At 38.6% G+C, this 101,271-nt stretch overlaps 2 protein-coding genes across 4 annotated transcripts; one reads left to right on the top strand and one right to left on the bottom strand.

The window, feature by feature from the left end:
- Window positions 1-964: 964 nt before the first annotated feature.
- LOC108100851 (rap1 GTPase-activating protein 1) lies at window positions 965-88,833 on the bottom strand. 3 transcript variants are annotated; one of them, XM_043209364.1, is made up of 6 exons: window positions 88,667-88,833; window positions 88,276-88,606; window positions 44,009-44,201; window positions 3,252-4,937; window positions 2,695-3,183; window positions 965-2,404 (listed from the first exon to the last, which is right to left on the bottom strand). In XM_043209364.1, the coding sequence occupies exons 2-6, from the start codon at window positions 88,596-88,598 to the stop codon at window positions 2,249-2,251; spliced, it is 2,847 nt and encodes a 948-aa protein (XP_043065299.1). In that variant the 5' UTR covers window positions 88,599-88,606; window positions 88,667-88,833; the 3' UTR covers window positions 965-2,248. The 3 variants fall into 3 exon arrangements, with proteins under 3 accessions (XP_043065299.1, XP_043065300.1, XP_043065301.1); XM_043209365.1 differs by lacking the exons at window positions 88,276-88,606; window positions 88,667-88,833 and adding an exon at window positions 78,016-78,355; XM_043209366.1 differs by lacking the exons at window positions 88,276-88,606; window positions 88,667-88,833 and adding an exon at window positions 51,996-52,438.
- A 4,142-nt stretch (window positions 88,834-92,975) lies between these two features.
- LOC108100829 (serine protease inhibitor 42Dd) lies at window positions 92,976-94,468 on the top strand. Its single transcript, XM_017204898.2, has 4 exons — window positions 92,976-93,079; window positions 93,142-93,983; window positions 94,033-94,171; window positions 94,234-94,468. Exons 1-4 carry the CDS (start codon window positions 93,067-93,069, stop codon window positions 94,434-94,436), a joined length of 1,197 nt encoding a protein of 398 aa, XP_017060387.2. The 5' UTR covers window positions 92,976-93,066; the 3' UTR covers window positions 94,437-94,468.
- Window positions 94,469-101,271: the final 6,803 nt, after the last annotated feature.

Here is a 101,271-nt window from a genome sequence, read left to right as displayed (position 1 = left end):
AATATATTCGTGCTGTAAAGAGCAGCGTTTCCAGTCCTCTAAAGATTTCGAATATTTTGATAAAATTAAAATTTTTTTATATATGTACATATTATATATTTTTTAAATATTTTAAAAATATTCGATAGCCCGATGTTTTTCCACCCCTCAACGACTTATTTATCGAGCTAAAGAAACTTGGTTGGTGTCTTTGTCTAACAGCAATGTTAGCTGTGTAATAAAAAACACATTTCCAGCTAAGCAAGTACGCCCAGCCTAGCGAGAGCACCTTTCTTAAGTAGCAAAGTCATCCACCAAAATTAGGGCTCGGAGTATGGCCAGGTTCATCTTTTAATTCAAAATATAACGTTCACTTAGTAGAATTCAAAAGTGCTGACTTCAGTAACATAAGTACATTAAGTTTAGTTAATATTCAGTAAAAACGCACTTCGAAGTACTAGGCCGACAGAATGCATTAGGAGGAGGCTAATCTCTTTTTTAAAGATTTTTCAATTATTCCCAAAAGTGTGCCACACATTTTTTATGGAAAATTTAAACAGCTAAAAAACGCCAACGAATGCATTCTGTTGTTCTGTTATTTTAAATCGAAGTGTCGCAAATTATCTCGTTGAAATCGTTCGACCAAGCCCAACATTTTAACCAAATCTCACTTTGAACAGGCGAACAGAATGCAATAGGAGGTGTCTCCCTTAAGATTTTCCAAATGAGAAAAAGAGAGAGAGAGAACTTGCACATTTTGTGCAATGAACTGCATCATTAGTTATTTTTTTTATTTTTTGGCTGGTTTTTTTTTTTAATTTCCTAAAATGGGTTTGCTGAAAATTTACCAAAATTTACTAATTCTAAGTCTAGGATTTGAAAATATTTATGTTTCGAGGAGTCAAAGACGTCCACAAGCCATTTCCGTTTAGGAACTCTTGTTTTTTTTTACCCACCTTAAAACTCATTAAAAACGCAATTGTCATTTGTTTATATATTCCATATATTTTGCATATATTTGTTTGATTTTTATACTTTACACAATAAAAATGATAATGCATCTCAACAAAAACAATTATTCGCGGTACTTATCGGATAGATTTCAAAGACAAAATTCTTGCTTGCGTGTAACTTTTGCTCTTGGAATTGTGTTCCCAAATACTACTAGCTTGGTTTCAATTGCGTTGCTCTCATTTGTCGGTTATTGGTTGGTTGTTCAGTAATCGATTAGAACACAAAATATAGTCATAATTAATTTCGACAGATCCGGATGCGGATCGAGAATTATATAGAACGTCGCTCCTACACATATGTACATTGAATGCGGCATGCAAATTCTATTCGTGAGTCATCAATTCATTGATGTTGTGGTTCTTGCTTTTGTTGGTTTGGTTGAACTTAAGACATACGTAATTAATTAACATACAGTTTAGGTAAAAGTATTTAAAGCAACTTAAACTTAAGGTTAAGAGTTCCCTCTATCTGGTTTATATTTCGCGGTGTGTTTTCGTAGAGTGATTAAAAATAAAATCATATTTGTATATATATATCGATCATAATTTAGTTTGCTTCCATTATGGGGATGAAATGTGGGGCGAGAGTCACGGTAGCAGTCACGGCAACAGTAACAGTTTACGGGTGCGACTAACGAACGAGTAACGGTTTTGTAAACCTCAAAACTTTGCTACGAGTGTGTTTTTGTGTTTTTGTGATTATCATCATAATATATATCGATGTCGATCTCTGTGTGATGCTTTGTGATTGATCGCTTTCTACTTAGGTTAGAGTTGGTATGATTTCTGGAATTGATTTTTGGGGCTCATGATTTTGGGGTGTTAGGTGTTATTCTTGCGTTAAATATGCTTAAAGACTTATATCCTATATATTTGGTGTACTTTTTTGAGTTTTGTGTTCTGTTTTCATTTGCTGTTTAATCGCTTTGTTTAGTTTAGTTTGTAACTGTTCGTATGTAGTATATATAATAACTTGTCCATGCGCATGCCTGCTGCAGCCTGTCTCTGATCTCTAGCGATCTGCATCTACAGCTACGTAAACTAAATATAATACAGTTTTTCTTTTTGTTTGGGGCTCTTTTCTTTTCTGTTTTTTTTTTCTAGGGGGGCTACGCCAACTGTCTGCTATTCAACTCTCCTCCAAACGATCCCTGCGATCCCTTCCTCCGAAAGTGTTAAACACGGCACAGTGGTTACTCCTCGTCCTTATGCTTACCGCCTCATCCAATCGGTCATCAAAGGTTTGCGTTTGACGCTTAGATGGGCGATATGGAGAGGGGTGCTGCAGCGGTGTCGGGCATGTACTCCTTGAGGAGGTCCCGCAGCCGCAGGATCTCCCGCCCGGCCGCCGATAGGTCGCCCTGCAGGGAGAGTTCCCGCTCCCGAAGTCGCTTGATGTCGCGCTGACAGGTCTGCAAAAGTAAAATATTATAATTAGTATAGTTCTTAATGGAAATATCTATAGAATGAAAGAACTTTTTAAAGTCTTAGGTATTATCCATTCATACAAAACTCAATAATTATTGAATAAGTGGGATTACAGTATCCTTTGAAAAAAAGTCTTTGTAGGGGTGCTTTAGGATAAAGTCTACTTAAAGGCAAGTAGTTTTTTTTAATCGTTAAACAAATAACATTATTGGATAATACCTAAGTAGACCTCACAGTTCCCTAATAGTTTTTCTTTAATAGTCTTAATACGCACCACATTCTGCCTGAGTAGATCGAGCTTGTCGCACTTCAACCGCGTGACCTCCTGGCGCAGGTTCTCGATCTTCACGATCGTCTCGTTGCTGGGCGAGCTGCCCATCATGGTGGACTGAACCCCATCCAGGCAGAGCGAGCACGCCTTGGTGGTGGCCTCCGCGGAGCTCATGCTCTCCAGTCCGGTGTCGCTGTCGATGTAGGTGGCTCCGCCATCCAAGTGCGCCATCATCGGGTCCAGATCCACGCTGTTCAAACTGGAATCGTCGCTGGTTTCCGACATGGTGGCCACAGCCACAACGCCATTTTGGGCGGCACTCACTGCCGCAGCGACCACGCCCACTCCGGTGCCATTTTGGGGCAGGATGGCGCCGTTGGAACCGCTGTTGTTGTTGTTCGCCTGGCGAGAGGTGATGTCCGGGGAGGAGGAGGTGGACTCGTTCGAGGACTTGGACTTGGATGAGGACTTCGAGGCGGTGCGACTGCAGGTCTGTGAAAATAGCAAGAAAATAAATTAGTTAGGGTTCCTTATAATCAATTTCTATATAGAAAACTTACATTCAGATTGGGTGTCTGCATTTCGGGATGCGCCTCCTTCTTGGCATTCAGTGTTCCCAGCTTGGTGTTCACACTGAACTTATCCGTCTGTCCGTTTCCGGTGTCCACGCTCTGCGATCGAACCCTCATAATCAAGGCCTTCTTGACCGTGTCGATGAATCGGGAACCGGCATTCCCACCACCACCACTTTCCGCCTTCGGTGTCTCGGGAGTGGGACTTCCTGCCGTCGCCTGCGAAAGATCGGCACCCAGAAAGTCGCGAGTCTTCTCCCGCAGCTCCTCCACCAAATTCTGTAGCAAGGAGGTCCGGGTACGTTGCTCCAACTTCGCGAACTTCTCGGCCTTGTAGCAGGCGTTCTCCGCATTGATCAGCTTCGTAAGGATGAACTCCTTGAACTCCTGACCCTTGCGGAAAACAGCGGGATTCGGTAGGGTAGGACCAAAGAAGGGCACATCATCCCGCGCGGTAACGCTGACCTTATAGCGAGTATGTGGGGTATTTGGTTCAATTGGTTGAACCACGATGAAAGCGTGCAGAAAGTGACTGGCAATCATGTCAGGCGAAAACGGGGTGTTGGTCTCCTGGAAAACAATGGCCACAATGTCGTTGCCAATGTGACGCTTCCTCTGAAGTTGTTGTGGATCCCCTTCGGTGTGTGGTAATAAAGTAGATACATGGAACATGATCTCCCGCTCCTTGAAAACCTCATAGACTGCAGTATCGCCTGTATGACCATTCTGTATATCCAGGCCACCTCTGTAACCCTTGTGATCCTTGAGTCGTATCCTCTGGCCCAAAACGTCCAAGAACTCATCAAAAGCTGGTGAAGTTTGCTGGTTGCCGAAGAGCTCCTCCTCGGTGGTCTGTCCGTATCTTTGGTAGAGCACTCCGAACTTGAAGTGCGAAACGAGAACGTGTTCATCATAAACACTGATGAGTTGCGAGGCCTTGGGGCACAAAACCGGCATGAAGTTCTCCACCTGGATTTGGTCGTTCAGTAGATTCGCCATCTTGGCAGGACTTGGCTGTGGCAGCAAACACGAAACAGGAATCAACTCGTGCATTGTGCCAGTCCTCAGCCGCATGAGGATCCTCATGTGCTCCTGGTTGGCCACGTTTTCCGTTTTGATCGAGATCAAAATGGGGCCCAACTGCTCGTCCTGTCCCACCAGATTCGAGTGCTCCCTGGCCGCGTAGAATCGCCGGTAGCACTTGGCCGTGTCGTCCGTCTCGAACTTGGCCATCCAGGTGGTCTGCGGCAGCAGGGGATTTCCCCGCGCATCGTAACTGCACTCGTGTTCGGTGCCATCCAGCCAGTAGCCGCCGTGCAGGGGGAGCAGGATCATGGGGTACGGAGCCGGCTTGGCCAGCGCCTCCTCCAGCAATCTCTGCGAGGCGGGAATGGCCGAGACGATCGACGAGTTCGAGCTCACCGACGACTGCGACTGGTAGTGGTGTCCGTTGGACAGCAGCTGGCCGCCCGAGGCGCTCACCACTCCGCTTAATTGCGGGGAGGCCGGCGTGGAGCTGCACGCGGATCCGGAGACCGTCGAGCTGCTCGAGTGGTTCATCGAGTGGCGCAGCGTCCCCCGCAGTCCGCCGTTGTGTGGTTGGGCGTGGCTGTCGTGGGGCGAGTGCGGCTGTGGCACACGCTCCTCGCTCGTGTTGCTGCCGCGGTGGTGGTTCTGCAATGGATAAGAGAACACATCAGTTAGTTTGGATCGAAATCGATGGAAAGACATCTTATTTTGACAGGTTCAATATATTATTTGTAAACAGCCTACGCAGATAATAAAGGATATAATAATGATCTTCTTTATTAGATTACCAAAAAAGAATATTGTAATAGAAACCAAATTTCCAATTCTATTTTTTGGTAGATAAAAAAGTTTACGCTTCCCCTTGCTTTTTTACATTTTAAACTTCAAATGGCTATTGTAATATAACCCGTTCTTTAAAGATTTAATTCCAAAGAAAGTAAAAAAAACACAATCCAACTCCACCATAAATACTTCATGGCCAAAAAAACTACAGTCATTGCAGGCCAATCCTGAGCGGAAATAAATATAATTTTCCCCAGCCATTCTCTGTGAGTTCGAAACTGGCTTGATTGTTCAGCGGGATAGTGTGTCAGAGATCCGTGTGTGGCACTCTCCACACACAACTGGGGAATGATTATGTGTGTGTGTTTTTCGGTGAGTGGGTGGGTGCCACAGTGGAGCCTCCCACACGCCAACGGGCGGAATTAGAGGCTCTGCAGCACGGCTGCATTATAATTTCATGCAATTATCGTCAGTGAAGAGCCTCCCCCTTTGTCCCCCCGCTTCACCATATGCAAATGTCCCGGCCTCGAGCAATGTGGATGGATTGGATAATGGCAGAGTGGTTCGGTTTGGTTTGGTTCAGGGTGGTGCAGCTGGTTCACCGGAGTGGTGGAGCTATGCCATGAAGCGGTGCGGTGCACAGACTGTCGATGCCTTTGCAATTTTGTTGGCACAAACTATTTGCAAAAGCGCCAAACAAATATGGCAGTGGGTGGTTTAAGGGGGCGTGGTCGTGGATTACGTGATGGATTTGAAGAGTGGGTTTACCAATCCCCTTCCCCCTCCTCTCCACTCCTCCGTTGGTTTGAATTTTTGATAACATTAAGCCAACATTTTCATTTGACATGAACGAACGACTCCTGCGCTCTCATTTCCTTTTCAATTCCTGGCGCCACTCGAAGCTTTTGTCTGCTTAACCCCCTAAAACCCCCCAACCCCATTTAACCCCAATGGCTCCTAAACAAGCAAGCATATTAAAAAGTTTTTTTATTTGCAAACAGTTTTTCCATTTCTGGGATTCTTTTGTTGCACTTCAGGGCTCGCTGGCCTGCAGCCAAATGTGGCACGTACCCAAGGGGTTAAAGTCACAGGCGGTGGGGTTTTTTTCGGAGGAGGAGGAGGGGGATTGGGGGTATGGGGAGTATGGGTTCATCGATAGTTCGTGCCTTGATTTAATAGTCTGCCGGCTGCCAATTGCAACTGCAGCTGATGGTTGGAAATAATGAGCCAAAGGAAGCGGCAAAAGCGGAGAAAAACGAAGGCAAAGTTAGATGGAAATAATGAGCTTGGGGAGGGGAAAATGAAAAGGGAAACAGTACAGTTTGGCAAGCACTTGAAGCAACCGCTCACTTCTTCCATCGATTGAAGGTTAACCGATTCGATTATTCAAATTCGCTCTGTGTGCCATTCAAGCCGAGTTTCCAGTTAGCTGACTGCACCGCTAATGAATTGCATTGTCAGTCATTTGGGTGCAAATCCAATGGATTTTGACATCCATGGCTCAAGTGTGTGTATCTGTATCTGTATCTGTTCGTATCGCGTTATCTGTATCGTGTGAACCAAATGAACCCATGGTCTAAAGCCAACTATGCAAATGCAGTTTCCTACTGCAACATTATTATTATTTTTTTTTTATTTAACGAATGTGGCAATTGAGGAAAATTAATAAATTTTGTTTGTAACCCTAGACGACGGATAAGGGGAGCGGAATTAAATGGAAACTGGAGCTGAGTCAGTGGAGTGGGATAGTTGCAGATATTGCTTATAGAGACGGTCACGTCACACGGTTAGTTGGCTTCATTTGCCGAGGGCGGTTGCCCTTTTAATGTTTGCCTAAATGGCAAATGGGAAATGGGAAAATTGGTAAACAGATGGGAGGGAGGGAGAGACACCCCGCACCGAAAATAGATAGTTAGTTGGATAAGCTGTCTTGGGTCAACAAAAGAAGTGACTCATCTAATAAGGGAAATTCTCCCCTCGTTTTTATTTTCCTCTCAGTTAATTTGTCCAGATTTCCACTTTGGCAATTGGTTGTGGTTTAAGTTCGGTTTGTTTTATGAGATCTAATTAGGAAACCATTCCAACGGAGGCTGCCGGCGAAGTATTAAGCACAAGCAGACAACTACAACGCAAACCGGAAAATGCCAAAGTTAAAATGTAATAAAGTGGAAAGCATGACGAATGTAGAACTTGTGCAGAACAAGAAACTCGCTGAAGAAACACTGACAAATGATCATTCCGCTTTCCGCCGAACAATAATGACAATCATAACGCCGATGATGATGTTTATGTGCCGATTCCGAGGAACTTAAGCGGATTACATTCAGCCAGTACGAGCACACGAGCCACAAGATGTGGAAAAGTGTTACGAGCTCAGTAGAGAAAAAAAAAGAAGAACATACAGAATACAGAACGCCGGGCAGAAATGGAACCAAGTGCGGGGATCTGGAGGAGGAACTACTGCCATATGGCAACCTGAAGGGGACCACAAAGTACACAGGAAGACAAAATTAAATTACAACCACAACTCAATTTAAAGTAAGCTTTGAAGTAAGCTGGTTATAATACTTTAGAGTGAAGTTTTGTGGCAAGGAAACTGGTTGGAGTTGAAACCAAAAACTAATTGAATTTGCTTTTTGATCTTAATTAAACTTTTTGTTTATTAGCAAAGAAATAATCTAATAATATTAAATGTGTCTTGGTTTAAATAACTATTTTTTGGAAAATAGTTTTTCAGCATTTCTTTGAATTTTATTTAACCTTTTAAGCTTCCTTTTAAGCTAAGTGTTTTCCTCTCTGCACTGTGGCCTTATTTCGAGGTTAATGGGGTAGTGGCAGGATAAGAGGGGGTGGCAAAGCAAGGAGGGGGGAGGGTCTGCCCCTGGCAAAGCCATCTCCTGCATTGAACAAGCGATTTGCATAAGGCGAAGGGCAGCAGTTCCTCTTCGGGACACCTCCATATGTACAAAAAAAAATCCTGCGACGTTGCCAAAGTCAACAACGCTTCCCTGTTTTATTTTTCGTTTTTTTTTTTGTTGCTGTTATTGTTGCTGTTCAAGTGCAGGCGGGCGTCATTAAAAATGTGCATTTTGCATTCAACGCCCTCGTCTTTCTCACACCCTAAAAAGCAAAATGAAAACAAAGTACAAGAAAAGCACAGGAAACAGGGGTAAAAACCGAAAAAAAAAAAAAAAGAAATGGAAGGTGGGGAAGGATGTAAGTCATCAGTTGGGTCTCAAGTCAGCGCATTTCAAACTGTTAATCTTGTAATATTATTCCTCGCTTTTTCGCCTTTCTGAATATTTCATGCAGTTCACATTGCTCAGCTCAGAAAGTGTGACACATACGAGTTCCCCAAGTGATTGATATATGTGTGTTGTCTACGCACGTGAGACAAAATGGAGGGAGAGCTGGAGATATATGCGTATAATATATATATATATATATCGGTGTATATATATGTGGCGACGACAAATCCCAATCCCCCAGTGCAGCCCACTCCCCAAATGATTTATTCCTGTCTCTGAGGGTGATGCAAAAACAGAAAAAAAAGTTACATACAAGCCACACTCGAGATTGAAGTGCTTAAATCAAAACCGCATAAATCACAAATGTCACAAGTCAAGAGTGAGTGTCAAACTGTGGATGGGATAAAAGGATTTAAACTGACGGATTAGGGAATTGATATTCCACTTGGTGGGATTATATAGAAAACTAACTCTGGTGGTTTAATCATTTAATTTTCCGCTATAACAGCAAAATAAAACCTTGTAATTTTTAATACGTAATTAAACCCAATCTTAAAGAATTATCAAAGACCGCAGGGTTTTATTTTTCGAGTAGCAGAACTTTAATAAAACCGCTACAATCTGGAAACGAAATCACCTAATGGGTTCAGCTCCAGCTGCGTCGCACTTAGAAGCTACTGAAAGCTGATCTTTAAACTCCGAATTCTACTCACGTATCGGCGAGTCTCGCTGGGCACGAATGTTATCTTTTGAAACGCTTTCACAAACTTAATTAACATACACTCATGGCGTTTCTTATCGCTCTTCAGAGAGCAGAACAAAATAAGTGTTAAAATGGACATAAAAAAAACTTCACATATCATAAAACGAAATATAAAATTCCTAGAAGCTTAGCCAACTGCAATTGGAATGAGATCATGTCGCGAGTGTACAAAATGAATGGAAATGGATAAAGTGAGCTCACACACGATTATTTGGGGGCGTTTTTGTTTGGCCAAAATCGCTTTGGCAACTGGTTCATTGATATTCGTGTTTTGTTCAACGATTATTGAACACCAAACAAGGCCTAAATAAGGCAATCAGCGAAGTGTTGTTGCTACAGTTTGGCGACATTTTCATTAGCGGAACCAGGCAGTAAAAACACAAACGTACGAAAATTGTATAGCAGAAAGCGAAAGGCAGCCAAAAATGGTTTCAAGACTGCCACAAATTATGCAAGCCACCTGATTGATTTTCAAGATCCCCTAATTAATAAAAAATCACACACATTATTTGCGGTTTAGTGGCTTGCTGGTGACTTAAAAATAGACTTTTAATTGCAGCTACGAGTTCGGATTCGAGTTGCATGTGAAGGGTCTCGCTGTGTGACCCAATTTGTGCGCAGTGAACCCAACACCCGCTTCGGATTTTCGCCTCAGTCAGCCAGTGTGTGTGCAGCATAAAATTAGCTGCGACTGTTCCAAGGCAGAATCAAGAGGGCCCAGAAGCCACTCCATTCCCACACGCCCACGGGAAGCTACATATTTCCCCCCGATCCGAGGTACTTGGCTTGCAAGGTATGAGGAGCATGACTTCATGTCACGGCTTCTTGAGCACCGGAAAAGATGGGAGGGGGTTTTGAAGGGTTGCTGGTAACAAGATATTCTGCAGCTCACACAAGTTGACTTAAAGTTGAGCTGGAAACAATAGTAGTGTCACCATGTAATTTTATTTGGGGGAGCAACAAGTGACTCGAAAAAAATAATAAGATGTATTAAAAGCAAGCAATAATCATCTATTATTTGTAAGAACTACTTCACAAAGCTTAGAAAGCAACAAACATTTTTTAAGGAGCTCTGTAATATTATTCGTTTTCAATTTCAAGAAAGAGTTAAGAAACAAATAACAAAATAATTGTTATATTTAAAAAAATCCTAAACAATGTAAAGTAATTCTGATTTTAAACATTCCATTAAGAATTTAAACAATATTTAAGAAACATGTTTATTATTTAACAACTTTTTAATAAGCTTATGCATTTCTTATTGCACTAGTTATATCCCCTCAACTGTACAGTCGCCGCCAAACTGTTTTGAATGGCTTTCCTCGACTTTCGTGAGATTGCCCAACCTTCTCCCAGTTTAACCCTGCTGCGCATGCGCATTGAAGCTGCTCCGTTTCCACTCGAATGCCCAAGACTTTGTGTAACATTGCACATTCAAATTACAAACAGCTGACAAAAGTTTTGCCGCCAGACCAAGTCCAAAGTGGTTGCCCAAGCAACTCCTCTGCGCTTAATTTCATGAGGTCTGTGATGTGAAGTCCCCCTGTTTTCATTATTTTCCTTCGCTTGGCTTGCTTTTCTCATAAAATAATTGCTCGTGTGATCGAGACTCTTTGCCTTTCAACTTAAGTTACCATCTCCTCCCCGTGGAGACTTTTGAGAGAAGAGTAGGTTCTTTTGTCTCACGAGAATTTCGGCAGCGAAGCGTGAAACATGGCAGAGTACAACCTGATGATATGTTCTTGGCGAACCCTTCCTAGAATCTTCTCAATTGCCTGCCATAAATTACCAGGCCCCAAAGTTGTACACCCATTCGGCTTCCTAGGAAGTTTTTGCATGTTTTTAGCCAGTTGTCAAAGCCGCGAGTGGGGAACAAGATATAAACATTTCCTGCCCGTAATTAGTGGGAAATTGTGGGTTTTGTGAGTTTATCCAAGCCATAAGGTAAACTCAATTCCCTTCCGCATATCAAATATTGATTAAACAAGCCAAACTGGAGCATAGCTCCACACACAAAAACACACAAACACATACGTGTACGAGTATATGGTTCCAACGCATTGTTTACTTGGCCAAAACAAGCGACCAACGAGGTTAACAAATTGGACGTGCATATTGAATTATTGAAGGCAGCTTCGATTGCCTGTGGTTCAAAATGTCAACTGCAGTTGAAAAGTGGCAGGAAAATAAAGTGAATGAAGGGATTGAAGGGTTTAAGCCAGGCCGAGCAGGGTTTTCATTTCGAAAAGCGAAAGGGGAGGGGCTGTCATTCCAACAGGGCACAGGCAAAGTTTTAATAAGCTTGAAATATAATTACCTATAACCCATAAAAAGTTTTTAAAGTTGTGGCTCAATGTTCGCTGGATGCTCTTACTGCTATTATAAAATGATGAATTAATTTAAGTTTACTATTTTTTGAAAGCAAACCGCTTAACTGAGAAAAATATGGTATTTCAGTAATATTTATCTTATACTTTAATATTTACAGAACTTTTTTTCGTGTGCATTGAACCGCGCTCTATTTTAAGCCACTCTCGACATATTTTTGGTCTATTTGTCAGCGGGTTTCTGAATGATTTATGGTTTTTGCAGCAGTTGGGGGGATCTGACTTCTCTCGGCTTGATTTTTGCTCGAAAAAAACTTGCCTGACCACCCGCAGATGCGTTGGCGTTTTTTTGGCATCGCCAACATTCACTTTTTACTCCGCATATCTCTGTATTCACATGTGCATGTGAATTATTCGTTTTTTTTTTTTTTGGGAGGGAACTTTAGCCCATAAAGTGGGTCAGTGCATGTCGCCAACCCGATTTAACACTCGCTCATCGTTAATCTTCATCCATTTGCATGTGCTGCATTGCACTCGACGTTCATTATTCATGATTCATTATTTCGGGGGCTTACAGCCTGGCTCTCAAACTGTAAGTGCATCCAATAAGTGGCAATTGCCGCAAATTGCTTCCTCAGCTGCTGCTGCCGCTGCTGCTGCCGCTGCTGTTGCAGCAGTTTGCTTATTTATAGCAAATCTTTTGACGCCAAGTGAGAGCCCACAAGTGCATTTCCTCGACCCCCCCTGCAATCGCCGCCTATAAAGCCCAATCCCATTTGCAGCCCGTCTGCAAACATTCGTTGACTTATTTATGATCGCACACGAGACTCGGATGGGTTTTCTTTTACTTTTTCGAATGGAAATTAAACGGCAGACGCCAGATGGAAATCAGCGAAAGGCTCGTAAAACTATTCTCAGTACGCGACTCTGTTGATTGTTTACATCGACATCGAAAGAGCTCCAGCGACTTAATGGCTGAGTAAGGAGTAATGGAAAAGCCTGAATCATCTGGTTTTCCACTTGCAGCGTCAACGAAATGGAGAGGAAAATATTCAAATTGCAATTGCAGATGGACATTTATGTTTGCCTAATAAAAAGATACATGTTACAAAAGTGCAACAACTTTAAAATAATTTATGTGGTAAAGCTCTCTAGATTTTAAATCTTTCTTCGATTTCTTTTCTTTTCTCATTGCCAATTCAATCACCTCACTTTTTGTTCAACAACGTGTCTGGCATAATGCACAAGTCGTAAACAAAACTCCAGCCCATTCAGTCTGGCATATAAATCAATAAATTAGCAGTCCATAAACTTAATAAGCCAGATAAATAACAAAATCACTGGCACAGCCAAAAGTTAAGCACGCAATAATGCAGCCGAAAAACTAAAAAGTGTTAGGATGGCGTAGGAGAGACATTCCACTTTCGTAATCAATCATTGACATCCTGCGGAGTGCATTTTAATGTTGGAGCTGGAGAATCATTGCCCAATTGCATGTTGGGGGCCAATTAAAAATAATTCCGAAATAGCCAAGAGGCGGCTAGAAAAAAGGGGAGTCATGCAAGCGGCAAAGTGAAATGCAAAATGAAAATAAAAGCCAGGCCTGAAACTCAGAGTTGAGCAATGATCGGTAACAGAAAAGATTAAATAAAAAACAAAAACAACAACGAGTAGTGACCGTTGGTCAGCAGATTCGAGTGAAGAGTTGGCCAAAACGAAAAACCAAATCCAAGCCATGTATGCAATGCATTTAACACTTTCAACACAGCCACAATCGCTTTGGTGATTCATTTGGCGTCAGGTTTTCGTTTGTTTATTTATTTACCTTTTTTATTTTTTGGGTGCGTTACAGTTTGTCAGCCACTGTGAAACTTTCTTTTTACGAAATATTTATGAAGAAATTCACACACGGCAATGCTGTGTTAAAAAGTGTGTGTGGGGGGCGGGTTGAAATGAACGCTCGTTGTGGGCGTGTTAACCGCTTTTAGAGCCCTTTCCCAGCTCATTGCCCCGGGGGCAACGGGATTTCGGTCTCTGCCTAATGAATTTATCTTTTCCTCTTTATTTTTTAACACACAACATTGCGAGCAATTTCGTTTAGAAACTTTCTTTCCCAGCAACAGCAGCAGTCGCAGCAGCAGCCGCATCGTCATCATCATCAAGTAGACAAAAAACCGGAACAAAATCTCGGAATTATCTTGAGGGCACATCATCTGCTCTGTATGCTCTTTATTGTTATTATTATTTCAGTATTATTTCTTTTTAAGTTTGTCTCGAGTTTGACACGCACGCGACTTTGCTCAAAACCTTGGCTAAGTCTTTGGGTTATTTGTTTCTTTCCCGTCTTAGCCGAATTTTAATTGATTTGGTTTTCTTTGTTTTGCCGGGCAAAAAAGAACCAGAAAACAACGAGTCTCTAGAGCCAAAATTCAATTAACAAAAGCCATAAAAAAGTGACGGAAAAACAAATGAGATTTAATTATTAATTGAACCAGAGTCAAGGTTTCTCTCCGCCGAATAATTTACATACAGAGGCATCGAAATACATGAGCTTATATATATATATATTTATCTGTATATCTTTTGTTTATATGGCGAATGAGGCCAAGTGGGCCGATCCGTCAGATGATTATGAATTTTGGCAGCAAATCAATCCGAGGCGTGTGGACAAGAAGTGCGGGTGTCTGATGGCAGATGGAGTTATTTTCGATTTTTTAGTGGGGAAAATACACTTGAGTGTTGTGTAAACACAAGAACAAGGTTGCGGATTTGTTGGGGATAATTTTCGGAGCTGAAGAAGACCATGATACATCATTCAGCTTTCAAGTAATTAATAATCCGTCAGCTTTTATAATCAGTTGTAAGATTAAGATTCCATTTGTACCCATTAGATGGATATATATATTCAATTACGTATCTCACATTAACACTTTTCACTTTTCCAGCTGTAAATTTACTCTTGCTTTTCAGCTAATGGTATATTTCATGGTAATAATTACATAAATTAGATAGTTTTAGCCTTAATTGACCAGGCTCTAATAATTTTTTCTGTTTGCTTTCTTCTTCTTTTAATTTAAGTAATATATTAAATGCAATTATTGCATTTTAGATTAATTATCTTATTTGCAAATGCCACTTAGCCATGCAATAAATGGAGTTAAATATTCACACCTTTTAAATCATTTCTAAAAACACCTCCACATTTGTCTTTGTCTCCGGTCATCAGTTCATTGAACCAAATAAAGTAAAACCTACGGCAATGCGACAATCCCATTTGTCATCTGCGACTGTCGGATGGCTCTAAGGTAAACCTGGTGACCGGGTTGCCCACCAATCTGCCGGATCCCCTCTCCTTTTTACCAACTTCGGTGACAGTTTACAGGGCGTCATGAAAAAGAAGAACAAACAAACAAAAAAAAAAGAGCGAAAAGAAATGAACTTTTTCGCACTTGATGGCCATTAATTTCTTATGTGTTGGCTTGTTTTTTATTTTTATTATTTTTTTTTTTTGTGGCGTGCCCCGAGCTCATATGGCTGCCTCTTTTACTGTTGTAACTGTTGTGAACTCTGACATGGATTTTGGGTTCGCGTGACCCGAGAAATGAGGAGGGTACTCATAGCGCTAAGTGTATTGCAAATGTCCAATAAAGCTAATGGCTAAAGCCCCCGATATTTGTGTGCGAAAAAAACTTGTTTTTGTGAGCCGCATGAAAATGTCAAACGACTGATCCGCTTATGAAAAGCCTTGGTTATGAGCATAACTCGTATCTTCGTATCTTTGCATCTTTGTATCTGTATCTGTATCTGCAATGCTCGAGTGAGCTGTCTACGTTTCTTTTTTTCAATATTTTACCTTTCTGTGTCAGCTAATTTCCATGGCATTGTTGCTGAAGTAACGAAACACAACAAACAACAAATAGCATTTACATGGACACACCGAACAAACGCTTTTCACACACCCATACAGTCAGATTTCCAGCTTTTCTTGCCAGCGAAAGTTGGCAATAACAATGCTTTTCCGGCATGCCAGTAGAGAAAGAGATAGCCATAGATTGACAGCTGGCAGCAGAGAGAGATGGAAACAGGTTGGGAAAATATGAATCTAAAGTAGTTAACAAATAGTGAAATTTAAAAATCATTTTTATGGTGGTTAAACCTTAAACTTTGTTAAATGTTCTTCAACATAAAAATGTTGAGTAATTTAAATACAATTACATACAATGTACTGCTATTTATTTACTACCCAATCAATTCTAATTTAAGCTGTGTTTTTTCGCAAATATATTCACCAAAAAAGAGTTTCTAATACAAGGGGAGGAGTAGGAACTATTACAAGGTTGTTGCGAGTGTTTTTCAAAGTGGTTGGGCATAAATTAAGCCTAAGGTCGTTGCTTGGCCTGTTGGAGAACAACAGTTAGACGGGCAAACGGCACAAAAGCAGTTAAGAACACAATGCCAACACATAATTTACACATCTCGCACAAAAGTTAATCACTCGTAGATCTCCTCGGAGGAGCAATAAAAACCAGACAGAAAGCAGAAAACAGAATCGATGGATGGATGAAGCTGGAAGGTGGGAAACAAAGTCTTATATCACTCCCAGTTCTTTGTTACCTGCTCTCGATCTCTTTTATTATTCTCCACTGCCTGTTGGCATGCTAATGATCTTCGATCTCAAGTCACTTTACTTGAACACGCCCCATTCATAAATAATTTGCTGCTAATTCTCATAATTCTTGGCCAGTAATTTTACCCTTTCGCCTTCTCTTCCTCTTTTTTTGGTTAAGAGCTACAATCAATGTAAACAATGTTTTCCGCTTGTCATTTTTCCTCAAAAGTTGCTCTTTGAGGGGCACAAAAACTGAAAGTTGAGCTGGCCAAACCGGCTAACTGGTTTGGCTTTTTTATAAAAAAAAAAAAACTGGCTAAGCACAAAGCTCGGCGTTTGTTTTAAGCCAGTTCCCCCAACTGTTTAAGGTAACCCGATAGCTGATAGCCAACTGCCTACTGACTCTCGAAGCTCAGGCTTGGGATCTGACTTTGGCTCGAATTAGAGGCTTTGTTCAAATCCAAACACTCACTCACTCAATGCAATTTTAGAAGGTCTCAGGCGAGTTCTATGGAAAACTCTGCCCGTCAGGGTATCAAATGATCAAAGTGTGCAGAAAGTAAGCCAAGGCGAAGAGCTTTAAGCAGAAGAATAATAAATGTAATCCGAGTTTCTACAGCAAAATAGCGAAGCGAACTACAAGATGGTATTAGAATTTGAAGCTGATCCCCGCTAAGATTTAAACAAGAATTGTTTAAGTTAAGTGCCTGTAAAACAGTAGGCTGCATAAAAACTCATTTTCGAGAGATCAAAGTTGATGAAAACATGTAGTCATAAATTTAACCGCAAGATCGTAAAGAACTCTTTAAAAATTAATAAGGTAGTAACGTATATTTGGCAATGATTAACTATTAAATTTTGCCGAAAAGTTAGGAAACAAGCATATAATTCTTAATTGAAAAAGGGTCTTACTTCACAATTTTTTCTAGACTTTTGCATAATAATCAAATCATTCACCAATAAAACTTTTTGCCCTTATAAGCCCTCCAAAAAAACCCAATTAGACTCACTCTCTTCGCCAACTTGACCCTAATTTGCTTAACCCCCATTTCGATGATTGTCCCGCTTTTGGCCAGAAGCATTTTCGATAATGGCCCGAATTGGCTGTGGGAATGCCAAAGTGTGTAACTTTTTTCGGGTTGCAATTACAATTATCAACAGCTAGAAACGACATTTAATTAGACTAAGAACGTTTTTATTTGGCTTGGCACATTATTAACCCATTAGTGGCCCATAGCGCTTAGGTCATCACAATTAGCCAAGTTAAGAGAGGTGTTGGTGGGGGTGGGGGGATTCTCCCCTCTGGAAATAATTTGATTACCAGTGGGTGCAGCGATGACCTCAGCGTGTAATGGAAAACTCATTAAAACGGCTTTTATTTCTCTTTCGCATTATTTACCCGACTTTGCACCTGTTTTTAACCAACGCGTGCCAAGTGAAAGGGAGCGAAAGAGAGAGGCAGAGAGAAAGAGAAGGAGAGAGTGCGAAAGAGTGACGCCAATGAAGTTTGACCGCAAAGTATAAAATTTCAAATTGGCAGCTGCCGCCGCCAGCAGCTGACACCTGAATTTAGGCCACCAAAAAAGGCAATAATTAATAAGAAAAAAATATATGTATATATAAACCAAATAAAAAGCAAAGCCAATGTGGAGAATCAGAGGAAGTGGAAAAAGAGAAACAAATCCATTTGGGCCGGAAGTTTGAGCGAAACTGAGAACGAAGCGAAACCGCAGAGAAGCCGAAAGCCGAGCATAATGCATCCTTCCGTCTTGGTTTCCTTTAACTGCCGCTTTGTCCGCTCTGCTTCTTCTTCCTCTCCTTCCTGTCCAGCTGTCAGGGATGATTGAGCTCACCGCGTTTCCTTTACACAGTAAAAAAAACCTATTCCTTTTGCAAACTATTCAAAAGTTTCTTGTCATTCCCAAATCTTTATTCTGATATTAGTCTTAATGATTTTTTGTCCTGTTTATATCGATATTTATAAACTTAAGAAACTATTTCATGTGTAAACATTTACTTCTTTTTTATTGCCAACATAAAAACCATATTTATTTTACTTTCCTAGCAAAGAATTCAATTAATGTATGGAAAATACAATAAAATATTTTCTAAGGTCAAACTAGGATTTCCAATACACTTTTTCCAGTGCACAATTGGACAGTCATTGGGTCTCGGCATGACGTCAACAAACTCATTTTCTGGGTCACTCCCCGACACAGACAACAATCGTTTTATTGACATTTTAGCCATTCGAATGGGGGGCAACCCTAAAGGCAGAGTTGTCCCACAATCGAATTAATGATTGGTTATGTTTCCCCCACTATAAGTCCTTACTTTCACCCACCCCCCTTACGATGACTATGTGTGTTCATAAGCGGCATTTATTATTTTATGACAATGACGGGCAGAAGTGAAATAAGCCAGGAAAATAGGGAAAAAGTCGGAAAAGACACGTGTCACAATTTCCAGGACACTTGGAGCTACCAAAAGTGGAGCAAACAAATAGCGTGCAAGCAATCATAAATCTCCACTTGGGGAAATTTAAAATTCATTACAGTTTGACAAGCACACACTGACTGCCAAACTACAGTTTACAGTTCTGCAGGTAGAGGACGACTTGTGGAAACCCGCTTACATGTCAACTGGCATCGTTCCGTCTCTCTCTAGCTGCTAAAGTGCTGGCCAGGCCGAGAGCATGCCATAAATTTTAAGCCATTGCCAGACATTTTTATTAATGACGCAACGCAACGCAGAATTCCAGTCTTATGCAAACAAGTGGCAAGTGGCCAAAGACTCCCAAGACTTGATTTCCTTTTGCACAAGGAGAAAAGGTTTACTATATTATATTATTGCTCACATTAAAAATCATGTTAAATTGAAAATAAAAAAAACGATATATTTTAAGAATCAGTATTAAAAGTTTACGGCTAATTGGATGACACTATTTATTTTAACTATTGCATAACCTAGTTTATTTTTTAATCAACACTGGTTTTCAGTCACTAATTTTTTCTCCAGTGAAACTCCTTCCCCCGTTTTTGGCCTCCTCTCGACTGAATTTGTTGCCTTGTCTGGTGGCAGTCGCCGTCTCAATCTCAATTGCAGCCTCTAGAACCCAACTTGCATAATTGCAAATGCAGGCAGAGACACAACAACAGTAACAACATCGAGGAAATCCACAATGGCAACAAAAAGTGGCCGTTGCAGTTAGCCGGGCTTACCGTTAGCCAAGCCAACTCGAGCCAAGCTGAGAGGGAAAAACAACGAAATTACTGCAGCAGCCAGCAGTGGGCTTTTCCAGCATTTTCCCATAATCAAAGAGTAACAAAGTTGCGTCTAATGCAATAAAATTTAAGACTCTTTTGTACAATGGCAGAAAACGGAGACGAGATATAATCCCGCGTAGGCTTTTGTGCTACTATTATAATTATTTGCCAAGTTATAAATTATGGGAACCCATGGCGGCGGACAGGGTTGCCACATCGCTTAATTACCCACCAAGCTGCACATCAAATGTGCGATTTTTTCTCGAGCACTGTGAGCCCCCTTTAACCCGTCGACACCCCAACTGTCGGCTAATGAAACCCGAGCGGGGAGTTCATTAAACTTGTCTCCTAAAGAAATCACAGTGATGATACCTTGATGATGATATCCAACGAAAGCTGCGTGAGATAAAGACATTAACCACCGTCGTTTCGAGCGATTTTGCAAAGCACTCGAAGGTTTTTGTCTCAAGAGTTTGTAAAATTCGAACAGTTTCAGCTCAATAAATCATCTAACACATGGAATGTAAACTATTTGCTATTTTAAGCTTCCAATACCAATACTATACATCATTCGCACAGGAAATACAACTCTGTAAGCCTCTGTCTTCAAAATGACCTTGTAATGTTTAGTCTATCAATTTATGGTGATATTAAATCATAATCACTTGACATGTAAATCAAGCGATTTCCCCAGCTCCATTAGCTCGCAGACTAATTAATCAACATTTGCTTGATTGCTTAATTGCTGGGGGAATGAATTGAAACTGAGACCGAAGAGTTTGAGAGATAGTCGGAGACCCCGAGAGCAAACAATCGGCCTAATGTGTGGGCAAACATTCTCGAAATGGCCTAAACGCTAGATGGATGGCCCAAAAGTAATTTCCGTTTTGGCCAGCTCAATGGGAATGTCAACGGATGTCTGTCGCATGTAATTAAAAGTTGTCACAACCGTTGAGCTCCATTCGAGTTAAGAGTTTTTCCCACACACACGCTGCGGATGTCGATGCGGATGCGAATGCGGATACCCAAGGGTTATATGTAGTTATCCCTCCTATAACATCTTCTTGAGTTCTTCGTCGCCTTTCGTCTGGGGAAATTAAATCGAAAACTTGTCAGTGGTGACAGTTATCGATTCTGTCTCGGAAAAGTTCTCTCTACAGTTTTCACCGCCAGTGAAAGTAAGCTAAAGTTTGGTAGTATTCGAGGGAAATGGAGAGGAAAGGAAGAGCAGAGACTCTCGGTCTAATGGCTAATTGAGCACTACACCTGTCCCAGACTAAAGCCGCCAGGTGAACGATTAGTCGCTGCCTTTGGTTCCTAAGAGTGAGCTGATAGCCTAAGCCGCTTAAAAGATTTCGTTTGTGTACACAGAGAGAAAAGATAGCAACATTTTCTACTATCTATAAATCTTCGTTGCTTTATTTATCTAAGGAAATTAAAAATAAAAAGGGTATTCCCATTAAAGCAATGCAAACAACTCACAGTTAAAACCACAAAAGATAGCGTTTTATAATTAAACTATATATTTATATTATTTTCATGATTTTTTCTGTGCACAGTGAAACCTGCCTGGGCATGACCAGAGCAGCTTAGCTGCCAACTATGTATAAATCCCTTACGGGGCAAGGGAACGTGCCACAAAATGCCATAAACACCATAAATACCATAAATGCCTCACCAACTGCATTTGGCAAATTAAAAATCTGTCGGGAAATTATAAAACCCAAACCAGGCGCTCTATTGCTTTATCATTCTCTCACTAATCGGCTTTAGCTCATAATTCATGAGTGCAAAAAACGCAGAGTTCGTTGTTTTTGAACCATTTCATCCTGTTTTTATTTTTCTGCGGCCCATTCATCATCTGCGTTTTTCTTTTTTTGGTGGTACTAACCTGTAAAGAAAGAAGAGGGGAAAATGTTGGTTAGTTTTTTTGAAAGTAAGCGAAAAAAAACATTTGAAAAGGGCAGCTGGAACGCCCCTTGCCAATGTTCTGGTAAAATTTGTGTTCTGTTCTTTTTTCGCCCCTTCGGCGAAGGTTTTTTATTACAGCGTGGGAATGAAGCCAAAAAATCGAGGCTAAAAACGGCCAGCGATTTATGCGAAATGAATCTTTGATGCGCAAACTGCTGGCGGGCACTGTTAAAAGCAAATAGATCGCGAAACTAGGTCGCCGCAGCGATTTTTCACTTGCTTAACTGCAAACTGATTTGTAATGCAAATGAGGCAAAGTCGTTGGGTAACTAGTGCGAAAAGGATAAACCTCCTTGTGCAGGAAGAAAAGGGAACACGAGGAGGTGTATACAAGCGCACTGAGTGCTCTTCATGGGAAACAATTGCTATTGTTTTTGTGGCGATGAGCAGGTGCAGTCGAGAATCCTGCTGCACAAAAGCCGAAGGAGAAGCCAAAATAATAAGCAGCCAGCTGCGAAGGGATGAGATACTGCAGACGAACTCAAGTGGTGTGTTGCCTCACCAGAAACCCAAAAAAAGAAAAAAAAAAAAAGAACAAAAAGTACAGCAAAACACTGCAGAACAAATTGCTAACGGATGTGGGATGCGTGCAGGACTCGAAAGTGGAAGGGGATATAGGGATATATAAAGTAAGTTCTGGAACGGATCTGGTCAGCTAACTGAATTCAGTTTACCTGCAAACCGAGGAGCAACCACAACGGAACTCCGTCCAGGAAGTGCAACTAATGAGGTGGCCAAGCCCACCAACTAGGGAAAATAAACTGGAGCCATGATTGCGATGATGGGAAAACAGAGCTTCAAGGAAAGGTGCACTGTAGAAAATGGCTATGGTTTTGTATTTTAAATGTTTCAAAATACTATTAGAACTGTATTATGTATTAGATATAATACAACAAACAGTAGGGGAGCATGGGGCATTGTCGACACTTTTTTTCAAAGTCGTTTTTTCATAGTGAAAATATATTTTTTATAATGTAATGCATATCGTTGTATTCGAAAAAGATCTGGCTAATAACATTCAAAAAGTTTTTGGTCTATTGTCAAGGGGGTGAGTGTGGTAACCAAAAATCTGAAGTGTTGTCAAATTCAGAAATTGAAAAATCGTGGGGTAAAGTCGACACCCCCTGGGGCAAAGTCGACACATACCTGAAACTCGAAGAAAATGAACACAAAATCATAAGGTATCAATATTTATTCGTCAATAAGTAAAATGTTTACAAAATACAGCCATCTACCCATCACTTCCTTTTCAGCCAATCAATTAATGTTCCTCGGGGAATGTCTTATTTTTCAGCTGCCTTTTTTGCAGCTAAGCCTTCCGATCGTACTGCGTGGATGGCCGTTTTGATATTTTCCACGCTTACGGAAACCGTTTTCCTTTTATAATTGCGTACCATTGGGTGGCAAACATGGCAAAGTTGATCAAAATTCTTCAACGCATTCAATTTTGTAAAGTGCACAGAGGCAAACACGCTTTAATGTCGGTGTCGACTTTACCCCACATACATAGTGTCGACAATGCCCCACACGACATTTTTGCAAACAAGTTACATAAAAATCATGATAATATAATAAAATTTTATGACGAGTGTCATTTATATCTTCTGTGAACTCTACTGAATAAAGCCAACATACCTTGATAACTCTTCGCAATGCACAATTCTTAAAAAACCAAACTCACACGATCGGAAAATTTTACTTTTGTGTGCCAAAAACACATGTGACGCAATACCAGATTTTCCATAACTCAGACTGCCACCAAACTTCGTTGGTAATGTGGGGCTCTTAGGATCTACATTCGGTAAAAAAATTACGTCGATATGATTTATAGTTTTTTTTTAAGAACGGGTGTCGACTTTACCCCCACTGTCGACAATGCCCCATGCTCCCCTATACATAAACATATTTCACCCCAAGCAACCCTCTTATTTTCTCATTTAACTAAAGTAAGGAAATCCATTTGCCCAGATGACCTAAGCCAACCCATGACCTAACCCAAGCTCCAATACACAACTAAACCATTGGAAATCCCCAACAACAAATGATGATGATCATTTGCAAAACAGTGCCGAATGTGCGATAAAATGGGAGTGGTAGGTGCCAGTAGATAGAGGGACATGTTCGTGCCTGGACTAAATGCTTCATTAGAAATGTGTAACATGTGTAGAGGCACCCATGGAATCCCCACCCTTTTCCCCTTTCCCCTCCGACTTTCCTTTCTGTTCTTCGCATTGCATTTAGAGCACTGCCAAAGGATTACGCAAATGGCACCTCTGTACCCCGGGAGCCCCCTTTTCAGAACCTGCCCCGCCCCCCCTTTGCGGACGCCCCTTTTTGGACCGCATTCAAGCCTGAAATTGTTCGCATGGCGAATGGCTCGTTGCATTTAAATATTAATAAACATGGCGTGCCAAGCCGAGAGCGCCGAATGCCGCGTTCCAAAATGCGAGCACAGCTTTTTTTCTTCCAGTTTTTTTTTTTTTTTTTGCCAGGCATACGTGACTTCCATGAGTCAACCAAAAACCGGAGGAGTCAGCCTCCCTCTCGACTCCTTGTCCTCCCGAAAAGTGCTCTGAACTTTGGCCAAAAACGTTGGCGAGTCAGGCAACGAGAAATATTCGCCAGAGCCTCGTTTTCCCCGGAGCTGCCAAAGGCGCACCTTTTTCGCCGCCGCCCATTTACCATTTACCCACTTTACCCACTTTACTCCCCTTTACCCCCTTTTTGTACCCCCTAAATCCCCACTATCCCCTCCCCAAACCATTCATTTCATTCACACAGTTCTTGTTTCGCCTCGTTTCTGCGGCTTGTGGCTTGTTTTCATGTCATAAGCGAGTTGCCTACATATTAAATCATCATAGAGCCACGGCAAAAACTAGAGAACAGCAAAAGGGTTGAGTCGGAGGAACGCTGGTGGGCAGTCGCCATATCATTCGCCATTTGGTAACCCCTCTTTTGGGACAGGCGCCGGCTGGAAAATTACAATAAGCACATGTCGGAACGCCCAGATGCAAAAATAGCAGCCACTATAAGCTGAATTAGCCGAGTTAAGAGGACAACCACAGCCAAAGAAGCCGAGAGTGACTAGACAGTATAAAGTCGGATGCTTTATGGCGGGTATTAAGAATATTTATACAGAATATAACCCTATCAAATGCATCTCAAAAGCCATTTCCACCTGGATATTATGGCAGCCTTAGGGCTTCACATAAATCAACGATTAACAAACCCATATTTATTATTTAAAAGGTCTTTACCTTTACCACCTTTACCACTGTTTCCCCTCCTTTAAAAACTACTACGACTAATTTTAAGAGCTCCTCCTAACGTTTCCGTTAGGGAATGGACAGAAAAGCAACTTGGCAACTGATCCGGCCTTTGTCTATCCGATATGACATCATGCCAGCTCAGCCGGCGATCTGTTGAGCCAAATGTAAAGAGACAAAGGCAGGCCAAAATGAAATACAAAAAGACGAAAAACAGAAAACAGAAGACTGACCATTTGACGGCTCGTTTGAGTTTGAGTTGGCCCAAGGAGCAGCTCGCAGCTCGCAGCTCGCATTTCCCCTTGCCACAAATCATCGTCAGCTGCTGGAAATTTATAGGCAGCGACAGCGAAAACAATTGGCCACAAAACGATCGAAGTTGACATTTAAATGTTTTATAATAAATGTCATCTGACAGCTGACAGGATGGCCAAGGAAGCGCTGGAAGCTGGCTTTCACCTGGTGCTTTTGGCCATTTAAGGATGGCTTTTGCGGTTCAGGGAATTGCGCAATCTACACAGGAATCTCTTTAGCCCAAAAGCAAATTTTTTGGTTGCCTTTACGACTGCGTCATTTGTTTTATGTTTACAGCCCATTTGACCTTTAGTTCTTTTGGCCGCATGTAGTTGTTATGTTATAATCCGACGAGCAAACAAAAACATATAATTTTTTTTACGGTTCTGGGCCTTGGCTTGCTTTTTTTTTTTTTGGTTAGCTGTGGCCAACAATCTTGTCAAATAAAGTGACACTCGTTTGGTTATTAGCCCCAAAATTATCTGATTTCGGGAGGTGTGTCCCGCTTTTGTCGGCTCTCTATAGAACCAAAAATCAATAACGAACTTTTATCATATGCAAATACACGAACAAAGGCAATTTGGTTCAGCTTATCGCTTATCTAACGTCTGAAATGTTCATATTTATTCACGAAGGGTGATGTGGAAAAATTAGTGGAGCATTCGGCGCTATTGCATTGATAATATTGTGGGTTGAATGCATTCGGGCGATATTCTAGATCAACAGTCATAAATTGTGACTAAACGAAAATAAATGATAAGGCGGTGAGCAAAACAGTTGAATACATAATATTTATTTAATAAATGGAGCACTTGTTATGTGATCTTTAACAAAAGTAAATTGAATATTTTTCCAATACAAAATAGGGTAGTTTACTATGTAATGCAATCGATTAATATTTGTTTCTTTTTAAAGGTTAAATATGTCTTAGAATATTTTCTTCCCCTGCACATAATCGCCTCATTAATTTGCAAAACTGTTTGCCAAAGCGACTTCGACGTGACCAGCGTGGCATTCTTGAAGAAATATACAAACGATCGTAAATAAAATTGAATTGCCGTACCTGGCGATGGTGTTCAGATGTCCCCCATAAACATTTCAGAAAAAACGTATACTTTTTACGAGCCAAACAGAAAAAGTCAACCATAAACAATTAACTAAAAATAAATAAACGGGTGAGAGTCAGAAATTGAAGCGTGTGACATGCTGTAATGAGTATTTACGAAAGGTGACCGTAGGCCTTGGTTCGCGATCCCAGAAACGTGACATCAGCACATGGCTCGAATACCCAGAGAAATTCAGGTAGGGAAATGAAAACCTCTGTTTTCGATTCGTGGAAGGCTACAGAAATATTCGGGAAGGGGGCAACCAAAGGAGACAAAAACCAGACGAGACGAAACGCCTGTCATTAAGTGGCAGGCGCCAGGGACAGGAAACCGAATTAGTGCCACCTACGCGCAGCTGCCACGCCCACTGCGCCCACTTTGAGTCCTCCTCCGCAGGATGTAAATTGACTTCGGTTGTCGCACACCAAAAAAAAAATGGGAGGAGCAGAAAAAAGTACCCATTGCAAAGTCAGCTCAAAGGCAATTTGCGGCAATTAAAGATACATTCGTATCTGAGTATCTATGTATCTGTGTATCTGTGCGACAGCGTGTGCGAGCGCAAAATTGCCTGTCCATTAGCAAAACGTTGATTTTGTGTTATTTTACTCAATTTACTTGCCATTGACATTTGAACTTGGCTGGCTTTGATTAAAATAGACCAAAGAGTGTGGTCCGTGAATAGAAAGAGCAGCCAAAATCACAAAAGATTTATTCAAAACAGTCAAATACTAAAGAACCAGGAATGTGAATAGATAGTTCGAATCTAAAGTATTGCCACGGAATTTATGGGACATTGGTTTACAATTTATTGGTTCTCGGGCGGATGATCCAAGTCGCGGCTTTTTGTCTTTTGATTTTATTTCTTTTTTTTTTTTCAATTTTAAGGAATGACTCAACTCAACTCACGATTGCCTGTATCATTTAGGAGAAATACAATGTCTAGACTGGCAGACCGAGCATGAAGGATAACTAAGGTTTCAATTTACAGTCCATATAAACAAGAGCTCGATTTCTAAGCAATTTGTTGTGCTGCACTAACAGAAAAAAGTGTGGAAGGAATTTTAATAGCAAGAGGAAAATAAATATAAAATTTGCACCAATAATATCAACTGCAAACTATTTTGTTTTTCACGAAATCAATTCCTTTTCAGTTTCAGGAAATATTTTGTAAGCAATTCGATTGGCATTTCTAGTTTATTTACCCACAATTTGCAAAGCTAAAAACCTTTAGCTGTTTTTATTATTTGTAAACATATTTTTTCCAGTGATTTTCAGCGCTGAAACCTTAGTGCAGCCAAAGGCCATTTGGGTTGGGTGGGTGGCTTCAATCGCGATCGGGTGACTCTGCGAGTGTTATTGTGTGGACGGGTCCGCAAAACTGCCGCTCAGACACACCTTGCACACGAAATTGTGGCAAACAATGACGGCAGCAGTGCCTCGTAATTAGCCACGTTTGACTTTTCGTTGAGCAACAATGCAAACTAAAGCAGCAGAAAAATATTTCTGTTGCCTTTCGAATGGTAAGTGAATAAAAATTGTAAAATTGAACCGAAACCGGTTTTCCCCCCACCAGCCACATGTCCATCAAGAGCTTTGCTAATTGACCTCTGAAAATTGAATCTGCGGTTGGTTTTCCAATCCAATCTCTTGGCCAGTTATCTGAAATTGATTTTGATTTTGTTTTGCTTTTGCCTCGCTCCTAATTAAAATGAAAGTTTTGCCCGGCCAGAGTGAAATTGTTGCAAAAAATCATAGAGAGGAAGGGGTTTGAATGATTGATTCAGAAAAAATCCGAGCCAATTGGCAATGCAATTCCAGCAATTGCAAATGTCATAGAAAGCAATCGAGTCAGCAAGCGCAAGTCGACAGGCAAATTGAAATAATTGCCCAGAAAAATAGTGAGAAAAATGCCTCGGAGCAAATATAAGAAAATATACCAGTAGAAATCGAGCCGAGAACCAATTATATAGAATTTGAAAGTGATGGAAGTTGGTCAAAGAAAGTGTGTTTAAATTTTTAAAATGAAAATGATACAAAGAGATTATAGCAAAAATCGCCTTAGCCATTAAACAAAGTTTAGAAGACTCCGGTTTCAAATGACATCGTTTCTATTATTAAACAGAGATTCAATGGAAAAATCTATCTTAATTAGTATGAAATCTACTCTATTCACGTTTGTATATGATTATTTCTATAATTATATCCTGACTAATGCAAACACAAATCAATGATCGAATACAAATATTTGTTGTTTTTATACTATTAAATCAATTATTTGTAATTTTGTACAACCCAAACTCAGCTGTCTGTAGTTTGACAAGCACTGGGCAAAATATGATTACATAAGCGGGACTCCGTCAACAGCTCGTTTGAACGGCAAACTCAAGCCCAAATAAACTTGTTCGCTTAACACGAGAACTGTGAAATCAACTACGAGTAAAAATTGTTTGTAAATAAAACTCGTTTAACACTGACGGCAAAACAGCGAACAAAAAAAGGCAAAAAGGCAAAAGAAACCTGTACTTAGCGGGCATGTAAATTTTTAATGGCACAAGTTGTTCGTTAAACACATATCTACTTTTTAAATGTTGTGGTAATAAAAGAAAAATATAATAACTTGGCATGCGTTAAGTGAGTGAGAAAAGCAATATCGAACAGGTAAATGCATTGCGCAAGGAAAAAGTTACAATTTAACCAGCAAAACTATGCTTTAAATATGTATTCAAAAGCAAGTGTAAAACTAATAATTAACGAATTTCGACTCAAAACTGAGTGATATGATGTCATTCGTTATCCAGTAAGGCATTTAATAATTTTTGTATTTCGTATGATACATTCCATTGTTTTGCCAATCAGCGAGGCTGTTTTTTTTTTACAAGTTATTTTCAAATCTTTGTTTCAAATGAAACAAAACAAACAATGCTGGAAATTTGAGGCTGATAATGACATATTTCAGTTCCCCTGGGCTCGGCACATAAATCAGCTCGACCAAGTACAGCCCACGTCATGACCATATGCTGAACCAATTTCGATTCCCACTTGCCATTCCCATTGCATTGCAACTGCGACGACAGACGGAGATTCGAGAGGCCCTTAGAACGCAAAGTGAGGAGTGGCGGCGGAGTGGCGGGGGAGTGGCAGTAAAACGAAGCGACCTGGAGCAAAACACTTGCAGCTGTTCCCGATCCACTGCGGTTGCATTCGGGCACCACTTCACGGCACCACCAGATCCACCAGCAGAACCGCCAGTCGGTAAGCAGCTGGTATGAAAGCTTTTCTGGGTCACCAACGCATTGAATACAAACACAAACGAGCGAACAAACAAGCGCTGCTGCTTATGGCAACTTTTCACTTCTCGGCCCGGCAAAAAAAAAAAAAAACAACAACAACAAAGAAAACAAAGCGTGGCAAGAAGACAACAGCCGCAAAATGATTCTCCAGCCATCTCATCTCGGCCAGTTGGGGATAAGCATCTCGCTTTGGCTTTACAACAGGCATCAAATGCAGCATGGGCCTGCATATCTCGGCTCTGCCATCTAGGCCCGGCGAACGTGGCGTATGCGCAATATGGCCCACAAAGTGGAGATGAGGGATGGGGAAACGATAATGGGATACCCTTTTTGGGTTTACAAAAAATATATACCAAAAAGGAATTATATATAAACCTTTTTATAGAATTAAAAGTATACTCGATGAAATTTACTGACAGAAAAAAGGAAATTTATTAAAATGCAATGTCTACAATTCCCAATCTTTAAATCATTTTATTTATCTCATTTGATTTTAGTTAACTAACTTTTTGTTCAATATTTTAGACAGGTTGTATATTTACTTTTCTTATCTTTATATTTATTATTTTAAATTTTTTTTTTAGCTAATTTGTTTGTAATTCCAAAAACCCCCAACTAAGAAAGAGGTATCTACGAAATGGCAAACTTGAGCGTGCATTGCCTTTGGGGGCCTCCAGAGGAGCTGTGCCAGCGATGATTATGATATACATAAATCTCCGGCTCATAGAGAGTTGCAGGGAAATGGCGAGCGAGTGGTGAGTTCAAAGACCGCCAGTTGGCTAATAGATTTCGCCGCAGAGTTCTCGGCGGTTAAAACGCCGTTGCTTTAAAAATTGAAATTCTTCGGCCGCCGAGTGTGTGTACGAGTGTGTGACCCAAATTGCTTTTTAGAGTTCGAGTCGAGTCTGCCGCCAATTAGCGAAACAGTTGCAGTTAGCCAAATGTATCTAATCATGACAAATTACATTGTGCAAATAATCGAATCGGGAGACGTTGAACGTAGCAAGCGCCGCCAATTATGTTAATTGATAGTAAAAGTCAAGTCTGAGTCGCAGTTTCGGTCTCAGCCTCACATGGCGTTCGCATCTGAATCTCTGGCTAATTAAGAGCGATCTCAAAATGCAAAATGTTGCAATTAGTTTGTCAACAAACAGTCGCGACAAGGTTTCCACTTCGGGCCGAGGAATTTCGTTTCGTTTTCAGCCCGCACTTTTGGAAAACCCAAGCCTACTGGCGTCTGTTAACTCAGCTGCTGCAATTTAGGCCAAAAAGCGGGGGGAATAGCCGAAAGGGAGCTGTGTTTGTGCTAAATTTGCCAATGTTTAAACAAAACTTAGAGCCAGATAACAGATATGCAAATACTTGCCACAAACGGAAAGACAAGGAATGCGTATAAATAAAAGAAAAAAGTAAACTGAATGCGAATAAGAGTTGGGAAATACAGTTGGGAAAGTTTGGATATGCTGTATTTCAATGTACCGCAGATAATTTTAGCTCTTACCTAATGAAAGGCAACTCAATGGCAGGTAAATGAAGTAATCGATGGGCAGCGATAAGATAAGATTGTCTGTCTTTCATGCTAATATCAGTTCTTGTAATTTACATGTTGGCAACGGGGTTTTCAGCTAAAGTACATAATCACCATGTTTAGTAATCGGTAAAGCAAAGTTCAATGGCCTTTAAAAATGTTTTAGTATTTTGCGGGATTTTTTAATTAGAAACAACATGCTGATAATTATTTCTGGCCCAAATTAAATTTATTTGTTTTTCTAGCCAATTTTTCAGCCACGAAAACCGCAGCCACTGGTCACTAAAATTGATCTGCCTCATATAATTTAAGTTCCACTTGCATTTTTCACTCTCGGCCAGAGTCGTGTCAGAATGTCAGGCAATATAAATTGCCTCCAGTCCATACTACACCATGTGGCCATAAATCGAGCCATCTAGCCTGTCTGCTCCACTGTACGAAGCTCCACTGTCTGTACTTTTTTCTCGGTTTTTCTGAGTTTTCTGTTTGCTAGGTTCTATTTCGAATGGTTGCCTCGCGCATTATTCTTTTTTTTTACGTTTTCAATTTGGGTCAATAACATTTGGCAACTTCAGTGCGTCGCCAACAAGAAAAAAGGCGCCAAGTTCGCCGATCGGAGGCCAAAACGAACACACAATTGCTGCCAAAGTTAATTGCAATGAAATAGCAACAATGGCAACTATTTTTCCTTAATTACAAATTGAAATGAGCGCGAGCAATTTTCACAAATTTGCCATTAAAAAAATCGTTTTTCGTTTGAGTTGAGCCGCTTCTCTAGAAACGATTTGTTTTGTTTTGTCTGGGAAACAAATAAAGCGAAAGCGATTAAATCGCAGTGTGTTTATATTCATAACTCGAACGAAATAGTTTGCATATAAAAAACAAAGTGAAAATCTGGGCGACATAATAAAAGTATTAACAGAATATTAAGTCGAAATATCTGGGCTTATTTATGACCATCCATAATGAAAAGTGAAACAACTTTTACTTTTGCTCGGGGTGGGCAAACAAAAGCTATAGATATACAAAGACTGACAGATTCTTTTGAGAGAAACTTTCGGAGGAAAGATTTCATAATTTCAAACAGTAAATCGGTGTGGGCTTGGCACGGTATATATCTCTCGTCTAGAACCGATTTCGCCATATAACCACTTTATTTGTCAACGGTTGACATCGACTGTCGCAATTTTGTCAGCTTTCAATTTGTCAAGATTTTTTGAGGAAGGTGGAAGTGTGTCTGTGATGGCCCTCAAAAAAATAAGAAAAATAAACCAGGCAGCTGCCAAAGAGTGTTCCCTTGCACAAACACGAAAATTGTTTAATCATTAAAGAAAAGAAACACAAATAAAACGCGACCTTATCTTCAGTTTAAATTTGAATGTCCAAAAAAAGAACAAATACCAAGATATATATTTTTTTAGGCAAATAAAAGCAGACGAAGACCTCGAAAATCTTATCGCTATCCATGCGATACAAGAAACAGATAAACATATATATATCGCTGGGAAGATAAGGCAATGAAAACTGTGTTAAGGTAGCTAATAAGCTAGTGTCAATGTTTGGCCAAAGCTTCCATTTCTGTAACCACAAATACACAGAATTGTCTTCATTGTCTCCTCCCCTCGACGCAATTTCATATTTTCATTTTATTTATTCACTTTTTGTTTTGTTGCTTTTACCGCTGCCATCAGCAGAAGCTACAAAAACAACAAAAATGCAGGCGAGTCAATGTCGTCAACACAACTTTTAACATTACACAATAACAGCAGCAACAAAAAGCAAAACAACAATTGTTGGCTAGGTTTTCCATGCTTTTTAATGCCGCATTGTCATCACATTTGTTGCCATTACTTAGATATATGCATATGTACATATGGCCATCTATATATGGCATTGTTGTATATATAGCCAACGAGTGTTGCCAATGCGAAGGGGTTAAGAGGGGGCCGGTTGCAGAAAATAGGCGATAAAAATGGAGAAACACGTGTGACGCCGAGGCTAAGAAATTATGAAGTACTGGCAATGCTTTGAGGTAAAATGCTATGGTAAATTATAATGATATGTTAAGATCTAGCGGAAATACTATTACGAAAATTGCAGTGAAAAGCAGAAAGTTTTCTAATTAAATAATTTATTTTAATCTTTTTTTCCTAAGGAAATATTTAATCATTAAAAAATAAGTGAGTGAGTGTTTTCAAATTTCTACCAATCTTATGAACCCAATTTTATCTCTGTATTATTTCCTTCAATTTTATCTTACAGTAAACAGTAAGCAATACCTCCCTTAACAAGATCTTTTACTGATATTTACCCTGAATACCTATATTTCTTGGAACTCCCTATTGATAGCTACTTTCTCCTCTCCTTTTCTCGGGTTTGTTTACTATTCATTGATATATCGGCTGCAGACTTATCTGGCATATAGGATCTCAGGCACTACCTGCTCTTATCGGCTTTTCTCTATCCGGCTGCAGAACATTCGGGAGGAGACAACCCGTGTGGGTTTTCCTCTGTCTGGAGTTCCCCTACCCGATTTAGCCGCCTTCTTCCTGCCTTTCGCCCTCTTGTGTGGGCATTGTTGTCTGCTTTTAATCAGTCTGAGGCATGTCATAATCATCATCACCATAATCATCGTCGTCATCGTTGTTCTCCTCCCAACAACATCATCATAATTGTCAAAGAGAAACATAAATAATTTTTTTCATATTTCGCTCGCTTTATGTTTTCTTTTTTTTTTTTTGCAAAATGCAAAATGGATATCCGGCGATGGTCGTTCCCAGAAGGAAGTACGCGGCGGCTTTAGCAATTGACTAACTGAACGATTGACTAAATGACGCAGCCATGAATCACTAAAAAAAAAAAACGGTCAGACAGAAAAGGAGTCTTTTCATTAGCAGTTCACTTCTTCTCTCCCTTTGTATTCCCCTCCTTTTTTTTTACCCATTAATCGTGGGCCATTATGCAAGACACGCGCCTCCAGCTCGACTGCAATCCATATGCATTACTTCAGGGATATATACTCGTGTGTGTGGATATATATATAAAGGGTATGGGAGTCGCCTGCACCTCTGCACCGATCGTTAGTTACATACATGCTGGCCATTTAAGGGCAGACGGACTTCGCGTGGCGACAAAAAGCGAAAGCGTTTCCGAGAGACCTTGAGGCGGTTTCTTCAACTCGTTCTCGGTTTCAGAATTCTCCACCCCCTCGCGCTGAGCGGAGCAGAGTATCTTGGTATCTTTGTATCTTGAAGTGCGCACACAGCAGGAGGGTTTTAGGTTTGGAGGAAAAACGCGGTTCCCTGACCGATTTCAAGTGGTTGCCTCTCTTCAGAATTAGCCGGGGAAACCTTGACATCAAACGCAGCGAGAAATTTCCCCAGCTGATACGTAGGCATTGAAAGTATCTGGCAGATACACAAAGGGATGGCACATGTGGAATGCTTACGAAATCGAAAGGGGGAGAGATACAAAAGTATCTGCTAAGCAAGCAGCGAAAGTTTGTGGCTTTTTGTTTTCAACATCATCAACTGTATCATCGCCAGACTGAATGGGGCCCAAAAGATAATTTTTTTCGTTAAATATATCTGCACCGAAAACAAAAATGTATATTGTATGATAATTTATTTCAGGAGATTTGATGTATATCAGTTTCATTGCATGCAACTAAAGGTAAATGCTCTTCTTATATTTTTGTGTTATAGTACTCGTATTGTTCCCACAAACTTATAATAATTTTAGCTGCATTTTTTGTTTGTGTACAAGAAATTCCCCAACAAGCAGCCTTAAATAAAAAGAATTAAGTGCAGATAAAATAGCGAGAGGCAGCGGAATGTTCAAGGTGGCGATAACAATTTTGGGAATTGGGGAAAAGGAATGGAGAACGGGGCTAAAAACCTCAATTGGAGCGTGCGATCTATCTGAGTGTTTGGCGAAAGTTGTGCAAGCCAAAAGTATCTTCGAGATACGCGGAGACAGAGAGACTGGAAGAGAAGCTTGAGTAGAAGTAAAAGTGCGTAGGTAAAAGCTTCAAGCGGAGAATGCGGCTAATGGGCATAATGATGATGAATGCAATCACAATCTCAATCACAATCAACAACAACAACCCAATCATCGTCATCATAATCATGAGTTCCCTAGACTTCAGACCAAAAAAACTCCATTCCGCTTTCGCTGTGTTGAGTGATTTATACGAAATGTGTCAACTCTGGCCGTCTTTTGTGTCTCCCTCTCTATCTCCCCATTTTCTAGTTGCTTTTCCAATCGACCAACAAATTGCCTCCAAAGATTCTCGACTTTCTAGGTAGTCGGCCAACAATTTGTAGTCACTGTCTTGCGACATAAAAATTACAAAGCATCATTCAACATGTGTTATCAGTGTGGCGTTCATGGAGTTGTTGCCGCTGACTTTATTTAAATTAAGCAACTTAAAAGCACACAAAAACACACTCGCATTGAGAACAAGTCATGTGTGAAATGCCGCTGAGTAACATTTTTATGGAAATTACAATAAAACGAGCGTTTTTCATTCAGTTTTTTTGGTATTAAAGCCAGCCATATTCGGTGGCGGTTGATAAGCCATCGAGAACGTTTCGGGACAGAGCCCACAATGGCTTGATGGGGCAGTTCAAAGAGTCATCAGGGGTACTAAAAAGGGGCATTAAAGTGGAAGACCAGCCAGCCAGTGGCTCAAAAACTGTATGTAATGATCAGAAACACTGCGTAAAAATGAAGCAATAAATGGTTTTAAGGGGCTCGCAGCTGAGAAGTTTTTTATTTAAATACGTTCCTTGTGTAATCTATAATATAAGGAAAAGGCGTTATAGTTCCTCATAAAACCGTAGGTTATATAGAAGCAAGGAATAAATTATTTTTATTGCTTAAAACGGGTTTTAATTATTTCTCTACAATTTTCAACTATCCTAAATAAAAATGTTTAAATATGGCTAATATTTTAACTTATTCGTAACCTTAAAGAAAGCTCTTTATAAATTGCTTATTCAAACTTTGTAATTTATTCAGCAAATGAAGTCAAGCTTTAAATAAGTTGAATAAACAGATAAATATTTGCTCAGATGTTGTATAAATAAAACTTATTAGCAATTCCAAAGTTGTGTACAAAAGAGAAAATGGCAGAGATAGATTCCATGCTTATAAAATCAACTAGTGTAACCAGAAAGGCTCACTAATGTAGTTATGAATATTCCCTCCAATTACTCTCAAAACTCAGATTCCGTCTGCATTTTGACACCCACACTTTGCAATTGCTCTCAAAAAGTGCAACAACGTGTTTGTGACTAACCGCAAACTGTGCCAAAAAGAGGCAAACAACAACGGACAACACCAGCGAACAACATCAATTACAAACGCCCAAATTGCATTTAATTAATGGAAATGTATCCTACAACGTAACGCCATATTGTCGTTGTCAAAACAGAATCGGAATTGGAATTGGAAATGGGATCGGGTAGATATATATCAACCCACACATACCTCGCGATTGTTGTTGTTGTTATTGTTGTTGATGTGATTGTTGTTGTGTTGCTGCTGCTGCTGTTGCTGATGAGCGTTGTTGTTACTGCTGTTGCTGCTGCTGTGGTGATGATTGTTGTTGCTGTTGCTGCTGCCGATTGAGCCCGATATACGCGATCCGGGGGAATCGCGCCATCTCAATACCCCCATGACTGCCTGACGCACCCAACGTCTTTCGGCGCCTTCGCTGTAAAATGCCACTGTTGTTGTTGCTGCTGCAGTGGATACTGCGTTACTGTGTTGCTGCTGCAGTTGGCACTCTTGTAGGTGCTTCTCAAATTTTTGGCCTACAACTGCATTGATGGCTGCGGAATCTAGAACTTTTTCTGGAGATCTAAGCTATAACATCGATACACTCCTTTGAAGTTGCAACTTTATTGTTTTTTGGCTGGTTGTTGATTATTTTTGCAGCTTTTTTTTATAGTGCTGCTGCTTTAATTAAAATTTTTACTAGTAATATGTTTAAAAGCTTTTTTTTAAGTGCAGAACTATTTTTCTACTGATGTTGCAGCTGTTGTTGATGCTGTGGCTTCTTTAGATAACCTCTTGAAGGGTTTTTCTTTATGGTGGGCGTTCTTAGATCAAATTACTATTTTCGCAAGATGTTGCTGATGCTGCAATTGCAGTTGCTGGTTCGTTTCTTCGCAAACTTGGCTTAGAAATGCATCCGCAGGGTTTTCCTTTAGTAGGCGTGCTCGGGCTTAAAAAATATATTCTGTGGTAATTGCTATAATTTTTGCCGACTTTTAGCTTTCGGCTGTTTTGCTCACACAAAAAGTAATGACGTTTCTTTCATAAATATCTCTTTTTTTACGAGTTTTTTAACTCGTTTGACGGGTTTTTTTGCGCTTTTGCTCGGTGACTGTCAAACTGCGGCTTATATGCAAATATTGGGGCTTTCAAATTTTCGGCCAACCAATTTCTAGACAAATAATTTCACTCTGGTCGGTTAGGCTCATGCATATAGATGAGAGTATATATATATAGTAAGATTTTTGATGCGTGTTTTATTTTCGTAGATGCACCGCACAAACACACACAGAAACACGCATATTTACACCGATGCAGTTTGGTTTATTGCACTCACTAAATCGGTTTTCGGTTGTTGTTGGGTTTTATTTCGGTTTCGGCATGGAGAAACCGAGAAAAAAGAGCAGAATCTTCCGCTTCTTCTTTTAAAAATAACTCAAAATGCGTGCGCTTCTCGGCAGTTGTTTTTGTTTTGAATTTGTAACGAACAAAAACACGAGCGCGAGAAGAGAGCGAGATTTTCGAATTCAAACCGGCTCAAATGTCTGGTTGCGGCAACGGAAAAACGGCAACTGACAAATACCCAATGTTGTTGCCTGCCCCGTTCGCTGCCTCAGTCGCTCTGCTCTGCCAACGCACATTGGAAAATGTGACATATGCACTTGAAATCTGATATTACTTTACCAGTATCGCAAAGCGGATTAACAACAATAGAACATTTATTACACAAAAAACTAGTTTAGTTTTATACGTTGTGAAATTTTCACAAAAAATATATTTTTGTGAGTATTTCCTGCGAGAACTTTTTTATTCTGTTGAGTATGGAATTACCTTTAAGTTAGAAAAACAACTTTCCATTAGTACTCAAATTATTAAACTCAATCCCACTGTGCGACGTCGCCAGCTCTGGAAATGCGCTAAAAAATACCAAAGCCTGGTGTTCAATTGGAGCTCTGTGTGTCGGAGCGAGAGCGCCCTATTAACCGAAGAAAGAGAGCAACGTTGAGAGAGAAGAGCGCATGCGTGGGAGCTGAGAGGGCGCCAACTTTAAATCAAGAGTTACATTAATTGCTTTTTAATAAATAATAAATTTAACAAGTAAGTAGCTTTAAGCAAAAGCTTTAAATTTTATTATCGTTACACTTATACAAATAATATGTCAAGTTATGATAATGATATTTATAGTTGTTGAAGACATCAGTTTGTAAGTAAAACATTTAATTTGTATTTAATTCTTAAAAAAATGTGGAAAATTTTATAAACCGATTTGTTTTACAGGAAAAATTAAAAATAACTTTCATGTTTATTTAAATATATTAATTTTTTTTAATTTTTTAGGGAAATAAATAAAACGTACAAAAAATTTAAAAATATTTCATGATAACTAACTAATTAAGAAAATCAACAAATTTTTCACATATTCATAGGAAAATCACTCAAATGACCTTATACACAACAACACATCAAATTAATAATCAAATTTTAAGAAAAACCCAAAGAAGATTTCCAATTTTATGAAAATGTTCTAACCGAATAACGTATAATTTATACCTGCTCCTAATAAATAAATGCTCCCCAATGCACCGATAAACTCAGCAAATTTATGTTTTTGTCTAACCTGACCTTGGCATTCAAGACTTTAAATCTATCGTGCTATATACCATATACTAAATATAGTTTGATATGGCATAAAGTCCGTGGAGTAGACCAATCAACACGTTTGTTTATAAACAAAATGTGACCAGAAAAGAAGTGAAAGAGGAACGAAAACTATTTTTGGGTATGTTGTTATGAAGAGTTTGCTGATAAAACAAGAAATTGTGATTGCCGCCGCAACTGGAATTCGGATGAAGTTAAAAACACATAGATACGCTAGTAATTAAATAACCTAACATATGTTTTTATAAATGTGTATTTTTGCATGCTTTTAATTAGATAATAAACAAAGATGGACAGATTAATTATGATAGTAATTACCATTAAAATGAGATTTTTGTTGTCAGAAGCTTCAATCACTTTTGCAGTGCTCATAGATGCCTCGTTTAATAAACACATATCTGCACAAGTAGATGGATATTAAGTTTGAAAGATGGATAGACAGAAAGATAGATCGCTGGCTTCCAGAGCGCTTCTCATGGTTAATTGGTTATGCTGAGCCCGCATCTGAAATCCGCCGCAGAGCTTTAAATTCCATGTGAAAGAGTTTTAAGTTGGGGTTTGCCTGGTTTTATTATTTTTTTTTTACGTTTTTTTTATTTTGTGGTTGCTGCCGCTGTCAGCTGGCAATCAACAACGAAGTCAGCGAGGCAGCAACAAGGTAAACATCAGAGACAGCGAAAAGGAGGCGGGGGGGGAAAAGGAGTGCATTCATGGGCGAAGAAAAGGGGGCACGGGCATGTGGGTGGATGACACAGCCCTAGGTTAATGTCAGAGATCCGCCGAAAAATAAAAAAGAAATAAGCCGGGCCGAAGAAAAATATTTTAAAGTTGCATTGTTCGCAAAAGGAGGAAAGACCATAGAAGAGGAAATTAAAAAGCCACGAATGAGTAACGGAAAGATTTCCACATGGCAAAGTTGAAGAAGTGGCAGGAGAAGGAGATGCAACAAGCGGAAAATAATTATAAATTTTAAGTGCCACAGTGCAGGCGGGATAAAGATAGAGATACATAGATTTAGAGTATCTCTTCGGATTGCTTGGTTTTTTTTGGGATAATTTACAGGCCCGCGCTACGGATACGTGTAGGTAGATGATGGTGATAAACATCGCACATTTCTGACTTAGAATTCATACGTGAGTGAGTGTGTCGCCCTCTCTGTCGGCTAATACACTGGAGAAAATAGCTAGGATATATGTTGTAAGATTTATAAGCTACATAATGTTTTTTTGGGAAGTTACTGGTCAAAAAGTAACAGCAGATTTGGTGCTCTGAATTCTTTTATTTATATTTCTATGCCCAATATTACAATCATGTATTTATATCGATCTGAGAATTATGAATTGTACTTAAGCAAATTCATGTGTTTATGTACCAATAATATAGGTATCAATTACAAATATTTTGTCGAAGTTAGAGATATTTTAACTTTTTTTGGTATTTAATGTTAAAATTCGAGTGAAGTTTGTCAAGTTGATTCTTCGACTAAATGGTTTGAACCTTCCAAATTAATATTTTTCCTCTTAAATGGTATTTTTCGTCAGTGCACCCGCTCTTCCTATCACCGTTTCTCCGCGTTTAAATGCAGCTCACTTTCAAGCCGCTGACTGTGGGAGTAAGTTGCTCCGGTCTCCGGACCTTTCCGCCGCTTTTCGGCCAGGTTTGCGGGCACCTCCAGCCGGCGAAAGAGATAGCGAATGCGTTTGGGAAAGAGACGGGTAGACCGACGACGACCAGCGCAATTAACAACTTCAACGTTCGTTGCATTCGCCAACAGGGACTGCTCAACTGTGAGAAGGAAGGTGGAGACTCGAAGGAGAACTGGCGGGGTAATGAGAAGGGAAGAGGAAGAGTGAGAAGAGGCGGGCAGACAAATTGCACTCGGCGAGCACCACAAACTGAGACAAAGACATAAGAGACTTCTAATGTGTGTGCGGCTAAAAACGAGGGGAATGGGGCAAAAACTGAAGCCACAGCCCGTGAAAAACATGCAAGAAAAACGTCCAAAGCAACCGAAATGAAATGGCCAAAGTATATTTTTATAATGGGAAAGGAAGGGAATTAGGGAGAAAGGCGGGAGGAGCGGGAGTCGGGCATAAATTTGCAGCGAATCTTAGATGGCGGAGGGTTCTCCTCCATAAAACAAAAGACCCCAGATTTCCGGCTTCGTGGGAATGCAGTAAAAGGTGGAAAAAGTTGCTCACAAAACCTTGCAAAAAAATAGTGCATAATTAAAAATATGAATGCCTAAAAAATTAGTCTTGAAGATATAAGTAATTTTTGTGTATGAATTTATTTACTGTATAGAAAAAGTCTACAAAATATTATGTTTATCTAGAAAGGAAGTTCTATTTCTTGCTAACAATCAATTTAGCTTTTTAATGTTTGAATTTGACAGCTCGTTTGCTGATAATAAAAAGAGAGTAGAGTAAATATGTATAAATATATGTAACTCAATTGAAATTGGAGTATTATCTTCCTGCTTACAAAACAATAAATATATGATCGAAATTTCCATCCTTTTCTTTTAAATGGGTTCACTTATATACATTTATGTAAGTGCCATTAAAATATTTTAACATATCACTGATATACACAAATCGGCACTATAGTCTTATATCAGCGTAATTAGTTGTAAAATCAAATTCCAAATTCTAATCACACGTGGCCGTGCCTGACCTTCAACTCCATTTATTCCCTGTGTAGGAGAATGCCGACCAAAAACAACTGCTATTTGGGCAGCTTAATTAGCCGCATTGGAGTGTTGGGGAGTGGTGGAGAAGGTGTGGGAAAAGGTACCGGACGGAATTTAAACATTCCCAGGCAAACCTTTATTAGCCCCAAAGTATGCAATGGGAAAAAACGTGCGAGAAACTATGCAATAGGGAGCAAAGATACGCAGGCAAATAAAACGGAAAAAACAGAGGAAAAGTAGTGAGGAGGGAAGTGGGAAAAGCCGTACACAAAGGCATGTCTAGTGGGGAAAACTCCGAGGAAAGAGACTCTCACACACAGCAATGATTTTCTTCACGGCACGTGGCCAAACGTCACAGTTTGACAGGCACTAGCCCGAACCCAAATTCAATTTTACCAACTCGAGTCAACATAATTTTCATACACAGTCTGAGAGTCAACCCAGTTTTGCCTCAAGATGCTAGACGAGACTTTTTGCCAGACTCCCCATTGCTTTTTTCCCCTTTTATTTTATTTTTTGCCTTTCCCAAGGAAAGCCTGCATAAAAGGCACTCGAATGTGGATGAGGAGGCTGCATCTTGAGAAAATATGGCATAGGCTTTCGAGGAGGAGATGAGGGATGCGGGCTGCTGCACTTTGCTGCACTGCAAAAACCACTTGTGGATAAAGGGCTAGGGGACGGTCCCTTCGGCCTTTTGAAATAGAAAAGTTTGCCTCCGAAATTGTTGCGAAAACTAAATTAAAATCTGAAAAGGCTTTGCAACTTGCATGCCGGGCAAAAAAAAAAAAAAAAAAGATCGAGAAAAGGCAAGGCAGGAAGCGATATAGTTCTTGGGGAAGGCCAAGTGGATTATGCTCTAGAAATTCGACAACAAATTAAACTGGAACTTTGCCGTAGAGGTGTTTAAATGGGGAATGCAAAAGGGGCCAAGTTTTAAAGCAAATAAATAGTTTCGCTGGCTCTGTGAGTGACAATAACAATATTTTGATTTTGTTAGGTTTTAACAGTTCAGTTTGTGATTGAAGATTTATTGATTTAGTTGATTATAATATAAGAAAATGTAAAATATTTTTTAACAAAATCAAGTCGGTTATTGTATTTTAAAATTTAAATTTTTATAAATTATGTGAGTTTAATAATTTAAGACTTTTTCTGTGTTAAATTAAATGTTTTTCTTTTGGGCGATTTCAGTACTACATGATGTTTAGTTCTGGTGTAAGCCAACCAAAGGCGCCACAGTATTCAAAGCCTCACACACAATCCACTAGGTGTCGCTACATAAACACCCTCTAGCGGGTGTGATGGGAAAATTTACACAGTAGTTCGCAAAATAAACGCTTGGTTGTCAGTGGCGCTTTTGTAAAATTAGTTGCCGTTTCTAAGGAAAGTATAAACATTGTTTCGGGAAAATGCCTTAAAAATTTCTTTGGCTTGCCAAACCCTTCAGGAGACTTCAATACACCTTAACGATCTATTCCTCAAAATAGAGCTAATAAATTTTGCAATAAAGTAGAGGAGCCACACCTGACAGCTGCCAAAAACTTCAAAGACCGCAGCTGAATCGTAAAAATCGACATCAAACCGACCACTTAATCCCTCGCAGCACACAGTTCCACCCGCACCCAAATAAATTAACCCATGACTGCCGAACAATTTGCCTATTAAACCAGGAGACGGAACCCGAAAACACCACAACAAAGCGCAGATTATGTCAAATTATACAGATGTTTTGGAAAGGTAAATTCGTTGGGGGGTTTCTATTTTTTTTTTTTTTGGGCGGGGATGAACTCCTCATATGAGGCATTGTTGTTACTGACTCTTTGTTTCGATCTAGGCTCGCCCACAATTTCATGTTGCCGTCATCCCGTTCCCCATTCATTGTCCCATTGGCAATTTTTATGACTTGGCAGCAGTAAAATGAAATTTTTACTACTAAATGTGTGGGGAAATGAGGTATATTGCAACTGCAAGTTGGAATTTTATGGGTCAGTCCATCACACACTTAGATTAGTGGAGCATATGCCCGGGGACAGGGCCAGTCCTAATGGGCCGATGACCCATGTTGGAAAATTGCCAGCCCATTGTCGTAGGTCAGTCGGTTGTTTATCAAGATACCTTGTCATTTAGGAGGGGATATTGGCACTCTTAACCTTAATACTTGATGAAACATGCCATCAAATTTAAACCCTTATTTATAAACTACCTGAAATCAGAACAGTAAGGCTTTGTTACTGAAACCTACTAAGGTCGGATATTGTATTTAATACAATAATTTGATTTAACTTTTGTAAATTGATTATCCGAATTATTTTCTTAATGTAATTTAAAAGTTGTGATTTAGTATTGTAAAATTCTGCCTAAAGTAAATGACATGTGAGCTTCTAAGTTTAGGTGTGACCATTCTTTAATATAAATCTTTAAAGATTACACGATACTGAATAGAATTCATTTCGGTTTTTTATAAACTAAAAAGAAATGTGAATAAATGTATTAAAGCAGTATTTATTACTCCTTGCTTCCAAACGTCATAACTACCAATTAGTCTTTGCAAACATCTCCCTTTCTTGGTGAAAAATCCCATGAACCTGTAATTTGTTAGGGGGTTCCACCTTGGTGACTTTCGTTTACCCACCTGAGAGAAGTAAGCGGGCAGGACGCAGCGCTGGTCGTCGAGTCGCGAGCACTGCACACGCTCGAGCAGCTCAAAGAGATCCTGGGTAGCTCCGCGCAGGCGTTCCGGACTGTGGGTGACGCTGCCAGTGCCGCTTCCACCGCCGCCCGGCGGTTGCTGCTTCTGTGTGTTGGCCATGAAGGCATGCTGACGTCTGCAACGGAGAGGAAAAGAAACAGAAACAGGAAGCGGGTTAATAACACGGCACGCAAAGAGTCAATCAGTTGCTTAGAGTTGGCACAGCTGAGCTTCAGATTCGCGAACATGCAATCTCTTCATGCTTCGGAGACAGCGGAAAAGCAAAGGATTCGAGTCACTGAGCCCAAAACTTAAGTGCCACGCACACACAAGGGTTAACCTCTGCCGGGGGTTAAGAATCGGTTTTGGTCTGCCCGCCAATTTATGGGAACAAGAACAAGAACAAGGACACGATCGAAAGTGCCACTACTGTGCTCAAGACTTCCTGACTTCGAGAGCTCATTGAGGTGTTCTCAAAGAACAACCGATGGTTTTGTAAGGAGAACGTTTATAGAATGAATGGCATTTATAAGTCAGTATCATAAAAATTATTTAAGAAATGAACAAAGGAATTCTATCCGAAGTTATTTAAAGGTTTCTCATAATTTAAGTTAAGTGTATTTTATTTCAATACTTTAAATATAGTATTTAATTCTATCTTAAAATGTCTTCTTTTCGCATCTTTAATATAACTTTCACCTTGAGACATTTTTTTTTGCATTTCCCACAGCATTCTGAGTTATTTCTTGTCTGAAAGTCAAGAACACTTTTTATATCCCGAAGCCTTTTCTTTGGCTCTCCGAACATTTTCGAGCTGCTCTTACGCACTCGCAAAGAATTATGAGTGGCCACTTGAACATATTTCGCTCTTCAGTTTTCGAGTTCATATTTTTCTCGAGTTTATTGTCACTAGCGCATATTATTTTTTGTGCGCAGCGCTTGTTCTTGCTTCTTTTTTTTTGAGAAGTTTATGTTGACATACAAACGACGAACGCCTCGAAATGAACACATAAAACTTAAAAGAGGATGTTTACTCTGTTGTTGTGCAATGTCCTTTGGCGTTTGCTATTGCAGCTGCTCCTCTGCTCCACATTTCCACATTTTCGAAAGTAGCCGAGGAAAATCTCTGCGCTCACTCGCATCTCTGTTTATTTTTAACAGGAGGAGCTCCTCACGGCCTGTCACTCGTAAATTAACACCTACCCATTCCTTTTGCCATCCGAATGGAGCTCGCATACGAAATGATGACAGTTATGGGAAAAGGATATCAAAAACACGACTCTGATGAGCCTGATTGAAGTCGAAGAGCTCGACTTCTCCGAATGGCGCTGTGTGTTGATAGTTTTGAAGTGTGTTGCGAGGAAAGTGGCGGTGAAAGTGGTATTTCAAGGGGTAATTGGAGATTATTCGGGGGATGGGTTAAGACAATAAACATTGGATGATTTTGAAGATTTATAAAGACAGAAGGAATATACAGTTAAAGCAGAAGAATCAAATTTAATTGCCAACACAAATACTAACTCATTGGGATTAATAAAAGTGAGAGTAGAAATAAATTCAAAGTTCATAAACTGGTTTAATATTTCCGCTTAACCTTCACCTATTTTACCATCAAACTTAACCCATTTTCAATCCAATAAAATCTAATCGTTCAATGGTTCATTGCCTTCCATCTCTTTTTCATAAATCAAACCATTTATTTTCCTCATATTTCTATAGCTTTACAAGCTGTGCAACATGCATTCACCGATTTTACAACTATTTTTTCATTGCCAGGACGAAAACAATTTTATGGCATTTTTATGACAATTTTTCACATGAACTGTTCGACAAATGGCAATGAAATCAAATCGTAAAGTGAAGAGAGAGCAGAAGGAGGGAGGGTGAAACTGAGGATGCGGATTGCAGAAGTCAACTGCAAAAATGGCCCAACAATGGACCAGTGATGATGTGATGTGAACAGGGTTTTAACCTACAGTTACAGTGAAATCTGATGCAGATGGATGTGTTTTTTTTTCTTCCCAAACAAACGAAAAATGAAGAAGAAAAACACCCACCAAACAGACGTTTCCTGTGCTGCGGTTACGCCTGCGCTGAAAAACCTTTTCATTTAGCCACCTCATTATATGCAACAACCACCCATCCACCCACATAATTAAAACCCATTACGGACAAACAAAAAGCGTTAATTCTGGAGGGGCGGCATCTTCTAGGGCTTTTTGGAAATGTTCATTAAATGCAAATTTATGGGCACCACCCACCGAAACCCCCTACTTTTCAGGTTCTTTCTACTCATTTGGCATGCGCAGCGCATTGCGCGTGTTTAAAGTTTAGCCGCAAAATGTGGAATGAAGAGGGCGGGGGAATGAGGAAGGGTTTTTGGGTGGTTCAGTAAAGAAAAACAATTACCACATTCGAGACCTGGAGAGTAGAGAACAAAGCCATGCGGTGTTGACAGCGGAAGATAGATGGCTTCAAAAATGCAAGAGAAAGGGTTCTAAGACTTGGGAGTATGGGTTTATTTCCACCAAAGTTTTGGGTTAATATATTCCCCAAGAGCCGCCACTCTTCTGCTACGTGGGAAAAACACTTGGTTGAAGAAATCAAAAAAAAAAAAAAACACAGGAAGAGAAAAAGAACACCTTGCAATCCGCAGTGGGAAATGCCATTCTGCGGCAAGTCAAGTTCTTTTCAACATTTGTTTTTTGGCCATTCCCCAGGCGCTAATTTGAAACGTTTTACCAAAGATATTTTCCCCGCTCAATGTGTGTGTGTGCCATATTTTCCCAGTGAGAAATTACAGGAAATGTCCAACGTAAAGGAAATCAAGTCCCAAAGGACAAAAGGACACACACAGAGACATTCATGCATTTCACAGCTAATAATGGGTCAGGCAAACTGGAAACTAGACCACTCACAGATAGCATCGCAGTTGGAGAAAAGCGGGGAAATGCCTGGGAGAAAGGGAAAAACGGGAGAAAAGGAGAAAAGCTGGGTGCGATGCACTCGCTCCGATAAGCGGACAGGCGACATGTCAAAGGATACTCGCATGGCACCAAAAAGTCAAAGTTAGGTCCTCGGAGGGGTCGTTGTACCGGTCAGTGAGAAATAAGGGCAGCACCCTGTAATTAATACTATCCTGTCTCAAAAAACCGAGTGAAAGGGCAATAAATTAACTTTTAATTTGGTCAATACCTGCATTAAAAGGGTAAAAACGTGAATAAGTAGTTTAGACAATTATAAATTACCCAAAATGAGTAATTTATTAAAAAATACATCTGATTAAAATGTATTTAAAGGTTATGAAATAGTGTTACTCAGTAACTTGTTGTTTTTATTTTTAATTTTCCACGGTTACATTTTTTCTTTTTGCATTTATGATTAATGGCTGCCAAAGATTGCGAAGTAACCGCTGAGAAAATAGCCAAGGAAATGAAGGCTGGCCAGGGGAGTTTATGGGAAATGGGAAAATCTGCATTTTTTAGGGATGGACAGCGGTTCCTCCCTCTGCTCATTTTCACATTATCCCGAATGTCGCGACATCCGCGCCTCGTGAATTGTCATTAAAATTAGTTCCGAGACAGCCGCCGAGATGCAAGCGAAAAGGATTCGCGCACAAGTTTTTCTCATTTCCGCTGCCGGGTGGAAAACTTGCCTCTGCCCAGTTTCCTTTTGTCTCTTGAGGAGAAAATCCTGCCAAAGGGGGTTGTGCAATGCGAGCATAAAGAAAACGAAACCCGTTTCCCCTTTCGTTCAACCTCGTAAATGCAACACGTTCCAGACACTCGAAGTCCTACGAAGATGATATCCTTTTTCTTATCGCGGTACAGCCAAACCTTTCTAAACTCAGCTCATTTCCCTTTCTGCTTGTTACCTGAGTTGGTATCATAAATTAGCCACAAATTTGCCAGAAAAGTTTCCTCCGGCGCCTTAAAAAGTTTTATTGGTTGAATCGGGTTCCTTCCCTGATTTACATATTCTTAATCGCCCAGCGCATTTATTTCGCCTTTTTTGGGGTAAAAATTACACAATTTCTTGGACACTTTCTCGGCAGAACTTGTTTTTCACTTTATTTGCTGACAGCTTTGGAAAATTTATTGCGATCGAGCATCGCAGAAAAGAAAGTTAAAGTGAAAGTGTAGCCAAGGATAAGGAATATTTATTAGAAATTTTAAGGGAACAGCTGTGTGTGCGGTCAGTGGAAAAGATTTTCCCAGAATCCCTTTAAATTTTAAATTGAGATTAAGGGCCCAAATTGCTGTCAGTCTTTGAGGGAAAGGAAAATAGGGAAAAAGGGTTTGCTGAGGTGAGTTGTAGGCCAGGTATTTTGGGCAGTAAAACGATCATTACAGTAGAGTTCAATTTTTCTCTTTGGGATGAGCTTCAAATGGGATAGTTGGAAATGACCTTTGAAAGAATTAGTAGAGAGTTCAATTGCAGTTGGAACCTTTGTACATTTTCATTGCTATATTTCGTTATTTTTCAGACCAACAAAAAAGTTATATAAACATTTAGACCAGCATTCCCCAACATACTACTTTAATTAAAAGATACCATGTAGATTTCCCCCTCTAGCAATTGCATAATTATTGCCTATTCGCTTTCTTATGAAGTCTTGATAAATATGCAGAACATATGTATGTAAATATTCGAAAAAGGCGACTCAAACAACGTCAACAACCCATTTATTCTGACCACCTTTCCCCAAACAAGTCTCCTTCCCCACTTTTTGATATTCCCCCCACTTAGTTTGCCAGTCAAGTTCAATTTGACACGCAATTGCTGTCGCTGGAAAACTACAGAAAAGGGGGTTCAGAACAACCTGTTGTTGGCCATGTTTTCCTCCCGTTTCGGCCAGTGCAAATGCAGCATGAAAACGCTGGTAATAACCGTTTAAACGTTGATACTTTTAATGCCTCTTACAGGTGGGTTACTCGATAGTCAGGGGGGTAAACAGGGGGAACTACTTCGGCCGGGACGATTCCAGCTGAGCCACTTTGCATATTAATGAAGCGCGTCAGTCAGTCAGTTAGCATGGCTATTTATAAGGCCACGGAAGGCTCTGTTTGTGCCTTGGCCTTTTTCCTTTATCGCGCACTCGTCAAAATAATTGTTTTTAATTGCACTGGTAAATTTTTTTGAAAATAAAGGCATGTAGAAGTTTTTAAAGATGAAGAAATAGCGTCAAAAAATATTGTATATTATTTTTAGATGATAATCGTAGCTATAAAGCATATTAAGTTTTTTTTTCTATTTTAAAATCATTCAATTTCAGGCTTAATTATATTTTCCTTATCTAAATTTTCAGTAAAACTCTTCTACTCATTTTAACTTATTAAACTGATAAAATTATCATTATATTTTATAAACAGTTCATTTTACGTTCAAAAATATGAATTTTATATAATTTAAAAATTTTATGATATTTTAAAACATTATTTTGACCTTTGTTTTCTTTGAGTGTAGTCTTGATATAAATAAATGTGCAAAAGGCACGCGCTTCTTCATGATGCTCGTGCCAAGTAATATCTCCTTATTTCCATACATCCCCATTTAGCCACCTAACCGAAAATCGTTGACCAAAATTTTTGGCGCGCTTTTCCTTTTGGTCAGGTGTTGTGTTCGCACACCTTAGTCATAGCGTTACGGCATTATGGCTTTGGCTAATAGGCTGGCCTACAACTCCCCCCGCTCGGAGCTCCCAAAATGTTATGTGGGCGAAAACAAGAAGGTCGCGACTTGCAATCTTTGGTGTCAAATCTTCGCCTCGGGGTCTCGTTAATTTCCAATTATCGTCAAGCGGTTTGAACGATGTGGGTTGTCGTAGCGGGATTGCCTCATGTTGGCTCAACTAAAAATAAACATTATCCATTGTAATCTCGGCGATGGAAATTCGCAACGCATTTCCGCCACAGCCGAAAATCTGACAAAGATGCGACATTGAATGATTGCCGGATTGCCGGGTTGGCTGCTTGGTGCGATTGATGGATGGCCGTATTGGGCTGATTAAATTAAATGCTTAATTGCCAATATGAAGCAAGTCTGTGTTAGTGGGTTAAACGTTGACGGGTGATTATTACCGCACTCGGGGATAAACACGCTGCTAGCGCGACTAAAACCGCTGGAAGTGTTTGCCAGCGACTCGCACGCGACTTTGCCAAGGCATTATAATTTTATTAGGGTTCTACTAGCCAACTAGCTTTGCAATATAGTGGGTTTCTATTTATTAAATTTTTAACTAGCTTATTAACGTTGAAAAATCATGGGCAAACACACTAATGAGTTTTGCATGCAAGTGAATATTGCTCGCGGCTTCCTAGCGACTTGCCCGCGTTTTGTGCGGCCTAATTTCAACAAGTCAAGTTTCTTGAAAACTAGTTTGAGTTTTTTCAGTAGTGTTTTCTTAAAATAGTTTTTTTACAAACAACCGTTATTAATGTTTGTGATTAAAATAAACTAATTATAAATCTTTGAATAATTCAAAAAGCGAGATAAAATAACAAATTCAAACAAATAAAAATATAAAAAAAAGATCATTACAATTTTTTTAAGAGCAATTTATTTTATTTCTTATAATATATGATGTTGTTAAGTAAAATTACGACCAATCATTTAAAAAAAAAAGTACAAAAACGCTCGCGGTTTTTCCCGCTAGCGACTTTTGCGCGCGTTTCGGTGCACTCGTCCGCTAATAAAACGCCTCAAATTATTTTGATTGCCTGCTAATGCAACTTCCTCCACAACTGCAGACTTCTAATTATGTTGGCTGCTGTTGCTGCCGCCGCTTGCATGTCTTTTGACCATTTACTAACAGCGGGTTAGGTTAACACCCCCCGCACCCCGCATCCTCCGCTGCGGAAACAGTTGTCTGGGTGCGGGCAAAAAAATAAAAATAAAAAAAATATTGGGAGCTGGGCAAATTATGATTGCACGTCTGCGCACTGTTTGAACTCCACACTCGGAGATCTTGGGACCCGAGGGGATACCCATTTTTGGCCAGGCGGATATGCATGTGTGGGTTTGGCTTAACGGTTTCTTCTTGTTTTTAGATTTTCTACCCGATCCCAGCCAATTGATAATCACCGAAGTTCCTCTGTTGACTTAGCTGACTTGCAAAAAATAAATCCGCAAAAAAGAACGCCTAACGAGGGTGCGAAAATAAAAAACAAAAAAAACGCAAAAAGGGTTAAGCCATATCACCTTACACGTAGCTCCCTACTTTTTAACCCTCTCACAGCTGTTAGGGTAAGGAAATGGGAAAACCATAATCATCATCAGCACCATCATTCATTAATCATAAATTTAATTAACAAAACAGCCCAAGAAAATGACAAAAAGGTTTTCCTTCGCCTTAAGGGTTTTGCCAAACGGTATCTTCGAAGGGTCTAAGATATCCCTCGCTATATCCCGATAATCCATAACTCATTCGCGATTTTTGCGGTTTGTTATTCACGCCGAACAAACAAACCCCAAAAGAAAAAAAACAAATGACATTCGAGAGTTTGCAAAAAGGGATAAAGGATATTTGCATATTTTATGCATTACGCCTATTTAGAGCGCACTCCCAATCGCAATCCAAATCGGAATCCTGTCGAGTGCATTATTGGCAGGCAGACGGGGCTAATTACGGCCCATTCCAAATTCAAATGGCAAATCAAATGATTTGCATAATTTTTGCATATGTCACAAAGCGACATAAAGCGACATAATAGGAGACAGAGGATTTCTGTCAATATTTGCTTACATGACATCTATTCCTAGATATCGAAGGATAATAAATGAGGTTTGTTTGGGAAATAAAGATAAACAAAGATAAGTAGAAATGAGTCAATTTTTAAAAGAGAATTTTGTATAACTTCGAATTATCTGTATTTTGTGTTATTACAATTCCCTAGTATTTCCTAATCTTATAATGTTAATTTATACATACAGCAGATTTTTCATGTAGCGCTTGCGTGCCACTAGCGTGTAGGATTCCTTGTGTGTATGCGTTAAATATTTCATTTTGTTTGAGATCAGTTTTGAGATTTTCGAACAGGTAGAGATGCTCTCTTCCTTTGTTCAGGTATAATTCACTTTTCTTTTTGATTGCTTAGGTCAAGATTTGCTCTTTTCCCTTCAAGAGCAGGTAGTTTTAGTTTTTGGGTTAGGATAGGTTAGGACATATCCTAACGAATTGCACAGTTAAGTTAACACTAAGTATGAGTCACTAGACTTGTAAAACTTTGATGTTTTGTTTGGTATCTTTGAGATACATTCGCTCTGTTCGTTTCGCAGTTTATTTTTTTCGTAATTATCGCATCGAACTTGACCCACTGAATCGACACGGAACCCCGATTATATATACAACCTAGCCGCACGAAGAATTTTTTCCAACTGAATTCTGTGCGTTGGCAAAAGTGGTTATGGGTCTTCGGAGTTGTAGTTTCAACCCCCGCTTCGAAGCAAGTTCGATCGCTCCGATGTACAGTGGGCTAGGAGTTTGAAAATGTTTTACTGCCAACTTCATCGAACTAAATTTAAGACTATTAAACGCATACAAAATAAGGATGATACATTTATTTAATAATCCAATAATAATTTATTTTAGAAACAACTGTGAATATGAGCTGAGCTAGCTGAACAGATATTGCGTAAAATTTAAAATTAGTTTTTTTTTATGGTAATAACTTTTATTTCTAAAAGTAGTTGTAATAGTTCCAATTTATAATTAAGTTGTTTATTACAACGTTAAAGTTATTAGTTTAACAACTATAATAGTTTTATTAACCAAGAACCGGATCGGTTGTTCCAACCGTGCGATTTTGGAGTTGCAAGTAAGCGGGTTTTAACCCCCGATCTTAAGTCGCATGTTCGATGCGAACTTGAACTTGTGCCGGCGTTATCAAGCCATTATTTGATACCGGTACCGGATACGAGCGTGTCACAAAAGGCTCGGCCTGGCTTTATGTTTTATATTCCGATTTGGGGTTGGCCCCTGTCCATTTTCAGTTGCGAACAATAGGCCTATGGGTTCTGTTCGGGGAGTTCTCTTCTATAATTTCATACCCGACTTGGTCGCACATGCAAAACACGCAAAACATACAAAACAATAGGACTGTCCAGCTCTTTGTGCGCAGTGGAGAATAAGTCATTAACACCTGAACTGGACGCAGGCTCACTGAACTGACAGATCAGATATCAAAATTACCGAGATATTGGGTGTTCAAGGGTGGGATGGGATATCAAATGAACGGGTTGCAAGCGATGAGAAAGTAAAAAAGTATCGATGTGGGAAGGTTGCCATTGTGTTCAATATTATTAATGTTAAAAACATACGGACACAACATTTTTAAAGAAATATTTTGTTAGTTTAATTCATAATGTCAACATACTAGTTTTATTAAAAATTGAAACTTTATTGATTAATTTTATTTGAATTTATATTTAGTGGAGGAATATTGAATACTTCGCAGCTAAGCCCTAAAAAAAATATTGTCATGTTCCCCTAATTATCCCATACTATCCTAATTTAACCCATCCCACCCTTCAGGCAATAATTAACCTAGACTTTATAGCTACTTCTTTTTCAAAGACCTGTTCATCTGTTGCCTCAACAGTCCACTCCCAACATAAAACCAAACAACAGCTGACCTAATGCTTACGATCAGACTAATAAGCAACTCCCAACCTTATCATTAAAATTCAATTCGATTTCTTAAGGAAAACCCTCGCATCACCTCCATTTCCACTTCCTCTGGCGCGACTCTCTATCTTTAGTTTTCGTACCTGAACCTTTTTCGGATCTGCTCCCATTTGCAACGCTTTATTAAGGGGTTACATGGGTTTCATCGGGTAAAAAACGGCCTTTTTTCAAACATTTTTTTGCATATAAAAAATGAAATATTTCAATGAAACTTTTTATTATTTAAAAGATACATATTTAATAAAGATTTTGTGAAATTTTCAAAAAAAATATCAAAATGTCGGCCATTACGACGCCATTTCCGGCAGTCCCTCGGAGAAAAGGTGCCTCCGCGTTGTCAGCAGAACTTCTCTCAGGATCATCAAAAGTAAAAATAAAAAAAACGTGTTTCAGTATAGACAATAAACTAGGTATTGGACGAAGGAAAAAAAAAAAATGAAAATTGGATTTTTGGCAGACGTTTTTACAAAAAAATGCAAATTTCGATGAAAATTTCTCGACATTTTTTTTTTTAAATAGTTGTAATTGAAAAAAAAAAAAATCCTTCGTTCAATACCTTGTAAATGATATCTCGAATACTTGTGTAAAATTTCATAAAGATCGGTTGAGTAGTTCGCGAGAAATTTTGACAACCGACTTTGAAAACATAGTTTTGAGAAAAACGCGTTTAAAGTTTTAAGAGACAATACAAGTGGTCTCAAGCGTCCACCTTCTCAAGGCTGTATCTCCGAGACTATTACTCGGATCAACTTGAAAATTTAGGACAATATTCTAGAAATGTTATAGAATTTAATAAGATTAAAAAAAAAAAATCGATTTTTTGAAACCGTGAAACCCATGTAACCCCTTAACCGTGTTTTTCGTTTAGTTTTCCTTTTCTGTTTTTTTTTTTTTTTGTTTCTGGAGTGCAACTCTTCATCTTCAGTTTCCAATGTTGGCCATAACTTTCTATTCATTGTTTCTTGGGCCTGCGATACGCGTATTTCCGTATCCCTACTTTTCCCCTGATTGTTGAACTGGCTGAGGTTTTAATGGTCGTTCCGCTAGTCACTCAACGCTCAACACCTCATAATTCTATTGTCTTTCGACCTGTCCCGCGTTTGTTTCTTCTGCCGTGTGTGAGTTTGCATACATAATCATGATAATCAGCGTCTTTGGGCCTGCTTCTAGGCTTCCTCCCCTCGTTAACTTCACTTTCTGCTGCCGCTTACTCTTCTTGGCTAGTTTATTTTTCTTGTATCTCTTCCTTCTTGTTGTTTTTTTTTTTAAATTATGTAAATTTGTCGCCAGTCGACGACGCACTCCACCCAGATTTTTTTCGCTCTCAGCGTGAGTTCTTTCCTTAGCTTTTTTATGATTTTTTAATTTGCAGCTCACTTGAAAGTGAGGTTCTCTCAGCTCTCTCTGTGTTATTTTATTCTAATTGTCATCTCAGGTGTCAAAGGCGCCTGCGCACGCGTTTCTCACCCTAAAAAGGTAAAAAAGGGGACCAGGAATTTGAACGAGGACCTACCTCACCCTTCAACCCTAAAAAAGCACTCACATTTTTTGCCTTTCAGGGGTGAGTACAAAAAACTTTTTTTTAGTTTGAATTTATAATTTCTGGTCCAATATTTTGGGCCTCTCTGCTTGTTCATTATGATTTGTTCGCTCAATTGGTAGAGTTTGATTTGTAATCATTTTTTCTGGGCAAAAATGTGAATTTATAATATAAAATTTACATAATTTTATGCATTTTAATGTTCGGCAATTGCCAGAAACAAACCATAGAGAATTTAACAAAATAAACTATAAATTTGTCAGGGTACATATTGATTCACTGCATAAAATTATATGATTTTTTTTGGGTTCTGAAGGAGGTGGTTTTTCTGGTTTTGAAGAACAATGATAGGAGTTTTCTAAAAAGAGTTCGGGGAACTGGAGCGGACTAGACGATTTTGTATTTATTTTTAACACATTGTAATTGTTACAAATGTTTTTTTAATAATCAACTATTTATATATTTATATGTTTTAAATATTAAAGTTGTCCCCACGAATCTGTATAATAAAGGTTGATGATTTCCAAATTTTATCTTCTGCTTAAAAGCTAAAAACAAAGTACGGCTTATAAATATATGACATTTTCGGGGAATCCATTTCGTCCCCTGATTTGATAATTTATTCATTGTTTCTTTAACCCCAGCTCTGTTTGACCGTGACATTGATAGCAGACATTAACCCATGACTAACTAACTTAGTTCGCCCCCTTTCGAAAAAGAAAACAAAATTCCCAGGCAAAAAAGCGAAAAAGCTAATTCATTTCAATGAAAATTTCCGCAATTACAGAACGAAATTAAATGTTAGAAATGTTCAACCGTTCTGTATATTTTTTCCCATCCAATTGGACTGTGGGTGGGTGGTGCGTGGAAGAGGGGGGCGGTGGGGAGGCTGTTTTAAGGGAGGCTGTCAGTCAAACAGACGCCGCTGCAGCAAAGTACGTTAACCCACGATGTGGAGGCCTCAGTCAAATGGAAATTGCTTGGGGAAGGCTGTCGTCTAACCGCCCCTCTTCCGCCCCCTTTCCCACCCCCTTCACCTCCACCGCCTACCGCCCCCCAAAGGCCACTCAAGGGGGAGAAGAGAAACAGCCGCAAAACGGGAGCGACAACGACACCCTTTGGAAACATTTCTACTGCTGATTGTATACTCGTGTTCACAGAGTTAAAGTCAGATTAATAATAAAATGTTGAAAGTTTAAATGTAAGCTTTAAATACAATGAAAAACAACAAAAACTATTATATTAAAAATGGCAATGGTGAATTAATATCCATTAGTTTTGAAAAGCAATTAACACTTATTAAGCAATTAATTAAATGTCACAGATTTTGTTGAAAGTATTATTGAAACCTCCGGAGCTCTGATATAAAAATCACTATTAATTAAGTGCCCCCAGGTGTACAGTTCGCAGGATATCCATGTAGTTAGGTATGTAAATCTCAATTTTTTTGTTACGCATGTTAATTTGCTCGAAATGCTCGGAAATAAAAAAAAAGATATATAGAGCATAAAGGGGTTAAAGCTGAACGAAACGGCTTCTATAAACTTTTATGGTGTCAATTTAAATACTCGTGTATAATGCACAGTTTTTATTGCATTTTATATAGTTTTATTATTGGTTCTAGTTTTTTTAATTTAATTTTGTCTAGTGTATGAAAATATGTAATATACACTGACACCTTTCCAGTATTTTTTCTACCCCCCTTAAGTTGAGCATTTGCTGCATTGGCGCATTTTTGCAATGTTTCCGTTTTGAATTCACTTTTCATTCCCCTGTTGCCCCTTCCTCTGCTTTTCTTCTTGCCGCCGCCTATTTTCCCCCAGAATTTCCCCAACCCTTTTGCAAATTAACAAACCGAGTTGAGCTTCGTCCTGAGTTCAGGAGCTGCGAAATGCAAAATGCTGCTGAAACTGTCTCGCGAGTGTCTCGGCTTTTTCCCCCGCAATTCAACCCCGCACTTTTCCGCTTTTCCTCTAGGCACACATAATTAAAACGTCATCGCTGCTGCTGCTGTATTTGTTGCTGTTGTTGGTATAATAGTCAGCGCTTTTTGTTCGCTCCTCGGGGTAAAGGATATTATATCAACTTTGCCAGCGAGGAGCTACGTGGGCCATCAGCAGGTTATAAATGCGTTTCACTAACAAGGGGAAGAGTTATATTCGTAGATGTGCTCTAAGCGATGTGACCCTGTAAATGAAAGATCTTTCATTTATTTTAAGTGTTTTATCTTGAAAAATACTTTTCATTTTCACAATTTCTACTTTTCATAACCTACTAATAATAGTTTACAGAAGGTAACAATTCACTGAAAACTTGTTTAATTTTTAAGACAATTAATACGATCATTGATTTATTTAAAAGTAAAATATTCAAAATATTTATAAATTTAATTAGGGTATTGAAGTTCCGTTAATAAGAAACAAGTTCCCCTCGATATAGCTACCTTAACAACCAGCAAAGCACTTGAACAGGTTCACACGACTACCAATCCCATTCTACCCCTTGTAATTCACCCCTAGAATTTCCTCATTTAATGAAATTTAAGCAGCCCCCAACCAACTTACAGCCTCTTCAGCCGCTTCGAGCTTATAAGCATCCTCATTGAGAATTTATTTTCTCTCAGTGCTCTGCAGACTTTCGTTCGTTTTGTCGGCGAGTGGGAGCTAAGAAAACACAGTGATAGAATCCTGCTGGCGAGCACTGTTCTTGTTGGCTCAACAATTCAGAAAAGCCGAGTTCTTGCATAATTAGAATGCAGCATGTTCGGCTTCTGCATGAGGAAATTCCGGCAATCGTTCGGCGAGTTTAAACAGTTTTCGAATAAACTAATTTGGTCGTAAAATTTGCATATTGGGCATCGAATGTCGAGCAAACTGGTTTCGATCGCATCTCAGATAGCATTGAAAAATGAGAATCCAATAAAAGCGGAGAGGTCGAGTCGAGGGGTTAAAGAGCCAAAAACGAAGCAAAGTCGAGGCCTCCTCTGCTAAAAGAGGAGTAAAAATTCAAACATGCGGGCCCCGGAGAAAATCGCAGACAGTGAGCACACACAGAAAGTTCTCTCATGCACATAAACAGAACAGAACAGTGCAGTGTCCCTACAATGTATTGTGAACACTCTGGCAGAAATGGGGAAACACGAAATGGAGTGGGCTTCAAGGAGGCAGTGGTGGCAGAGAGTCCTTACAAGTACGCAGCTGGTTAAAAAGTGAATTAGAATTTTGTTAATAAGACGAAGTTGGGGTACTCTTAAAAGTGAAATAAAATAAGATATAACAAGAACTATTTCCATTTCCTCATTCATAATGTATCAGTTTCAATTAATTGATTTAATTTGATTAAATTCCAGTTAATGCAATATCCTTTTTTTCTACCTAAGTGTTACCCCAAATATCCTTTCTAAATTAAAGTGTATCTCAAACGAGACAGACATTTTTGCAGTACGGGTACATTATTTCATCAACGTTGACGAACTCATCGTGGAGCGGAGTCGGAGGATTTTAGATCTGGATGTCCTGAGTGCTCGGTGCAAATGTCCTGTGTGTGCGAGGGCCATGCAAATTTACTGCCACACGCCTTTAAAGCCAATTTCAAGGCACCTCTGTCTCTTTCGCCTGCCTATTTGTATTTTCCTGTCGTCCGGAGTTAATTTTTTCAATTAAGTGAGCTCCTGTCCTGCTGTTCTCCCTTCTTACCATTGGACATTTCAATTTAATTGCTCTGTACTTGTATATATATGCAAAATGGATAAAAGTTTCCCCCAGAAACTTTCCGAGGCTTAAGCTATTTATAGAAACTGAACGAGACTTTTGCAATTGCCCAAATCCCCCGTCACCCAAAAAGTCATCCATCCAACAGTCAAAAGTCACAAGTGGAAAGCTTCTTCAGAATGTATTCCGATGATACCAAGAAAACTGTGCTCGTCGACTTTCAACCGACTGGCAGGAAAGCCAATAATGAAATTATATTAGCAATATTCCCAAGAGAAGATGTGAAGAGGTGAGAAGAGGTCTCCCAAGGCCAAAACGGAAAAGTTTTTGAAGAAGGAAATGCATCGAGTTTTGCTCAGGCAGATGGTTTATCTTAAAAATGGTTTCTAATTAAAAGTTGTCCGGAATAAAATTGAAAGCACACATTTCTTGGAAGTCGGTGGTAAAACATTACAAAAACTATACATTAAATAAGAGTTGCTTGTTTAAATTGGCATAACATTTATAAATAAAATTTTTTTAAAGCCTTTAAGATTTGAAACTTCTTAAAGCCTTCTTCAAGTTCTTTAAAAACAATTCAATACTTTGCATATATGTATATCATTAATATTAATTCGTTTTTTTTAAACCCATAACGGTTGCATTTTCCTCCAACATTTTTATGATAATGAATTTTTTCCTTTTGCTAATGAGCCGTGACCTGGACGTGTTATCCTTGACACCGTCGAACATGTGCTAACCATTTTCCGATATAACAACAACCGAAATGGGAACGGAAACAGAAACAGAAACAAATTGGGGAACGTGTCACAAAATGTGTTTTTAATTTGCCCAACTCATGCCACACGTCAGGTGTAAAAATGCACTCTCCGTTTTAGCGGATTCCACATGGCGACCACACACGCAGGCCACGCCGTCCGCCTCCCCTTTATTTTGGCCCTATTTGAATTTTAATTGCCTGACATTTTGGCTCGTTAGCGGCGGGAAAATTGCAATAATTGATGGCAAACAAAAATATTTTAATTAATTTCAATGAATGCACGAGTGATAAAGGGCATCCTACTCCTACATTTATTTTTTTTTTTTTGCATAGCAGATCGCATTCAGTCTGTGTTTTATGGCCGTGCTCCTTGGCTCATTATTAAAGCCACCTTTTGTGGCTGGTTTTTATGTCGCTTCCACTCGGGTGGCCTCAAAAGGTGTCTGAGAAATGGGAGTGTTCCATTTAGAGCAGCTCTTCAGGTGTCACTTGAGTGCCACTTGGTCACTACTAATTAAAATTGCTTTTGCCATATATGCGGCTTCGGATTATAGCCCACATTTCACTCTCGCAAATTGATTGTGTGTGTTAGTCTTAAATATTGATGAGTTTTAAGTATGCTTCGCTAATAATTTGATTGGCCTGTTTTCATGCGGGAAATTATTCATAACATTTGCTTTGTCAGAGACACACAGGCTTTCCTTTTGTTTTCCCTCTTGCTCCTCCAGCCAAAAATAGACTCCAATTTGTGCCAAATTTATGAATATGTTTTTTTCCGTCTTCGCAACATGAATAGCAGTTGCCTTGAGCACACCTGTGGCTAAGAAGAAGAAGAAGAGGAGGAGCCAGGCTCTTTGGAGATTTTCCATCCTGTGTTTTCGTGATTTGGTCGGTCCAAGAGGTCAGCTGGTCCTCCCACTTTCTTCTCGGACTTTTCGCCTTGTCATTCCACTTTGACTGGCCATTTCTCATTTCGGCTATTACGCATTCTTTATTCCTGGCAGATATTCTGTCCTGTGTGGGAGGCTGACAGGTGGTGGGGAGAAACTTGGACAGTGGTCTGCCCATTTTAATTAAACTTCAATTTATTTTATTGCAATATTTATCGCCCCCTGGGAATACGGAACAGGGCATTTCATTTAACTCGCTGCCCAACATTGTAATTAGAAAAGGGGAAAGGTTGCCAAGGCAAAAGGATGAAAAGAACGAGGAAACTGGGCTACCAGTTTGGTATAACTCGATTTTAATTCTCTCAGTAAAATTCTAACCTAATTTTTATCTAAATTGTAGGTTCCCTAATGGTTTGTAATTGAGAGAATATTTTGTAATGAGTAATTAGCCATTGAAGTTGTTACAAGCTATGTTTTAGTTTTGTTTCAAGCTTTGTAACAGGTTTTATTAATAAAGTTCGTAATTGAATTTTATATAAAGAGCAGTACCAGCGTAGCGTTTTTATTATAAGTGAGCAAACTTATTTGAAGTCTTATTTGAAGGTTTATGTAAAGCGAAACAATTATACAATTATTATTCAAGTAATGCTTTAACCAATTTGGTCACAATAGGTAATTGTCCACAGTTATTCAATATAAATAAATTAACACTGGGCTTATCTTAAAAAAAAAGGTTGAGGAACGTCCTTCAATCCGCTGCAAGTGAAATCCCCAGAGATTTATTTAGCAACAGAGCCGGGTTCCCTGAACCCAGCCAGATATTCCCTTCCAATCTGCAGGCTCCAAAGCATTGCGACTTCAAAAGCCTCTTCCCAGGAGGCCATGAAACATCGCCCTTTGTGAAGGGAAAAACGCATGACCGACCAGGCAAGGGTTCACTGGAAGCGATAAAATATACGCCGCACACAATATACACATATTGCAATTCGAGTTCCCAGTCTCATGACTTTCTTATCAAAAGGCCTGGTTGGCGACAAGTTTCTCACGTTTTATCGAGAATCTTTTTTGCTTTTTCGCAGGCAACAAAAGTTTTCCATCGTCCTGAACATATTTCTTGTGTTATATTTGTTGTCGCCTGTCTGACAGGCAAACCCACAACACTTGTGCGAACCACTTGATATTACTTTGTGGCATATAGCCACCTCTTTCTATCTACCTCTGTCCGTCTCTTTCCACCTTGGCTGTCCCATCTTCTTCTTCCATTTTTTTTTTCCATAAATATATATCTGCGGCACACGCAGCATCTTTGCCACATTACCACACTTATCAATAAAGTGCTCGCAATTTTGCAACTTGGAACCGATGGAAAAGAGATCCCAGCGAGAGGGAGATGGAGATAGACAGTGGTAATGGTTGGGGGGCGTGCCATCTCTTTCCGACAGTGCCTTTGGCAGTTTTGCAGTTTGCAATTCGCAATTCGCACAATGTACCGTTATCTGGCTGCTGCCGCTGCTGTTTGACAGTGGGCGGTTTTATGTTTCGGTTTTCGGTCCCAGCTTCATCGTTTGCCGCCTGTCAACAACATAAATAATATTCGGAGAAGTGTGAAGGAATGCGAGACAGTGCGAACCGCCAACGGGCTAAGATGAGATGACATTGGCCAAGTTTCAGCCGAATCAGATATACCCTTTCCATAATTTAATGAGATATGTCTTGGTTCTTGAAAGTACATACATTAAAAAAAATTTCAGAGAAAGTTGTTAAGCAAATGAACCAATAAATAATCTAAAGAAATTCATGTTAATAAACTAAAGCTAAAATTTTTTGAACCTTTGCATTAATCTTAATTAAATTACATACTTTAAACTGTCTCCTATTTGTTTGAGTAAGTTAAATCTATAATATCCACGAGTGTACTTTAATTCTTGTTGAATCTTCTGTCTTCAGTAAATCAACTGCAATCTACTTTCTCAATCATCTCTTAATAGCTAATATACCCTAAATAACGACGTCATCGCTGACTGAGCAATGCATATCAGCAAGCAAATATTGAATACAATAAAATATTTATTGAATTACGGAAGCTGTCGCCGTGATTCGAGAGTGTTTCGCCTGACGCTTTCCGAGTTCGGAATAGTTTGGTGGAAACGGGTGGTTTGGGGCGAAAAACAAGACGTTACAGCTAGTTATTATTTGCTGTAGGGGAAAATTATTGGTTTTCGCTGGAAGCTTATTACCCACAACTGGCATCCAAATTGAAGAGTTAAGGTCAAATTTGAATTCCGGAAATTCAAAATCAGATGCTTACCTGCAAGAAAAGAAAGGGAAAGAAAATTAATTAGGGAATTCTAAAAGTAGAATAAATAATCTATATCTTGAACAAAACATAATAGGAGCACTCAGCTTCCGATTTTTTCCCAACAAGTTTTATCCCTGCTTAGATGAGAAAAATATTGATTCCCAGCTTATTGTGAAGTGGAAATTAATGAGAGAGTTTGCTGCTGAAACTTTAAGGGTTATTCGATAGTAGTAGTTGACATTTGGAAGGCAGACTTTGGCGAAGGCAACTAATTACCGAGCGAACTTCTAAGGGTTCAAACTAGGGTCAAATTCAGGCAGACTAAACACACTTCCTCTCCTCATCACTAACATTTTCCCCATGACTTCCGCTCCACCTCTCCAACTTCCTTTGTTTGTCTGCCTTTCGGCCACTTCTTAGCCGCTCTTGGCCTGAGCTTTAATTTTGCACTTCCGATTGTTGGCCAAGAGCGCCAGAGCAGCAAAAACAAAAGTAAACACGAAACGGCCAAAGTCGCCTATTAATTTTCTTTTATTTGCCGGGAGTTTCTTCTTGTGTTTTGTGTTTTGTTTTTTGTTTCACTTTTTATGTTGAGCAATATTTTATTGTTGTCTCTTTTTTGGCGCAGCTCAGTTGATTTTTGGCAACAATTTTTGGAGCCACTTTGTTGCTGTTACCAACAACTTTATTAGCAGCAACAAATTTTAGTTTTGTTGTCGGTGATATAAGTTAAATGTACTACCTCCCCGAATTCCCCGCTCGCCGAACGGTTGAGCGATTTGGCGGCGATTGCATCGCATATATCGCATTTAGCCAAAATGGTCGAAATGTTGCAACATTTTCCACATTTATTCACGCGCCACATTTAGTTGTTGTTTTTTGGGCTTGTTGTTTTCAGTAATTGTTGCTGTTTCGGTTGCCACTGCATTAAATTAAATTACACGCTTTTAAGGTCTTTTCCCTTTTGCGTCTGCGGCTGGCTGCATTTTAGTTTTAGTTTTCATATTAACTGAAATTAGCCAAATTACATTTTTATTTTTGTTTGCAGCCGCAGTAATCTTCATCGGTATTCGGTGTCGGTTTATGACCCTTTCCCACTTCCCATTAAACAATTACATAATGCGAATTAAAAATGAACGATGCTAAAACCAAATAACAACGCGAGGAGGTCTGTACACATTGTTTTCGTTTGGCCAAGTAAATGTAAGTGGTACCTATTACATTATCCAATTAATCAGGCACAAAGGGAATTATGGAAGCTGCCAAATAAAACAGGAAATTTAAATAGCATGTCGGTTGTGGAAGTTGGTTTCATTAATTGAATCAGGAGTATTTTCCTAATGTGAATTTATGTTAACGTTTTTAAATCCGTTTAAAAAATCGTTCGATTTCAGCAAACGTTGTACAACAATTTTATTTAGTAGTAAGAATACAAATATGTAGTTTTGTTAGAAATTTATTACATCCGCAGACAACTTAGTTTGTCTACAAACTAGTTTTGAATGTACCTAACAATTAGAACTAATTCGTTTAAAATTCCCTGACTTTAATGGACAAAAGAGTTCTTCATAAAAATAATATAATGTAATTAAGAAAGTACAACTTAATGCAACGGGCTCATTACACAAACCTCCAAGACCACCTCCAACATTATTCACTTCATTTTATTCTCCACCCCATTATGCAGGTTTTTTTTATTCCTTTCTTGTCTAGTCCACTTCGTCTACGTAATTTCCCCTCGGACCTCCAGTCAACTTCTCGACGTCGTGTGTCTGGGCATAATTCAATTTCTGGCTCTGGCGTAATCCCAAGAACCGAACGTCCCACCTCCTCATAACTGATCGATGTTCAAAGTTTCTGGGCTTAAAGATTTATCGCTTAAATTATTAAAAAGTTGAGACCAGCGAATCGCTGTTGTTTTTATTAGTTTTATGAAGCTCCCTGATTGCCGTGTTGTAGTTTGCATATAATTAAATTTATTTATTCAACTTTTTGACCAACCGCACGACCAACAAAAAATACCAGAACACTATTTTCTGTCATGATTTTGCATGCCCAAAAATATTTCGTGTTTTATTTACTCAGCCATAAATGACATTTTTCACTTTGTGCAAATATTTTTGCTGTTTATTTATCCATGAGGTTATTGTACATGAGTTTGTTTATGTGTTTGCCAGAATGCTTATATAATTAACAGATACATTTGCTCTGAATTTGTGGATTGGGGTTTATAAACAATGTGAGTGGGGCGCACTGAATTTATTGTTTATGAAGGGTTCAAATAAATGTACAGACATTTTGCCGAGAGAATTTTAATGCCTGAACGGAAAACTTTAGGCACACTTTCGCTGGTATTGAGTTTCCTAAAAGTTTGTTGGAATGCACTTTATTTCTTCATAATAATGCAATCTCGCTAATTTGACTCATAGTTTGGCTTTGGAATCGATTAAAAACTTAGACAAGAACTTGGAGAGGGCTTTGCATGGTAAAAATAAACATGTTGTGTATTTTTTATATTTGATGTTCATATTTTATGCACTTTATAATTAATTTCAACACAGCAAAGTTTTCCAATTCCGAGTAAGACTTTGCTTTATGACTTTTATTCAGACTGCCACTTAACACCCGATAAAAGTGCAATTGAAAATGCCCACAAATTGGGTACCAAGCATTTCATTAGTCTTTATTTCATTCAACCGGTGTTTTCGCATGCACCCTCTAATTTATTCATCGCATTTCGGGATTGGACAACGAAATTTTTCGTCAGACTTGTGCACTCCTTCCGCAGTCAAATGCAATTTGCTTGCTAATTGGCAAACACTTGCACTGCCAGCGATATTTATGGCCAGTTATTAACTAGGTAGAGGCAAAGCTATAGCTTCAATCTGCATCGGATCGGTCGACAATGTACAACACTCAACTCCATGTGAAACACGTGCCCATTAATCAGTGCGAAATCGCCGTTGGCCCAGTCGGACCCACTTTGGAAATAAATAAGCCGACAAAAATTGGCCGTCTGTCACATTAAGAGCTTATAGACGAAAGGGGGAGGCAGTTGAAGTTGGGGGCTTGGAGGTGGCTGAAATCCGCTGGGAGCTGACAGCCAAGTTGTCAAACGGGGGCAAATGTAAATGCAAATTAGCCATAAGTCACCGAGGTTTCAGGACTTTTGAAATTAAACGCAGAAAAAATGGATACAAAATTGTTGAAATAAAAACTGTCATGATTTAATGGTTGGAGAATGAAACTAAAAACCACGGAGCATACAAAGCATTTACATATTTCACATGTAAAAACATGAAAAAAATATATCTATAAGCCTAAAGAAGCAAACGAACTGATTATTTACATTTTTTTTCAGATTTAAATGGAATTTTTTTAAACAAAATTCTAAGAATGAGGTTATTAACAGTATAAGGTTAAATACGCTAATACTTTTTAAAGTTTAACTCCTAGTTTAACACCACTTTGGAATTAAACTGAAAGTATGGGGCATTGCATGACCAACAGACCGTTAAAAAATCTCCTGGGAAATTGTATCTAACTGGACTGCACATCTTTATGAATTCTCCTAGGAATCATATGATCCGCACTATTTATTTGTTTTTTTCTCTTTCTGGTCGCCAGTGCTAAAAAGCACCACGGGGAGTTTGTTTGGAAAAACGCTTTTTAATTGCGTCGGCATTGTTTCCATTCATCCGTTCTTTATGCGATTGGGTTTCAATCGCGAGTTGTTTTTTTGCGCTGCACAAATTGCATTGCAAATGCAATTGAAAAATGCAATTTGCAATTGTCTCGGATCTCCTTTGCACGCACGCATTTGATGCGTGTGCAGTTGACAAATTCAAACCCAAAATGCGCATAAAAATGCGCATAAATAACGCTTCAACCCAAATTCGGTCTGTTCATTTTGTTCTGGCCTGTCGCCTAATAGCCTTAAATGTATGAAAAAATTGTGGTAAAAATGCACAGTATTTGGTTATAAATTAAACTTCAATTGCCGAAAGCAAGTGGAAGCAATTAAAGTTATTCTGTTTACACAGCAATAAATTAAATGGAAACTAAAAATAGAGAAACATTTTTTGTCCAGTTTCTGTATTAGAATAAATAATACCTTTTACGTTTAATTACTAGTTTAATTTTAGTGTATACATTTTTAACCAGTAAATCAGTATTTGAGAACACAATGTGGCGCTGGAATTTACAAGTAGTATTGATTTTATTATACAATTAATTCGGTGTATATTATACGTATACTAAGCCCATGATTTATCTTTAAAAAGAAAATTACATGCCTTTAAAAATCTATTTCCACAGGGTGCAAAACTTTCAAATAAAATGTGAAAAGTCTAAAAAGAAAACTGTAGAAGGGAAATGTGCCTATATATGTCTGTAAAATAAAACAGGAGTGAGGCAACGTCCAGTAAACAATGCGGAATGGAGCACACAACACAGTGGCTGCAAAAAGCGCTCGCCCCGGCGTTCGGGTATTCAGACACTTCTCCGTTTATTGCACTCTCGAAAAACCCCATTTGCCACACCGCTCGCACATTGGTCAGACAATTTGCAGTGTTGTCTCGCCTGCCAAATTTAACCCGAGGCAGCAGCTTCATTTTTTCCACTTTTTTCACATTTTTGCTTTCAATTTTCCGTTTTTGTTTTTTACATTTTCGTGCCACACGCCATTTTCGTGCGATTCCCCCTCCTAGCCCAAAAACTTTGCTCTCTATTTTTTGCAACACATTTTTCATAATTCTTGAGGCATTTTCCCAACCGCCGAAGCCGCCGCCGCCAGACAAAGTTGCAAAGTTTTTGCCTAGTGTGGAAATTATATTTTGCCATCATGTAATAATCTCCGTTTTCCTTCTTTTTTATATGCTCTGCCAAAAAATATTTCATAGTTGCACTTTTGGAGTTGAGCCCCCTTTCCCACTAAAATGGGTTTTCCCCATAAATAGTTCGCCGGGAAAGTAGGGGGAAATTCGAAGTGTAAGGGCGACCGGAGAGTCATAAATATGTCGTCGGCAAAAGTCTATATCATGTATCTCTGTGGATGCCATACATTTTGGGCACAAAATGCTACAAAATCTATGTAATAACTTTGGCACCGGCAGAAAGCTCAACAAATTTGGGAACTGAGTATGCGAGCGTGAAACATTTTAGGAAGAAAATGCGATGGAACTGAGTATTGTGGCAACATTGGGACAAAAAGTTTTTGCCACAAACAGCTGCAATGTATCATATGAAAGTCCTCCCAGGAGGTTCTCACTTTGTTGACTGACCTTCAATAAAAGTTTTCGAGGGTTAAATGAAACTATTATTGTTGGCAACTCTAACTGTATCTAAAACATGAAAACTTTTCTCGAAATAAGCAAATGCCAAAACATAAAATAAGCAAATGTCAAAAAAATAAAAATAAGCAAATGCCAAAAAAATAAAATTAAGCAAATGTCAATAAAATAAAATAACCAAGCTGTTGCAAACATTTATTTTTCAGTAAAATTAAAAGAAGATGGGTTAACATTTAAAGACGATTATTTGTTCATATACAAAAAATATATGTATGTATTATTTTACAGTGCCCCTATTATTCTTTAAATTACTCCTTTCTCCGTTTCACCATATTTTCGAAAAGTGGAGCCCGAAAAAGCCTCCAAATTGTGTGAGTTACTCCAGTGTCTCCGTGACCACATTGTTGTCATTGCACAACTTTAAACACACATTTCTCCCATCGTCACAATGGTGCTGGAGCACTGATGGGGGTACGACAGGCCCCAATTAGGCGGAGACCCCAAGGGAGTTTTTGATGGCCTGACAGATAGTTTCACGGCATCTGCCTAAAGATCGAATGCTTTAAAAGCGGAACAGACTGTAGTGTCGGCAGGAAAGAAGTGAGGTCCCCTAGGTAAACAAAAAAAGTCCAGGTCGATAATCGCACTGATGCGGCATTCGAAAATATGTGCGAAGGGGGGCGTGGCCACGCCCCACGATTGGGAGGGCAATTGAATTGCTGATGAGCTTTCAGCGCCTCCTGCGACTCGTTTGAATTTTAAATGCAACCGCAGGCGATACAATAATAGCATACAAAATGATGCGCCGATCTCCCAAATGAGGCACCATATTCCCGAGTTTCCCTTTTTTTCTTAGCTTTAAGACTCCAACAAAGTCTTCACACTTCCTCTTCGGTAATCTAGAAAAGCTCCCTCGGCACTCGTTCAATTTGAATTTTCAATATCTTCATGTATTTATTTATATATATTTAGATTGACGTCATCTGTAATGCGCATACGATTTACTTGTTGCTTCCAACAATCAGAGGACACGCCCACTCCGCCTCCCCGCCCATCTGACTGCTATGGAAAATCAAGAGTTTGCTAATATGAAGTACAGTTGTAATTATACAAAATAATAAATAATAGTTCATAAATAATATTGTTTATTATTTCGAATACTTTCTTTTGATTTATTTATTTTTTATTGCTATGCAGTTAAATAGAAGCTCTACTGCAAATAAATATTACTCATTGTTTACCACTTTTTAATAATTTAATACCTTTTTTGGTTATAATAATCCGAATCTAATCTTTGTTAACTTTTAAAAATAATCTCACAATTTTAGACAAATTTAAAGGTGTGTTATTTGGTTGTAGAAGACAAAAATGTGAAATTTTGCAAGCATAAAAGTTTATACGGAAAATTCAAGTTAAAGAATTCCGACTGTAGCACAAGTGGAATGCCTCTAGACTGGAAAACGCGGAGAAGGTGGCGCAAAATGGTCGTTTTACGTAGAGCAAAAATAAAAATTGAAATTATGGTAAAACAGCTTTGAAACGCGCGACTTTTTGGCGTTTGACGGCGACTTTTATGGCCGACAAATGAATGCAGCACAAAAATTGCCCCAGACGAAAATTGAAAGAGACAGCAACAGACACGTAATTAGCCAACAACTTGAACCCAGGGGCGTCGAGGGGGGCCCGGGTGGGTGGGGGCAACGACAGTACCCCATCAGGCCTTAATCGAAAGTGAATTTGAAAGCCCATTTATATTTCGTTTAATTACCGCCGAAAATCGAATTCAGAATTACTTTTCGATTTTAATTGCGTGTTAATTAGTCTCTCCAATTAAAAGCCTCTCAAAGTCGAGAGCTGTCCAAAATTAACTACACTTTTAAGCAGGAGCTTTTAATTGTGCCCACAAAAAGAATCTTGAGCTTGATCTGATTTCTCGCATTTTACTTGGCGCGGTTTCGAAAACGAAAGTTTTGTATTTTATGGGCGGTTGCATGTGGCACGCCAGAAATCGACAAACACCTTCGTTTTTCGTGGGGCGGGGCTTCTTCTTCAGGCGATTAAAGAGGTGTAAATTGTAGTTGGACACGAATCGGTAATTGGCCAGGTTACAAGGCGATTTGAAATAAATCGATTGAGGGAGATTCTTTATGCAAAGTTGTATTAAAACCAACAGAAAAGTATATATCTTGATATAAAAATTCAAGGAGGACAGCATGGTTTTAGGTTGACTTAAACATATTTATCAAAACAATTTTTATTTTTTACGCTTTCCATATTAAATATTATAAATGATATCTGCTATCAAATACGTGTTCCCTCAAAATTGCCTCTTGCATTCAAATCATTAACAATGATTTTATTTCCTCTGATATCTCTGACAAATTTTGATCAAACCGCGGAGTTACGTATTTCTATCGGCGATTGATCAACTCCCATGGACAATAGAAAGGCTTCTACTTTCTTTGGCATCGAATAAATTGCATAATTTTCCATTGATTCGATGCGGTGCGGTGCGATGAGATGACCTTCATCTTGCCCACTTGCCACCTCTTGCCGCCCCTCTATATTTCCCACCTGTACGATGAACTTGGCCGTCGTGACTTTCTTTTGTTCGACTCCCCTTATTTAACTCCTGAACTAATGCTCGCTAATCAATTTAACTGTCGCTCATTTGCTAGCCACACACACACACAAACGAACACACATGACGCATTGGGCGAACCGGTTGGGCGTTCCTAAATGGCTGGCCGCGAGTGTCTGGTCCACGGTAGCCGGAGCTCGAGCATCTGGATGTATCTTGGAGGTAGCTCAATCAACTGACAGCCAACTATTTTTGGTCCGCTGCCAAGTGAGTTGCTACAAAGGCAAAAACAACACGATAACAGGCCGCATGCCAAAAACGCTCCAAGTGGCGTCGGCGGTTGCTTTGTTGACCCACTGACTGAGATATGTACATATGCATTGTCTATCTCGCTACAAGTATCTGCAGATATATACTGCCACAGTCCGCCACTTTTTGCTGCCGAATGTAATTAACTTGTTCGGGAAATACAATTATTCAGTTTCGGATATCAGTTTAAGCACCCGAAAATTGGTTTACATCTTTTTAAGTTCTTTGGCGCGCTTAACTTAATTTAGAGAGGAGTAATAAAGAAATTGGTAGGATGTAACAACTAGTAGATACCCTTTACCATGATATGAGTTACATAATAGAAATTAAGATATGTTGAATATAAATGTCTTACTCTACCCCTTTCATTCAAAGCCATTTCCAAAAATTTGGATATTCCCCAGCTTTATGAGTTAATAAATAACTTTTCACTCCCCAAGAACTTTTCCATTATTCACTCTACGCAGCACCGAAAATATCAACAAGGCGCGGTTCAATGACAACTCCCACTTGAGTTTTTGGAGCTTGACAAAGTTTTCGCTGTCGTTTATTTTCATTTTTTTCTTTTTGTAGGAAACTGCTTCACCCATTTATGAAAATTGTCTGTCACATCAATTTGATATTTGCATCCATCAACAACAATGCTTAGCTGTGCCCGCAAGACACCGCAAAATGTAAAAGTTTGTGCAAGTGATTTTAACTTTTATAACTTTGTCATTTCTCCTTCCTCCTTAGCCACTTGCCACTTTTGTCTTCGCTTACAATTTCCAATTAATAATTCATAAAGATCTCAGCTTCTTCTAGGTTGTATTCGACCCCTTCCAATGAATTGCTGGCACTTGTTGTACAAACTGTTTTTCTTGGCAATTTGTCTGCGCGCTGCATGGAAAAAGCTCCATAAAATCTGGAAAGAGATAGCGCAGCAAGAGGAAATTTGTTTATGCTGCCTCGTAATTGGGTTAGCAGTGAAGGAGCCACCAAGCCGATGACGTTGACTTGCATCCGTCAGATGCAGCAGTGCATCCACAAGATACAAAATTCAGCAATTGCAGTAAATTGCCTTGGGCCGAGGAGTTTTTTTCCCTCAGCTCTCAGCTCTTCCACTTCATTAGGAGAAATTGGATGAGCAGCAGATTTGGCTGATTTCTCACACATTTTTTATGTTTGCTCTTTTACGAGACACCATTTGATTTATTCGCATGATTACGTTTTTAATGGCCATGAATATTTTTGTTTAAAATGGAATTTGGGTGCAGAATCCGTAGACTATGTAGGATGTTCATACTAGTGATCTATTAAGCGAATAAGAAACCTGAATTCGGGAAAGAATGCGGAGGTGGTTTGCCTATTTTTTTATGTCAACGACACGATTTATTACTTGTTTTCTTTTGATGAGCATTAAACGTTTAAATATGATTAAAAATAAACAATTAATTGGAATTTTTTATTTATAGCTTGTAAGTATAATTTGTAACTTTTGGTAGGTATTCTCAACTTGATTTAATACCTAATTTATTCAATGCTGATACAGCACGTCCCAACCCATTTTCAATTTGCTAATTTCCCAAAAAGATGTTTCACGGTAGCTTAATGGCAAAGATGCTAAAATAAATCTTTGAATAGTGTTCATCCGCAAACCCAGCGAACTTAACCATAAAAACCTCATGCATAAGTCATAAGTAAAACAGTTCCAGACAAAGACAGAAGCGATTTCTGTTTGATTTTATGTACTCTTTTCTTTTTGCATAACAAACAAAGGTGACTTTTGTATGAGAGTAAAAATGTTAAATAGAAAACAAAAGTTACATCAGTTTGTCTAGGGTTTGTGGGCATAAATTAGCGCCAAGATGCAAAGATAGAGCGAGACGGAGATAGTGGGTGCGAAAGAGGGGGACACATCTCACCTTTTAAGCAGAACCGAAATGGAACGTTGCCCAGAAGTTTTGCCCAATTAGTCGAGGCATCAAAGCAAACACCCAGACGAAGTCAGTCAGCCAGGTTCACTGGCACGGAAAATCACCAGAAGCCTATGCTTCGGTTTCTATTTCTTTTACCTGCACTTTAAGAAAAGCAAATGTATCTTAAATAACTTAAAGTACAGAATACTAAATAAAATATTTAATAAGTGTATCGCATTTCAAATTCAATTTTTCTGAATGAGTAATAAATATATTGCTTGTCTGTTTTTCTTGAATAGACTGAATCTGATAACATTTAAAAATGTTAACAATATTTTTTTATGTGCACCTCTCCCTCAGGTTGTTCTTTCTTTTCGCCTCACTCTTGTTTCTTTTTTTATTGATTTTCCTTTAGGCGTTCGCTGCCTTGACATTAATTTAATTGTTGTCAGCATCTTTTGAACTCTCCTCCCACTCATGTGTCAGCTGTCAGAGCGTGGTAATAAATTAAAAAATTTAGACCGATTATTGGCCTGAACAATACAAAGCTACCATTGATCTCTGCCGACCAAACTAGTTTCCTGTTTGGGGCTCGTAACTGAAATTGTATGAAATCACAATTGAATCGGCAATCGTGAACTTGGCATTGCCGAATAGCACTTGGCCCAATGACAAGTTTCTTTTTTTTCCCGTTAGACGTTTCCTCAGGGGTCTTTTTGGACTTCACTCTTTGCTTCTTTATCAAGATTCAGTTACATTTTTTGCCTAGGCAATTGTCTGCTTTTGGGTGAAAATCACGTATGAGCGGAGACCTCGTGTTCTGGCATAACGAAGTTGAATCCGAAGTAGAATCGGAGTAGGCCTCAAGTGAAGTAAAATAAAGTTGCGAAAAAGTCACGTGCAAGTCCTTCGCGTTGTCTGTCCTTTTTTTTGCAACTCAACCCTATCTTATGGTGATGGATTTCACCGCAAGTCCTTAAATTCGGTGACCCAATTTACTTTACTTTCTTATGGAAGGCAGTTGTAGTGAACTATACAAATCGCTAACTCCTGAAGAGGATTTATATATAAGTTTAATTTTATTAATAACATGTTTTATTTAGTATTTTGTTTTGTTATTTTGTAAATTAGTTTTCGTTGTTTTTTGTTTTTCATATTTTTATAGCTTATGATGATGCATGACCAAAATCACCATTCATTTATTGTGTTTGCCATCCCAATATTTCTCGACATTACTGTATTTCCTAGGCCAAAACCCACCCACCAAAGAAGCCAAAATACGCGGCGATAAGACCCAACAAAGACCGATAACATCTCGTGCTACAATATTAAAGCTGCTGACATGCCAAATTATCTTTCCAAATTAAAGACAAACAAGACAGTGAAGCCAACGAAAAAAATACCCACAGAAATATAAAACCGAATAAATGTTGAAAAAATTGGAAAGTGATAAATGGTTTGGCCTGGTCAGTATGCCACATAATTGTTGTTGTTTCGTTTTTTTTATTGTTGCTTTTGTTCAGTTATTTGGCGCAATCTTTGCATATAAATTAGCTAGAAAATGCCTTTTGAAATGGGCGACGAGAACCCGAACCCGTAGACGAATAGAACAGAACCCGAAACAGAACTCCAATTTGGCGTCGCATTTGACTGACAGACAGGCGGCCAACTTGTGTTTTAACTGGGCTAACTGCGTTGGCCCCCTTTTCAGAGGCAGAAGAATAAGCGTTTCGGGGTCAACTAGCTGTAGCTCCCCAACGAAATGGAGATGAACGCGAAGTTGCAGATGAGGATGGAAATGGAAATGGTGGCATAATGGGAGCAGCGGCAGCGGCGGAAGACACGAGTCTCAGACAACTCCGAGATAAATCAAAAATTGTCGGAAAGCCAAAGGGGTGGGGTGTTACGAAAAATACCGACTAATGTTAGGCATAAATAATGCGGCAAGGGACAACGATGGCATGAGACGATGGCAAGCCCATAAGCCCCCAAGTAATTAAGTCAAAAATAGCCAAGAGTTAAAGTCACTGCACACGAAAAAACCATTCAAATGGCTCAACTGGTGTCTGTAAAACTATTTTAATTTTCTAGTGTATTACGTGTCAGAAAATAAATTTTTAAATGTAACTTATATTCATTAAACATTGTAATTTATTTTACAAACAAATAAAACAACAAATTAATTCTTAAGCACGTTTATGTAGAACCTGGACTTGTTGAAACAAATATTTCAATCTTAGTGGAACTTTATTTTATCTTTTAAAAGATCTTTTATAAGTTATGAGTTGCATACTTTAAAAATGTATCTTTACATGTCTATAATTTTTCTCTGTGTTAAACAAAAAAGTAAAGGCCGCCGAAGGGGAAAAATGTGAAGGATTGTTGGGGTAATGAAGGGGCCAACGGAAGTGTTTATGTTTTGAATATTATGTTTTTAACAGAGAAAATCCCAAAGCAAAAAGCGGAGCATGGAAAGAAAATTGTCTTGTGTGGGTGGAAAGGAGCGGAAAACAAAAGAAATGAAAATCCCTTTTGATTGTCAAGTTCAGAAGACAAGAGAAATGAAAATGAAAATTGTTTCTGTTTCGGTTTTTAGTTTGCCGTTTTTTTTTTCATCTTTCACTCGGTCCACCGACAATGTGACAATGTAGCTTGTGGATAATTATTATTAACAAAACTGTGCCCACGGCCACGCCCCTAGCCAAGACCTCAAGACCATTGTTTGCCAAGATTTTCCCCATTACACAAAACCGCCTCCCTTGCCTTGATGTGTCGCTCTCACAGCCATAAAGCCATAACCATCCGCAAGGTATCAATTACCAGACTCTAATGCGAAAATAACAAGCCACAAAGGAATGGCCAAGAAATTTTCAGATAAAGAAAAAGGGAAACAGGGGAAAACGGGTAGAAAAACTGGGTGGTATCTAAGCTGAATAGCTCGTTGAAGAGCTGACCAACAATGGAACCCAGGAAAAAAGAAACACAACTGCATTGATAGCGTGAAATGAAGTGCAGTGGGTGACAAACTTATAACAAAATAAAAATAAAAAGAGAGACAGGGTAGAAGATAGAAAGTGGTAGAACCAGAACTTGCACAACAAAGTGTTCAATAATTTCAATGGCATATTGTCAATCAAAGCTCTCGAACAGCTATTACTTGTTCAAACTTATCGAACTGAAATGTGGTTCTGATGGAAAACTTAATGCTATTGAAATGTTAAGTTTTAGATAAGAAGAAGAGTGGTTGGTAACAATGATAGTGAACTTGTCAATTAACCCTTTCATGCCCAAATTAATCTGGGGACACATAGAAAATTTTTAACGCCATAAATGATTAATAGGAACCCCAAGTAACGTTCATATCGATTTTCGATACTCTAAGTCCTTTGGTATGTCCTTACTGCAAGGTTGCCTTTAGGCCTTTGAAAAGATCCACACTCTTTATAAAACAATTTTCAAGCCCAACTTTATACTTTTATCATAGTCTTACCTGTTTTAAAGATATGTACGTACTTATTTTATTAGTATTTGTCACTAATTTTAGTTAATCGCACTATTTGCACGGACACTTTTTGGTAAAATTTTTCGGCAGCTGTGGTCGCTTCGAATCATAAGTGATAACTCAGCACACGCTGCAGCTGCATTCGCCAAAATTACCAAAAATTAAACAACATTAATAAGGGGAATCGCCTATAAAAAAAAATCCACAAAAATTTTGAATCGTAACCGATTTAAACTTCAAAAAGTCAATGTTGCCTGTAGGCAACAGTGGGCATGAAAGGGTTAAAAACTTTTCGGAAGGGGGCTTAAAATTTAAACTGGCACCATCAATAATACCCAATTATGAAATTTTAAATTCTTGATTTTAAGTACTATGCTGTAAAACTGTTTGGTTAAACCACTTTAATTTATTTTACAATTAAAAAATGTAAATATAATGCTATTGAGAAATGTGCTTTTCAACAGTGGCCTTTATTCTCCCCCTCCATTTGCCACCCAATTCACGCCTGGCAAATACATTAACCATTTTCCATTTGGACACACCTCAACGCAAAACCCCCAACTCATCAAGGCAAATACAAAGAAAATAACTGAATTTGCGGTGAAATTTGTTAACTGGCCAACAAAAGTTGGCAATAGGAGGGGGAAAGCGGGAAAACCGCTGGACGATGCACCCATTATGACAACGTCAGTCAACCGCAGCGACCAAAGGAATGTGACAACAGGAAAATTGCATAAAAAAAGAGAGTGCTCTCGCTTTGGGGGAAAGCAGCCAAAGGGAATGTTCATCAAAAACGCATCTATCATTCGACAGATTGCGCAAAAGCTACAAAGACTTTTGGTACTGATCCCCACAATAACTTTAGCAAGTCAAAAACCGGAAAATTTCAAATTTCTTTGAAGAGCTTTAAACTACAACCAAACAATTGTTCAAGTGTTATGTGCTCTGCGGAATTTCTTTTAAGTTATGTTCAAGCTATCATTGGTTTTACATTATTCCTTGAACTCCAGTAAGAATCATTTATACTATTAAATTTTTTTCATCCTATGAAATAAAATTACCAGAATAATTTAATATGCCTAAATGAAACTGTTATTGGTAGTATAAAATGAACTGAATTAGTTAATTTAATCAGTCAAAGAAACAAAGGCAAAATGAAGTAAAGAACTCTCTTATATGGACTATAAATATATTATACCACTAATTTTGTTTATCCTGTGAAATAAAATTTCCAGAATAGTTAAATATGACTAAATGAAACTGCTATTGGTAGTTTAAAATGAACTGAATTAGGTAATTTAGTCAGTCAAAGAAACAAGGCCAAAATGAAGTAAAGAAGTCTCTTATATGGACATTATATATCTTATTTTTCTTTTGACGTGCACTAGCTTTCTTCGCTTTTAAAACACAATCACTTTATAATGACTTGTTTCCCCGTGCTTGATTGTTTTAAGGAACTGCCCCCCTTTTAATTAGTTTACCTACCCTGCTGGAGATGATCCCTGGCTGGCGCTCTTGCCGCCGCTCGTGTGAATGTGGCGCTGGGGGGGCGTGGGCTGGTGGTGGGGCGACGAGGTCGCCGAGACGGTGGGCGTGCCCCCGTTGGAGGAGGAGCTGCCGCCACCCACTTGCTGCCCCTGACCCGGCAATTTGCGCTTTGGTGATAGCTCCTGGGCATTCTCACAGACATTTTCCGTGTTGACGACCTGCTCCAGCATGTGTATCTTCAGCATGATTGATGGATTTGATTGACTGACGTGGTTTTGATTTTGGTTTCGTATTTTTGGTTTGAAGTATTTTTGGTTTTGTGATTGTTTTGTTTTGGTTTTTCCCTTTTTTGTTTAATGCTTTTTTAGTTTTTCACATGGGTTCACTTCACTTTTTTCATTTTGCTGTTAAGGAAAGGGGGAAAAATTTATAGGTTACACTTTTCAGCATGTGTTTTTCTTCCCCCCTCTCTATCTCCCTCTCTCTTTCTTTTTCTCTTTATCTTTTTCCGATTAATAATTAAACTTTACGTTGTGGTCACTTGAACCGCATCTTTTACAACCGTTGTGAAACCGAGTTTTATGTGGCTAGCAATAAAAGAATGGAAATTTAATAAGTTTCTGCTGCCCGACTTTATGGTCGTAAAACTCGGTGAAAAAATCTTGTCTTCAGAAAACAAAGAAAATCACTCAAAGGCAAATAAATGGAGGTTCTTCGGGGGAGTTTGAGTGCACATTATTAAAAAGTAATGCCCGAGCTGAAAAGTCTGCCCAGTAGAGCGAAGAAAAGCGCGTGAAAATGCGTGCAAAACGAAGAGGAGACAACAAACAACCCGCATATGTTTTCCCTGGGTGGGGAAAAGCCCCCGGGCAAGACCACTTGCCAGGGCAGTCACTTAAGCCCCACGCCTCCTTTCTCCTCCTTTCGGGAAACCTTCAATAAACCCCCATAAAGCGGCAAGGAAAAACTTCGTCGTGAACCTGCCCCACTGACAATTGGCTTAGGTCTAAAATGGGGGAATGAAAATGTGAAAATTTCCTTGCGGGGGTTGTGCGGTAGGAAAATCCACCCAAAAAGGTAATGTGCTGGCGCACGTGTCCAAGTGCCGCCGCCTCGGAAAAGGAGAGATGATTTATGATTTACGGCATTGACTGAAGGCATCTGGCCGTCAAAACCCACAAAGTTACTCCACCGATTCCCGGATTTTCCGTCCCAAGGCCGAGCATCTCGCTTAAGTGGTAATGTGCGTACATAACGAGAGTTGTGAATGGTATTATGCCGGGTTTTTGGGTTGGGGGGTGGCGATAAGAGGGTTAGTCAAAGGTAGACGAGCCGGAATTTGAGGAAAAGTGAGCCTGTTATGGCCAAGAGGAGATGAGCTGTACTTGCTATAAGCCACTTACGGCTTGGTTACAAAATGTGTAACTTAACTGCCGGAGGAAATTAAAAGCAGAAAGGGGAATAAGCTATCTGGAAAAACTATTTTTCTTATGTCTTTTTAACACTTTGCATGCTAAACACAAGCTTTGTTCGTGAATTTTTGAAGACCATAAAATAAAGTACTTTGTTCTTGAATGAATCGGTGTACAAAAATGACTTTACGTTATAGGAAAATTAACAGATGAAACGTATTAAGGTTAAAATTGGAGACTGTCAATAGTTTATTTATATCAAATAATATAAACTAAACTATTAAAAAGGGTTTAATGTATAAACATCTACAATTTTGTTTCGTTTTTGTTTTTATTTCATTAAAAACTAATTTCTAATTAACCTCAACCTTGACATTCCTAAGGGAATTATTTATCCATATAGTCTTTAGCCCCATCTAATTGATTCGATTTATCTTACACGCATCCGAGCAATATACACATTACCCAACTGATATGATTACTTCACTTCGCCCTAATGCGCCTTCAATGCCGTTGACCTAAATTGCCAAATCTCTAAATCTTCTCGGCGGCATTTGGCAAATCACTTGCCCAGATACAGATATACTTGTACCTCGCCTGCTCTGTAATGCAATTACCCAATGTAAAGCAAAATATATAATTCGTTTCGACTCAAATCGCATTAAGAGTAATCAAAATTTATGCGGCCATCTCTTTAAGCCTCAACACGCAACTTCCGTTGTTGCAAATTCGTCATTTCCGCAAAAAATAGCAACAGGCATTCAGGTGAGAATGATAAAAATAATAATGAAGGCACAAAAAAAAACCATAATCAACTCAACTCAAAATGAAATTCAATTACGTGGCGTAGAAAACAATTTTTGAGCGCGAGAGCAAAATATTTCTCTGGGGTAGTGTCGGCTGCATTATAAAAAACGCATATAGAATAATTTATTTAAATCAGGCTCAGTAACCGCCCCCAAGTCGACGACGACAACCTTTTATGGTGTCATGCAAAAAAAAATCGTACGAGAAAAAAAAAGAAAAATCTATAAAAATTTTATATTCATTCATTTGTTGTTGCGGTTGTTGGCTGTGGACAAATTAATGTCAACAGAATCGCGGATTGGAGGGGGAAAATCTGAGGAATGTGTGGGCTGCTGGGCTAATAGTTGATTCCAGTCTCTCAAAACCACCCAGTGGGTGGCCTTTTCATATTAGAAAATATGAGACGTGTGGAGAAAACTCAAGGGAATAGAGAAGGCAAGTTTGCCACCCAAGCAATGATAATTTTTTTATTGTTGCTCATTCAATTTGGCATTTTTATTGATGTGTTGTGATCCGAGTTGCAAATGAAATTGTGCGGATTTCTTCTCGGTTTTTATTTTGTTTTTCTGGCTCATATTTTGATTGGGTTAATGAAGCCCGAATTCGGGATTGTCAGAGGGGAAGTTGCTTATGTAAATACTTTGAAAAAGTTTCGATTCAATACACAATTTACGAAGAATAGGATTTCATGCATGGTTCACGCATTATATTTCCATTTATAATTTGGTTTTATTAAAATAATAATAATGTTCTTTTATTTATATCCATTTCTTACTCATTTAATTTTCAACAAATTTTTTCAGAACTATAGTAGTTTTAACCTTACCATAAATACTTTTCCACCAACTTCTTGAGTCAAAAAAATTTCCAGGAATAATCTCTTAGCTGTTTTTGTTTTGTCTTTTTTTTGCTGACTTACTTTCTTACTTTTCCTTTCCTTATCAATTTATCGCTGAACAATTAGTCAATGATAAGTGTGTCAAGAACGCGACATACTCAAACATTCGCTAAGCCCCTTTCATTTTTTTTTTTTGAATTCTCCTCCCAAATAATTGCGTCAACGTTTCGCAATCAAATTTCAGTTAGTACTTTATGGTTATAGCTTTGTGTCGATACGTCATAAACACAATGTTCGAGCTGCGGGCCACTAAAACAAACAATCTATTGAGTCACCAAGTAGAATATTGTTATTTTCTTATCGAAAATGGGCAGGGGGTTTCTTATCAAACCCTGAATATATGATTTGCTAGGGGCAAATTTTGGAAATTTTCTAAGCCGGTAGGGAGCACTCTGACAACATCCGGGGCTCCAAACGTTGGCCCATTCCACTTTTTTGGCAAGTTCAAAGTTTGGTTTCCTTCCGTGTGTACATTTCCCTATTTTCCTGTTAAGTGAGAGAATTTAGGTCTGAAAAATTTGTTGCTTGTTACGCCGTTACACGTGTTCAAATATTTATGCCTTGACAAATTCTGTAAACAAATTTGTCTTCTCCTCTCCGGCTTGGTTTCATATTGGGTACTCTGTTGTTTTTTCTCGTAGCCCGGCTAACAAACATCAACAGCTGTTGGCAGCCCAAGTTGCTCCGGTTTTCTGTTTTCTGTTTTATTTTTTGTGGGGCAACAACTTCTGTGAGAGGAATTCTAGTTGATTGCTACTTCTGTTCTGTTTTTGTTTCTGGTTTAGTATCGGTTGTGTGCTATAGGTATCTTATCTTATCGGCTGCCAATTTGGCTGAATAATCATTTTTGGATGGGCGCAACCTTGACAACACCCACCAGACCTCCTTTCCCTGTTCGCTGGCGGAGTTACTTTAGTTCAACACGGAAAATGGTGGAGATATTTCTGTTTGTAAGTGAAGTCTAATGGGAAATTGATGTAGTTGCTTAGTAGATACTGAAACTTTTTGGAGGGACAGCCTTTACACATGGTTTGATTTTATGGGGGCAAGTAGAGGTTTTAATTGTGAATGTTTTAATGCTTTGAGAATTATAACTACAGTGGAACTTTCCCAACTTCATTATTGATCTCCAAACTTAATTTGAGTTCATAGAAGTATAAGGTATTTTGTGGAAGTACTTTTAAAGTCGGTAGTCGGACAGTATAAACTGCTGTTAAAGCATAAATAAGGGTTTCTCAAGGAAGTATCAAAGAAACAAAATCTCAATTTCCTTTTTTTGATACAAAGGCCTTACCCAATTCATATCTTGTTACTCGAACGATATTTTTAGAATGTTTTTCTACCCAAAGAAGACCTTCGGAACACCTTGCTGCCAAATTGCCATAAAGTTTTGATTTACCACCCCTTAACCCTTGACTCCTGGTAAACAAGAAAAACTTCAAAGTCGAATTCATATCTACGACCTTCGCTTGTAATAATTCTCTAATAAAATTATTAAGGCGTTAGTTTCTCCATATTTTCAGAAGAAATTCAGCCACTAATCTTGATATTTTATTATTTTTGGCACAGGTGCGAACAAGTCGTAAACAAAGAATGAAAATAAAGAAAAATCGAGGCAAAGGCAATTAAAGTAAGCACTAAACATAGAAGCAGACGATCCCTGCCATCCGCCTGCATTTTCCATTTCCAATTCGGATACCAGCCATTTGGCACTGGGCCATGTCATGGGAAAAGCGGCGGCACACGCCCCATAAATTAAATTCGCGTGTGTTTTTCCACCAACAAAAAGGAAGGTGAGGTGGGTTGGGGAAAAGGGGGGATCTGGACTGCCGAGATAAGCAAGGGGCGAATACAAACGCATTGGCAAAACGGTAAATTTTGCAGCAGCCTACAAACGCCGAACGAAGATAAATAAGAGGTAGACTTAAAAAGTACCTTTTGTTTTGAATGTTTTAAGTCCAACAATTGGGAAAATAAATATTTAATTTAAACCTTGGTTTATTGTTAGTTTTAAAATAATTGAGTTTTATTAAAAAAAAACTTAAAAAAAATAGTTTATTTTATAAAACCGGTGTATTGAGTTATTTTAATCTGTTCATTAAACATTATTGTTGATATTACAGTTATTATATCATGTGGACAAATAAATAAATACAAAAATCTTTATTTTTATCTGGTTGTTGACTTAATCTTAAAGATGTAGTGTGCCATTTTTCTTTGCATTCGAATCTATGAAAAACACATCACATCCTTGATTCTTCGACTATAGGTCCGTCAAAGGAGAATCGAAAATCAATGCAGGCGAATGACACTGCGAGGTTTAGCCGTCTCTTTCTCACCCCCCTCTCCATCTCTTTCTGAGCCAAGCTTTTGTGCTGGCTGCACTTCAACTTGAACTCTCGAGTGACGGTGAGAAAGAGAGGGCGGCAAAAAGTAAGCGGGATGACAAGACAATTGATGGGCCAGACAGACGAAGAACGATGAATGGACAGGCGGAGAATCTGGGAGCCGGAGGAGGAGAATTCGAGAGGAGAATCAGAAGCAGATAGCAAGAGATGTGGCCAAAAAGCAGCTGTTTTCTTGGTATGTATTGTTTTTCTCAGCTTTCTGTTATTGTACGCATTTTCACACCGAGAGACAAGGCCAATTTGCCTCTCGAGTTCATTTACATTCCGCATCGCTGAGGTTTACTTTACATCCCGAAGAAATTCAATGGGCCAGCACTTCCACAGATTCCCCCACCCCCCTGAAAAAGATATCTGTCAAAAGACAAACATCCGATTCGGGCAGCGAGAATCTCTTCACGAATGGCATGAATATTTGATGAGCTGTCGTTTACCTTTTTCGCCCTCGGAACAAGCTGCATCAAAAATTCGGAGCCCCAAAAATGCAACAGGCAAAAGCAAACAAACCCAAAAAGAGCAGGGGTATCCAGGTGAGCAGGGAATGGGAGCAGATTGCCAAAAGCGGGCGATAAAGTGGAGGAGGTATTGAACTTTTGTGCCCCAGCGAAACATGGATGCTCTGGAATATACCAAGTTGATATTTTTTGTAACGATACTAAAAACTGGTAAATATTGTATCTTTTATCGTTATATTTGTAAGTTTGTTTGGGTTTATCCTTACTTAAAAAATTTGTAAATTTGTTTAAGCTAATATATCAATATTTTTTACTTATTATTGACGTACGCTTTCTTTAACTATATGCAAATATGTATGTAAGTATGTATATACTGAAGACAAATATAATTATTTTCGAAAACAATACTTCCACCAGCTGATGTCCATAAAAAATATGTTTTTATGATCAAGTCACTCAAACATCTCGTATTACCCAGCTTTTTCGAAAGAGCAACAGGAATTCCAGAAAACTGCAGCTGGCAAAGCAGTGAAAACAGAAAACAACCAAAACAGCAGTTGTATACTCGCACACACATGCCAATAAATATTTTTGCAAGTTGCAGCGAGACAAAAATCGAGAAAAAATTTAACGAAAATGAAAAGTCAACAGCAGAAAACACGGCAACAACAAACTGAAATCATTTCAGGCCAAACCCGTTTCAAAAGCCAAAAAGAAATTCACGTGCTCTGCAAATTTACCATATTTTTTTTGCCTTTTGCCGATGGCAATGCATATTAACAACAACAACAACCAGTAGCAAAAAATGGGAGGAGCAGAAGAAGAAGAAGCAACATTGTCATTTAACGGGACAAGCGAACAGGGCGCAAAAAGAGGCTGAAAAAATGCGTGAATTTTAATTTGCATATTTGCAAGTCGGAAACGAGAAAATCCAAGAGCAATAAGCGGTTTTTCCCAAAGGATATGAATCAGAATGTGGATATAAAAGTTCCATAATTATACTTTCTTATCGCGTTTACAGGCTCTCTAACCAAATTACATATTTACACACAGACATACATATGTATGTACATGTCCACATTTTTTAAAATAACAAGCCAATATAAAAAACCTGTTGAGGTTCATGATCTTTAGGTATTTTCACCCCATATTAAAAATTCGAATTTCAAAAACCATTTCCACTTGTTGAGGCAAGTTTATAACTTCAATCACCTCACACGACTTGCACATAAATCACAAAAAAATAAAAGAAACAAATACATTAACCGATCGCAGGATGATAAAATTGAAAATATAAAACCAAAAGCACACGTAATAATCATGCGTGACGCATTTTAATCGAACTCCAAAAACACAAAAACCTCGGAAACCGGCAAAAACGAGATGAAGAAAGAAAGAGGGAAAAAGACGCTAATACGGAACGTTTTTTTTTTTTGTTATTTATTTTTATAAATATTTCTCGTTTGTTGTTTCTTTTCAGAGCTTTGACATTTGTTTGTGGTGATTATGTTATTCCGTCATTTTTTGCACTTGCTATTAAATGCCATTTTGCCATGTAATTGAATTGCACAAAAAATTACGCGCACAATTTCACTTATTTTCAACACTTTCTTCGCTCTTTTTTTGGATTCTATGCTCATTAAATTTCAATTTCAGTCAACGATTTTTGTTTAAAAATTTCACTTTTAGGTACGTGCGGGTATTTATGCAGCCGTTTTTGGCAGCTTTATTTTGTTTTCGTTTTTTTTTTTTTCTTGCCTATCTTGACACCTTCGCCACTTTCGCTTCTAATTTTTTGATAAGGGACACAAATGCGATTTCAATTTGGCTGCTATTTAAACGCACACAAAAATTCGTTAACACCTTACTTTGCTTTGCTTATTGTTTAAAATATTTTTGATTTTATAACAACAATTTGTTATTTTATAGAAAAGGCAATAAGAAACTTGAAGTACTGTCATCAGAAACATGTAAGGGCCTTTCTGAATTAAAATTGGTAGTTTTAAGATCTCTTAAAAATTTGTAATTTGGTTTTTGAATTACACAAGTCACACAAGCTTTAACTAATGTTTCGAGCACAGTTTTTGTTAGATTTATTTTTTATACATTTTTTACATTTTTGAAAAAGATTACCTCAACACTTTCACGTTTTTCAAAAATTCGTACAACGACCTAATAGCTTTTTGATTGTTTGCTATATTTCTTGCTTTGTTTGTTTTGGTTTTCTTATTCCGCGCTGCTCTTCTTTCAACTGTTGCTGCCAATTGGCAACTGCTTTACATTCTGCCGTTACTTTTTGACTAGCTAATGAAGAAGAAGAGGCAGAACCGGAAACCCGAAATATATTACGATTCCTGTTCCGATTTCCGATTTGAGGATTTCGCGACGCAGACGCGCGATACACACACAGGAAGGCCCGGTTGTCCTCGCACACGCACACGAACAGTCGGACTCGCTGGCTCGCACGCCCACACGAGTGGATTTTCAAAACGACTCTGAGGCGAAAGACAGAAAAGCTGGGAGTCTAGCCCCAATGGAACTGGCAGCAACAACAACCACAATGCCGCTCGCACGTTGCGCACGAAGCTCAGATTTCACGTTCCCCACTTGGAATACCATCCACAAACCGGCTCTCTCTCGCTCTTGCTCTCGTTGGAAGAGCGACAGTATAATTGGGGCCAAGATATTAGGCAGCGATAGAATGCTAACATCCTTGTAAAACTTTACTATGGCTAATTAATTTTGCCTTCGATTAGGGCAAAAGGTGTAATTTTAATGTACTGCTATTAAATTAGTTTAATTTAATATATTTTATAGCCGAGTTCTGAATCCCCTTTAGAATATTCCCTATATTTTCAGAAGTAATGGCTGGCTGGTGCTAATGAATTGACCTCAGTCGTAAATGCATTTTGCTTTTGAGTGAGAGAAAGAGAGAGTGGGTGGAGTGCAGTTTGTTGTTGTTGTTCTCTTCTTGCTTTTGTTGCTTCATGGGGGCGAAATTCTTGTTTATTTACATTTATTTACATTCCAAATGCGCGCAGTTTAAGCAAACAGAAAGAGATGGTAAATGGGCGGAGGGTGGGTTGGTTTGCAGAGAGGGCCGGGGAGCAGCCCGCATTAGCTAAAGTAAACAATTTGGAAAACAATGCAATTCAAAGGAGCCGGCGTTGCAGTTGCAAGTCGGATATTTGCACAGTGTACCCCAAAAGTATGCAGAAGGCAATGATTTCCCACCGCGGAGAGATAACGAAAACAAACCGAATAACCGGCGTGGGTCACAAACAAATACACATGTAAATAGAGGCACGAGTCGAAATCAGTCGGCATTCCATATGCTTTTTGTTTTTAAGCCGCCTGAGAGAGTTATGCTCCCACAGTGTCTGCCTCTCTGTTACTGGAATAACAACATAAACAGTTTATTTTTTACACTGTGCGAAATAAAGTTGAATTTTTGGCAAAAGTAGCAGATCAGTCAACATTAACACTCTGATAAATATTTTGGTTGTTCAATCTTTTAAATTGTAAATCATAAAAGAAAGAAACAAGGAAATCGTAAAGCCCTTTTTAGTTTGTTTAAAAACTTACCTATCCACAAAAACTCAACATTAAATATTTGTAACTTAATGACCCTTTATTGGTTCAGTTCAGTGTATAAATATTTCCATGCTCCACCACGCGCTGTGGACTGGATGTGGATACTGGAAGTACAACTGTTTACCGAACCAAAAACGACAACATTAGCCGAGAGAGCGGTCCAACATAATCACTCTCCCCACTCTCACGAATGGTCTCCACAATCCACAAAGTGACGTCGGCTTTTGCGGCGGCGTATTGCACTTGTTCGCTCCTCTCTATCATCCACATGTTTATGGTTGTTGTTGTTGGCTGATAACGAACAGCTGATAACCGCAAGATAAACCGCAGCTGCGAGGGGCGTTTCGAAAACCAGAAGATAGATAACCAACTGTTGCATGCCCCACATTTTTGGGGTTACACTTCAAACGGATTACCGCTAGACAATGGATGCCACTTACTGGGTTTTGTTGGTTTTTTAGGTAAATGGGTGGGGAATGGGTGCATATATTTGCATTTGTAATGAGAATTTATAAAAGCGGGAATTCGAATTCCAATTCAATTGTTTCTTTGGTTCATAGGAGTAAAAGGAAAAAAAATGTTTGCCGGTAAAACGATTTAAGCTTTTATGTCTTACAAAAGAGCTCAAAAATTAAAGTACCTAAACTTTACCATTTATTCTTGGATTTTTGTTTAACTCGACTTACCTTAGTGGTTCTGCCAGCAGATCTATATTTTCGCAGCTTTCCATTTCCAGCCGCTGATATTGCAACTGCCTAGCACTAGAAGTACTTGATCTTCCGCCAGATCCTCCCACAAATGTAGCCGAGTTTGATGAGTGGCGACGATACTCAGCAAAACTCTCGCTCTTGCGGAGACCCGGGATTTTTCCGGAGCTATTGCGCCAATACTTGATCATCCGGTGAAGGGCCTTGGGCGAACTGGTTGCCGATGACGACGAAAGTGATATTTCACTGCCACCCACAATAATTGGGTGGCCATGGTCAACCAAGGTCCTGTAGGAACTCATTTTTTCCACTGAAAATAATACAAATTAAAAAATTTTCTAATGAGTAAAAATATATAAATAATACTTACATAGGTTACAAACTTTTTGTTTATTCAGCTTTGCATCTATTAATTTAGTAATCCATTCTCTGTATGTAGGTATTATTTTCCCTCTTCTGCCTTATCTGAGTTGTTGTAACTCATGTGGTATTTTATGGATTTTTTATTTTTATTACAGATCTTATAGGCTAATGATTTTATTTATTAAGGGCGAAAAAAATATTATAAATTAAAAAAATTAAAATATTTTCTCTTATCACCCATTAAATGCACTATTAGTAACAATTTTATTATCAGACTACTTTTTGCATAATTAAAGTTCGTTTTGCTGCTCAAGTCGCGTTTCGATTTGGGTTCGTTCGGAAGTCGCGTCGCGCCGCCTTCGATTTTCCGACTGACCGCAACAAAGAATCGGACCAGAGCCCCCAGAACAGATTCAGACCTCCGTAGAACTGAGAACCGAGAACCGAGCTCCATATTATCTGGAGCACTCGCCCTCGCTCTTTTTTGCTCTCCCTCTCCGGCGGCTTGATTTCCATTGTTTTTATAACTTCGCACGTTTTATTGCAAAGTTTTTTTTTTCAGAAACTACTTATATTTCTTGCAATTTCATTATTGCAATCGTACCTGGTACTTGGGAAAAACTTGGAGCATATAAAGATGGTAATCGTAATAAGTCGCTAAAATTGCTTAGAAAAAAATCTAAATTGAAAAGAATTAATAAAACAAATAACTAATTAAATGTAATATTCAAGATTTTAAATTTAAATTGTTTTTCAAAACACTAATTTCTTATTCTTTTCTGTATGCAAAGTATTATTAATAGTTAATTTCACTATTTAAACACCTTAGCTAATTTTATGGTGATAATCAAAACACATATTTTTGGGGTAAGAGTCATTCATTACCATATACTAGGTATTTTAATTTTCTTGAGCTTAACTTAACCGTTATTACTTGTTTTGCTTTGCATTTTAGTTTTATTTTTCTGACGATAAATGACCGAGCTCTGATTCCGCTAACTCAGCTCGTTTTCATTTTACTGTCGATATAGAAATTAAGTGTAATTCGTATACGCAGTCGTTAAAATGTATTTTTGTTTATCTTTTCCAGCTATCGGTTATCTTAGGTCTTTTGATCCGCCCCTTTAAACACGCCCCATGAATAGAGCCCATTGTCTAGTTCAATGCTCCAATAAATCACCGCAAAGACTTTAGTTAATCAATAAAACAATCCATCAGCGTTTTTCTTATCTCTTGAGAGGCACAACCTTACACTCTTTTGACATTTCAGGTGCTGGAAAATTTAAATGCCCCTTAAAGAACAGATTTCACGCAGATTTTCCCAAACCCTCTGGCTTGTGCAATCGGGGAAAATAGTGGCAGCAGAACTAGGACTTAAGTGTATCATCAATGCATCAATGAGTCAAGCTGGGTTTACGATTCTGCGGGTCACCGACGAGAACTTTAATGGCTCTCGAAAAGGGGGCGATAAGGAAACAGACTTCGGGGCGTCGCAATATGGAATTAAATGGGAGATGGGGATTGCTCAGTCACAAGGGGATATGGAGATAGTGGGGAAAAGCGGTTCAGCAACTGCTAAATGCCGCGGCAATTGAGTTATCGAGCAATCGAATACGCAGCAAATCAGATAAATCAAAACATGCAAAACAAATCGCATGATAAGAAAGCTGGAAAGTTGAAAATGAAAAAAAAAAATAAAATTCAACGACTGAGCAACTGACATTGATGTCTTTTGGATACTCTAGCTACTATACTTTATATATATAATAATATAGTATCTAGTATGTTATAGTACAATAAAATATTTAAAAAAAAAAGCCATCAAATTTTCTGCTACCTATCTATTCATAATATAAATTATTTGTATATTGAAAGTTAAATGGTTGAGTTAGGGCATATCATTTTAATTTCGGTGTTATCTAACGTCCTGGTTAATAAACAAAACGTCAAGTAATTGGCATTTAAATAATTGCAGCGTCCAACCCTGCTTACTTGCCATATGAAATGATCTCTTAATAATCAATGATCTTTCAAGAGTAGCAAAAACGATATAAAATGAAATCGAAAACCCAAATTGAAATCGAATTCGCAGTTGCTACTGTAACGGTTTCGGCCACGCGAAAGCCGAGAAAGATTTATCATGGCATTTCCTTGATGACGATACTGAATCACCCCCTGGCATTATCCCCCAGTTCGACCCCCTTGACCACTCAAACTATGTGTGTGCGTTGTCAAAATTACACTAAAGCGGAAATCGCCTGCTCCGCTTCAGTGCCAATCGACAGAAGACAGCCGAACTGACCACAGAGTAAAATCAAAACAAAACTGCACTGCCTGCAGTCTCAGATAACTACACTGATACAAAATCGGAAGATCTTTATAATAATTTTTATTATAAATTTTACTATTTGTTAAATTTTTTATTTTTAAGAAAAAATTGTTGGGATATTTATATACATATATTTTTTGACCTTAAAAATTTATTTAAATTTACTTATTCAGTTATGTTGAATAAGTAAATTTAAATTTAAAAAGACACGAAAAAGTAGGCGTTTAGTTGTACTGATTAAATGGGGTTGAAAAAATTATATAGTGAAAAAATGGTATAGCTATATTTTAATAATTTAAAAATATTAATAGTTTAAAATAGGTATGACAATATCATATCATATCGTTAGTTTCCGCGCAGATATAATCTAATGTTTAAGAGTTTCATCGCTTTAAAATACACAAAATTTAAGATAAAAGTAAATAAATATAAAGTACATCATAGAACAAATTTAAAAAAATAATTAATCTATTTATCTATTTAAGATATTTTTTTCTAGTTATAGAAGAGGGACAAAAAGGGGTTTCGGGATGCAGACACGCAACACCCGCGACACTCGACGACATAAATCAAGCTCAGAGAAAAACCAAGTGAAGGAGTTGGGGGCGACTGTAAGGCGAGACACTTGCATTTTGGTCCGGCTTTTTTGAGGGGTTTGAGGCAAACATGTCCGAACTGTCGGTAGTCTGCCCCTTTTTATCTGCCCCCCATCTACCACCCACTTTTTAGCAACTCCCTCTGATTTCCCCGATAAGCGAAAATGTGCGTAACTGAGAGAAACGTAACACTGGCAGCACGCAAGACTGTGGTCTGCACTGAGAAAAAAAGGTAAATTTAAGGTTAAGATACCCTCAAAAATTATTCATAACAAAATGTTGAGCTCATTAGACTTACAAAAAAAACCTAAATTAACTTCTTCTCAGTTGAAATAATACTTTGAACAATAAGTTCGGCATTATCATGCAACAAAATGAATAGATGAATTTAGCATATATCTTTGAGGTATTTTAACATTTATAAATTCAAAAAAAATTTTGTCTGAATGATACATTACTTTCTTTGAATTATTTGATTTTAATTTTTGAACTTAAATATTTTTTATTATCCCGATAAGATTCTAAGTAAGTGGTCCAAACTTAAGTTTCAATACAAAACCTTTTACAAAATACACAAACCCTTTTATCTTTTTCTTTACCGCATCTACCTTCGCTGTTACATTTATAATATTGTTATATTTCATATTTTATTTTATATTTAAAATTTGAGCAGTGCAAGTCAGAGCCGAGGTTGACGTTAAAATTGGAGAAGGAGTCTCAAACTGAGTCGAAGACCGAGACTAGCGAACATATTTCATTCCATGGACATGAGACACGAGACTGCGGCTTTAATTGACATGTGTTCATTAGAAGCGACGGAGGAAACGGGTTTGGAGTGGGCAACTCAAAGAGTACACGAGGATTTATTGGGGATCGTGTTGAGATTGAGGCTGCAAAAAGTGTGATCCATTTGTAGTTATTGAAAAATATCACTGCATCATACAGTTTACTAGCATAATTACACCTGTTAACTGGAAAAAACATGGAAAAAAAGAAACACCGTTTCTTTATGGCTCCAAAAAAAAACAATACATTGCAAATTGCTATAAAAATATTTTCAAATAAATTTTTCCATGCCGAATCGGCGTTAATAATTTTTTCTAGCATGCAGATTTGTATTCGATAGATACAAATGCTAACGCGGCGTAAGTTATTTTTTAAAATTCTGTCACACTCATTCTAAATCGGTAACTGATGATTGATCAAATCGACAATAAAGTTTCTTTTAGTTTAAAAATAAAATCTTACATTTTAATAAAATATTTTACAGAGCCGGTCAATATCAGATTATGTAAAATATTGATCATAAATTTAAAACGAATATATTTTCATGAAAATATTATTATACCACTTTTTTGTTTTTTTTAATTGATTTTCTAACAATGACCATTTCAAATCGCCGCGTCGCCCCGTGCTAAATTACATTTAGCCGTTTCGCTTCCCACCTAATAAAAATTCTTCACTCTAGAAGTCACTTTTCAAATGAAATACTTGAGTGAGTGGTATTCGCAGCAGCGACAATTTGTATTTCTTTAAATTTTGTACATCCTTTCTCAGTTTTTGCTTTGTTGGCTACATCAGTGGCTTGTCGGTTCAGCGAAGATTTTTACAACATTTTAGCCAAGGAGAATGCGAACAAAAATCTTGTTATTTCACCCGTCTCAGTAGAAATTGTAATGAGCTTGGTCTACATGGGAGCATTGGGTAAAACGGCTCAAGAACTGAGAAACACTTTACAATTACCTACAGATAAAGATGAGTTGGCCAAAAAGTACTGGCGGTTCTTTGGAAATATGCGAAAGCTTGAAAGTTCACACAATCTTTATCTGGCAAATCGTATATTCGTCAACGAGAAATTTCCCCTTGTGGCGAAGTTTGTTCAGACGGTGCGAAAGTCCTTTAAGACCAGAACCAGGAAATTCAACTTCGATGATCCTGATAAGACGGCCTTGAAGATCAACCGTTGGGCTGCTTATGAGACTCACGGCAAAGTCCATGACATAATATCACCCGTCGATATAAGTCCTGATCTTAGCGTTATTCTGGTAAATGTAATTTACTTCAGGGGCAAGTGGGAACATGAGTTTCCGGCAAACCAAACCCACACTGCAGACTTTCAAGTGTCCAAGAATGAAATCACTCCGGTTGAAGTGATGACCATGTCCGGTACCTTTTTGGCTGCTAACTTGGCCGAATTGGATGCCAAGGTAATCGAGCTGCCGTACCAGAAGTCAAACCTATCAATGCGCATCTTTTTGCCCAACAGAGTGGATGGTCTAAGCAAACTGGAAGAGAAAATAGCAGGATTCTCTGGGCCATTGAAAGAAACTTCTGTGAATGTTTATTTGCCCAAGTTCGAAATAGAGTTTAGCACGCGACTCAAATCAATTCTACAAAAGGTTAGTACTTAGTTTGTGAAAAGTGTCATTGATTAATAGCTTCGTTCAGTTAGGAATTCGAGAGGCTTTCAGTCCTTCTGCGAACTTAAAGGACTTAACGAGAGGACTTGGAGTGAAGATCGATAGCATCCTGCATAAAGCGTCCCTAAAAGTCTATGAAAAGGGTACCAAGGCCTTGGGAGCCACAGGTATTTCATTATTCAATTGTGTGGAGTACCTACTCAAGTTTTAATTATTTGTTGATTTATAGATGCACGTGTCCGCAAAAAGAAGTCTTTGGATCAACTTAAAAAGCCTACCATGGATTTTATTGCCAACCATTCGTTTGCCTACTTAATTCATGATCAAGAAACAGTTTACTTTCAAGGCCACATTATTGATCCAAAATTAAATTCTGATGAAGATGAAAGTAAAGAGTACGAGATAGCTGAATCATATTCTGCAGAAATATAAACCCTTTTTTCACTTAACAAGTATTTATTGTTTATTGTTCAAAATTCAATTATAACCTTGTAATGGGAATTTTAGAGTTACTTTTGATCAAAATTGTTTTTTCATCTTGTTTTTATATTAATTTTGGTTTGTTTTCATTTTGTTTTTCGTTACCTTTTTTTTTAATAACAAGCCACCTATTTTCAAATTGTAAACTTCTACATAGGAAATTAAGATTGTTAAAGTACTTTCCATAAAATTTTAAATACCTTTAAGATACTAACTGAGAAATATCTTATGACTGTTATTTATTCCTTTTTCGCTTCCTTTTTCCTTTTTAAAATCTTTTTGAGTATTTTAAACTAAACTCTTTATCCAAAGTAAGTCGCCAGATAGGAAATTTCAAAGGTTCCCCTCCCGAAACCTTTTCACGCCATGTGTGCTTCGACTGCTAAGCCAAACCTTTTTCCTTATCCTCCATTCGACCTCCCAGCTAATTGGCCTTCGACGATCCAAGCGAATGACGTCCAAGCCGTCCGACAAGCACAGCTGTTTGACCTTTTGGCCTTTGGGTAAAAGGCAAAGGCAACGTCTTCGATAAAAGTTATAGGCGCCCATAAATTAAAATGCAAATTAAAAGACAGCAAGAGAGCGGGAAACATCTAAATGTACTGAGGAAAGTCAAAGTGCTAGGATCAAGGGGCTGGCAAATAATTATCGCTCTGTACTGTCATTTTTTTATCGCCCTAATTTTGGCCAATATTTGGGCAATAAAAAAATACAGTTGACTCAGCCAAGGGATAAAAACCAAGAAGAACTCGCCGCACAAAGTCATCATTCTTGGCTAAGCAAAAAAGTTTTAATTAAAAAAATTGTTAACTTTGGTGTGGAAAAAATGAAGAAAATTGCGCAAAACTACGTGGAAATGCCACCACTTTTTATTTTTTGCTGGGCACGCGACAAATTAGACGGGACACGTCTGTCAGCTGGATTTTCCCGAATCTCTTTTCCCGCCTGGTAATCCCTGTCAACCAACTTTTGTTCCACAGCTTTCCTTTTCGGACTCTTCGTAAATCCAAAATCAGCTTAAATTTAATTTTTCGCTTTCCCTTTTGGATTGGGGAAAAGGAAATACGGGTGGATAAAGCAGGATTCCGGAAGTGAAGCCGGGAGGTGTTTCCTTTGGTTCTAAGCGCTTAGAATTTCCGGAGGCTATGAAAACTTTTGCTAAGCAAACTATTTGCTTTGCTCTTTTGAGAATTTATTGCGACACACAATGGTCTTCGTATTGGTTAAGTTTTTCTTTAAAAATAAAATTTATAATATCAAAAAAAAAAAGTCAAAACCTCCTAAGATTAGAAAGAAAGTTTGTTGTTTTCGATGATTAATTCCAGTCGATTACTCAAAGTTTTCGATATCCAATAGCAGGAGCTAAATTTATGCAATATAATTTATGAGTGGCAAGACCTGAGGAAAACATGAGCAACGAAAAAATGGTTAGATAATGAAATTAGAGGAGTATCCATGCAGTTAACAAATTGCTTGGCAAAGCGATTTGCTTACAAGTGCGCAACTAATTAAGAGTATGGAAGGACACAAGAGCTCGTGTAGAAGGACACACCCACGCACACACACACACGTGCCACAAGTGGCAGTGAAAGAAGAAGCAGCCACAGGATTAATGAGCTGCCACTTGAAGCACTTTCAACGCCAAAAAAGGAACGCCAGACAAATGTGGCAACAACTTAATTTAAACATGGGGAAATTAAGGAAATGCACTCTGAATCGGGGTGAAATAATTAACAAACTGTCGACGGTTCGGAGTTATCTCAAGAGAAGCAGCTGTGTTCAAAGGAAACGCATTTAAATTTACAAACAATAAAAAATTGTCAAACGCCTGCCCAACGCCTACGTTTTTTAATGACCCCCTGGATATCCTTATCTCGGGATCATCGCAAATGTTGCGTAACTAAGGGCACACTTTCGCCCCTCTTTCTCGAGATCTTCCTACCTGCCTTTATGGAGAGATTTTTAATTGTTGCACCCGAAGGATCGCCACGAAGGATCCTCCATTTGCGCCTCTATCTTGTCCCTAATTGAGTTGTCGGCACCGGGATAATGAAGAGCATATTTCCCAAACACACTTTTTGACACTTTAGCCGAGCATTTGAATAAGATCCTGGCACATGTGCTGTCCTGCCAGTTGAAGCGTGCCAGGAAGCGAAGGAAATTGAGTTGTGACTGGATGAAAATTTAATTGCGGGGGAGTGCTATAAAGGTAAAATAAAGAGGAAAACGCAAATGAACTCGTTCCAAGAATCCATTTAATTAAAAGCAGTTTGAAGTGTACCATTTCTTTATGCACTTCTGTTTAATTTAAATTATTTTCTAGTTCAGAAAAGATTTTCTTCTTTCTGTTTGTTTGTTTTTCCTGACGTTAATTCCTCCCAGAATCTAAAATATTTATTGCCATGTCTAACTATTAATTTAACCTTTAGAACACACAGATTGTTCAGTGCGAATTATTCCCACCGGATAGTTTGATAAAGTTTAAGGCAAGGTCTTAGCCGACTTTCAGAACGCTTCAGCTGTCAGTTTCTCATTCATAGCTTATAAATTTCAAAACTCATTGAAAATCGATAAATAAAAGTAGAGTAAAAACTGAAAATGCAGTGACTCAACACGAATGCCTTGACCGTGAGGAGAGGGGAATGAAATGCGAGTGCTTCAATTATTTGCGCACAATTTGCACACGAAATGACGGCAATTAGCAGTGAGACACCTGCCAAATGGGAGCCCACCTGAATGGGTTGGGGGATAGTTCGTCACGAGTTCCGTTTTTTATGGGAAAACGAGAAGGGGGACAACTAGAGCGAAGCCGAATAGTTGACCCCGTTCAGAAAATAGCTGGGACCGAATAAGGAAGTCAAGTTTCCTGGCCATTGTCACGTGCTGAACTCGTTTTTTTTCGTTTTTGAAGGGGACAAAATGGGGTTAAAACGAGGGATCTAAAAGATGAAATGGGTTATGGACTTTAAGCCTTTAGACTTTTGCAAGTGGAAACTTAAATACCAATCCTAGAATTTAAATCTAATTCTTAAGCCATTTGGAATTCATTACAGTCACTACAAATTATCACTTAAATCAATTCCAAATGAATCAAAAGCAGTAATTTTTGTCAGCCTGATAAAAGTCAAATGTGACTAATAAAATAAAAATAAATTCGGGACCTTGTTCGGAAAAGTTTCATCTTATTAATACTTCATCGAGAAAATTGTGCCACCGAACATTCCCCGAATTGCCGGCCTCATCCTTCATTCGAACAACTTGTTTACAGGACAAAGTTGGGAAGACGAACTGAATGTTCTGTCAAAGGAAAACAATTCAATTTCCCGTGGAAAAACCAGAGCACATAACTGCGAAAGTCTTCGAGGAATGGAATGCGTGGGTGGAAGATAGGGTGACCCAAATCCTCTGCGAACGGAAATGGAAAATATCAAATAAAAACGCAAAAAAAAAAAACAGAAAAAGCCATAAAAGTCCAGCTTCTGCACTGAAAATAATTAACCGAATAAAGTAAGGATATGGGAAATACAAAAAGAATATTTGTTCATAATTATCGAATTAAAGTATTACAATCAACATTTATTTTCTTACTTAATAGACAAATTGTGTTAAAATTAAAAGTAGGTTTATGAATACTAAAACTATATTCCTTCTGCATTAGTTTTGCATAGATTTTATTTTCAGTTAGCCAGTATATTGAAGTACTTCAAATCAGTTGAGCAAATAGAACCCGTTGTGTGGGGTCGGAAAATGAGGAAAATGGAAACGGCTGGGTGGTCGAATGGGGAAAGTAGGAAGGACTCTGCCCGACTGTCTGCCCGGGATTCATAAATAAAACAAAGTGGCGCCAACGCGCGACAAAATGACGCGTCGCCCCAGTATTTGCAGCGGGTGTTTCTTCCTTGGGTTTTCCCCATTTTCCCCCCAAATTTCCACTTCCCATTGTTATTCATTGGCTTCACTTGCCAGGGAATCGCTCTCGCTTTTCTCCCTTTTCTCCGTTGACCCAACTCCACCGAATATCGATTTTCTGGCTGTAACATTTGTCTGGCTTTTAGTTTGCAGCTAGAAGAGCAACTAGTTGCGGGTTTTCCGTCCCGATTTTTTTTGTTTTTTTTTTTTTTTTTGAGAGCGAACTGCAAGTGCAACAAAGAACAATTGTGGGTGGAAATGGTGGCCCGGAAAACTGCGGAAAGCGTATTGATTGTTTCCTCGATAAGCGCATGTCGCGCGTAGCGGAAACGAGACTTTTTCAGTCTGGTTGGGAAAATTCGTTAAAGTTCAGCATTTCATGTGGGTGTAATTCAGGAAAAACTTTTGGCAAAACAGAGCAGTTTGGTGAGCGTTTTATTTGGCTGTTTATAAGCAAAAACAACACAACTATTAAAATGAAATTAAGCCAAAACCAACAATTTAACTTAAGTACGATAATGATACTTTAAAAATTTTGGAATTATCTGTTAAATAACTTACACAACTTTATATATTTTTAGCTTTTTCTTATACTAAAAAGTTTTAAATACTTAAATTTTATTGGATATCTTTGATTGCTATTTTTAATATATATTCCGAACTTAAAAGATTATGTCACAAATTGTAATTTGGAATGTATTGTAATGAAACGTTTCAAACCAACATTTATTACCCCTCAACCCCTCGAAATGCAAATTGCAATTTAAAAAGAGGACAAAAATCGATTGGCGAATGCAAATTTATGAGGAAAGTGTCCTTGAAGCCATTTAGGAATCGAAATTATGCATGCCCACTCGTTAAAGTGACAAACATCAGGCGACGCAACCCCGTTGATCAGATTGGGAAATGCGCTTTTTGCCATTAAAATTTATGGGTTTCAGTAAAGAAGCCCCGAAATGCGTTCCAAAATGCAAAAATGTGCAAAAATTATAGCGTGGAGGAATGAGCATCCCATTTATAACGAGGGGAGAAGTAAGGGAAGCACTGCACTTCGGGGGGTGGCATGCAAATTGTTGTCGCCCCTGATGAGGTAATTAAATTGTATGGACCAAACGCACACATTTTTTGCTGACTTTTTTTCCATTTCCTTTTAGGTACCCTAAGTGAGGGTATATCACTTTTAAAAAAATTTAGATTTAAAAAATAATAGGACACATCTGCATGTTAGTTTTATACATCCATTTTAAAGAGTAAAAAGCTTAGTTTTTATGACAACGGCAATAAGACTAACTTTTCTATGCAGAAAAGAAAATATTATAGTTCATAGTCTGGATCAAATATGTAAAAAAATTAAACCGAAATATATAAAATTTCCGGAAATCCGAAAACTTTAATTTTGTAGAGTTTTCTTTTATAGTTTTTACTTTTCCATCTTAAAATTCCAAAAATGTGTGGTATACAAAATTCGATCATATATTTTCCTACCCACTTTTTACAGTATTTGTTTTTTCGGTTTTTTGCTGTTTATTACTAATAGGCAAATCGTGTTCGATTAATGCCAAACGATTTCCGATCGACGAGTGGTGTGTGGAATGAAAATGGAGTGGGTCGAATGCTTCCTTGTTGCACTTAAGTAGCTGCCGCAAATTGATTTCACGCTGTTCCATTCCATTCCCCTCTCCTTTGGCAGTGCTCCAATTCAAAAAAACTGGGACAAAGTCCCAAGTCCGAAGCAGAAATTCAAGAATGAACAATGCTGCACCGCAGGAGGAAAGATGCAACAAGAACTTCTATGCTTTTTCGGTTTTCCTCACTTTTTGTTGTGTTTTTTGTTTGTTTGTTTGCTTAGCTTTTCTTTGGCGGCCCGAGGAAAATAGATTTTCCCTTTTATTCATTGTCCAACGGAGATTCTGTGTGTGTTCATGTGCAACCCTTTCGACGGGAAGCTGGGAAAAAATCCGTTGAGCCAATAGCCCAAATCCTTTTGTCCGAGGAAACTACACCGCACATAAGGAAAGTGGAATGAAAATAAAAGGAAACTTCCGCAGTTGCCTCGCTCGAAGCGAGAAATACTTTTTGTGGGAATTCGCACAATTAGAGCGAGGCGAGTGGTCTTATTTGTACTCCTCGGGGTATCTGAAAGTGAGAGCTAATGGTGAGATACTTAGGGGTTAGGAAGGGAAAATGAGGAAAAGTCAATGTTTTTGTTAAACAGAATATGCAGTCAAAAAAGAATAGGAGAGAAATCTCTATAGCTCATGGAGTTTTAAACTATACATACATACATTTTATCCTAGTTTTCTGAAAACTTAAGTCAAATGCCTTACATTATTTTACTTAATAAACCAACTAGAATATAATCGTTATTAAAATATAAACAAAATTGTGTAATAAATTAAGTTCATTACTTGTTTGAATACCAATTATTAGTGACTGTCTGATTTTTTATGTGGGAACATAGTATTTATCCAAAAGACTTGCTCCACTGGCATACTCCCCACAACCCACATATCAAACAGTATTTTGCAACTCAATAAACCAAGCCCAATAAATAAAATTGCAGCCCATCTTAGCCATCCGTTTGGGGCGATCTCTAATGGGCGATCAATCAATCACAACCTGCGGCAGCCGGTGGCGAGCATTTAAATGTAATCGCAGACGCTAATCGCCAACTGCAAATCAAGTTGCGATCAGGTCGATCCGAGATATGCAAATATCTCGCAGAAACCGAGGAAACTTTTCGCAGAGTTGCCAGGCCTGCTGATGGTCACATGTTAATTAGAGAAATCCCAGACTCCGACGGGGACTGTTCCACTGATTGATTGATTGGCTCTCTATATGCGAACCCTTTCCTGCTCTTTCCACTTTGCTCGCTAAT

The sequence above is a fragment of the Drosophila ficusphila genome, unplaced genomic scaffold (assembly GCF_018152265.1).
Source record: "Drosophila ficusphila isolate 14025-0441.05 unplaced genomic scaffold, ASM1815226v1 contig_855, whole genome shotgun sequence".
In the NCBI taxonomy this organism is placed as follows: Eukaryota; Metazoa; Arthropoda; class Insecta; order Diptera; family Drosophilidae; genus Drosophila; species Drosophila ficusphila.
This window is presented reverse-complemented; position numbering and strand designations above follow the sequence as displayed.

Excerpts from the sequence above, each read along its gene's own strand:
- LOC108100851 (XM_043209364.1), bottom strand. The coding sequence starts at position 88,598 with ATGAGTTCCTACAGGACCTTGGTTGACCATGGCCACCCAATTATTGTG. Across the intron at positions 44,202-88,275 it reads CTGCTGGCAGAACCACTAAG|ACGTCAGCATGCCTTCATGG; the intron begins GTAAGTCGAGTT and ends TCTCCGTTGCAG. Across the intron at positions 2,405-2,694 it reads ATCTACTCAGGCAGAATGTG|ACCTGTCAGCGCGACATCAA; the intron begins GTGCGTATTAAG and ends TTACTTTTGCAG.
- LOC108100829 (XM_017204898.2), top strand. Across the intron at positions 93,984-94,032 it reads TCAAATCAATTCTACAAAAG|TTAGGAATTCGAGAGGCTTT; the intron begins GTTAGTACTTAG and ends AGCTTCGTTCAG. Across the intron at positions 94,172-94,233 it reads CAAGGCCTTGGGAGCCACAG|ATGCACGTGTCCGCAAAAAG; the intron begins GTATTTCATTAT and ends GTTGATTTATAG.